General features: G+C 51.1%; 1 protein-coding gene across 7 annotated transcripts; it reads right to left on the bottom strand.

The window, feature by feature from the left end:
• Positions 1 to 23,735: 23,735 nt before the first annotated feature.
• Pde2a (phosphodiesterase 2A) lies at positions 23,736 to 114,221 on the bottom strand. Of its 7 annotated transcripts, none has more exons than XM_021166409.2 (32): positions 113,967 to 114,054; positions 84,588 to 84,654; positions 74,501 to 74,562; positions 54,766 to 54,855; positions 51,591 to 51,679; positions 41,624 to 41,733; positions 40,657 to 40,712; positions 35,784 to 35,843; positions 35,114 to 35,255; positions 34,705 to 34,757; positions 34,443 to 34,517; positions 34,316 to 34,357; positions 33,772 to 33,840; positions 33,433 to 33,563; positions 32,965 to 33,088; positions 32,517 to 32,556; positions 32,345 to 32,408; positions 31,930 to 32,002; positions 31,632 to 31,809; positions 31,312 to 31,424; positions 30,405 to 30,482; positions 29,208 to 29,330; positions 28,678 to 28,748; positions 28,281 to 28,403; positions 27,882 to 27,969; positions 27,672 to 27,719; positions 26,616 to 26,690; positions 26,372 to 26,471; positions 25,986 to 26,098; positions 25,563 to 25,601; positions 25,305 to 25,411; positions 23,736 to 25,069 (listed from the first exon to the last, which is right to left on the bottom strand). In XM_021166409.2, the coding sequence occupies exons 2-32, from the start codon at positions 84,604 to 84,606 to the stop codon at positions 24,862 to 24,864; spliced, it is 2,763 nt and encodes a 920-aa protein (XP_021022068.1). In that variant the 5' UTR covers positions 84,607 to 84,654; positions 113,967 to 114,054; the 3' UTR covers positions 23,736 to 24,861. The 7 variants fall into 7 exon arrangements, with proteins under 7 accessions (XP_021022068.1, XP_029335379.1, XP_029335378.1 ...); XM_029479519.2 differs by lacking the exon at positions 113,967 to 114,054 and adding an exon at positions 84,842 to 84,895; XM_029479518.2 differs by lacking the exon at positions 74,501 to 74,562 and having other exon boundaries at positions 32,965 to 33,076; positions 113,967 to 114,221.
• Positions 114,222 to 123,549: the final 9,328 nt, after the last annotated feature.

Here is a 123,549-nt window from a genome sequence, read left to right on the forward strand (position 1 = left end):
CTAAGTCACACTTTTCACTCCTTTAAAGGCTCCCAACCAGACCTCGGGAGACAGCTCAGTCAGTAATGTGCTTGTAAGCATGAGCACCTGAGTGTGAGCCACGCAAACAGGCAGAACACACGTCGTTTGTAATATCATGAAGGTCTCTGGGGCTCACTGGCTAGTCGGTCTAGCTTACTTGGTGAGCTCCAGGCCAATAAGAGACCCTGTTTCAAAGGAGCTGGATGGCATCTCTGAGGATGACACCGAAGAGTGTCCTCTGGCCTTGCCACATGTGCTCAAGCACACACGTGCATGAATACACACACACACACACACACACAGAGGCCCAGCATGCATTAGAAAAAGGCTCACAACCATGCTTGCTGCTGTTTTCTCCCTCGGAGGCTTCCCCCCCCCCCCCAACTCATCCTGCCTGGGGCTACAGTGGAGCCACAGTCTGTTTTCATCTCACATCAACCTACAGGTGCACCTGTATACGAAACTCAGGCCTGAGTGATCTCTGCCTCTATCTTCTGGTTAGAGGAAACTCCGGGGGCCTGTGTGGGCTGCAAGGGAGGGATTCTGACCCCCCCTGCTGTGTGATTCATTTATGCCCTGTCCTAGATGTGCCATTTCTGTAATGTGATGGGTTGCTACTGTACACTCCAGACCTTATCATGACTTGACAGCTTTAGCAATACCCTGCTCATGAGAGACAGCTGCAATTTCATAATTACTTGATGTCTGCCCTACAGTCTCTGTGAGGGCTCAGCAGTATATCAGAACTGCTCCTGCTGTTGCTGAAACAGGGTTCCACTATATAGCCCTTGGTTATCCTGGAGCTCACTATGTAGACCAGGTTGACCTAGAACTTGCAGACATCTGCCTACCCCTGCCTTAAGAATGCTGGGACTAGAGTGGTAGTATGTGCTGCCACTCCTGGTAGAAGGTTCATTTGGAATTCGTAGTTCTTGGATGCAGAAGGCAAGGCCTAGCTAGAGGTGTATGCTATATATCTCCTATCAGTGCTGTTCAGAGACTATTTGTATCCCTATCTCCATGGATACCTCTAACACCGAAGCAGTGAGCAGAGCTTTTTACCTGCAATCTGGTCCTGATGCAGAACCTCTCTTCCCCTCCTTGAAGTTATCAGGCTTCTGACCACGTGATAGAAGAATAGTCTTCTCCTTGTGCCTTGTGTTGCCTCTGAAATCCAAACACCTGACATGTATTACTCACTTAACAATAACTTGTACCTCAGAAGGGCTGTCATAACATCTCCCCAGACTCCCTAAAACCTTCCAGTCAGAAATAAGACTCTGTAGGGTTTATCTCCATCCTTTCACAAGTATGAGTTTTATTAGGAAATTCAACGTGACACAACATATTCCTGTTTTCCCAAATGCATGATGTCACTGTGGTGGACTAGAGTGCCCTCCAGAGAAAATCAAAGCCACCAAGCTGTTGGCAAGCTGCATCCTAATGAATGACAGAGGATGCCATGGCCTTGGGACACACGACAGGCGATGAATGCGACTGTTCTTCCCATCTACGTGCCAACACTTTCCCATTCTCCTCACTGATGGCACTGAAAAAATATGTTGGCATAGTTGAAGGCAAATGGAAGAGACTGGACTGATGTAGTCAACAAAGACAAGAGGACACTCTTCATCCAGGTAAACATGACACTTAAGCTAACATGTCCTAAGGGACCTTTGTAGAAATGACTACAGGAGACTACATGGTCTTAGTCTTCTGTCTTAGTTTGGATTTTACTGCTGTGAACAGACAGGGTGAGGATCTTATACCCACACCCACAGTGACACACCCATTCCAACCAGGTCACACCTATTCCAACAAGGCCACACCTTCAGATGGTGCCACTCCCTGGTCCAAGGATATACAAACCATCACATTCCACTCCCTGGTCCCCATAGACTTGTTCAAAAACATGAGTCTATGGGGGCCATACTTAAACATAGCATAATGCAGAATGCATTTAGTCCAACTTTCAAAGTCCTCATAGTCTATAGCAGTTGCAACAATGTTAAAAGTCCAAAGTTCAAGGTCTCTTCTGAGATTCATTCAACTTAATTAACTGTAATCCCCAAAGCAAGGCAGGAAACCAGCTGGGCAAACTCCAAACTCTGCATCTCCATGGCTGATGTCAAAGCGGTCTTCAGATCTCCACTCCTTTTTCATCTTTTTTGACTGCAACAAACTGCTTCCTCCTGGGCTGGTTCCACTCGCTGTTAGCAGCTTTCCTCAGCATGTATCCCATGGCTCTGGCATCTTTAACATCTTTGAGTCTCCAAGGCAATTTCAATGTTACAGCTTCTTCTTTCAGTGTCTGGGATTCCACTTGATCTTTGGACTCCTCCTAAGGACTGGCATCACTTCTCCATCTCTGTCCTCTGTAGCACTCTATGCTCAGGTTGATCCACTCCATTACGGCCTCTGTTCTTGGTGATCATCCCATGGTACTGACATCTCCAATACACTGGGGTGTTCCACTCCAACTAGGCTTCACCAATAGCCTCTCATAGGCTCTCTTCAGGGTGCCAAGCCTCAAATCCTTTGCATGACCCCTTCAATCCTGAGCCATCAACTACAGCTGAGGCTTCACCTTCTCCAATGGGCTTCCCTGGCCTCTCACAGTGCTAAGCCTCAGCTTCTCTCCATGATCCCTTCATTCCTTCACAAGCAGTACCACCTGAGTGACTCTTACTCATTACCAAGTCCAGCCGCAGCATGAGGTACAACCTTGGGTATCTCTGGAACACAGCTTCTTTGTGCTCCCAGAAAACAATTTCCAGAAGATTTCACCTCAACGATGCTGGTCTCTTCTTAATCACCGCTAATTCCTTAGCTCCAGCTAACCAGCATCAATTTTCCCAGTAGTTCCTTCCATTCTTAACTCTAGAGCCAGAGGCACAATGGCGGAAGCTGCCGAGTTCTGCTGCTTACAGGAATTAGAACATGATCCCCTTGTATTATTACATTATCACTAGCTTTATGTTTTCTAAATCCTTCACTGCCTAAGCTTGGCTATCCTGGTTCTTGCTCTGTAGATTGACCTTGAATGTAGAGATCAGCATGCTTGTCTCATGGGATTAAAGGTGTGTACCACCATGCCTGGATCTAATTTAGCTGGGTAGGATCTTGCCCCAAGGTCCCACTCCCTTAATCTTTATCTCCTAGAACACAAGATTTTGCTCCATTTCACTTCCTGGTACTCCTTTAATACTCAAACCATATATTTTATATTTTTCCTTTCTAAGCTTGCTATGCTTGTTCAAACTTTTCCTCATAAGACTTAACCAGAGAACAAAGTCTCTGCTGGGCTTTTTTGAAACTTCTTTTGTCAATGCAATTAATCCAAGTCTCTTCACCTTAGCCTCAGGCAAACTTTTCAGACAAGGGCAAAAAGTAGCCACATTCTTCACCAAAATACCACAAAACCAGTCTTTATGCCACATTCTGAAATTCTTCTCCTTTGAAATCTCTTGGACCAGGTCAACACAGTTCAAATTACTCCCAGCAACAAAGTCTTCCATATTCCTATTAGGATGACCCATTAAGCCCCATTCAAAGCATTCCACTACTTTCCAAATCCAAAGTCCCAAAATCCACATTCTTTCAAATAAAAGCATGGTCAGGCCTATCACAGCAATACCCCACTCCTGGTACCAACTTCTGTCTTAGTTTGGGTTTTACTGCTGTGAACAGACACCATGACCAAGGCAAGTCTTATAAAAAAAAAAAAAACAACATTTAATTGGGGCTGGCTTACAGGTTCAGAGGTTCAGTCCATTATCATCAAGGTGGGAGCATGGCAGTATCCAGGCAGGCATGGTGCAGGAGGAGCTGAGAGTTCTATGTCTTCATCCAAAGGCTGCTAGTGGAAGACTGACTTCCAGGCAACTAGGGTGAGGATCTTATACCCACACCCACAGTGACACACCCATTCCAACCAGGTCACACCTATTCCAACAAGGCCACACCTTCAGATGGTGCCACTCCCTGGTCCAAGGATATACAAACCATCACATTGGGTGGAATGGGGACTACCACCCCATGTCTTTTCTGTCTTCAAGAATGACATTAATTTCTGAGCCCAAATTGCCAACCTAAACATGAACTAAATAAGTGGTTTCGACTTTAAAGCTACTATTTGGGGCATGGCTGTCATGAAGCAAAAGCCACATTTGGCACACAAGCTGAAAATAAAGAAGAGAGGAATATAGAAGGACAGAATTTAGGAGTGTTCTAGTTTGCTTTCTGTTGCTGATAGAACACTCTGACAAAAGCAACTTTGGGAAGAAGGGGTTTGTTTGGCTTACAGGTTACAGCCCATCATCAAGGGAAGCCAAGGCCAGAGGAACTCAAGGCAGCAGCTTGAAGCAGAAACCACAGAGAAACACTGCCCACCCTCTCCACTACCTCCTTACTGGCTGGCTTCCTGGCTCCCCTTCCTATAATACCAAAACCCATCTGACCAGGGATGGCATCAGTATACCTAGGGAATGATGCCACCCACAGTGGACATTCTTCCCACCTCAATTAACATAATAATCAAGATAATCCCCACCTCCGGACACAGTTGGAGGGCCACTTCCCAGATGATTCTAGATTCAGTCAAGATGAAATTGACACCAACTGTCACAGCTGTTAGCCACCAAGGACTTTACTAAGTAATTTTCTTTTTTTTTTTTTTTTTTTTTTTGGTTTTTTTCGAGACAGGGTTTCTCTGTATAGCTCTGGCTGTCCTGGAACTCACTTTGTAGACCAGGCTGGCCTCGAACTCAGAAATCCGCCTGCCTCTGCCTCCCGAGTGCTGGGATTAAAGGCGTGCGCCACCACGCCCAGCTCGTAAGTAATTTTCTTACCTCCGTTTCACCACTCGGCTTCCCACACCCAACCTGGTCCCTGTGTTTCAGGCCACTCATTAGGTAGGCCTGCTTCCTGGACCTTAGAAAACAGTGGCCTGGGAAGAATGTCTGCCCTGTGCCAGGCCAGCCCCCCGCAGCACAGGCCATGTGTTGTGGCCTGTAGCCACTGCTGTCCCAAGCTGAGTGTCCCCTGCTGCAGCCCTATCTCCTTTCCCCACTGCCCCACAGTGGGGCAAAGCTTCCTTCTAAGTTGCCCTCAATACTTTCTGATGCAGTCTCCCCCACAGAGGGACTGACCACAGTGTTCTACCATCAGTCCCATTTTCCCAGGGCTGAAGGGTTCTGGGGCAGTAGCTACTACTACTAGGACCAGGACTTTCCTCGGCAAAGCTGGGCAGAGTGGTAAGAATGGCCCATGTGACTGTCCAAACCAGTAATGACCACAGAGGATTTGGCCATGACTTGGTCAGATTAATAAGGATTGACACCCAAGGGGCTAGAGAGGGGGTTAGCTTTCCTGGACATGGCACTGTGAGCAACCAAACAATAAGGCTTTCTTATGGTGCAGTAGAAGGCAGAAAACCCTTGAGTGTGCAATCAACATAAGTGATTATTATGGGGTATCACTATAATTGTGTTATGATTATTAAATGAGACATAATCACTCTCTCATGCTGTTGCTGTAAAGATTAGACAAAATGACTTATGACATGCTTTGCATAGAGAACCAATAATAGTCTCTTTTTATTAAGCACTTACTGTGTCCATAGCTCTGCTCTAAAAGCAATTGTGCATTTAAAAGGCATAACATGTGTTCTGTCACACGGCATACAATGTCCCAGGGAACAGAAATGCAAGCTCCATTTTACAGGTGTTCTGGGAACATTAAGGGGCAAAACAACTGGGAAGCAGAGCCAGGACTCAGCCAAGGTCTGACAATGTGATGTCCCCTTTTCACACACACACACACACACACACACACACACACACACACACACTCGCATGCTTACACTCAAACACACAGACACCCACACAGTATCACACTTGCACTGGCATGCTCACATACACTCAAACATATGGTATCACACTCACATTTTCACATGCTCACACATAATCACATATGCTTATTCACATCCACCCACACACGTACACACTTACTCTAAGACTCATATTTGCACACACACAAAGATGCACAGCCACACTTACTCACATAAAAACACACACATATGCTCACACAGACACATTCATTCACATACATGGTCACATATGCACTCATACATTCTCATGCACACTCCCACACATACTCAGTGTGTCCACACTCTCATGCTCACCCACACACACTACACTATTACAGTTGCATACCATATACAAACACAGGTCACAGCCACACATACAACCACATATAGGCACATGATCACACACAGTTATGTGCACACAGATACACTCACAGACATATTTCCATACACACAGTCACACATGAATACTCTTATGCTTAATCTTTACACAGCCATGCAGTCACACATGTACACACTTATAAATATTCTTATATGTGCACACACATTCACACTCATAGTCATATACTCACACTTACACATCAACACTCACAATTATGTACACATTCATAACACTCACATTTTCAAGTATATAAAGCACTTATACATATCCTAATGCAATTCTCACACTCATATTAACACACGTGCTCGCCTATGAATGCAACTCTCACACAAAAGCTAACACACACTCACAAGCACTAATAGTAACACCCACTCACAAATGTGCTTTCACACACACATATTCCTGTCACAATCAAACATGCATGCTTATACAGTTGTGCGCAATCACACTGACATAATCACACACTCATCCGTGGTAAGTCCACATATTCATGCACACTCATGCTCACACTAAAAGTCTCACACCCATGCATACCCATGCCAACACAGTAACAAACACTCATGTGCACACCCACGTGGTTGCACAATCATTCACATTTCCACACTCTTGCCGTACACCTTCTCCCACTCACACTTGTGCACACACATCCACAGATTCACACACTCATGTTCACACAAATTTGAACATGCACACACTCACACTCAGTCACATACACAGTGTCACACACACACTCAGATTCACCTTCACAACGTCACATGACCCCCACACCTTTCTACTCACGCGCCTACAGATTCACACATATACACTTTCAGAGTGTCCCATGGGGCTGTCGTTGACGGACAGAACATGTAAGAGTAACTGATGTTAAAAGCGTGGTCACGTGACTCATATCTGCCCTCACAGCAGTATCCAGTATCCCCAGCCCCATAGCGTGACTCCAGGACTATAGACTTAGACCGAAACACTATGATAGGCTTTCTTCAGAGTCGGCAAAATGAGCACCTGTCACAATATGCTTGAAGGACATTGATGGCATTTTCCAGTCATAGTCAACCAGGCAGACACTTCAAGTCTTCTTTTAAATGTTTTTGTTGTTGATGATGCACAGGTAGCTGAGCCATTTAATAATCCTCCATCCCATCTGTGCTTATATTTAAAATTTCACACACTGCTTGCTTTCACCACTTCTGGCTTGAAATTCTGCTCAGGCTGCATTCTTACTGGAAATCAGGGAACCAGCATTACTGAGAATAGTAGCGCAAGTTCGTGCTCCATAAGTAAATGAACCACAGCAAAGACATTGTCCTAGTTAGGGTTACAGCTGCTGCGATGAAACCACGACCCAAAGCCACTCGAATTATTTGGCTGACACTTCCATGTCCCTGTTCATCACCAAAGGAAGTGAGGACAGGAACTCAAGCAGGACAGGAACCTGGAGGGAAGAGCTGATGCAGAGGCCATGGAGGGGTGCTGCTTACTGGCTTGTTCCCCGTGGCTTGCTCACACTGCTTTTGTGTGGAATCCAGGACCCACAATGGGCTGGGCTCTCCCACATCAGCTGCTACTTAAGAAAATGCCCAAAGGCTTGCCTACAGCCCCACCTACAGAGGCATTTTTCTCAGTTGAGGCTCCCTCCTCTCCAGTAACTCTAGCATGTGTCAAGTTGACATAAAACTAGACAGCACAGGCATGTTCAGAGTATCTCATAAAGTGATATTCTACTACTGTAGTCAAGTCAGACTAGGCCAGCAAAAGTACTGCCTTAGTTTCTCTGCCTGTCGCTAAGACAAAAGCATCCTAAGGGAGAAGGGCTGTCGGCTGTAGCTCACGATTCTCGGTTAGAGCCCATCACTGTGGGAAAGTCAAGGGAGCGGAGACTTGAAGCAGCTGCTTTTATGACTTCCCCCACCTAGAGTGGAGAGCAATTCATACACCATGACAGCACTCAGCTCTCTCCTGCCTTTTCATTTGGTCCAGGACCCAGCCCACCCACATCCAGGGTTGGTTGTCCATCTCAGTTAACCTGGTTAAGAAACCCCCTCACAGGCATGCCCACAGGCCAACACAATCTAGAGGATTCCTCTTTGAGACTCACTTCCCAGGTGATCTGCCTACCACACCCCACAGCTGGAAAGGATGGCTCTCAGCTGTCTCTCTCTCTCCCTCCCTCTGGTCCAGCTGTACCCTATGACCTCAGTCTTCTCACTGGCTTCCCCAACGGATTAATTCCTCAGGGCCACTGAAACCAAGTGTCACAAACTGGGAAGCTTCAAGCTTATGGAATCAGTGGTGGGAATCAAAAGCTAAAGTCATGTAAGAGGCGTCCTGCTCTCCTTGGAGGCCCTAAAGGAAGAGCTTCCCTCGCTTCCTCCAGCCCCCTCCAGCCCATCGCTTTCCTCCACTTATGTGTCTGCTTCCTTCTGCCATAACAGAATGCCTGAGGTTTCTGTGACAAACCACTCACAGAAGCAATTCAAGGCAGGAAGATTTGGTTTTGGTTCACAGTTCAAGGGTGCTGTCCATCATATGAAGGCAGGGGTGAGGCAGGAGCTGGAGACAGAAGTCACATGGCATCTCCGGGCAGGGACACAGGGATGCCGGGGTTAAACTCACTTTTGTCCTGCGTAGGCAGTCCACGATCCCAGTCCCTCTCCCCCAGGTGGTGCTGTCTAAGGTATAAAAGTCCCTCAGACAGGCCTAGAGGCTTGTTTCCAGGTGATTCAAGATCTTGTCAAGTTGACAATCCATCACATTGGTAATTCACAATGAACAGAACTGCATTTGGTTCCTACTTCTGGAGGCTGACAAGTCCCAGGTCAAGGGACTGGCATTTGACAAAGGACTCACCCTACATCATCTCATGGCCAACACCAGAGGGCAAGGAAGTGTGAAGGCAAGGGGGCACCCTGCCTTTTTATTTTTGTAGACAGTCTCCCCATGTAGCCTAGCTTGTCTATGTGAGGGCTTCCTGACTCAGCCTCTGATTGCTGGATTATAAAAGCATGCAGTAATACGCCTGGCTCATATTCACTTTCATAGTGAACATTCTTGCAAAAATGAGCCCATCCCTGGAACAGTGGCACCAATCCCCACTCACCCGACCTATCCACCTCTGGGGGATTAAGTTTCAGCACAGGAACTCTGGGCAGATTCAGTCGTGCCTGTCTTCACGTGGCCTTCCTCCTGTGCCTCTCTGCCCCTCTTCCTATGAGGACACTGGTCATTGGATTTAGGACCCACTCTCACCCACTGTGAGCACATCACTTATATTGTGAGCATACCACTCTATTGCCACACAAGGGTCACGTTCATAAGAACAGGAGGCAGGGACCTGAGTGTAACTCAACCTACAATACTGCTTTGGTCACTCTTCATGTCTCTGTTTTTGTGATAGAAACAATCATACTTGTAGACCGTCTGGTTCACTGTCACTTGGCTCCGTCATGGTAGCAGGAACAAATGGCAGAAGAAATTCTTTGCACCATCTCAGCACAGCAGGAGGGTTAATGTGCTTCCAAGAATCTGCTAATGGCCTACTTCCTCCAGCTAACCTCCTCATCTAAGGGTCTTGAAGTCCCTCGAAATAGCATCAGTTTTGGGAAGTCTCCCAAACTATCTTTCAGTGTAGGGAGCCTCTTGGAGGGACACTTCAACTCTAGACTTCAGCAGATATCCTCCAACTTGATGCTATAAGAATTCAAAACTCTTCTGCCCTTGGTGAGTCTAAAGCCAAAGCTATCCCAGAAGCATCCTTCAGACCCTCTAGCCTTGCCTGAAGCTGCAGTTATACTGGGGTCCCAGAAATGTCTCTCCAGGAATCCCTGAAGTTCAGACAGCTGCAGCTCTGACAGTGAAGTCTCTCATGCCCCCTCTCAGCTAATCAGTACAAGCCTGTACAAGGTTTATTCTCTTTTGTGTGTATGTGTGCAGTTGCACATGTTGTATGTATGCGTGCATGCACATATGTGAACATGCATGTGGAGGTCAAAAGACAAACTTAGGAGTTGTTCCACGGAATCCACCTGCCTCCACTTTCCCAGTGTTAGAATTAAAAGCATGAATGACCATGGTTGACTTTAAAAAAAAAAGTTACGGAAATCAAACTCCGTTTCTTGTTCTTACAAAGCAAGCCCTTTACTAATGGAGCCATCCTCCCAGCCCCCAGGTGCTTGTGAATACTTCCATTTGTAAAGGAGGAAACCACGACCCAAACCGAGCAAGGTGATGGCAGAGCAGAGATCTGAACCGGGTCTGCCCGACGCTGGGATCCACACAGCATTCTGCCCAAGTGCCTCCCAGCTGCCAGGAGGACCAATGGGAACCTCACCTAGCAGCTAAGAAGAGTATCCTGGGAAAAGATTAAGGAAGGACACTAAATCACGAGACTGGTTTGTTTTACACTTATTTGTTTATTTAGTGGGGGCAGGGCCACACGCTATAGCACACATGCAGAGGTCAGAGGACAGCTTGCAGGAGTCAGTTCTCTCGTTCCACCATGTGGGTTCTGGGGATCAAACTCAAATCATTAGGCTTGGCAGCAGGCACCTTTAACCACTTAGCCATCTTGCTACCCTGGGCACCTAGTATGTGTGTGTGTGTGTGTGTGGTTTGTTTGTTTGTTTGTTTGTAACTAGTAGAAGTAAAGGAGAGAAAAAATATCACAGATCACCCGAGTAGATAGAAATGGGGGCTTGGGGGTAGCTTTCATTCAGGGGGAGTTTTCCATTGGTGATGTTTCCAAATAGATTTGATGGCAATATAATATAAATCTGGTTAGCTTCCTGTGCCATGTCTATATGCCCTACTTTTGCTAAAAAATCATTTGGTCTCCCAGAGCCTGAGCTGTACTAGAAGCTAGTTTGTTTTTGATTGACGTTAGAGCCAGTCACGCAGGCCTGACTCTGCCATGAACATGATTTCTTCTGCTGGACGTCTGGCTGCTCATCACGCAGATACAAGCTTGTGGAGCAGGCTATTATCTCGTGCTGAATGAAGTGACTCTTGCATGGCCACGATCACCACCGAGATTTTTCCCAAAGATATGTGGGGCCAGCCCAGCTTCCTCAGGAGATACAGTCACTCAGATTGGATTTTTAATAATAGTGACTGTATTTCATTTCAACATTCAGTGACTCTGCTGAACACACGCCGTCTCACGTTCTGTGTAAGCGCCAAGGATAGAGAGAGAACCTGACTCCCCCACTCAAGCAGCTCAGGCCGGATTGGAGGAATAGTTGATTACAATTAGTGGTCTCTCCATGCTTCCAGAGGACAGCAGCAGCCGCCAGCATTCTTAGCTTGTACACCATATAACATGAAGCAGACAGAGGGAGCTAGGCTCAGTGTTTCTGCACATTCAAACCCAGCAGGGACAGGGACAGTATGGCCCAACTCACCTCTGGAACTCTGGTGGAAATGACATCACTATTCTGCCACCTATAACTTGACACTTATGTGAGGTGCCAGATATGACAGACTCCTCCATGATTGCCCTCGGACTTCATCACAGCTGCTCCCTCAAGGATCCTGTCTCCCCACTCCAGCCCTCCGTGCCCACCATGCTTCTTGCGGGAACCTAGGCCACACAGGCAACCCAAGACGTAGGGAACTTTGGGAAATGTCATCTCCGTCTTGAAATCCCAAGTTCGAGTCTGAGACTGATGACTTGGGAGACAAAGCTTGGCTAGGCGTGGTGACAGCGGTAGCGGCGGTGCATACGAGGCAGAGGTAGGAGGATCTCTTAGTTTGAGGCCAGCCTGGTCTACAGAGTGAGTTCCAGGACAATTGGGGCTACATAGAAAAACCCTGTCCCAGGGGTAGCATTGGAGTGGGAATCCAAACCCTATCAGTTCCTGGAGGGGAGGCCTTAGGTAGTCCCACCGCCAACCTGCATGTCAGCTGCCTGATCCATATAAGGGAATCACAGACACTAAGTGAGACAAACACAGAGTGTTCATCACAGCTTTAAATGCAGGTTGCTTGGTGAGGCACCCCTCCCTCCTTCCTACCCCAAACCTGAGTCTTCTGTTCCACCCTGGCTCCAAACACCTTTGATGGTACCTCTGGAGGCCACAGGGGTCCTGGGAGATAGCTCAGAAGACCTTGGAGCACTCACATTAGAAACTCACCCTGCCTTTCCTGTCCTTTCTTCCTCTTTCTACAACTCCCAGCCCAGCCCAGATTCCAGTCCCCAGACTGGAATCCCAGTGCAGGCTCCCAGCAATTCATGCAACACCAGAACTTGAGCTGAACCGAGACTTGTGAGCAGGTGGTAGCCCTCAGGCGCTGTCTATACAGGATCTCTCCCTCTCAAGGCCCTGAATTTCTATCTGACCCTGACGCAGGGATAAGGAGCTGTTGCAGGCTGCTAGGCAGCCAGTATTCCCAGGGGTAGACATCCCTCATGTTGAGCTTTGAAGGATGTGAACATCTACCCAATAGGACCAGGACATCCCTAGTCATCTAGACCAGAACCCAGGTGGGATGCTGTTATTCTTTCTGTAGACCTGCTTTGGGCTTCTGTCCAAGCTCCGTCAAGATATACTAATTTCTCCCGTGGGGTTCTGTCCTTGTAAACCTCTGTAAGGAGGCATATCTTACACGGGAGCAAGCCAGCATCCTTGAGGCTCTTTAGAGTACTGAGCAGACATGCAACCATTTCAGCTGAGCCTGCCTGTCAGGTGATCACTCTCTAAGGACTGAACAAGTGGGTCAACCTCCCTCATTCATTATCTACAAATGTATTCATCTATTCATTCATGTGGACTCACCCAAGCCATCCACTCATTAGCCTCTTTATCCATTCACTCGGTCTTTCTGGTGCTCATTCATTCAGAGTGCAGATTCACTCACCCGTGAGCTTACTACTTCAATCACTTTGCTGATTTCTCCTTCAAGTGTTATTCATCTGCCTGCCCACCCACTTCCTTCTTCCCTCACTTGGTAAGCACGTATAGGCCTTCTGCAGGCCAGGAATCAGGGACTCTCACTCTCTGAAACAGCGAAGGCCTCAAACAAGAGCAATTAAGGAACTTGGAGAGGTACCTATTTTTTTGTTGTTGTTGCTTTGGACCTCAGGTGCAGAGGATGGAGCTAATCATATGCTTAGTACACAACATTAGCACGCCGATGATCATCACATGGTCCTATTCTTTTTTTTTTTTTAACATTCATTTATCCATGTTGATCTGTTTGCAGTAGGTGGCCGGCATGTGCTGTGCCACATCTATGGAGGTCAGAGGACAGCTTTCAAAGTAGTTCTCTCCTTCCACCAAGCGGGACCTGGGAATCAAACTCAGGTTATAAGCCAGGACAGCAAGTATATTTACCTGCTAAGCTGCCTGTCATTCTCAAAGCCCTGCTTTTGTTTCTTCCTTCCTCCTCCTCCTCCTCTTCCTCCTCTTCCTCCTCCTTCTCCTCTTCCTCCTCCTTCTCCTCTTTCTCCTCCTCCTCCTCCTCTTCCTCCTTCTCCTCCTTTACTTTCTGTCTTACTTATATGAGTACATTGTAGCTGTCTTCAGACAAACCAGAAGAGGGCATCAGATCCCATTACAGATTGTGAGTCACCATGTGGTTGCTGGGAATTGAACTCAGGACCTCTAGGAGAACAGTCAGTGTTCTTAACCATTGAGCTATCTCTCCAGCTCTAGGTATTTTCTTTTAATCCCATTCTTCCATACTGTTCTTCCCTCTCCTTCAAGAGCAATCATAGGTCTGATGTATAGCTTTTGGTTCATAAGAATTTTTATTAAATGCATTCTGCAATTGTGAATGCTTGGGTTTAAATTTCTGTAATTGAACCATGGAATAAATCTTAATCTCTCTTCTCCTCTCCTCTCCTCTCCTCTCCTCTCCTCTCCTCTCCTCTCCTCTCCTCTCCTCTCCTCTCCTCTCCTCTCCTCTCCTCTCCTCTCCTCTCCTCTCCTCCTCCTCCTCTCCTCCTCTCTTCTTCTCTTCTTCTTCTTCTTCTTCTTCTTCTTCTTCTTCTTCTTCTTCTTCTTCTTCTTCTTCTTCTTCTTCTTCTTCCTCTCTCTCTCTCTCTGGACTCATGGTGCTAGGTACATGTATATATTATCCTTACCTACTAAATATCACCCGATGGTGCTTTCCCATCAATGCACTCACTATACACCCAGTCGGCATCAGCATCCTTGGTCCAACAGTTAAGAATTAAGTGAACACCCAGAAGTGGCCCTGAAAGTTATAGGGCACACATATACCACTATGCACATGCATGTGTCTCATTTGAATAACAGCTGCCAGGTTGGTGTCTACACAAACATTAGCCCACACTCCTGTGGGCAGTCTCAAATTCCACCTTCCTACTTCCCACCTGCAGGTGACATCATCATTTGACTGTCTGGTTCCTGCCAGTCTACCAGGTATAAAATGGTTTGTTGTTGCCCTTTCTGTTTCTCTGGTAACCAAGGAGCTGGAGCAGATTTTCTAAATGCTTTTGAGCTGCTTTTTCCATAAATATCTTGTTCCAGGGATTTCTTCTTTTTATTTTATTTTTTCTATTGAGGTTGCTGCTTTCTTGCAAGAATTTCTTATGTATCCCAGATATTAGCACCTTGTCAATCTTAAACATTGCAAATAACTTTCCCCAATCCACCAGCTCTTTGTCTGGGACACATGTCACCGATAAGACATCTGAAAGCTACAGTTCCTGTGTAATTGGATTTCCGATGGTTTTGCTTATGGCTTGTCCTCTATGCACACAGAATCGCTCTGCATTTTTTTCTGTTTACTTTTTACTAGCTTTTTTTTTTCCGGATTGATCCTCACACACCCCGGGCTAGACAGGAGCTCACTCTATAGCCAAGGCTGGCCTTGAATGCCTAGTGTTCCTGTTTCCATTTCCCGAGTGCTGGGATCACAGATGGGCACCGCCTAGCCTGGCTGCCTCCTCTCCAGGTCCATTTTCACCTTTTACCTTTAGCCTAATCCACGCATCCTCCTCCTGTGCATGTGACGTACGTTGGGATCCAGCGTTCTTCCTCTGCATCACAGGGGAGTTTCCCGAACCCACACTTTCTCCTAGATACAGCTTCCACCTTTGTTGGGTAACAGCGTGGTGTTCCTAATTGTCACACGTTCTCCTCTGAGCGCCCTATTCCTCTTCTGTTGGCCCAGAAGCTTTTCTTACATCAATACCATTTTAAATTTTTTTATATATTTTAATTTGTTTTGGTTTTTTGAGACAGGGTTTCTCTGTGTAGCCCTGGCTGTCCTGGAACTCACTTTGTAGACCAGGCTGGCCTCGAACTCAGAAATCCACCTGCCTCTGCCTCCAGAGTGCTGGGATTAAAGGCATGTGCCACCACGCCCAGCTTACATCAATACCATTTAAGATGACTGCCTTCTTTTGTCTTTCAATCCAGGACTTCACTTTTTTTGTTTTTCATCATTTTATGAATATTCATGAATTATACATAGTGGATTGCATTGTGACATTTGCATACACGTATGTGATGTATATCAGTCATATTCAGCACCCATTGCGCTCTCTCTCTCTCTCTCTCTCTCTCTCTCTCTCTCTCTCTCTCTCTCTCTCCCTCTTAAATAACCAGTGAATTTCATTAGGATTTCCCAGAGGAGCCTGAGGAGGAGCTGTTCACAGGCACATGGGCACCTTACCAGTGGCTACCCCATGCAGAAAATGTCTCTTCTTTGAGCAACCAGGAACTTCTTATAAATCCTCAGGGCAGGGTAGGGCCTGGAGAGCCCCTGCCTTTGTAATGTTACTGGATTCAATCTAGTGCAGGTAACAACAGCTGCTACAGATTCAACAGTGCCATGGCCGAGTTATGCAGAAGTCCGCATTCCCCGTCCCCTCACTGCTTCCTCTGACTGGAATACACTTTCTGCTCCCTCTCCTGCCACGTTCTCTGGGCATCAGAGATGATATAGATGTCCCATTTACTGCTGAGCATCCAACCATCATTTATTCTCTCTGCTTCCACCAGTTATGAGCTTCTGCATTTATGGCTGCCCACTGCAAAACAAAGCTTCTCTGACCAAAGCCGACAGCAGCACTCACCCATGGGCATAAACACTTATCCAGAAGACAATTTGATGGGCACATCGTGTCCATTTAACAAAACAACAGTGGCTGCTTCCCCACTAGGGCCTATGACCCTCTAAATGTATTGGCTATTTCTTTTACAGTGCAGAGCATAAAACCCAGGTTCTATGTGTGGTAGACAAGTACTCTATGGCTAAGTTTCTTCTCCTGTGTGTGTGTGTGTGTGTGTGTGTGTATCCTAGTCATCTTCTTTAGCATCTCCAGGCACCCCCACACACTCACACAGTGAGAGAGAGAGAGAGAGAGAGAGAGAGAGAGAGAGAGAGAGAGAGAGAGAACACTTTGAATTGGATCTCACTGTGTTGTCCCTGTCCCAGCTAGCCTTGAACTCATGATCCTTGTGCCTCGGTCCCCCAAGTGCTGAAATTACAAGTGTAATTGCACTCTGCCTTGCTGGGCTCTCAAAACACCAATATTGTTGCTATGGAAGTGCTATCGATGCTTGCATTTCAGAAACACCAGTGAGCTCTTTTAGATCTACCTCTCATCTATCGACCTGTTTGCTTTCTACTTAAAGGGTAGCATCACCTTTGAAGAACAAGTTTCCCTTTATAGTCCGGATTTATGTCTTCTCATTACAGCATTAGCCAGGCTTTCTGAGTTACGCAGTATTGCTCACTGTTCTAGTTTGCATTTCTGTGACTGTGATTAACACCATGACCAAAATCAGCTTGGAGGAAGAAAGTGTTTATTTGGCTTATGGGTTACAGTCCGTTATTAAAGAAAAGCTGAGGTGGTTTGAATGAGAATGGCCCCTACACGGTCAGAGGTCTGAATGCTTGGCTACCAGTTGGTGGACCTACCTATTTGGGAAGGATTAGGAGGTGTGCCCTTCTCGGAGGGGGTTTATGACTGAGCGTGGGCTTTGAGGTTTCAATAGTCCACACCATTGTCAGTTAGTATTCTGCCCCCCCACCTGCTTGTGGACCAGATGTAAGCTCCCAGCTATTGCTCCAGGAACATGGCTGCCTGCTGCCATGCTCCTTACCATGAAGGGCTCACTCTCCCTAACTGTGAGCTCCCATTAAACACTTCCTTCTCTAAGTTATCTCAATCATGGTCTCTTAGCGCAGCAATAGAAAAGGAACTAAGATAGGAGCCAGGGCAGGCCCTCAAGACAGGAGCTTGAAGCTGAAGCCATGGAAGAATCCTGTTTCCTGGCTTGCTTCCTCCAGTAACCAGTCAGCTTTCTTATATACCCAGGACCACCAACTCGAGGGTGGCACCACCCACAGCGGATTGGCCTTTCCACATCAATCATTAACGAAGGCAGACCTGACTACAGGAGAGAACGATGGGAGCAGACCCTCAATCTGGGTTCTCTCCCCCAGATGTTTGTCAAGTCGACAATCAAGACCATCAACCAAGTGATGGCAGGCATCTCTGTCTTATATTTTTTCATAAACAGAATGTGCTGGCCCTAAAAATGACTCAAATGTTTGCTGAAGATTTTTTGAAATATTTTTCCAAGTTGGTTTCCCATCTCATCCCATGATGTTGAAGCCATTTCAATCACAAATAGGCACCATCTAGATCAAACGCTTCTTTCTGTTCTGATTGAAGTAATCACGGTTTGTCTCAATAAGTCCCATTGATATGGTGAATTAGTTTTCTGGGTTTTCTGGGGTGAAAACATTCTTTCATCCCATAGGGAAATTTTTTCCATCTGGTTATGATACATTTTAAAAGACTCCATTGCATTTCCATTTCGACATAGAAGTTTGGCGGTTCATAGACAAAACTGAGGTGACCACCACGTGTCACTGTGCTCTCTGAGCTGTCTCTCCCTGGTTCGCATCTGTTATCATCGCTTGCATTGGGGAGCACGTTTCTCCCTGGTTCGCATCTGTTATCATCTCTTGCATTGGGGAGCACATCTCATTTAGAAACAAAAAACCAGGCCAGTTTCATAAGTTACCTGTACCTTTCTCAAGATTTGTGTTTATTTGTCTTGTTTTTGTTTTTTGAGACAAGGCTTCTCTGTATAATGGCCCTGTCTGTCCTAGAATTTACTCTGTAGACCAGGCTGGCCTGGAACTCACAGAATTCTGCCTACCGCTGCCTTCCAAGCGCTGGGATTAAAGGCATGTGCCGATGCCACCTGTCTCAGGAGTGGTTTTTATGAATTGGAAACTAACAATTCTTTTAAACACTAGTGAATCTATCTATACTGGGGTGGGAGTGTTTTGGTTTTGCTGTTGTTATTGTTATGCCGGTTTCACCATGTACAATGAATGTATTCTGGTCATATTCACCCCTCCCCTCCCCTCCCCTCCCACTCCTGCTGACTTCTCTGTCTTCACAGTCTGTCCTCTCCCTTCCTTCTTCCTCTGTGTGTGTGTGTTTCTGTGTGTGTGGTGTGTATTTGTACTTATGTGTGTATTATGAGAGGCAGAGACACAGACAGACAGACAGACACACACACACACACACACAGAAAGAGAGAGAGAGAGAGAGAGAGAGAGAGAGAGAGAGAGAGAGAGAGAGAGATATTCACTGAGTCTAATTAAGGTTATGTGTATAAGTGTGTTCAGGAGGCTAGTTATCAGAGCATGGATGACCTACCAATGACTACAGCAATAGAGAAAGTGACATCCCTTCCCCTGGCGACATAAATTGCCAAGAGCTCCTCAGGCAAAGGTGAAGCCCTCAGAGGAGGTTTTCAGAGGATGCTGTAAGTTATAATTTCATCCCTTTAATACATATTTATATATTTGAATCATATATTCGGTGAGTTATATATTCTTCTAGAGATGTATTCACTCTGTCTAGGTTTTGTTTTAAACCACAATCAAGTACCTTTATCCCAGAAGTAAAAGGATAGTTCTACACATGCAAGTCTGAGTCCTCATCTCTTGCCTTCATAAAGCCAGTGTCAGATGGACCAAAGAACTTAACTGGAACATGGAGCTTTGTGGCAGCACATGCCTTTAGTCCCAGAACTCAGGAGGAAGAGGCAGGCAGATCTCTAGGAGTTTAAGACCATTGGTCTACATAGTGTGTTCAAGGCTAGCCGTGGCTATATAGTGCAAGCCTGCCCCCCCCTCCCAAAAAAGAAAGAAAGAACAAAATAAAAATAAATAAATAAAGCAGTAACTACTTAGAAGGAAAAGAGTTCATGATATTGGCATAAGTGCAGACTTCATGAATAATATTTCGGTCCACCGGGAAATAAGGCCAACAATAAACAAATGTACCTGTGAAATCAGGGCAAGAGGAAGTTCTGTCTCATCCAGGCTCTATAGTTATGGCTATCTGTTACCATCTGTTATTATGATTTTTATACTTTTGCGGATGTAACTATTTTCTGGGTTTCCACCCCCCCATACTTAGTATATTCTCATCTTTCTTTCTTCTCAGATTTAATTATTTCTATTTTATATGTATGGGTGTTTTGCCTGCTTGTATGTCTATGCACCACATGCATGCAGTACCCACAGAGGCCAGAAGGGGGCATTATGTTCCCCACCCTGGAACTGGAGTTGTGGGTGGCTGGGATACTGGGAACCAAACGTGGGTCCTGTGCAGGAGCAACTACTGGCCTTCCCCGTGGAGCCATCTCCAGCCCCCTTCTTCTTGAGTGTTCTTACGAAACATCAGTCCTACTAATTTTTTCTAAGGACCAAGCTGATGGCTTTGCCAGTCTTCACTGTCACTGACATCTCTGCCCCATCTGTCCTCGTCTCCTTTAGCCTTTGGAGTCGAATACCTAGCTCAGTTATTTCACTCATATTTAAAAATTATTTCTCTTTCCTAATAAATGACCTTAAAGATGTAAATTTCACTAACTACTGCTTCTGCCATATTGTGATTTGGTAAAGGGTTTTCACCATCTAATTCTAACACCCTTACAGTAAAAAGAATAAAATTAAAGAATACTTTTTCTTAACTGACAAGAGACTTAATAACATGGCATTTAGCTCCCAACCCTACAGAAATGTAGTATTCATTTTCATTATCATACCTATTAACATTTACATTTATTACTTTGTGATCAGCAAACACTGTGGCCTATGGATCCTCTTTGGTGCTGTGCGGCTAGCTAGTCTCTCCATCAGAAACTCTGTGCGCGTACCGCAGACTGTGCAGGATGCGCGCAGCTGCTCTTTGGCTCCGCCATTTTGCATTCCAACCAGCATTGGACGGTGTTGAGAATTCTGACAACCTGATTCAGTCTTGCTTCTGGACATTTTCTTGGTTTTCTCTGTATTAGTGATCAGAAAATCCTCAACTGATGTATCTGGTTGTTCAGTTTTTCTCTTCATGTCCCCTGATCCCATTAATCTTAGGTCTTCACTTCCCTTAGGTCTTTTTTTTTTTAAAGTATATTTGCATTCACTCTTTTTTATTCATATTTTTTAGACAAGCTCTTGTATGTCATCCAAACTGGCCTGGAACTTGTTTTGTATCTTGGGTTTGCTTTGAACTCACTGTCCTCCTTTCCCCCATAGAGCCTGGTTCTGGTCTTCATCCCTGGCATCCTCAGGCCACCCTGATCACCCTGACAGTCATGCCAGAGCTCCTTCCCCCACACTAGGGGTAGGGTAGGAATGAGCAAACATTCATGGGATACAGGGACCCCTCTGGAATCTCAGGCATGAGCCCCAAAGCCCAGTTCTACCACCAGCTTTCTACATTCCCTCTCCCCTCATCTGAAATCTTTGTCGTTGGGATGCAGGGACTTCCAACTTCTACAGCTCCTAGCGTTCCTGCCACACTGGCTCCTGGTCCCTCCCCCACACACTGCCTTTGACAGGAGCTGGCCTAGCTGATGGCAAACTTCACCATTCTCACCACCACAGCCTTCTCACCGATAGCTTTCCCTACTCCAAACGTTTTCTTTTTTCATGCCTGACATTTCTACTTGGCTCATTTATAATGATTTCTTGCTCTAACTTCATGTTGCTATTATCTTCCCTTATCTCCTTAAGTAAATTTAAAGCATTTATTTTAGAGCAGGGCCCATCTGTTCCAGCCAGTCTGCCTCTCATTTCTCTGTGTCGTCTGGTTTTCTATCTTTCTTTGAACCGGTGTACTCTTTTGACCCGTGAGCAGGTGTTTGCCTTGGGGGCACCCATAAAGGAGAAGAGCCCTGGGGGTAAGCTGTATTCTGTGCATGTTGGGGGTCTTGATTTTAAGGCAGGGGGTAGAGCTGAGCTCTAAGCTCCCCCAAAGCCACAGTTAGTATGCTGTGGATTTCCAGACTGGAGCTCTCTGGGCAGCACCATAAGGAGTCCTCTCCCGGGATGTGTGCAGGGCAGGCCAGGAGCATTCGAGTGCTCTCCTCCATCCTTGCTTCTCCCTTTGTTCTCTCCTCACACCCGGTGCATCCTGGCTATTGTCCTTGGCTCCTACAGTCCCACACTTCTCACACGGTTCTGTAGTTTCTCCCTAGATGACTTAGGGATTGAGAAGGGCAGCCATGTTGGCAGGAGCCACCATTACATTGGTTGTCACACCTGACCCACCAGTCTCCAAACATGATGATGCCACAGGGACTCACTCACCCTGATGCTTCCCTCCAGAGCACCCTGGCTGTGCTGTGTGCGCTGAGATTACACTCACATGTGGCTCTCCTTGTGATGTGGTACACTCTCCTTTCCAGTTCCTTCCCATTCCAGCAAGGGACCTCCTTTCTAATTCTGGAGAGAACTGACACCAGGGAGAAATCCTGATGCCTATCCTGCCCTGAGAGAAGGGAAAGCCCTGGGGGGCTGTGAGGATTACAAGGAGCCAGGTGCCTCTATGTGATGACAGCTCTTGGTGCTTCAGGAGAGGACCCACCAGTGTGAACTTCTATTTGGCAAAACCTGCCCCATTAATATTCCTCCCTGCTCCCCATACCCAAGCTGCCTTTCCATCTTTCTGACCCTGCCAGAGCCTGGGCTCTGGAGCAATGGCAGCCAGGATCTCCCTGGGGAATCCAGTTCCTCTCAGTGCTTTGTCTCCTTGGATCTGGCGCCACCTCTACACCTGTCTCCTTGCCATCACCAGAAGGTTGCAACATGGCTATAAACCAGCCTCTTTGTGCCCCCTCTCACCCTATTAGCTTCACTCCATTTGACTGCCATGGACCACCCTTGGGTCACCCAACCAGGAAGCCACACTCATCACAATCCCCTTTTAAAAAGGTTGAGCCCTGAGGGGCTCAGCTCTAAAAGTGGCTTTTATTACCGGATGTCATTGTTGCCTCCGAGACTCACTCACCCACTCTCAGGATGCATGCACACAAAGTCCTCTTATCCCAGCTCCTTCTCTGGGGTCCAACCCCTTGCTTGTCACCCTTAAGCATCCACGACAGCACTGTCCCACCTACAGATGGAGCTTCTGTCCTCTGGGACAGCCTTCTGTTCTATAGAAGGAGAGGCCTTGGAGAGGAGCCAGACATGCTGGGCTGGCTCAAAGCCTAGCCCTGGCAAAGCACTTTCCAAACCTTGGACCACTCGGCTACATAATGGGCCAGTGGCATCTATGCCACGGAATCTTGTGATGTTTGGATAAAATGCCATTGGAACCGTTAAGTCTGGAAGACAGGACAGTTACAAGAGGCCAATGGGGCTAGCTTTGTGTTGCATGACCTTATGAGGGATGCCTGCAGGCTCCTTGCAGAGAGAGCCTTTCCCCCATAGAGCCTGGTTCTGGTCTTCATCCCTGACATCCTCAGGCCACCCTGATCACCCTGACAGTCATGCCAGAGCTCCTTCCCCCACACTAGGGGTAGGGTAGGAATGAGCAAACATTCATGGGATACAGGGACCCCAGCTCCCAGTGTGTTTTCCAGACCTCTGTGCAACCACAGACCACTATTCTGCAAGCCAGCATCTCTCAGGTCCACTCTTCATCCAGCAAGGTCCACAGACACAAACCGTCATCAAATCTAGCATGGAGATTCACACACATGGGGAGCCCTTCCACACACTCGGGAGCAACAAGGATGTGGGATTGATAGTTACCCAGACAACCCCACAGCTAAAGAGGCTCTGAAGTCAAAGTGCTGGCCATCGGGGCATCACGGCTGCAGCAGATTAGCATGCAGAGGTATAGAAGGAGCCACAGGTCACCTCCCCCAAGTGGCTTTCCTGGTTGCTTCTGACTCTCAGGTCTTTCTCTCAAGCCATCTGTCAACTGATGTTTTCTCACTGTTCCATACCTGAGCCTCTTGTGTGCCGACAACCCCTAGCCCCCATATATGGCCCAGGTATGATCTCAACGGGCCTATGACACACCCTGCCCTCCAGAACAGGGGTGTCGCAGAAGAGGGAGTAGGGACTAGGGGAAAAGGATTTGGCAGTCAGAGAGATTCTAGGGACACTTGCCTGTGCAAACTGTTTCCCGTCTACCTAATGTACAGAGTCCACAGACAACCTCCTGTGGGAGGGTTGGTAGAAAGAAATAGATTTATTCTCATGTACAAAGTACTCAGCCCACGGGACCACACACAACAGGTGCACAGAGTCCTAGAAAAACTCATCTCTCTAAAGGCAACTCAGAGTAGGTAAGGCAGGTGGCCCCCTCCCCCGCCCACAACACGTATGGAACAAAACAGAAGAGAAGCTAGTGGCCACTCACCCAAGAGGCCCAGCCCTGGGAGAGTCTCCTGAGGCCCTGGGGGGCACTGTGGATATGGCCTTGAAGAGGAGAGAAGCCCTGTCGGGAGAGGCCAGGCCCCTCTCTGGTGGCAGGAATGGGAGAGGTGATCAGACCAAGGGGATACACTCAGATGAAAGAAAAGTTAGGCTCTCTGTGCCTTAGGGCAGCAGAGCCTGCCACCGCCACTCACGGACTCCACACAACTATGGAGACTTTGATCTAAAGAGAGACTAGGCTGTCTAATGATTCTGTCTTGCCTAGCTAGAGAAAGGGACTTGCTTCAGGTCCCACTGCCTGAAGGATGTGGGTGTGTACAGGATTCCTGCCCATTATTCCCAGCCTCTCTGCTGGAACACTTCCTCCTGCAGAGCACTGAGCAACCTGGCTGTTAGCTTCCTCTAAGGGTCCCAACCTACCAAAAGCACAGAGGCACCCTCAGGGTACTTCCAGCTGGTGACTTGTTTTATATCCTCTGCTCGCTCAGCAGTCTCTCCTCCTTCCTTGAGGTTCGTGGAGTCTCCAGAGACCTGGGATTTTCCTCCAGGAAAACAAGGGTACTGACCTAGTAGGGCTTTAACGGGGTCACAGGATGTTCTGTGACGCTGCTTAAGAGATGGAGCGGCTTGGGCAGGACTGGGCATGGATAGTCAGAGGTGCAGAAGAGACCCACACCACTGCCCCTGGTCACTACTGTGCTCTTGTGTACAAATGGCAAAGTCTGTGTGGGACTGGGAATCTTGCTTGCCTTCTGCAGATGAGAAAGATGAAGCCCAGGAAGGGTGGCATGTGCTGGGTCACAGGGGACATCCTGGCCTAGAACCCAGGACCCATGGCTCTGGTTCCCAATGCATCAGACAGACTGGTAGAGAGTTGTGAAAGGAGGGCCAGGCAGGGAGGGTCCCTAGAGGGAATCCCTCAGCCCTCGAGGCTGCAGCAGCCATTGACAGGAGCTCTGGTGCCATCCAAATCGGCGACCTCATATTCCTCGTCCAGGAAATCCAGCGAGTTGTTACTGGGGAGGCCTCGGATGGTGAACTTGTGGGACACCTTGGTCCAGTGCTCACGGTTGGAGGCCACACGTTCATACAGCTCTGCTGCCTTGGGGAACAGGTCTTGTAACAGCCTGTGGGTAGGAGGGATGAGGTCACAGGCCAGAAAACAGCACAGACAGCAAAAAAGATGATGCCTCCCCAAAATAGCACTTCCGTAAGGATACGAAGCCTGGGGTTGGCACAGTGTGAAGACCCCTTCCCACCGGGGTCTGAGGGTAAAGAGACAGCCCTCTTTCTAATGCTGAGGCAGATACAGGCTGCCCCACCCTCTCTATACTCGGTCCCAGCAGTGCCCCACAAGCTCACTTGTAGATAGGCATGGCAATGTGCTCCATAAAGCTGATCTGAAGCTCAGGGATGTAGGCCTTCTCACGGTCCATCATCTCCATCGGTCGGTTGCCCATGGCCTTCTCCTATAGACACCAGATCATCAGGCCTGCCCTGCCCCTCCTGCTCCTCCATCAGGTACCAGGTAGAGCCAGCTAACCCAAACCTTCCCAGCCTCACGTCAGGAACACCCCTCCCTCTGCACACACCATTACCCTGAAGCCACGTGACACATACCAAGTCTCCCTGGGAGAAGAACTCTTTGTAGATCAGCTCCTAGAAGGCAAAGGTGACGTCACCTCCCGAGAGTGGCATCTGTCCACCAGAACCCATTCCCACAGTGGCAAACTGAGGCCCAATGTCTCAGTCCCACCCAGGGCCTACCCTCGCTGGCTTAACAGGAAAGATGGTACAGTACAGAGTCTGCATTCTGCCCACTTCCCAGAAGCCTCTAATTTGTTATGTGACCCTGGGTGAGTTCAGTGCACATCTGGGTCATTTCATCTGTTGCTCTGAGGCACCTCTGTGTTTCTGACTCCCCAAAATACAACCAGGCTAAATCCAGCACAGAGAGCTAGCTGTTCAGGCTACTGTGGGGGCACACAGAGCTGGGTAGAGAGCATAGCTTGTGCTTTCTCAGGTTGGAGGGCTGGTTCTTACTGCAATCTTTCTGGTGGTCTTCCAGCCCTTTGTCTGGTCAGAGAGGTCACAGGAGGTCATGAGGAGACACAGAAGAAGCCTGTGGTGTTGCCTGTTGTTTCGGTCATAACCCACTGTTGGGGGACAATGGAGTCAAGCAGGAGGGCCCAGGTCCTTTGTCCCTTCTGAGAACGAGGACCCCACAGCCTATCCCAAAGTGGGTCTACAGCATCCCATGGGAACAAAGCACACCCAATGGAAGGTGACCAGTAGTAGGTCTGCTTGCAGGGACACCATAGCCAGGAATGGGCCAAGGACAGGACAAAGCCACTTCAGATGTTCAGGTGAGCAGATCTCCATGTTAAACCAAAACCACCCCATCCCTCCCCAGCAGTGAGGTGCAGCACCTTCAGCCATCTTCTGCAGGTCCTTGAAGATGCGGAGGTGGTGTGCCAGGTCCGTGGCCAAGATGATGTCCCTCATCAGGTCCAGCATACGCTGATAGTCCTGGAGAGTATCAGGGGAGGGCCATCATGGTCCCTGTTGCACACATCCGATCCACTCCGAGGGAGTTCTCACCCCTGCCCCCCCGGCTTTGTTTAGCCTGTTCCCGGCTCCCACCAAGCACACACCCCCGCACGGCCCCATCACCTTCCGAGAGAAGTGGTCAAAGATATTGCAGCCGTGGGTGTTGAGGATGGCAATGGCTTGAGCAAAGTGGTGCCTCTGTAGGAAGATGAGAGACAGGTTCCACTGGGTCAAAGTGCCCCCCCCACCACCACCAGAGGCTCTCAGAGAGGCAGGAAAGACAGGCGGGGACTGGCCCCCAAGCTCAGTCAAGCAGACAGAAAGGAGAGTTAGGAGCCCTATTCCCTTTGAGAGTGCTCTATTTGAGCCCTCTATGGCCCTGGGCAAGTCCTCAGCCAGCTGCATGACTCAGAGCCCTTAGCTGTCACAGGAAGAGACCCGATAAGGTACACTCAGAGGGCTGGCTTCACAGGCTGGAAGAATTCTGAAACCATCCCCTGATGTCCTGGACACTAATTCATGCAGAAAATATTTGTTTGCTGACAAGGGGAAACAGTGAGGAGGCAAGGGCAAGGCCCCGTCTCCCAACAGTGAAGGGCTGTCACTCGGGGGAGGAGCAAGCTCATCCCAAGGGACAAAGGGCAGGACTACAGCTGCCACCAGGCCTCCTGAGAGACAGCGAGCAGAAGCATATCTCTATGGATTGGATGTGCTATTAGGGGCAACCTCAGGAGGGGGAGCTGTGGGAGGCAGCCTGGGACAAGGTGACCTTGAAGATGTGGCTCCCACACTGAACCCAGACCTGCACAAGGCACAGGAAATTCAGATGTCTCTGATCTCATCCCTGACCCAAGAGGCTGACGGTGAGCAGACCAGCGGCCCTCAACCCCCAGCCCCATCCCACAATCTAAGGCTAAACTGAGGGGATTAGAATTTACTCTGGCCTGAAGGAGCAGGTTTGAGGGGGCAGGCCTGCCCTGTCCCCACCGGTTTTGCAAATGTGGTTCAGGCTGACCCAGCAGGTGTAGTGTCACCCTAAATCTGTGCCTGTTTCAGGAAAATGAAGCCCATGAGGCACAACTCCCGCAGCCTGGTTAGAGAGCATGGTTTGAGAACAGTCTAGCTTGCAAGACTAGCTTTGGGGATTCAGAACAGAGACTGGGCAGGATTGCAATTTACCTCCATGACAGAGCCCTCTGAGCTGTAGAGTGCGGCCAGCACAGATTTCTGGAAAAGTCCATAAAAGCTCTAGTTACCCCTCCTATGGGGATCAGAGGGAGCCCCTCCCACTGAGGGTACTGCTCTCTTCTCTCGCCCAAGCTGCCATCTCTTCTCAGGCTGAGAAGGGCAAAGCCAAGGGCCCCCACTGGGAGGAGGGCAGGCTCTCACCGAGGCCACCTGGAAGGAGTTGTTTGTGCCTCTGTGGTCCAGGTCATGACACATGCAGGAAATAAACAATGCAAAGATCTCGATGTCCCTAGGTAGGGAGCAGAAAAGAGAAATGTCACCAAGGCTTCCTCTCTGGGTGCGTCAGAGGGCAGACAGCTGGGTGAGATGCCCAGGAGCCACCCAGTCAAAAGGTTCCGGAAAGCCGCTCTCCTTTGGAGTGTGGCAGCCCTGGGAGAAGCAGGTCTGTCATTCTCTATGGCTGAGCAGACCCCTTATGGAAGGTGGGGGCTGTACAGCACCCCCTCCCCAGTGAAAAGGACAGGATGAGTGGCCAGGTAGAGGACCTGCCACACGAGTGGGGCCTCATCATTGGAAGATGTGGGAGGGGCGGCCACTTACTCGAGGTAGTTGGAGAGCTCCAGATTCTTGTAGAGCAGGTAGCAAAAGTGAGAGACAGAGAAGGCGTGCATCCAGTTGTGGTAGGGTGGATCCCGGTAGCCTTTCTTCACCATCAGGCAGAATCTGGGGGAGGAGCCAAAATGGTGGAGGAGCCAAAACAGGGGAGGGGCCTCAGCCTCTCCTCCTTCAGGAAGCCCTCTAGATTGCCCGTCACATTTTCTTGCCTTTCTTTATCCACGATCCAGTGTCTGAGAATGGATCCTGATTCACAGAGCCCTCCCCACCACTATAAATCCAGTCCCCCCCCCAAGAATGCTTGGAGCAATGGACTTGAGGTTGGAGGACAACAGGAAGAGAAAACTGGGGCTCTGCTCCAAGGGCAGTGCGGGGCACATACCGGGCCAGAGTTGGGCAGTCAATTTTGTAGTTATTGATGAAGTTCATGTCTTGCAGCATGCTCAGGATGGCCTTAAAAGCAGAGAGAGAGAAAGTCAGAGAGACTGTCACTATCAAGATGTGGGACCTATCTATCTCCACCTCTCTTGATGCCTCATACCCCAAAATTTAGAGTCTTAAAATTCTAAACCTAAACTAAAGGAAAATTAAATAGATGAATGGGCATGCGGCAAACTGTGAACTACCCAATGTTTAAGGGGCCCAAGAGCTAAGACTTCTTGGAATCAAGCCCACATATGATCTTAGAGGAACAGGCAGCTTTGGGGCACCATCCAGCCCACTGCTGTCCCCTAGGCTACCCTGTGACCCCATAATGGAGAAAGGCATACCTGGCCTAACTCTGAAGGAGACTCCATAACCATCCTTGGAGTTCCTGCCTCATCCGGGAGTTCTTATGCACATCTAACTGATATCTATACTTCCCACCCTCCACCCCCATGACCCATCTAGACTGGGGAAGGGCCAGCTTACCATAGAAGTGTCATCCTCGGGCAGAGACCGAGGCGTGTAGGTAAAGTTGGCAAAGTTGGAGTCAATGGCGGCCACAGGTTGGATGCCATCGTGGAGAAGCTTGGTGTATTCATCGTCAGAGACCTAGAGCAGGCAAGCCAGGCATGAGAAGATGGCCTCCTCCCTCTCCCGTGCTCTCCCATCAAATTTCTATGCAGATGCGGTATCCCTTGTCCAGCATACATCAAGCTGGATACCAACTCTCTCTATATGTCACTGGAAAGATCACTACAGCATTGCAGCCCATTTGCCTGTGCCCCCTGCCTATGCCCGGATGACCACATCCATATCTGTCAATTCTAGGCAAAGATAAAGAATGCCTGTGTGTGGGCTGGAGAGATGGCTCAGCGGTTAAGAGCACTGACTGCTCTTCCAAAGGTCCTGAGTTCAAATCCCAACAACCACATGGTGGCTCACAATCATTTGTAACAAGATTTGATGCTCTTTTCTGGAGTGTCTGAAGACAGCTACATATGATAAATAGATAAATTAAAAAAAAAAAAAGAATGCCTGCTTGTGGTGCTCCAATGCCTGGTAGTCTTTCACAGACACCAAGTCTATCAGTTTGTCTCTCTGGGAGAACCTTCTAGTATCTAATCGGAATCCCACATACCACTGCTTTGTGCCTGTTCCCAAAGTTTGGGACACAGATGAGAGGAGATGATCCAGTGAACAGTGATTGTCATATGCTCTAAGCTAAGACTTGAGGTAGTTCTTCTGATCCAGGCCTGGTAATGGGACTGGGGTACCAGTAATTAAGATCATGCAGGGGTGCATGGCCACTGCAGCCAGACAGTGGCGGGGAAAGCCCTGAGCAAGGCTTTCAGTTTTCAGGGATTCCCCAAGTCGGGCATACTCTCTGGATGTGGGGTGGGGGTAGCTGTCTGAACCAAAATTTCTCCCCAGTGAAAGCCTGTTGGCTGCCTTCACATCAGGCTAAGAAAAAGGCTTGAGTGAGGATTATGGGTAAGTTGGGGAAGCCCCCTAGGTAGAGCAGAGGCCAGGTATTGGTGTGCGTCTGTTTTCCCAGTCTCAAGAGCCAGCAATAGCCAAGCTTAGCCTGGACCTGGGTTGCAGAGGATTCTGGGTGTCAGAAAAGACATGTGGAGCAGGTGCTCCCAGACCCTAAGATGTACAGAAGCTCCAAGCAAGCCTCACCTTCATATGATACATCATCATCTCATTGGCCAGGTGGCTGCGGTATTGGGCTTCATTCACCTTTTTGTATAGGAGAGACTGAGGGGAGAAAATGGAAAAGATGGGGCTGGAGCTGAAGGCTGTGACATCCTCAGAATGCCTGGAACTGGTACAAACAGGTCAGGCTGCAGAAGTTCTCCTTCCTCTCCCGTTGAGGGCCCAGTATAAGCCATTAGCAATAGCCCAGTGTTCAGGTCCCACCCCGATGCTAATCCCAGCTCTCTTACTGGCCTTCCCCAGTTTCTTAACACCTGAGGCACTGTGTCCCCTGATCCTGGTAGCCCTTGGAGGAGAAGATCAGAAAGCAGGGATTAACTCGGGTACTTAGGTTGGATTTGCAGGCTAGAGATGCCAAAAGCATGGAGAGAAAGATCCAACGTTTGCTACAAAGATACGGACTAGGAGATTGGTTTGGAGTTGCTGGGGTGGGTGGGGAATCTTACCAAGAGGGTTTTGTATGTGTGTGTTAGGGGTTTTGTTTGTTAAGACAGTGTCTCATGTAGCTCAGGATGACTTCCAACTTGCTAGGTAGCCAAGGTTTTGAACTCCACCCTCCTGCTACTCCCTCTCAAATCCTGAGGTTATAGGCCCATACTATCACATACTACCATATATATATACCCATCTAGCCCAGCAGAACTAGGTTTTGTCTTGTTTCGTTTCCTTTCTCTTTCATGACCCTCAGAAGCTGGTTGGACAGGACCAGCTTTGCATGCTGAACGACTAGAGGCAGCCAGCATGTATGGCGGGCTGCATAGCATCCCGCTCGCTGGAATCTGAGCCCTGAGCATAGACAGGCCAGAGCGAAGAAAGCAGATGTGGGGGATAGAAGAAGGACACCCTCCCCGCCCCAGTAGCGCTCCCTCACGTGGGCGATGCTGATGCCACAGTAGATGGAGAAGGCTGTGGCCAGGTCCTCATCAAACTTGCTAAACCATGGCCCATTGATCTTGTTCACTAGCTCAGCCACACCAATGACCTCTGGGAAGAGAGAGAAAATGGGAATCGCTGGTGAAGGGGTCCAGAGACCTGCCTTCCCCTAACTCCTCTGGAAGAAATGGCTCAAGATTAGACAATCCCTGGCTCTTTAGATTCCGACCCTAGGACCACTTCCCCCCTAGTCCCCGCCCCGGCTCCACCCCTGTCCAGCCCCTTCAGGCCCCGCCCCTGGCCGCCACGAATAGGCACCCTGGTTCTCGTTCTTGATAGGGAAGCAGAGAATGTTGCGCGTGCGGAAGCCAGTGCTGTCGTCTACGCCGCGATAGAAAAGCGGATGGGCGTATGCATCTGGGATGTTCAGGATCTGGCCCGTAGTTGCCACGTGGCCCGCGATGCCTTGGTCCGCCGGGATGCGGATCTCATAACTCTGCCCAGACAGGGATGGAATAGAAAGCAAGAAGTTAGCCTGCCGTATAGACAATTTTCAAATGTGGCTTTTCCCCCAGGTCCCCTTGCTTACTCCCGGACACCCTCCATACTCCCTCACCTCATCGTCCACCACGCCACCATCGAACACCTTGGCCACCAGCTCGTTCTGATCCAGCAGGAACACCGAGCAGCTGTGGAGAGAAGAGGTTGGTTCGTGGGGTTCTGACGCCTTTTGAATCACCACATATGGCTAGTGTAGCGATTTCTGAGACCCTGGAAACTGTCCTGAAGTGAGACACTCTCCTCGGGGCTGGACAATTCCAAACATCCCTCCATCTGCCTTTTATTTGTTTTGTATTGTATTGTTTTAAATTTCTACTATGTGTCATAGAAACCCATGGCAAACAAAGTTAGCCCTGTCCTGGCTGAAACAAGGGCCCAGGCAGAAGGAAATGTCAGATAAGAAGGCAGGGAGGGGGCAGAGGCGGTGAGGGCTGAGGCTTCCCCTCCCGCACCACCCCACTTCTGCTCACATCTCTGCGTTGCTGAGGTTTCTGGCTTCCGTGATGATCTCCTGTAGCAGGACAGAGACATCATCTGGAGGAGGGGGAAGGAGAAGCACGTGAGACCTGAGGAATGCCAGGCAAGGATCTCCTCCCCATCTCCTCCTCCCCAAACGGCGTGGGTGGGAGACCCATCACTCACCCAGGTGGGTGAAGAGGTTCTTTGCCACTTGGAGAAGAGCCTGGGAAGGAGGAAGTGAAGATTGTAAAGATGGCCCGGGATGTTCTCATCCCTTCTCAAGTGCTCCCAGAGCAGGCTGGCAACTGGTGTGCCTAACGAAACCCTTTGGCTACTAAGTGAAGGAGCTGGGGAAGAGTAGTCAAGTTCCTGGGTCTCAAATGGCTGCAACCTTTGCCTCTGGCTGCCCAGATGTTTGTGGTAGTGCCCATGTTAGACACTAGAGGGCAATCACAGACAATGCCTAGAGCCCAGGGAACTACTGACCTCTCTCTTTAAGGGACTTCCAGGTCACTAGGTTACCCAGCCACAGTGCTGCTGCTGGCCTAGATAACCCAGGCAGCATCACCCTCGTGGATAGCCTTCTGGGGCTGACGCAAGTTCTTGGGAAAAGCTCAAGGCAGGCACTCACCTGGCACTCACACTTGAGCTTCTGCTCCTTCTGGAAGGCCAAGGTGCTGGTGAGCACCGTGCCTGTGTAGTGGAAGCAGTGTTGGATCACGTGTTCATCCTCCTCAGTGAAGCTGGAAGTTGGGCTGGGGGTCAGTGGAGAGGACAGGGAAGATGGCCTTCTCGGCCCCTTTCTCCTTTCCTGCATGCTACCAGGAAGCTCCTATCTGCCAGCTAATGAAACTCTTCACACTAGGACTACACACCATGCCTCCTCCCCCTTCAGGCTCAGAGCTCTAGGGAAAGCTCTGACTGTCCTCAGACCAAAATGCGGGTTCCTCCTTAGGCCACTGTTTATTTGAGGCAGGCTTATGTGCATGTTGCTCAAGCTGGCCTGGAACTTCTAGGCTCCCGTGATCCTCCCACTTCAGAACCCCTAGAACCTGGGGCAACTACCATGGTGCCATGACACCCCCACTCTCAAACTCACAAATCTCCTCCAAGCTTGTTGAAGGCACAAGCCAGGGCCACCACCTGGTCAGTGGCTCGGCTGATGACAGGGACACACAACATAGCCTGCAGCTCACAACCCAACATGTTTTGCAGCTGTTGCACATCGTCCTGCAGAGATGAAGGAACAGTGAGGAGGGGCAGTGTGCCTCTTCCCTAGCTCTCACCACACTCCGAAGCCCGCTATGGCACGAGGATAGGGTGCCACCAAGTCTGGGTCTTGTCTCCCTATCTCTAGGCTACCCCATTCCAAAGACACTGGGGCTTGAGCAAAGGGTTTCCCCTCCCTCTCTCTTGGCTCAGCATGGCCATGGCTTACAGAGGTTAGGTCCTTCAACTGGATACACTGCTTGTCTTCCACCACCTGGCCCAGGCGTCCCATGGTCAACTGGAAAGTGAAGAGAGACCCGGTTGGCCCAGCTCTCCCTGGGCCAACCCATCCTTGCCTTCCAAGTCTGGAAGTTTCAACAAACCCTTTGAACAGTTCAGGAATGGATGGAGCTGATGCTGAGAAGCAGAGGAGAGAATTGGGAGTTGGGGATGGGGGGAAGACTTGGTAACCAATAGTGGACTTGAAGGTTTTCCCTAACTAGAGAGTGATAAGCAGACCCCAAGGAGTCTCACTGATCTCAAGAGATTCTAACAGGTTCGTGTCTAGAAACACTCAAGCCTGTCTCATCTAAGGCTTTCTCTACGAGCTTGCTTCTACTAGGGCCTGATCATGAGAGACAGCGCTCCTTCGTAATTCTTCTAAGTAGCTCTCACGACCTGGGCTGCTCCCACCAAGACACCTAGGCGGCCCCAGTTGCTAGGCCTTCCTGGTCCCTGCAGGCTCCAATGCTGAGGATGGAGATGGAACTCACTGGAAAGCTGACCTCTTCTCCCAGCACTTTGTCTCCAATGACCTGTGGGACCCAGGAATGGAGACAGGTTTATGGGAGGAAAGGCAGACACGGGTTGCCCTGCCTCACCGTGGACTTGAACCCTCACCTTGCAGGAAAACTGTAGATTATCCTCCGACACCAGCAGGAGGCAGCAGTGAGTGGCCTGTGTCTCCTGCTGCAGCTGCAGGGGGACAGACAGAGCCAGGTTGAGGGCGGGGCTGGACAACCCGCTAGCCTCTCTGGGTTTTTCAGGATTGTAGAAGAGAAGAGAGGGCGGGGTGTCCCAATCTGAACTGAGGTGACGGGGTCAAGGGTCTGTTGGTTTTTGGAGAGAGAGAGGGTGGAAGAGGAGATGCTCAGGAACTCACATATTGAAGGACTTTGAGCTGCAGAGAAGTGGCATCCAAGTCAAAGAGTTCACCTGCAAGAGCAAGGCTGAAATCAGAGAGAGTTCTGCCTTGCCTGGGGGCTGCTTCCAGGCTCCACCCCTGACTCTCCTCAGGCTCCGCCCCTGCCACTCAGGCCCCGCCCCTGCCTCTCCTCAGGCTCCACCCCTGCCTTGCCTAAGGCTCCACCCCTGACTCTCAGGCTCCGCCCCTGCTTCACCTCAGGCTCCACAAGACCACCCAGAAGACCCACATGCTTTCCAAGTGTTATCTGGGTTCTGCCTTGTGTTATAACTCACCTCTCAGGTCCCGCCCACTCCAGAGACCTGGCCTTGCCCCTCCAGGATCGACCCTATTAGGTCCTATAGACCTGCCCGAGTTTGGCCCTCACCACACAGTTGCAGGATCTTTCGGTCTTGGTCGGTGTACCCCTTCTTATCCTTTTGATCTTCAGAGGCATCCGCTGATGTGTTCTGAACAGCTTCAGGCCTGCGCTGCTGCAGGGCCTGCACCCTCCGCAGGGCTACCAGAGCCTAGGGGCCGGCCGAGTGGTCAGCATGACCTTGCCGTTCAGTGTCACTACCTGACTCCCCTCCTTAGCTCAAACAGATTCCTCTTGGGGGCCCCATAGTGTCCATTGCCCATCCCTGTTCTGGTCCCAAATAATTCAACCCGCTGGTCCTTCCACTTCCTAGGAGCTCTCACTGTCCTTAGAGCCTCGCTTCTTCCACGGCCAAGTATAGCTGTCCCCGGACCCTGCTCACAGACTCTTCAAAAGAGGGTCAAATTTCCTGTCTAGCACCACCCTGATTAAGATCACAGACTCCTGAAACCTTAGGCAGACAAGAGCCTCAGTTATACACAGGGTCTTTGACTCATCACTAACCCAGCTAAGTCAGCGCTATGTTACCCCATCTTCAGATGTGAAACTGCTTGCTCAAGGTGGTCAAGCTGGAACCAGAAGCCAGGCCTGTCCAGCTCTCTGGCCAGGTCGTCTTTCCTACAAGCTCTGGTAACGGTCCTCAGCAGCCCCTGTGTTACCACGATCCTACCCGACTCACATGCTTCTCCACCACCTGCAGGCTCTGTTCCTCACTGTCACTCAGCAGGCCACAGTGCACCTGGAGAGAAGGGAGAAGCGACCAGATGTGACCTTCCCCAGTCTGTCTTCACTTGCATGTCCTCCCATGGCCGGCTCAACACCAGTTGCCACCAACACAGCCTGTGACCTCCATGTAAGCCAGGCAGCTAGATCTGGAGGTGACTTTCCCGAGGAAGAGGTCCAGGGCAGGTGATAAGAGTGGAACTTTCCTGTCTGTCCCATCACTTTCCACGCTTACTGTCCCGTTCCTGGAGCAAACTGTGCCACAGACAGCATAGTCCAGGCGTACAGAGTCAGGAAGGCGGACCTTAGACCATTCTCCATTGTCCACACACGGAGCGCTTCAGGCCCTGATTAGAGGATTTGTGGAATTGGCTTTAGCCTCCAGCTCCATCCGTTCTGAGTGGGGTTTGAGTTGCCCTTACATCTGGGGTAAAGAAGGGAGCCCAGCATGACTGACACCTGCCAGGAAGCTGTGTAGAGATGAATGGACTGAGGGAGGGAGTGCTTTTTGCCTTACACATGGTTCTCACCATGGGGAGATGCAATCTTCCCCTTACAGATGAGCCAGGGAGGCCAGAGGTGGGGGACCTTCCAAAAGTTACCAAGCAGAAAGTAGCAGCGTTAGGACATCTCTATCCACCCCTCCCCTTCCTGCTTCCATGTTGACTCTCTAGATTCATTCTTACCACCTGGTTATCCTCCCCTGTCCTGTGTCCCTGTGCTAGTTAGTCACCAGGGCTCACTTCAGCCATCTTTTATGCTCTTCCTCCAGCACTCTTGGGTGTTGAAGAGAGAAATGTGGAGAGATGGGGATGGAAAGAAGCAGAGATGACAGTCTAGGGACCCATGGTGGCCCGCCAACAAGGCTTTCTCCCCACCTGCTGTCTCAACTTCCTTAGCTTACTCAAAGCTGTTCGCCACCTGTGGGGCTCCCACAGTGCTCGCAGGGGGTGTGGGCTTCATCCTGCTTCCCTCACCCAGCAGCCCCTGCCTGCCTCCCTGCGCTGGGTCCCCTGCCAGGAACAGATGAGGAGGAGGAGACCAGCAGGAAGCTCACAGGCTGGCCAGGAGCGGGATGAGTCGGGGTACGTGTGGAAGGGGGTGTGGGACCTTATACCTGAGGGGGTTGAGGTACATAGACTGTGACTCTTAGAAGGAATGTGATCTGGGGGGTTTCCTGCACTGGAAGTACAAGCAGAAGGGGGCGCTGTAGATAGAATGCTGTCCTGATTAGGAGCCAACTGGGAGGTTTACAGGAAGATGAGGTCCCTGGGATAGAGAGTAAAGTCCCTGGAGTCACTGAGAGAAGGGCCTAGAACTTGGGATTTAGGATGCTGTGGTAAACTTTAGATCTGATAGCTGTCATCTATGGGATGGAGGGTAAATGACAGGAAGCAAGACTAGAGCCAGGAAGACCTAGAGGAGACTGGGGGTGGGGGTGGGGTTAGGACTGAGTTGAAGCTTAAGCTGGGAATGAGGTAGGTGTCCGAGGACATCTGAGGCAGGCTGCATGCTGTTTACATAACTGTGCTGGCCTTTTCTGGTTAGGATGTAGAGGAGAGCCCCATCTCTCAGGGAGAGGGGCAGGTGGGACCCCTCTAGAGCTGGGTGCAGTGGGGGAACCAGCTCCTTGCTTTCCCAAAGGCCTGGACCCAGAAGCAGAATTGTGAGGCTGAAAATGCTGAGGGAAAAGAAGAAACTGTGATGTTCCCTCATCCCAGCATGCACTGCTGGGCTGCCTCAGTCCACCCGTCAGCACATGCTCAGACACACACAGGTACTCACTGCAAGAACCTTAGGCCCCTTCACATGTACACACTTGCATTCACTCCCCCATGGAAACACACACACACACCACCACTGCCCGCACCATCCACATGTACACACTCAAGAAACTAGTTCATACTCCCAAGAGCCACACCCATACTTCCGACATTCCATAACACAAACCAGTTCATCCCCCCAACACATTTCCATGTGGTAACATTTACCCTTGTAAATGTTAATGTTAAGGTGGGTGTCTGGGGTTCAGTGGGAAATGCTAATCGGTGGGCACCAGTGTTTAGAAAGAATGAAAAACTTGGCCAGGCTACCAGGCCCACCCTCATCAAGTTCAGCATGACTAATGTCATGAACACCCTACTCCATGCAAGGAGCTAACAGGCAGAGCTAGGGGACAGGGAGCAGCCACAAAGCATGCATCATATGCCAGAGACCGAGAGCCGCCCACTCTTCAAAGAGACTTATTATCCCAGAACTGGGAAACAGAGTGAGGCTTTCCACACAAAGACTTTGCAATCAAGGCGCCTTGAACTGAGCCGGGAAAGCCGAGAACTCAGGCACTCAGCTGTGCACCTGGATGGCACATTGCTCAGCAGGTCCTTTGCTGACTGCAGCTCCATCTAACCCAGTGCTCCTCACAGGACTACCCAGTCTGCTGGCTACAGCTTGTGAGTGGCTGCAATCCTCCCTTACATTTACCACCTGTTTCATGCCCTCCAGACAAATGGTCTGAAGGCGGGAGCTGATGACCTATCTTGGTCATTTCTGTGTTCCCAGAACATAGCGCAGTGCTCCATAGTAGGAAGTAGGTCTTGGATGAATGTGTGTGTGGGTGCGTGCATGCCTGCCTGCTTGCATGCATGCATGTGTAGACAATAGACACCGACAGCAGAGACCCAGATAAAAGTTTGGAGTTATCAAGGAAGGAGCTGATGACTTATGGCCCTCCCTCTTCCTTTGTCCCCTCTACCTTCAGGACTGGGTAGCAGCTGGGTACCCCATGGCTGCCTGTGCTGCCTCTGGAGAGATGAAAGATCGTGTGACCGAGGGAGCAGCTGTCAGATGTGTGTGCCTTGGGGAGCAGGCATCCTAAGAAGTGTTTCTACCTGACTGGGGAAATTCAGGCTTAGAGAATTGGACAGTGAGATGCTCTAAAGTCCTTTCAAGAGCTTTTCGCTCTTGTCGGGATCTTTGAGCAGATGAGAGAATGTCTGTCAGAAACTTCTGAGCCCCAGGTAACATCTTCCTTGGTAGTACACATCTCACACTTCAGCCTCGCTGGTTCACACTCCTCTCCCAACTCTCACCCTCTCTGCTCTCACCTCCTCTCCTGCTGCCTTTGCTCATGCTCTTCCCACTGCCCTTTCCTTCCTCAGCCTTCCCACCTCCTACCTACACCCCAAAGCCTCACTCAAAGGCTCTCTCCACTGGGAGGCCACCCCTTGCTGCTCCAACTGCCACCAGGGCACTTGCTGGCTGCAGTTACTTCATTTGGCTCCTGGTGGCCTGAAGGTGTCCCTGCCTGTCCCCAGACAACAAGCTCCAAGAAGTAGAAATGGCTGGCCCCAGCACCCAGAAGGCAGCACTGGCTGAGTTAAGACTACACTGGGGTTTCCTCTCTCCAGAAAGCTGAAGCTCAGACCACTGTTTGACACTAGCCAAGGCAAGTGTGGCAACCATCCTTCTGTTGCCAAGATGAACAACTTCCGCAATGTCTTCACCTTGGGGGAAATACTTTCCTTCCCATCTCAATCTTCATGGTCTCAAAGTGCGGACAGGGCTTGCAAGGAGCCTGGCACCTCTAGATATGTTTTGTCTACAGAGAAGGTGGACTGAAGCCACTGTCTCCCTACCCCAGCTTGTACACTTGCCCTGGCCTGTCCTCAGTCTGCCAGCTCCAGGACAGGTTACCCAAGAAACAGGGCAAGACGTCGGGTATGAGAGTTCTGTCCACAGCAGATCTCACCAGGGGAATAACTGGGACTGGGGATCAGTAAGGATGATTCTGGGCTTCCTCCCTCAGGCAGATGGGGCCTGGTGTCAGGGAGCCAAGCCAGGCAGGCACCTCACCCCAGTGGGTGGCTGCCCCCCTCCAATCCCACTGCCTGCCCTGCAGCTCAGGAAAGGTCAGGCGCGCTTCTGAGACCTCTAATTCCCTGTTAATGAGATCAGGAGGAGTCCCTTGGAGCCTAATTTATTTGTCTGGGGAACTACCACTCTGATGCTGGCAGATCACCAGTTGCTGTGGCTTGGGGTGCAAGCCCTTTCCTGGGACAGGACAAGGATTTTGACATCCATCTCCATATGGGAAAGAGATTAGAAGAGGAATAGAACCTTAGCGGGCAAGGCTCAGCCACCTTTCCATGCTTCTGTGAAGCAGAAGCCCGGGGCCCCCGGGAGGGGCAGTAGAGAGCATCCAGGAACCCGAGGAAAGAAACCTCTTGAGTTCCCATGTGTCTCCACTTCTGATGAAGGCCCCTTCTCTTCCCTCTGGCTTGCGGCTTCGAGAAGCGAGAAGCGTCTTGGTTGTTGCTTGTCACCCAGGCAGCTCCTCTGGGGACACTCACCTTTCTTTAAGCCCCTAGCTGCAGCATCTCAGATACCTAAACTGCCTAAATGTCTCTAGTGTGGACAGCCTCATGTCCCTTTCTGTGCTCTTTCAGTGTCTGTTAATCACAATCACCTCAATGTGTCCCTGTCCTATAACACATCCAGAGTTTTCCAAGAGGAAACTGATGAGGGCTGAGTTCAGATGAAACTTGGATCACCCAATGGACCAGTGGCTTCTTCCTACCAGGATGAGGTCCAGCATTGGACTACGAAGATGGCCCAGGCTCTGGTCAAGCCCTCATTTGCCTCCAGTCTACTCCAGTGGTAGTGCACCTTCACACTACACACACACACACACACACAGAGAGAGAGAGAGAGAGAGAGAGAGAGAGAGAGAGAGAGAGAGAGAGAGGCTCCAACCACAGTCCCCCCTGCCCCCGCCCTGTTTTCCTCTTCCCCATCCTACCCACAACCCAGCCACTTTGGCAGCCTCTTACCAAGATGACAGCTGCCACAGTTCCAGTCTCCTTGTCCAGCAGGGGTATGACAAGCACTGAGGGGAGGAGAAGGCAATGAGGTGGTCCTGCAGGCCCAGTGAGGCCCAGAGATACTGAGTAAGGACCCAGGGAAGGAGACAAAGATGCAGACAGAGAGGCCAGGACAAAGACGCAGAGACCCAGAGGCCCAGTGAGACAGAGAGCAGACCCAAGTCAGTGACAGAGACAATCACAGCGACAACCCCTAGACAGAAGGACGTCCCCTCACTTCACAACATTCTTGTGATTCTCCCAGAAACCCTGGGAGGGAGGGAGGGAGGGAGGGAGGGAGGGAGGGAGGGAGGGAGGGAGGGAGAGAGAGAGAGGGAAGGAAGGAGGAGGAGGAAGGGAGGGAAGGAGAGAGAGAGGGAAGGAGGGAGGGAAGGAGGGCTGAGGATCCTGGTTCTATAGGTAGGAAGCTGAGGTCCAGAAAGATGAAGTGACTTGCCCAAGATCACTCAGCAAGTCAGGTCTCCTGACTCCCAGTCTTGTGCACTTTCCACATCGAGACAGAGGACAGAGACCTAGAGAGACTGAGACACGAGGCAGAAAGACACATGGCGGACAGGGGACATGGAGAGGACGAGAAAGACACGCAGACAGTGACAGAGAACATGACAACAACTCCAGCCCCATCTGGCAACAGGCACAAGCACACAGCTACAGCAGCCAACAGTCACTGAGACCCTTTACACAGCCATCTCATCTGTGCCTTCAAAACACCCCCTCAAGAAAGGCACTGTTGTCCCATTTTACAGCCAGGAAATTAGGCTTGGGGAGATTAGTAGCATGTTAGAGAGAAAATTAGAGGAGAAACAGCTGGAGACAGAGAGCACAAGGAAGAGGCAGATGAGGATGGGTAGAAAGCAGACATGACCTGGAAACAGAGCCACAGCCTCCCCGTTCCCATATAATCTCTAGTTTTTACCTTGCATGTCAGGAGCCAGCGGAGCCACCAGCCTGGCCAAGGGCTTTCCCAGTAGGTCCGAAGGTCCCAGCCCATTGCAACTCAGCCGCTTCTGAGAGATCACAGCTTCTCTGAAAATAAGACACGGGCTCATCTCTCAGGCCCTGGATCAAAGAGGGGCTGGGCCCACTTCCATCAGCCTGGTGATACAAACAGGCTGAACCCTGCACACATGTCAGAGTCTAGATTAGAAGTTCTCAACCTGTGGGTCAAGACTCCTTTCAGAGCTCAAATGACCCTTTCACAGGAGTCCCTTATGATCATCAGAAAACACAGGCATTTACATTACACTTCATAACAGCAGCAAAATTATAGTTATAAAGTAGTGATGAAAATAATTTTATGGTTGGGGGGGTCACTACAACATGAGGAACTCTGTTAAAGGGCTACAACATTAGCAAGGTTGAGAACCACTGTTCTAGATGATTTGCCTGGAGACAGACACGAGGAAGGTCAAAATGAGAGCGGGACCCTTCCCAGAGCCTGCCTGGCCCGTGCCCTGTGTAAAAAGGCAGGGAGCCACAGACTACCCTTCCATGCCTCTTGCTGGTAGACATGGGGAAGACATATGCACACAGCCCAGGGTGGATCCTCTGGAAATAGAAAGCAGAGGAACACCAGGCTCGCTCACAGTGAGAGATGTCAAGTCAAACCCTAGCCTTTCTATTTGGCCTTAGGTGAGGAATCTACCTTCTCTGAGCATCCCAGGAGGAGCTGAGGCTAAGGAGAGGACACGTCTCACATCTGTTCAACAAGTTTTAGTGCTAATCATGAGAGGGAGACATGGCAGGAGGCAGCCTAGTTATAGTCGCTGGGCATTCCCTGCACCAACACAGCTATATGTACCATGCAACTGGCATAGATGATGTGTGAGTTACTTTTCTTGATGCTGTAAGGAAACCCCTGACAAAGGCAACTCAAGGAAGGAAGGAAGGGATTCCTTTGGTTCATGGTTTGAGGGTTCAGTCCATTGTGAGAGGGAAGGCAAGACAGTGAGAGCAGCTCTGGGTGTGGCCGTGGAAGTGCGTGGCAGTTGGTCACAGCGCATCCATAGTCAGGAAGCAGAGGGATGAAACAGGTGGTCATCTTGGCTTCTCATTTGCTCCTTCCTTAAACTGACTTTAGACCCTAGACCAGGGGGTGGCATGGTCCATGCTCCAGGTCGGTCTTCCCTCTAATTAAACATCTCACAGACACATCAGAGGTGTGTCTCCTGGGTGATGCCAAATCTCCCAGGTGATACTGACAATGAAGATTAACCATCCCAAGCCCCCCAGCTACCCAACACATCATTGTAAATTCTAACATTCTTCTTCTGGTCCTCAAAGGCCACCTCACAATGGGAAACATATGCGCTTTATATGTAAGAGTCTTCAAAACTCTTAACATTATTCAAAAGCTCAAACTCTGAACTCTCAGCCGAGGATCAAGGTAACCTCTGAACTGCACACCAATGTAAAATCAAATAGCAACTCACATACTTCCAATATGCAGTGACACAGAATAATCCTTCCCATTTTATAGGAAGGACTAAGGACACGCAACAAGGAAAGGTCAAATCAAAATGAGACTGGATACTCAGCAAAGCAAGCTGCGGGCCTCAAAGATCCAGTGTCTGTGGCTCTTGGTGGTACTATATGGGTGCCCACGTCTCCAGCCCGGCCACCTGTAGCAAGAATATCCTCTTTCTTGCACTGGCTCAACTTCATGCCTGGTGCTTTTCTTGGTAGATAATCCTCACATCTTCAACATCCTGGGGTCTCCTTAAAATGTGGGCTTCACTTTGGAATCTCATGCAGTGGCCTCCCGGGACCTCCTTGCAGGGAATCTGACCCTGAAAAGCATTTCCTGAACCTATGGACTTTCTAGAACCTTGGCTCAAGCCTACATGGTCCCATGACTCATATTTTACATGTGCCAAACAGATTCAATAGGGATGCCACTTTGAAATTCTGATATCGCCTGATGACGTAGACGGGCCCGTTGCTACCACAGCTGTGGTAACTAACCTCTGTGCACTGTGGTGACTCCACTAGAAAAAGATGTCTCCCTAGTCAGTTGTTTTGAACCAAGAACCCCCAGTAGCAGTCTCAGTTCAATCACTTATCCTTCAGGTGAATCCGCATTTTTAATAGCTAGAGCTTTCAATAGCTACAGCTCAGCCCTCAGACCACATTTCCTATTGGCTCAGTGCGAAGCACAACATTTCTGTTTAGTGGTGCAAATCTCTTAAATGTGTAGACATCTGTCAACATCCACTATGTCTACAACCTTCAACTGTATTCACATTCACATTCACAACTGTATTCTCTTGATAAACTGCACATTTCTGCTTTGAATTTTAATTATAAATCTCTATAACTGCGATGAGCAATAACTATGACACAACCTGGATGTTTTCAGATTATTTGCAGTATATTAAACAAATACCTTCTTGTCCCATTCCCAATAGGTTCCTCACTCCTAGTTGAAATCTTGTGAGACAGAATCATCCTGATAACATTTATACTGGAATTCTGGTCTTCCGCAGGAACATAAGAATGGCCCGGCCTGTTAAGCTCCCTTTGTGGCACTCTAGAGCTTTCCTAACCCCCAGCCCCCAAAATATCCCAATCCTCCCCACAGGGCACTTAGTTCTAAAGACCTACAAGCCACATAGTCAGGTTTATTACAGCAATGACCCCACTTCTGGTACCAATTTCTGTATTAACCTTTTTCCTTTCTATGACAAAATATACATACAAAACAACTTAAAGAAGGAAGGGTTTGTCTGGGCACACAGTGTGGTGGCGTAGCTGTCATGGCTGGGGCAGGTGAGAGAAAGCCGCTCTCTATTTATTACAGAAGGAATGTGAGGTAACCGGTCACATTGCATTCGTAGTTAGGGAGCAGAGAAAGTTGGATGCTGGGCCCCAGAACACACATTCAGAATAGACTTTCTCTCCCTGCTAAAGCTCTCTGGAAACACCTGCACAGAGACATCGACCAGCGTTTCCTAGGTGATCCCAACTCCAAACATTTTGGCAATGAAGATTAACATCCCATATTGACTCAGAATCCTTAACATCGCTAGAGATTAAAAATTATTGCCATCTTCATTTTGAAGCAGAAGCTAAAGTACAGACAGGTTAAGCAACCTATCTGTGGTCACACAGCTAATAAGAGGTAGAGTGAAGCTTCGAACCCGGGCAGCTGGTACCAGATTTCGGTTTAATAACTGCTTGGACAATGCCAGAGGCATGTGATGGCTCATGTGGAGGCTAGAAACTGAGGCTAGAGAGTTTGGCTATGTAAAGAAGATTTCTCTCTGCCCTCCACAAACACCACCTTCCCCCAGGCCTCTGGCTTTTCCTGCCTAATTAAGCACCTGATTTTTCACCAAATGTCACTCCCTGCTGATTAATCTCCCTGGGTTCCTCATCTCTCACGCAACTTCCACGTATTGTGTTTATAAGAACTGCCTGGCCTGGATAGAAGACAAGCCGGGACTCTGGAGCGTGCAATCGGGGGTCACTGGAGGAATACAGCACAGATTAGATGAGGAAGAGGGAGGGGTGGCCTGCAAGTCACCAAGTCAGGAGGTCACAGCTGCTGGAGAAAAAAAAAAAGGACCGAAGAGGTTGAGCATCTCTTTCAAGGTCACACAGCACTGTGAACCACACAGTAGGCATTCCTTCCCTGCCTTTCCAGCCAATTCAGAATCTACAAGAACCAGGACTGTCTCTCATCTGTCACCCTTCACATTTAGAGCCTGGACTGTTCAAACTGCTTGAAGTCAGGATGGCAGAAGGGCAATGGGAGCCATCTTTCCTCTTGACCAAGTTGATGAAGGCTGGGGGGGGGGGTTGGGTCTCAAACCCCACCATGCTAGTTGACCTCGACATGCTGGAAGTGGGATGGTGCTCCCTATGCTGGTGGTTGGTAAACTCTGAAATCCATACTATCTCACTTCCTACCCCCAGACCCAGCTGCACCTTCCCCCAAGATCCTGTGCACATGGCCTCATAAGTCTCTGGTTCACAGCTCCAGACACCAGAAACTCCAAGGTCACCTGGAGGTACCAGGGACACCCTGGATGTCCCTAAAGTGCAGTAAAGATATTTCAGCCTGGATGTATTGCCTCTAGTTCCTTCCCTGTCAAAACTCCTGTGACTCATCTGTAGACTGTCTTAGCTGCCTCTCTCTCCTTAGCTCCTTTCAGTAATTGATGGGTTGTTTCCGATGTGTCGCTCACAGCTGCACCCTGCTCTCTACTCTCAAGCCACTGCAAAGCCACAGTGGTGATTCTCTACCCCAGCCACTGGTCTCCCACCTGGGTTTCTAACTGTCCTCCCTAACAGAACAAGAATCCTACTTCCTAGACAAGAGGCCTTGGCGATATACACTGCAGTCTCCTATATGGCCCTTCTGACTCAGACTCAGCTTCAGCAGAGAGAGCTGACATGAGGGGTGAGACTCATACCTGACTCAGGGATCCTAGCATCATGTAGAGACAGACACACAGATCCACAATAGAGCTAGGTACCAGAGCCAAGACAAAAGGATGAAAAGCATGCCCGATCCATCCTCATTGGGGTGGAAGTGGGGTCAGAAAGGAGATGCCTGGGTCCTGAAGGACACACAGAGGTCAGACAGATGGATGGACTAGATGAGCAGGCAGAGGGAACTGAGCATATAAAGGCTCAAAGGGGAGAGTAATATGTGCCTGCTGGAAAGTGCAGCCACAAGAAGGCAGGTATGGCTGGACGGTGCAACGCAAAGCCATGGAGAGCCCAGGGCTGTGGGGAGATGGGTGAGGAAACCCTGACAGAAATTTGAGCAGAAAAAGACATGGTTGAATTCTGTTTCAGATCCTTCGAGCTGTCTACCTGGGTAGATTTCTCACTAGAGAAAGAGTATCTGACACTGGAAATCTAGTCCCAGTGGCCTTGGGACCAGAGGAGAGACAGGCTGAGATAGTACAGTGCAGCCTTGACTTGAACCAGGTCCTCAGCAAGCACAGGGCCTCCCCAAATCCCCAACTCTAAGGAAGTTTTGGCACCTTGCTCTGAGTTCTGTCCTCTCTGGTCCCGTCACAGAACACAGTCTCAGACAAGGGCATGCTACACACACTCCTGTGGCGCCTACTTTCTTGGTCACATCCTTCCCAGAATGTGCACTGCTTGAATGATCCACAAATGCCCACAGACTATAAATAAGGCAGCTGAGATGGGGGCTCCCCACTACTTTGGGAGAGGCTTGACTATGGCTAGAGCCCAGAGCTCTTCCCACCTCCTTCCTGCTGTTTTCCAGGCTGATTCTGGGGACAGAGGGCAAGGGACTCAATCCCATCCCCAGCCCTGCTGCCCAGACTTGTATGCCCAGTCTTGGTGCCAAGGTGGTCATGGCCTGCCCCAGTGAAGGAAAAGACAGATGGGCCCAGAGCGCAGAGAGGAACGGGCGTGGAGTTTATGACAGTTCCGTTCCTTTAACAACTATTTGTTTAATGGAGAGAGAATAGAGGGGGAAGCTGTGTGTGGCCAAGGTCAATAGCTTAGAAAGGGCCACGTGTCCAGGCCCTTTCCACCTCCCGGAGCTCCTGCATCCTTCTCTGGTCTCGTCCTTTACTGAGACTTACCCATACCTGTTCCTCACTGAACACCATCCTTTTCCATGTCCTGCTAAGCCCCAGCCCTAACCAAATCCCTCCCCGTAGCCTCGTACTGAGTTCACTCTCAGCCCATCCCTACAAATCCCAACTTCTCCCTGACCCATTCAACTCCCTGATCCCTTCTCCTTACTGACAGTTCATCCCCACTGGGCCCTGCTCCTTGCTGTGGTCCTCACTAAGTCTCTGTCACCCCACGGAGCCCCACTTGTTCTCCATGCCATCACGTCACTCAGCTTCCACCCCTCACGGATCCCCACCCCCTCACTCAGCCTCTGTGGTGGTATATATTGATTGTCAGCTTGACAGGGTCTGGAATCACCTTGGAGACAAATCTCTGAGCATGCATGTGAGGCATGTTCTGGATTAGGTTAATTAATATAGGAAGACTCATTCTAAATGTGGGTAGCACATTCCGTGGGCTGGGATCTCATGCTGAATAAAAAGAAGAAAGCTAGCTGGGTACAAGCATTCGCTCTTCTCTGCTTACAGACAGTGGATATGGTGTGACCCGCTGCCATGCCTTCTATGCCATGATTGACTATCCCCTTGACCATCTCACCGAAATTCATCCCCTCACTGAAGGCCCTCAATGAATGCCACCCCTCACTGAACCCCAACCCCCCACTAAATCCCACTCACTGAACCCAATTCCATCACTGAACTCCATCTCCTAATAAACCCCATCATTTCACCGACCCCCCCCCAACTAAACCCCATCACCTCACTGATCCTCCATCTCTTCACTATCCCTCCATCCCTCCCTGAGTCGTGCACTAATTTCTATGACCTTTCATCTCTCTCTTGAAGACAAATAATGATCTAGGCCAGCACCTGGCTCTCCTCTGCCAGAATGAGACTCCAGAAATGGGAACGGACAGTCACTGTGTTCTCCAAGACAAACCAGATGGACAATTGGATTCTGTCATGAGAAAAAACCAGGTTTGCCTTGAGGAAGTGCCCTGTGACGGTAGCCAAGGCTATGCCCAAGTGACAGCTGGAAGGCCTAAGGCTCCCATACTTGGCAGTGGGGAATCTGAGGTTTGGGGATGCCTGGTTGGGGTCTCAGACAGGCTAGGAGATTGGGAAGGGGAGCCTCAAGGGGTTCTTTCCTTTCCGGGCCAGAATCCCTGTCAAAGCCAGTAAATTTCAGGGCTGGACTAACCTGATCATTATACAGAGGGGAAAATAGAGGCCCAGGAGAAAACAATAGGATTGCCATCACGGCAACAACGCCCTGAAGCCCAAGTGTCCTGCTTGCCAGTCCCAAACTCTTCTGTAGACAGAATCTCCCTGGGGATGCCATGGCGACCAGCCCCCTTTTGTGAAGCTTGGCTCTTTCTCATCGGCAGGGAATCCCTTGTGCATGTCTCATGAAATGGGTGCTGCTGACCCACAGAAGATGAGCAGGGAAGGATTAATCCGGGGAGAAAAGAGAACAAGCAAGCCTAGGGACACACAAAGACGAACTACACTTTTGCTCCTTAACTGAGCATGCCCTCGGAGTGGGCAGAGTCGGAAAGGCTCCACCCTGCCTCTCCCTAACACCACCTTCGGTCATTTTCTGTCCGCCACCTCAGCCTTATCTATCTTTACGATCCAGCCTCCAGCCACACCTGCTGCTCTCTGCCAGCCAGCAGCCGCCAGCAACCACCAAAAAGCTCAGCTTCCTGCCGGATCACCCCTCCCCCACCGCTGCCCAGGTAGCTGCACACAGGCAGGTGCCTCCACTATGTCTCGATGGTCACACTTGAGAGAAGCCTGTCCCCAGTCCCACCCATTTCACAGAAAAAGAGACTGAGGTCAAAAGGAAATTCATTCCCTCAAGGTCAACCAAGGTTAGTCTTCCTTTGGGCTGAGGAGTAGGCAGGCATGCCACTAGGCTAAAATCCAGGCCTATCTGCCTACCACATGTCTGGGTCTCACACTTCATTCTGCAGGGAAAACTTGAGAACAGGGCCCATAACACCCTTGGGCCCATCAGTGCTAGTGATAGACCTGAGCTCACTCAGATACAGGTATGAGCAGGCAGAACAGATTAAAGAAAAGGGTGCCAGCCTGAGACCCTAGCCCAAGTCCTTACTGGCCTGACTGCTCTCTAAATTCTTTGCCATGAGATGCCAATTCCCTGCCGTCTTGCTCTTTCTGCCTTCTGGAATCCCTGGGTTTTTTTCTGTCCCAGTAGGCGCTAGCCTCCCATCTCCATGTAGTTCTGGGCTAATTGCATTTGAGCGTTTACTTTTAATTGTCTTTTCCAAAGGCTTTACTGGATATGGGGAGGATGCTGAACGGACCGCTAATGTAGAGTGTCGGAGCCCTTCCAAGCTGTGCCCTGCAGATACCACCAGCTCCCCAAGGGAGGAGGGCCTGCCTGGAGCACCAGAGAGAGCACGCTCCACGGGAGGCTCCAACTTGTCCTGTCCCATGAGCCTGCCATTCGGTACATCCTTCCCAACTCCCAGGGATGCTCCCCTGACTGCTGGAGGACTTCCTGGAGGAGGCAAGCCAATAACAAACGAAGAACTCTGGGTGAGAGGGAAGCAACACACATTACAGCTCTTTTGGTTTGGTTTGGTTGGTTTTTGAGACATGGTTTCTCTGGGTAGTCTTAGCTGTTCTAGAGCCAGGCCTCAAACTCACAGAAATTTGCCTGCTTCTGCCTCCTGGGTGCTGGGATTAAAGAGCACGTGCCACCACCGCCCAGCCCAGCTTTTTTTAATCTTTAAGATTCAGAAGATCTCGCCTAGTGGTGGTATAGCTACTCAAGAGGCTGAGGCAGGAGAAAAAAAGTGTAAGGCTAGCTTGGGCCACAGAGTGAATTCCAGGCTAGCCTGGACAATGTAGTGAGACCCTGTCACTAAATAAACGTATAAGCATGGGTATTGGAGGATGTAGCTCAGTAGAGCCCTGCATGCATGAGGGCCTGGGTTTGATTGCCAGTACTGTTAAAAGCAGGAGGTGGTGGCACCTCCAAATGATGATGGAAATACCACTATTGTCACCATGTCCAAAGCAAAATCCCCTAGATAGGGCCCAGGCTACAGGGGACTGTGGCTCTGCTCACTTCCTCTAAGGAGAAGTCATGAGCAGAATCTCAAAGGGAAGGTGTCAGCCCTCACCCACCTCCCAGAACTGTGGCAGAACAAGGGGAAGGAATCTGTCTGTGCTGGTGGTGGGACCACCATCCTAGAACCCAGGTATCAAGGACCATGAGGCTGGCATCTCCAGACAGACTTCTCCCAGGACTCCTATGGCTAAGAGTTGCCATGATAGTAGCTCTGGCACTACCAAAAGAGCTGCAGGCTGGACCGAAACAGCCCAGCTTTCTGAAACTGACTTCAGTGCACTGCACCCACGATGCCTTCTGCTCCTTACCCAGTGCTCCCATTGTCTTTAGATAACAAGGATGGGTCACCCAGACAGAGGCTGTCACTGCCCCAGCCCCACTGAGAACTGTCTTGAGCCTCACAGCTGCCTTGTGGTCTTGAACATGTCTCTCAATGTATCCTTTCCAGCTGAACTCACTGGGCTCAGAGGTACCAGGGACCATCGGGTGCTGAGCTCTGGGTTCTGATAGTCCCAGCAGACCACACACAATCATCGAATCTTCCCAACATCCCCATAAACACTACTGTCATCACCATGACACCAAAAAGCAAAGCGAAACGGAATCACACGACAGAGGATGCCTGATTTCCCTACAGCTACACAGCTGGTACACAGGGAGGAGGTGGGATTTGAACTTAGGTAGTAGAGATCCAGTAATTTCTAGTCTTATGTACAGGAAGTTGTCACTGTATGTTCCTGAAGCCCAGGTACACTGAGATCCTAAGCCCAAGCCTTACGGGTAATGCTCATGGCCCCCTGGGGTAGGAACTGAGAGATGCTGAAGCCCCCTTCTACCCACCCCCTCCACTCCACTCTGAGAAACTGCAACAACCCAGAAGAACTCTATGGGAGCTGGACATGGTGGATCTCATCTATAATTCCAGCGCTTGGGAGGCTGAAGCAGGAGGATCACTGTAAGTTCAAACTTAGCCTGGGCTACACCGTGAGACTTTGTATTAAAAGAAAAAAAAAATCTATATAAAAGACTCTATGAAGAGAGAACCCACCCCACTCTATACATCCCTAACAGAGGAGGAGATATCACTTCACAGTGGACCCACTTTGGCAGGGAGACTGAAGTTGGGGGTGGACCAGATGATATCGGAAGGTGCCTCAACCCTGAGGCCTCTTGGCAGATGCCAGGGGGCAAAGGACAGGCCAAGAAAGACTTACCGAATTTTTCCTTCCTGTGGCAGCTCATGAGGGGGGTCCTCACACACCAGCCTGGACTCCCCATCTAGCAGGTAGGTGTAGACAGTCTCCTAGAACCAAAGGTACATATGAGACCCTGTAAAGAGACTGTCCAGCCCTAGTCTATTCATGGCAAGGCCATGGGGGCCCGGGATACAGAGCTTGGTGGTTTGGGAAGGGGTTCTGGGCAGGCAGAGATCCAGGAATCTGTTACTCTCCTTACCGATCACCTCAATCCAAGGTGTGGGCCAATCGCACCCAAACCTTGAACTCCAGCTCAGGCATTTGGGAAACCATACTTGGTATGGCATGCAGGCAACCCTGGCTTAGGATGCACGCTCCTTCCAATACCCCGGTGATCCAAGCCAAGAAACTATAGCCAGGGCACTCTGCCTGTATTCTGTGGGGCTCTGGAGGGCTTCCCAGAAGAAGCAGTCTTTTAGCTATGACTGGCGGCACTTGGTGTGTGGGTGAGACTCAGAACTGACCAGTGGAGGTAGGCCAAGTGGCACAGAGAGCAAGGAGCATTTCTGAACTGACAGTGGGGTGAGGGGGCACAGGACTGTGGGTGAGGCTGGAGGGCCTTAGAAACAGCTGGGAGCAGACGCAGGGTAAGTTCACATTTTACATCAACCATTGCCCACGGTGAGTCGGAAGCACTGGCTGGAAGCTTGTCAGATTTTTGCTTCAGCAATCTTCCCTCCCTAGATCAGTCTCAATTGCAAGCCTTGTCCTGGCAGACACTGCTGTCTCACAAAGATCTACTTCCCCACACGGGGACTCTTAGAGGTCCTGGCCAATCCCCATGACTGTTGGATGGCCACACTCTCCCAGGAGGCTGGGGAACCCTCTCTGCTGAGGGTGGCAGGGAGGGCTTCAGGGGGAGCTGCTGAAGGCTCTTTCTTAGGAAGTGTGGGATCCTCAGCAGACCGAGAAGCCACAACCCTGCCAGCTGCTTTAGTGGCCTTTGGATATTCCACAGGGGATTCCCTGCCATGACCTCCCGTGACACTGAACTGGGTTCAGTTGTCCTGACATGAGATAGGGACTACAGGACCAAGGAAGATAGAAGCAGCCTCTGGGAAGGCCCAGAGCCCCTTTGGCCCCTGTGAAAGGGGTCTAAGCTTGAATTGGGTTTTGTTTCAGGTTTTTTTTATTTTCGTTTTTTGAGACAAGCTTTCTCATGTTGCTCAGGTTGGCCTCGGACTCACTGTGTGGCTAAAGGTGGCTGAGGATTTGTGACAGTCCTGCTTTGGGATCATAATCTAGAGCCACTATGCCCAGCCTCTGAGCCAAAATCTAGGAACAAAGCCACTTTAAGAGAGCTACCCCCTCCTCGTTTACCGATCAGGAGCTCTGGAGGGTTTGGGTTTTGGGGTTTGGGGTGTTTGTTTGTTTGTTTGTTTTGTTTTCTTTGTTTTGGTTCGAGTTGGGTTTTTTGGTTCAGACAGGTTCAGAGCCTAGCAGGGCACTCAGTGTCCAAGAGTCCATCCTCCCCACACAGAAAGGTGGGCAGTCTTAGGGTGGCGGGGGCAGGAGCCACCCTTTACTTCCGCATGTCCGCGCCTTCCACCCTCACACTCAGCCATCCTGGTTAAATTTAGCCGAGTTTACTGGGTAGGAGGGTTGCTTTTCGTTTCGTACACATCAGCACCATCTGCACTGGGGCTGCCTGCCTGCCACAATGGGTGCTGATGAGGAAGCCAGGTGCTGCAGCCCTCCTCCTCCTCCAAGCCCCACCTCCCAGGGCCCAGTCCTCCCTACAGTCAAGAGGAGGCTCCCCCAGGCCTGGGCTCCCCAGCCCATCAATGGACTCTTGAGTAGCGTCTCACTGCCTCTTGGACCTCAGCTGTCATCTCAGCCCTGGGCTTCAGGCTGTAGTTAGCTGGGCACCAAGCCAGTCACTCACTCCCTCCCTTCAACACACACACACACACACACACACACACACACACACGCCTCAAGACTTGCAGTTGCAGGGCAGGTCCACAGTCTATGACCTGCCAGCTTCCCCCACCCTCACCATCCAGATGTTCCTCCACCCCAGGGCAGATGTTGTCTCAGTCATAACCCTCTCCCAAAGGATTTATTTTTGGGCGCCAACACACCACCCACTTCCTACCAATTTCACGCTCAATAAAGCTCAGTCATTAGCCCTCCTCCTGGGCGCTGAACTTCTAGGAGGTTTGGGGAAGTCAGGGCTGAGGACAGGGAATAGGGGTGCATATATGCCAAGCCCCATTTGTCCCTGTCATGCTGTGTGTCCTTGGTGAAATACCCTCCTTCTCTGAGCCTCTGTAGGGTCATCCATCACTCAGAGCCAGGGACAATAGGCTCTATTGGGGTGGGAAGACTGCATCCTGAGTTGGTCATACTTCCTGAAGCCAAAGCTGCCTCGGTTGGTGTGTGGAGCAGGGAAAGGATGTTCAAGGGGACTTAGTTTAGACATTTCCTCCTCCAGGAAGTCTTCCACGCTTCTTATATTGATACAAAACCTGTTTTTCAAAGTTCCCTGCATCCCTCCGTCTGGCACAGCTGTGGCTCTGCTGCTCTGACTCCTACGAGCTGGTTCATCAGCCTCCTGCTTAAAGAATGAGCAACGGCGACTGGAGCCAGAAGTGCCAAGGGCCAGGGAGGTATATAACACCCCAAACAAGGCACTCAGGGTTCAGGTGACCCTGCTTGCCCCTTGACCTATCATCACATTCATAGTGTTGTGATGGGACAAGAGAGAGACTTAAAGACTGCTAACTCTCCAGCCTTGTACTTGGTTTGTGTTTTTTTTTAAGATTTATTTATTATATGTAGGAGTGCTCTGTCTGCATGGACACCTGCATGCCGGACAGAAGAGGGCATTGAATTACATAGATGGCTGTAAGCCACCATGTGGTTGCTGGGAATTGAACTCACAACTTAAGGGAGAACAGTCAGTGCTCTTAACTGTTGAGCCATCTTTCCAGCCCCCAGCCTCCTCCTTTAATCCAATACTAGATTCACACATGTAGAGTGAGTCCTCTAGGGACTCCAAGGTCTGATATCCGGGAGTTCTTGATGTCTATCCTCATTCTCTCCTGCTACACATATGTCTGTCATAGTGAGCTCAGAGCTGGACAAAGTCTGAGAGCATGGGGGGGAGCAGGAAGGGAAGACAGCTTACCACTTTGGGGAGCACGGCTGAGAGGGCATCCCTGGCAGCCTGTCGCAGGCCAGCAATGTCGATAACAGCGCCTAGGCTCAGCAAAGCATCCTGGAAGAAAAGAAAGAGTATAAGTGGTTCTTTCTGCCTGGTGGCCCAGGCAGAGTCCTGGGCCTGGAGACTGTGGGGTGAGACTTAGATACTTGAGTTTAGAGCAGCAGACTCCAGCAGTATTAAGGCCAAAGACTGCCCAAGTCCCCTCACTTTGCATATGGGGAGACTGAGGCTGGGAAATGGGCCAGAGGCATAGTGAAGGCCTCACAGAGAGTTATGAAGTCAGTCAAGAGTCAACACAGGTTTCCTGTCCTTAGGACAGCAACAACTCTGGCATCGATACGTTGGGGGAACTGTGGCCATACCCCAATTTCAGCCGAGTTAGGGTGGAAAGCAGCAAGCATGGGGGTTGGGATCAGCTGAGCACAAAAGGTAGGCACCACAGACTCAGGCCACTGCAGGCTACGAAGGCAAAGTCAGCCTTGACTGCCTCCTAGCCTTCCCCTCCCGGGAATAGAGCTCGTCCTTGGAGAGCCGGAACTGAGACAACAAAGGTCTCTTCTTCTTGCTCTATTAACTTGGCCAGAGCCACAGGGGATCAAAGAGAAAGGTAACGGAACAGGGGAGCAAGGCCAAAGCAGAATGGTGACTCACCACCCACTCAGCTGTGCCCTCTCCCCAACCCTTGGAAGTCCTTCCTGACGTCTTCCCTGTGGGTCTGTGTGGGCCCCATTCCTATGAAGACGATGTTGAGCTGAGGCTGCCGGAGGACCCCACAGAATGCATAGAATGTTGGTAAAGACTAAACTGCTGCAAGACCAGAGTTATATTCATAGGCAGTTGTTAGCCCAAATAGGGGGTGTACAAAGTCCTCACTTTTGTAATCTGGTTAAGCCATCCTCAATTCCTTTGTGTCCCAAATACGAACAAGATGAGATTTATCCCAATGATATGCTCCTTTCAAGGTAAGAGTTAGAAAGCCAAATCCAGCATGTGGCTAAGACTGGGTAGCTCAGGGAGGCCCAGCCTAAAGCTTCTCTGTCACTAACTTCACACCCTCAGACACCCCAGAATGGAGAATTAAACTCTGTGGTCCCTGAATGGCCAGTGGACCCAAACGATTTTACAGGAAGCTGGCATCATTCAATGGGATATTAGGGACCTCTTCCCAGCACAGCCTCACTGCAAAGGCTGAGGCCACTAGGTGAAGGGTGGGGGTACTGGTGTCAGCTCCAAATGCCACTGCCAAGTCTCCTTGGCTACAGACACACACACACACACACACACACACACACACACACACACACACGTGCTGTTTTCCCAGTGGGAGGGGCAATCACAGGCATTGCCTTCCCTGCCCTGCCCAGACCTTGCTTTGGTCTCTCCCACCTGTCAGGGTGTACCGCATCTTGGTCATGGTTGATGTCTATCCACTGTGGACCCTGGAAGCAGTTGATTCCAGACAACACAATCCCTAAGTCTGCCTACTTGCAACCCTCAGGCATCAGTGCTGCCTTTACATAGAGCCCCATATCCTTGAAGACACCCAATATGATGTCAGACCCTTCTAGGTTCTCATGGCAACAGCTACTTCCTCATGTAGCAGACCAGAGACCCCCACATCAGCACTGTCACAGGATTCTATGTGCTTCCAAGCCTAAGGCTAAAGACCACAGAGGGAAGATTTCATACCCAGAAAATCTCAAAAAAAATTTTTTTCTTGACCCACACTCTCTAGAATGGAGCTTCAAGGACAAGGCCCCAGGTCTTGGTGTCCATGGATTTCTATTCCTGTCTGGAGGCAGGAGGATTGCCAAGAGGGACCCAGAGAGGGTCTGACTTTGGTGACATCTGCCATGGGTGTGCTTAGGGAAATGGGAGTGGCAGCCACTGCAATGCAGGAAGCCTTCCACGCAAGAGAAATTTCTGAAGCCACAGGCTGCAGTAACTGTCTCCCCATTTGAGGGATCAAGAAACTGAGGCTCAAAGAAAAACAATGGCCCATCTGTGGTAGGCCAGAAATTACCCAAATTTCCAGATCTCCCACCTTATCTGAGCATACACAGCACCCAACTCCCATCTCCCATCTCACACCCCAAGGGCTTAGAGAAGTCAGTGTGTCCTTTGTTCTGATTGGCCAGCTCCCCAACCTGCCCTTTGCTTTGATTGGTGGATGCCTTGAGCTGCCCTTTACTCCATTTGGTTGCTACTTGTCTGGCCTTAGTTCTGATTGATCAGTTTTCTTTGGCTTTTTAGGCCAAGGGCAAGAAAATGGTGGTGGTGGTGGTGGAGGAGGAGGGAATGAGGTAAGATAACTTGGGGAGAGTTGGGGCACCAGCAAGGAGGGGTTCTCCATCCTTGGCCGGGTAAATAGGATGCAGACTAGTAGAGTTGAGGCTCCGGGCTTGGCAGCCATCTCTCCATCTGCTTTGGAGTCTGACCTGCTCAAGAATGAGCTGTTAGCTGTGGGACTGATTGAGGGAAACAGGCCACTCAGAGGGGCCTGTACAGCTCGCTGAAATGCCACTTGCACAAATGCACACCCACCTCCCACCCCACCACAAGGGTCTGAGAGTAACTTAACCTCCACTACACCAGCTGGGGGAGGGGAGTTACATTCCGAGTCCTGCCTGGGCACAGGACAGAGCTGCAGCCTTGGGGGAGGGAGCAGCTGTGAAGAGGAAATGGGGCAATTTCTGAAATGGAGGCACAGTAGGGAGTCAGCCTCACACAGGCCTAGCACCCCAGGACTCTCAAGGGAGGGAAAAACAGCCATTTTTACCCACTTGTTTGTCTGGCCTCCCTCGCCCCCTCCCAACCATGTGCCACATAGGCAGGCTGTCAAGTGTACACCTTAGCTCACACCTCCATGTAGATGGCTCATATAGGCACAGACAGAGAAATACAGTCATACGTCCAATGAGTACAGTCAGGACTAGTACTTAGGAGTATACACACACACACACACACACACACACACACACACACACACACACGGGGTGGGGGAACATAGCACGTGTGCACATACACAAGAGTCCTTGCTCTTGGTGGGTGGAGGCTGTCCCATTTCCTGTCCTGGCAGCTTTTGTGAACAAATACCAGAGTAAATATCAGCATAACAACCAGGCAATTTCCCAGACCCCAGGGGAGACCTGTGGCTACAGACAAGAGCAAAGGTTTCCAGCCCTGTCCCAGATTGACAACAGAGGCTCCATGTGGCCTTGGACACACCCCTTTCTCTTCCGAACCTTGTTTTCCTCCTGAATGTAAAAGAGTCTTTCCACTCTGTGACACCTCTAGTTCTGTGGTTTTATGGTCTAATTTGATGAGGGTGAGTGGGTAGGTGGATGGAGGGATGCATGGGATGGGTGGATGGGTAGATGAGTGAGTGATTAGGAAAATAGGTGGGTGGGTAGATGGGTGCATGACTGGATGGATGAATGGTTGAGTTGATGGATGAGTGGATGGATGGGTAGATAGGCAAGTGGGTAGAAAATGAGTAGATAGATGACTCTGAAAAAATGGGAAGATGGTTGGTATGTGAACAGATGAGCAGATGAGAAAAATCAATGGATAAATGAATGATTAGAGAAGTTAGATGGGGGATAGGTGGGTAGATAGGTAGGGAAAAGGGAAATGGGTGGGTGGGTGGACAAATGGGTAAAGAGATAGGAAAATGGACGGGAGGCAGGTAGGTGGGTGGGTAGGAGGATAGGTGAAGGGTCAGTGGTAGTCTGTGGACAGTAGGTGGAAGAATGGACAGAGTTCTTTTGCTCTCTGCAGCTCCCTTACCCGCGGCTCTCTACCTGCTGCTGTGGGCTGAGACTGCCATCAGCACCGCAGACAGCGCCATTTCTGTGTGCTGGTCTTTCTCCCTAGGTACTGTGAAAGGGGACAATGCTGTTGGAACCAGGGTTTCTCTGAAACCTGGGAGGTTGCCAGTTTTCTGAAACCTGGGCCTGAATCAGCATTTGTGTGTTCGATTGGGGAGAGCAGAGGGCCCAGACTGAATTGCTTCTAACTCCTTCCTAAGATCATATGAAACCAGAAATGTTGGTCTTCTCTCCTTTGGGGCCATCCTTAGGGACAGATGGCCTTGAGTCAGGGGTCACTGACAGAAGATGCTGTCTTATTCCACGTCTATAACCCTCCATGTCTTTCCTAACTCACAGACCTGCCATCTGCTCTCCCTGCTGCTGGCACCTGGACTCCCTACAAGAAAGTAATAACGTGGGACTCCAGAGTAAGAACCAAACTGTACCCTGGAACCATTTCTGCCGATCCATCTTGCTCTGAGTCTCCTCCTGGCCTGAGGTTAGGGGCTGACCTCACAGACTGGAATCTGATATCTTCCTCCAAAGGGAGATTCCCTGGGAGCTCCTCTGCCTGTCTGCTTCTTTCCATCCATCCCTCTGGGTCAGGCTCTTCTGGTCCCTCCGAGTGCTTCTCTGCCTCTCCCCATCATACCCTAGGCGATGTCCATCTGTCACACACTGCTCTCCTGTCTTGCCATGTCATTTCCACCTCCACATCCTGGCTCTCTCTCTCCGGGAAGGCTTCTCTGCCCACCCTCCTTCTCTTTCCTGCATATCCCCACCCCCATCACTCCTGTCTCTCCTGCCCACTCCTCCCCCAGATCTCCAAGAAATCACCCTGAGAACATGGGGGGAGAACACCAACAAACAGTGCAGCCATGAATAGAGGCGCCAGAAAGTGGTCATGGTGGGGAAAACCAGGAGCCTGGAGCAGATGCCACCTGCCCCCCTCTTTATCTCCATCCTCTTGTTCTGGAGAGCAATGCACACATTTCCTAATCTTTCCTGGAGAATGGGGAGTGCATCTATCTCCGTGCCCAGAGCACACCTCCATTAGCCAGAGCTAGGGTACTTAGTATAAGTATTTAAGAGGACTCCTTGAAACTCAGAATAGGAAAGTCCCTAGCCCAAGCCCAAGTCCAGAAGCCCAGTTTTCCACTCTGGCTCTTCACAGCTGCCCAGACACAAGGCAGAAAACAGAGGAAGCAGGAGAAGGTGGATCCTTTCCCTCCCCACCGCCCACGCCTGCCACCTGCCCAAAGAGCTGTTTCTAGCAGACCTGTCACCTGAAAATATTACAAGAGCTGCTTGTGTGTGCTAACACTTGCATCGACGACCTCCCAATAGCAAGGCTGAGCTGGGCCGGAAGCAAAAAGAAAGGAAAGAGACTAGGTGATGTTGGGCAACCCAGATGCCAAGTGAGCCACCTCATAAGTCAATGCCCTGAGTGACTCTGGCTATGGGGAAGGGAAGGTACCTTTCTCAGGGACTGATTGTGGTTGCAGATGTCCCTCAGTGGTTTCCAAAGTACAGCAAGGCCCAGAGTCACCTGGAGGATTGTTGAAATACACAGTGCTGTCCCCACCCCAGAATTTCTGTATCAGGTGGTCTGGGAAGAGGTTGATGAATTTTCATTACCAACTCCCCAATTTCTAGCTGCTGCTGCTGCTGCTGGCCTGAGAGGTGCCTTTCACTCACCCCACTTTAGAGGCACAGGGGTGTAAAGACCGGGATGTAGGGAAGGTAGATCCTTTCTCCAGTGAGAGTAGCCATGGGGTCAGCTGGATGCTACTCGCCCCCCCACATGAAGAGACTCCACAGAAATATCCCCAAGGAGAGGAGGCATAAGGGTGAGAAAGGAGAGAAGGAGCTGTGGCCATCGTTGAGTTGGTGACACAGGGGCGCGTGGAAAGAGCCACCTGCAGCTCAAGAGCTCAAGGTACTATAGGAAGGGGCCCCCTTGTCCTCCTTTTCTCTCTCCCCCCACCCCCTTTCTTTTGCCCACCATGCCCTCTTCCCTCTTAGCCCACCACCCTTCGAAGACTCTGGCTTCAGTTGTTACTCCAACAGGGCCGCGTCTCCAGCCTCCGAGCCACACTGGAGACACGTGCACTGTAGAATACACCTGCGCCTGTTCTGGCGCCTCCCAGGGGAACTTCCACTCCCTGAGGGGGCCCTTGGGCCAACTGTTGGCTTCTCTCATCCCTTACCATAGCTGGTCCCCCCTGGACTTCCCACTCCTCCCCAACCAGGCTGAACTTCTACCCCAAGTACTCCCAATGTACTGACCCCTTTAGAGCCATCCAGGGCCAAGTGTGGCGATGGAGAGTAGGAAGGAGAAGCAGCCAGACTATCTAACTCCGGTCTAGAAGGGAAGGATTAGGAAAATGGAAAGAGGAGGGAGACAAGAGGCCAGTATCAGGAGGGGGTGATGGCCCTGGCCTGGAAGATTTAAGATTATGTTGAGTTGGGTCAGGCTTTGACTTCTCCTCACCCTCCCCATCTTCAGTTGCCTCCTCCACACAGTAGGACCACTCTGTCCCCATAGCCCTCAGGTTTCTAACCAGCAAAGCCCAGCCCCCATGCATGTCGCCATAGTCTCCTCACAATTTCCCCAGTCATCTTGGTTTCCTGTGATCTCTAACCTTCCTGCCTCTGTGACCATGAGAGTTGAATTGAATATAGTGGGACAGTCACTGGGGACTGTGGTAAGTATCAGTGACTCAGAGCTGCGTCTGGGGAGATGTTCAGGCATCAAGGAAGCTTGAGTACACTGTTCCCCGGGGTGTACAAGAAAGAAGAGACTCTGGGAATCAATACCCCGAGAAAGGGTCTCGGTGAACTGGCTGGCCTCCTGCTCCGGTTTCTATGAGCCTGAATGTCTACGACCCCACCTCTCATGTGGCCTTGGAGATAGGACCAGAGCTTGACCCAGCAAGCCCAGAAGCCTCTGCAAGTCAGACATAATGGTCCACTCACGAGAAAGGAATGTCGAGTGACTAGCTGGACCAGTGTCAGGAAAGGGAGTATGTCAAAGGAAAAGATGGGCAAAGATATGGTCAGACAAGAGTGGGTGGGTGAGAGAGCCAGTGATGGTCTGCTCACCCAGACCCTCACAACTTGATGGATGCTCCTTCCCGGTGCTGTGTCATCACCTTGCCACTCTGCCCTCTCTGCCCCCCCCATCAGGCCAGGAGTTTTGGGGGAAAGGACAGCATCCTGACTGTCCCATAGCTCTTCTGCTCTCAGCATCATCTAGTCTCCAACAAGAGCCTAGAAATGGTGGAGGCCAGTGACCTCCTGAGCAGAGAGGTGGAGTTCCTGGAGGCCCCTGGCGGGGAGACAATGGCGGTCTCTGTATCCCAAGTCTGGCATGATGAGAGACGCAGACAAACAGCCCATGGAATGAGAGGATGCTTTACCCTGAGAACTTTTGACAGCATTTTCAAGGTATCTGGCAAGCCAGGAGACCTTCTGCTCTTCAGGATCATCTCCAAGTGGGAAAAGCCTACGGTCCCAGGAAGAGCAGGTGAGCAGCACCTCTTATTCAAGGAAGTCATCTACATGGGGACACCTGTCTCCACCCCAGTCCTCCTGGGAATTCCTATGAGACCAGTGTCTTTAGACCTCAGGTGTCATGACATTGGATGCCCAGTTTGGTATGGGGTGTATGGAAGGTCAGAGGAGACAAAAAAAATATCCAGGTTCTCCCCTAAAGGCCTGGGGCAAGGCCCTCTCTCCTGTGACTCTGGACTTCTCAAGTCCTGCTTTGGCCAAGGGATAGACTTGTCATCTCTCCAGTGTTGGAATGGGATTGGGTGTCTCTCTCTAGGCCTGGGTGGAGTCTCTTGTCTCCCGCTCTTCCATTGTCCCCTTCCCTCCTGTGCCCACAATAGATAATAAATGCTAAATGGCACTGACTTGACACAGGGTGATGTATGGCTTACAGAAGGGCAGGAAGGAAGGGCTGACCAGGGGTGCTGGGCAGAGAACTGAGTGTCCCCTGGTACCTGCCTGGTGGTTGGTCCTGAGTGTCTCCAGCCCTCCCAGTACCTCCCCAGGGACCCCTGTGTCTGCTTGTCTTGGTGTGTCTCCTTGGTGTATGTCGATTCCACAGCCTCATGTTGCTTCCTCCTCTGACTGTATTTGGCTCCATCCTCACAACTTGGCTCGTCCCAACTGTTCCCCAAATCCCAGGAGAATGGGATTATGAGACATACAGGGACAGAGACCAATTCAGAAACAAAGAAACACATGAGAGTCAGAAGGGGATAGGAGACAGGATTGGTGAGGCCAGGACCAGCCGGGGAAGACCCCCAACATACAAGGAAACCCTTTAAGGAAACCTAGGGAGGAGAGATTCCTCCTCTACGCTGACTCCTGCCCTTCTTTTCACTCTCTCTGCCCCTGCTGGAATGTGTGAGCACTTTTATTGTTCCTAAAAATAGCCTTTCTTTGGGGGGGGGGGGCTGGTGTTAGGAATCTTCTGGAGAGGATTCATCTCAGGCATGCTCCTGTCTTTGTTTCTCTCTGGGCTCCCTCACCCTGCACAGCACTTTGCTAAAACATAAGTGTGACCCACGAGTTCCCACTCCCCTGTGGAGTGGCCCTGTTCCCTGTTCCTCTGAGGTCTGGGTTCCTAGATTGGGAGGAGCTGTTGGCAACATTCCCATGGCAGCTCCAGAGCAGCATCCAGAGCAGAGGACGCTGACGTTTGAGTTCCTTCTCTGCCCAGTCTCTTCAAACTCAGGCCTTTGCTCAATGGGTGACTTTCACCCCTGACCCTCTTTATCTCCCTTTCAGATTGGCACCCTTGTCCCCCCATTTCCTACACCCCAGCATCCTCTCTTCTCCTGTGACCTTTCAGGCCCAGCCCTGGCCTGGTTCAGGAGCCTGTCTGGTTCCCTGGCTCTCATCTCTATCTCTTCTCTCCCTGCTCCTTACATATAGCAGGGCAGGGGCTAGGCCTCAGGGACCCAGCACATCCTCCAGGGAACCATGGAGTTGCTGGGGAAACCTTGTAGGCTCTGGGGGCCCCATGTCTTGCATCTGTGCTCTCATTGTCCCCTCCAGGTCTCCACCCCCCCACCCCCCGCCATCCTATTTTCATTTGTTCTAGATCCCAAGTGTCATTGTCTCTCTCAATCTCCAAGGGACTCACCTCCTCCCTACCTCCATTTTTCAGCTGAGAGAACCAATCCCCAGAGAAAGGCACAGCAGAAACTGGCCAGGACCTTCGTCACTGTGCATTGATGTACAGGATCCCAGCTGGTGGGGCTCCAGGGACAAAAGCAGGCTCTTCATGCACTCATCCAGCCCCACCCAGTAGCAGGCTGGCATCCAAAGCTATTTATTTGCCTTTGGAGGGCCCAGAAGCTAGAGAACAAACATCCGGATTCTGCAGAAATTCTCCCACTCTCCCTCCTCATATCCTCAGGGCCTGGAAGCTGGGGCCAGACATACATGTACACACACACACACACACACACACACACACTCAGACACACAAACACACAGACACACATGCTTACACAGTTCCATACACACCAGGGTTGGGTGATTGTGAGCCAGGGGTCTCTGAAAGACAATGCCCTCCTCCCAGAGCCTCAGACCCTCTGGGTGATGCAAAACAAGTTTTATTTTGCAAAGGAGACTCTTACAGCATTTGAGACTATTTTCTTGTTGTGAAACTCTGGGTACATTCATCAGAACTGGCTTTTTTTTTAACCCCTCAGTCTTTGGAGAGCTGGGAGCTCTTACTTTACTGGTGACCTAAACACATGCCATCCATAATAGTGTGTCCCTAAGGACCATCACATGACCATAGCGGAATATGTCCCTTGGGTCATGAGAGAAACATCTGTGGTGTGAAAGTATGTGGTCTATGCTTCTGTGGAAAGCTGTAGAAGAGCAAAGTGCATGTATCCATGTATCCGCTGTATCCATGTGGCCCTATGTGTCTAGGCAGGCATGAATACAGTCTTTAAGGCTGACTGAGTCTGCTATGTTCATGAGTGTGTGGCTCTATGGGAGATCATGAATGCCCTGGTGGCTGGTCCTGTGTCTAAATGAGCATATGAGTCTGTTGCTGAGTGTTGGCATCTCCAGAGTCAGAGTCTCTGCCATATGCACAGCTCCTCTCCTCCGTCGCCTTCCTGAGAGCAGGACCCACCTCTCTTCTCCAGCACATGCCACATGTGCTCAACAGATCTTAAAAAGCAACAACAAAACAGCCACACAGCCAACCAACCAAACAACCTCCCTGGCTTCAATGGTCTGATCAGCAAACAATACTTTCCCCAGAGCTAGAATCTACCAAGGTTTGTCTCAGAGGACTGTAGGTGGCTGGTCCACCTTTGGGTAAGTCGAGAAAGGCAAGTCTGCATGAGGAGAGAGAGCCCCAGTTCCAGTCTCAGCTCCTCTGGAGGCCAAGAGATAATATGTATGGCTAAGATGCACTGACCTTGAAGAAAACAAGCAAATTGCAGGTCCCTTTCTCCCTGCCCCACCTCCAGGACAGCCTGGGGACTAGAGGGACTCTGACTCGAATTAGAATGCCACATTTTAGATGAGGCTTGCAGGACAACCCTCCCTCCATTCCCTAACTCCTAGGACTCTCCTGCCTTGACCCAACATTGAACCCTCCATCTCCACGGCCAAGGAAGAATGTCCTACAGGAGCCATGAGGGGCACAAATTGCAGCCGAGATACTGGGCCCATTTAGCCCAGCCTGGGGGCTCTGAGACAGCTCAACCCAACTCTCATGTACTAGGAAGCAGGCCCAGAGTCAGGTAGAAACTCAACCAGGGACACCAGTGTGTATGTGAGAGGGTTGGGGACAGACTCCTGTATCATAGCCTCCAGCTAGGTTTTGGATGACCCAAGTTTGGACTCTGTTGATTCCTAAAAGAAACTGAAGGAGTAGTCAGGGTCCTGGGACAAGCGGTGGACACCTATGTCCTCAGCTGTTTGTGTGAGTCTCCTACCCTTCCCCGCTTTCCCCAGCAGGTCCAGATCCCCCACTGGTGTGATTAACCAAATTATGTTTTTTCTTTCCTTCCATGAGCAAATTGCATCGGTCTTAATTGAATGAGGCCTCAGGAACCTGTGCTGGAGGCTCATGGGCTGGTGAGTACAGCAGGAGTCTGGAAGAAAGGAATGCAGGAACAAATAGAAGCCACAACACTGAACTAGGGACAGGAAAAAGTGAACAGGGAAAGACAAAAGGACTGAGGGCATGAGAGCACACCTCTCACAGGTGCTCCAGTGGGAGCACACCTCTCACAGGTGCTCCAGTGGGAGCACACCTCTCACAGGTGCTCATGGGTGCTCCCATCAGCTCCCATGAAGGTCCAGGTTTGAGGGAGAAGTACCCCCAAGAGGCAGAACCTGGTATGGGAGATTACTTCCTATAATCCCATCAATAGCCTTATGTGGTACTTGGGGGAAACTGAGGCTCAACAAATAAAATGATGAGCTTCAGTGAGAACCTACAGCACTGCCTTTGGTGGGCATGGTCAGCTTCTGAAACCTTCTACCAGGATGAGGTAGCCTCTCCTGTGATTCCTTCCCGGGTATCTGGAGCAGGGAGGGCTCCTCACACCTGGTCACAGACACTATTTCTAGCCCAGCTGAAAATGTCTTTTGTCCATACTACAATGTCATCTATCCCCCATCTCTGACGTCAGCAAGTATGACTGCGACTGACCCCAGACACAGTCGCTCACGAAGCATCTCCAGTCCCTCTCACTCCCACAGAGTTATGCCCTGTGCCACACACATCACCCCAAGATATCACACATGGACACAATCACTGTGACCTTCTCACAGCAGGTCCCACACAGTCGTTGACACAGGGTGGCTCCAGTGTCCACAGTGTCCCACCTTGACTGTCACACAGTGATTCATTCCTGTCACCTCCGCTGGGGATGTCTCACATTCTCTGTGTCACACATCACATCGGGCCAGTGTTGCACCCTGTCACAGCTCTAGGATAGGTTTCCATGCTGGCTCTGTGCCACACTGTTTCATTTCATTGCCACCTCAGGGCCTCTCTGCCCCCCCCATAAATAAAAGAATAAAGGAATAAGTGTGGTTTGAAAATAGCAGGGGGAACACTGGGTAGAAGGGTTGAGAAGGGCAAGACAGAATCTAAGTTAAATGAAATAAAATAAAAATGTTTCAGCAAAATGACCCGCAGAATGAGAGGAAAATACTTGCAAATTTTGTATCTAATAAAGATTTACCACATAAGGAAATCCTGTGACCCAACAGCCACAGAAAGCAAACAATCCAACCTAAAGCATGAACAAAGGACTTGAGTAGACGTTTCCCTAGAAAAGACACTCACGAGATACACAGAGGCTGGCTGTGCAGAAGGATGCGCAACATCTCCAATTGTGTAGAAAAGAAAATGAAAGCCACAGCAAGAGGCCATGTCACACCCATTCTGAAGGCTATTACCTGAGAAATCCGAAAAGAGTGGGGGTATGGCTAAGGTGTGGAGAGACAGACACCCTTATATACCATGGGGAGGACCAGAAACTGATGCAGGGAGACATGATGTGGCCATTCCTAAAACCAATAACACAGCCAAGTGTGCTAGTGCACACCTGTAACTCCAGGACCCAGTGGGCCCAGGCAAGAAGATCACGCATTCAACGCAAACAGGCCTGCAAACAGGTTGGTGCTTGCCACCAACCCTGAGTTGATTCCTGGCATCCACATGGCAGAGGAGAGAATTGACTCCTGCAAGCTGTCTTCTGACCTCCATGTGTGTGCTATGGTATATATATGCACACACACAAGCACAGGTACACATGCACACACACAAATAAAAGGTAATTCTTTTTTTTAAAGAAACTAAAAAAAAAAAAAAGAAAAGAAAAAGAAACCATATAAATCAATTGTGGATCTTTACCACATGGTCCAGCAAAAGTGATTACTGCTATATAGCCAAGGTCATCGAGGCACAGTATTGAAGGGATCTTTGCACGCCCGTGTTCAGAGGTGCCATATCACAGCACCTAGACAGTGGAAAATGACACGAGTGGCCATAAGTGGGCAAACAGATGAGCAAGAAGGTGTGCACTGGAATCAGTTGGCCATAAGAGGAAGAAAGCCTTGTCAAGTGTTCCAACACGGATGGACCTCTAGGACAATATATTCAGTGAGAGAAAGCCAGTTGCCCAAAAGACACACACTGCATGATTCCAATCAGATGAGGCCCCTAGAGACTAGAAAGTAGCAGGAGCTTACCAGGGTCTGGGGCGGGCAGAAGGCTTTTCCACAGGTAGAGTTTGTTTGGGAGATGGAAAGAGTTTGGAGCTTGTTTCAGAAACAATGTAAACAATTTTGTTGGGTTTTTTTTTTGTTTGTTTGTTTGTTGAGACAGGGTTTCTCTGGGTAGCCCTGACTGCCCTGGAACTTGCTCTGCAGACCAAGCTGGCCTGGAATTCAGAGACGTACCTTCCTTTGCCTCCCCAGTGTGAATATATTTAAGGACAGAAAACTCCTCTGCACATATTTTACTGCAATGAAATGGTTTTTCAACTTAAGAAAATTGAAAACAAAAATGAAGAGGGGCTACAAAGTTGATGAGAGTAAACGTGAGCTGCACATGACTAAGTGGTGACCAGTGTCGCCACTGGGTGACTGGACAGTGAGCTGTATTCTTCTTTATGGTATTGTGCTTAAAGCATTTTTATTTGGAGGCAGGTATAATCCCAGCACTCGGGAAGAAGAGACAGAAGCTGGAGAATCCGTGTAAGATTGAGGCCAGCCTGGTCTACATCATTGTGAGTTCCAGGCCAGCCTGGTCTACATTGTGAGTTCCAGGCCAGCCATGGCTACATAATGAGATCCTGTCTCAAAAAAAAAAAAAAAAAAAAAAAATTAAAAGTTCCACAAGAAAAATGTCTTCTCTTCCTTGACCGTGCCTTCCGTTTAGCAACTCCATCCCTCCTCTGCATAGCTGAGTCTCAGTGTTCGCGCCAGCATGCAGAGATGCATGGAAGTCAGAGTTAGCCTCAGGTGTCTTCATCAACCACTCTCCACATTAGCTCTTCTACCAGGGTCTCTCACTGACTGTGGCCCTGGGCCCTCGTTCAGCCTGGCTGTTTGGTGAGCAAGCCCCAGCGTTTCTCCTGTCTCTGCCTTCCCAGGAACAATATCACAGATGCAGGCTGCCATACCTTTTTTTTTTCCAGTGTGGAAGGATCAAATGTAGATCCTCATACTGGTCAAGCACTTTGCCAGCTATGCTGTCTTGCCAGCCCACTTCTGGGGTTCTTATTATCCTCTCACGCCCATATGATGACAGTCTCTGCCTTCTCTCTCACCTCCAAAGTTATCAATGTGTTCAATCATTTCAGCCTGCACCCCTCTCAAAGGCTTGTTTCAGCTCTCAGGAGGCTCCCAGGGCCTGCCCAGCTCCCTGCTGGGCCACTCCACTCACCACACAACATACAGCACTTGGGCATCTTTCCAACTGCCTATTGTACTGTTCCACTTCCCTGCCTCTTCCCACAGCATGGTCACACTCGGCATTGCGGGTTCACATTTCATTTTGTCATGACCATTACACATCACACATGCAATGCCAGGCCGAAGGCTGCATGCATCATAACCATTTTCACACACTTGATGTTACCTCCTGTCATATCCTTGTTCACACATTTGGCTTTATCATATCATATCCTTGGGGCACACACTGGGCCTCATGGCCACAAGCTCAAGACCACACCTATTACCACACAGTGTCATTTCCTCAGGTTTATGTATTTGATTCTCATGACGTCACACCTGTTATGTACCCATCATTATCCTCGGAGTCACACACAAGGTCTCACGCACTTAGTACCTCAGAGTGCCACACAACCAGTACTCAGCGACTCATTTGCTCTCTACACAGAATCCCATGATCGATCACGGTCAAATACTTAGTAGTATCACATGTCACAGATCCAATGTCCACACCCCTTAGAATACCCATTGTCCCACCACCTATGTCTCAGTGTCACCGAAGCAGCACCCACACCCACCCCTTTGCTGGGTATAGTCACAGAGCTGCTGCCTCGTGTCAACACTGTTTCCTGTTGTTGTGCTCAGAGACCTCAGCTAAGGCATGTTCCTTCAGAGGTTTCCTGTTGTCAGGGTCCAGTCGGGCTAGGCCCTGTCTGGGACCTACAGCTCGTAGCCAGTCAGCAAACACTTTGGGCTCCTGCTTATTCTATGTGGTCTCATGGGGCTTTTCCTGGTCTCCCCTTAACATACTCAAATTGTCCTAGTGCCTGGGCTTGGGCTGGTCCCATGATATGGGCACAGGAGATACTCACTAGGTACCACATAGGCACCATTGATAGAGTGCCTAGCCCTGTGCTTCCTAGTGAGAGTCCTGACAGGCTACAACAAACATTGTCTGATTGACTTTAGACAAGACCAGCAGGTCTCAGTCTGGAAGCCTGACAGAGGAAGGAGAAGGAGGGCAGATGACAAAAGGTCAGAAGGTCAGAGAGTTAGAAAGAGGAAGCCAGAGGAAGCCACCCCTAAGGAAGGCTCCAAGATCTGGGAAATGAGGTAGAAGAGAAAGAAAAGGCTTAGAGTTGAGGAACCACACAGGAGCAAAGTGTCTTAGAGACAGACGGGAACCTGGCAGCGTCAGGGCTGACAAGGATGAAGACAGGATGAGAGAGCAGAGGTCAGTCTGTGGAATTTAGAGAAAACAGGTTCCTCCCTCCCAGGCCAGCACAGTTCTGATTCAGGCTCCAGTCAGGGAACTCAGGGTACGGCCCCCTCCTTCCTGGCTTTTCCTATGGCCCTACAGATTGTCCCTCTTGGTTGCCAAGGCCCCTCACCTCTTGCCCGGGCCAACCTGCAGGAAGGACACAAGGAGGCCAACGCACACGCTCCCCACACGGCTCGAGATAAATATTTCCCGGGAAACGGAACTTGTTCTCTGAGTGTTTACAGCCAAGGGCCAAGCAGGACAGAGCGGGGGGAGGGGATGGTGTTCCGCTCGCTCTCATGCTCATGCCTGGCCCCCAGCATCTGTCCCAACACCCCTGTGGACCTGCTGTATATCTCTCAGCCATTCCCGTTGTTTCTCTGAGCCTGAGCTTGCCCCCCAGCCTGGCCTTATCTTGGCTTTCATCTTCTTCCTTCTGACTGTGCTTTTCTGATGGAAGGACCTGCCTGTGGGGCCATTCCCACTGTTTTCTCACCAGTCGGGTGTGGACAGATGGATGGGCAGACAGAGAGACAGGCTAGGGTGACAGCTGAGACCTCTTCTCTGGTCCCAAGCCTCTTTATGCCCCAGGCCTGTGCAGCCTGACAGGTGGGCACACACAGATGGCAGGGCCTTGGGGCCCCCATGGATGCCAGATGCTACAGCCGACTTGTTGGCAGTAGCTCCCTCAGGGGCCACAGGGCAGCACTGAGGCCACTTGCTACTGATGTGAGAATTCAGGATGCAGCAGGAACAGCTGGCAGGAGGAGTGCGTGATCAGGAATGCTCAACTAGGCCCGGCAAATGGCTTCACTGTGGCCCTTCAGGCTCACCCCCAGTGCCCAGGACCTATGCTCCACTGACCTGCAGTCCTGCCCCATTGCTCATCTGAGCTCGCTCAAGCCTTGCTCCTCCACAGCACCAACCTTGCTTTGCATGGCTCCCAGATCTGCCCATGGTGAACCAGTGAGCCAGTGCCTGAGCCCCCTCCTCCACCATGGAGCCTTTACTTCACTCCCTAGCTCTGGTCCTTGGTACCCTTCATTGATTCTGTTGGGAGCTGACCCCGTGGATTCTGACAACCAGCTGGTCTCTAGTCTTGACTCTCTCCATCCTTTATGTCTCTGTGAAGTCTCTCAGAAGCCTCCATGACTGCCCTAATCCACCAACTGAGCCTCCTTCTTACCTACTCTAACCCTATACACGGGTATGCTCATCCATGAGAGAAGTCTTTGTTAAGCATCTACTGTATACCAGGCCCCAATGAACCCAATAACTCTGTGTGACGTAACAAGTTGCCCAATGCCCGTGCAGGGAGACATAGAGCTGTGAGTGCCCAGGGAGGGGAGAAGATGGAGTCCACCTGAGGTGGGAAACGTCTCACGTTTAACCCGGAGGTGTCAGTATGAGCAAGTGTGGCATGCGGCTGGGGGGACTGAAGATGGAGCAAAGCCACCGGACCGAAGCACTGACTGTTCAAGGACAAGAAGTGGATGTGAAAGACCCCAGTGGGCCTGGGGAGCAGTGCCATGCCAAGGGATATAGTCTTGATTTTCTCCAAAGGCAGCCACGGAGGTGCAGCGGCTGGACCGTGTGTGCATTGGGGAGCTTGGTATCGGCAGCCGTGCATTTGTTCTATGCCTGCCTTGTCTCCGCACCTGCTGCTATCTTCACCCTGGCTGGAGCTCCCAGGACCCCACATAGTCCCTGGTCCCAGCTCGGAGATATTAGCTTGGTGCACTTAGTTCACCAACCTGAACTGTCTCTACTGAGTATGATGTCGTCCCAGGGTCTGGATCTCAGGATTAGCCAGAAAGGCTCCTCCCTCCCGCTGGCCAGAGGCCAGGGAGCCATCCCTAAAGAGTATGCTGAACCAGTACCTGCTGGGTAGGGAGGTGCTGACAGCATGGTGACTATTGCTGCTACCAAGCCAGTGCCAGAAGAATGTCCTGAGCCCACAGAACTTTACAAGCCTCACTTCAGTCCTACTGCGTGCACTGCCTTGTGTGTGTGTGCTGGGGCCGGGGGATAATTTAGTCCCAACTATACAGATCACTGAGCAAGAAAGCTCTTCCCATAACCTGCTGTGGCACAGGCCTGGGTCTGGGCCTCACATGAACCCTGCAGCTTCTCTCAGGCTAATGCTGATAACGTTGCATTTCTGTCCCAGTGACAGTGGGAGATCTTTTTTTGTTTGTTTGGGCTTTTTTGTCGTTGCTTGCTTGTTTAGTGTTATTTTGGGTTCTGAAGACAAAGTACTTTGTATCCCAAGCTGACCACTGAGCCTGATGTGTGCAGTGCTCAGGATGGAACCCAGGGCCTTTGTTCTACTAAGCACGCTGCCGACCTGAACTATATCCATTGGGAGATCTCATCTCTGCTTACAAAGGAGGAACATGGGTTCAGGATGGCTGCATGGCAGACCCAGACCAGAGCAGGTTCTCCCAGATGGCAGAGCTGATGATAACCATCCTTTGAGATGAGTGAAGGGTTGTGGGTAGAACAGAGCTGAGATAGCCCCAGTCTGAAATCCTTAATGAGAGTGAGAGGGAAACAGGACCCAACAGGAAAGGGAGAGAGATGACAGCAGAGAACAAAGGCTTGCTCAGGGGAGGCCTCATGGAGAGGATGCTACTGCTGGAATGGGGAAGGGACTGGATGTGAATTGCAGGCAGGAGGGCTAATGGGCGAGGGACAGAGTCTGCACACAGAGACACAGAACCTGGAGCCAGGCTCCTTCAGCCTCCACAACCCTAGAGGGTCTCAGCTTCTCCAAATCCCTCCCCTTGTGGCTTCCTGGGCTGGTGACAAATGCAGTCTTCCCTGGCGGGTGGCCGAGGCTGCTGAGACACTGCTGGCTCCCAGGAACACCATCTGTCCCAGCTCTGGTGGGAGCTCCCACCCATGGGGAATGCCACGGCAATAAATAAATTAATAATGACGCTCTAGTCCCTCTCCCTTCCTTTGGCCAGCACCTAGCATCAGGACCCAGTCCCATTGCAAGGGACATACTCAGTCCTGGCCTCATGCTACAGTAGGAAAGCCATGTTGAGCCCCTGCCCCAAACCCTGGTGGACATCTCTTTCTCAACTTAATGAATGGACAGGGAGGCATCTAGCCTCAGCTCTACCCTGCTCTGAGTCTTGCCTTCCCCCAACCCTAGCTTATGCTAAGAGCTGTACAGGGCACATGCTCACAGGGCTTGGCACCATGGGGCTGACACTGGCAACAACGTCTTCCCCTCAGTTTTCTTGGGCACACTGGCAGACACAGGAACCAGTGCACATGCACGCACGCACGCGCACACACACACACCACTCTGTTTCAATCTTCCAGACCCACAGTTTACCCCCATTTTTGTTACCCGTTGAACATGGAAGGTTAAATCAAGGCACCCCCCCAAAGACAGTCGGAGCTGGGCTGGTGTCCCTCCATCAGTGGAGGTAGGGAATAAGAAACACAGATTCCAGGCTTAGGGAGCTCGTAGTGCAGGGGCAAGCCAGGCATACACTCAGAGTCACAGTATGAAGAAAGCAGGGTTCTTACGGCACACAGTGGGCAAAGACAACAGGTTGCCCTAGCACCCAACCGCCAGGTGGGAGAGCTCAGAGGAGGAGGCGTGAGCCGGCTGGGGCTGGAGTTGATGGAGAGTGGGAGGAGGTTATCCTGGAGGAGGGGGGCTAGTGCAGAGCCCAGGACTGTTCAGGATGTCAGCAGCAGGTGTTTGGTGAAGCAAGAACGGACGAGGGAGATTATGGTAGGCCGGGGCTTTGGAAGGTCAGGAGGATGGGGACCATGGAGAGTGTGTGAGTAGACAGGTTCAAATTTGGGTGTTAGAAAGATCCTTTCGGCAATCGCGGGGAAGGTGGGGACAATTGGGAGCAAGCAGCCAATGCGTGTCGGGGGCATGGCCAGTGCAGGGGTGGAGATGGGAGAGGAGCTCTGCAGTGGGCAAGGACTCGGAAGGACATAGAGAACCAGAGAGGAGTCAGAAGTGGCTTCCAGCTGAGGTGAGGACAGAGAGCCTGCCCTCCAGGCTGGGCACGGAGTAAGAAGATGGGTCTTGGCATGTGTGTGCCCTTAGGCTGGAGAGGGTGGGCGGGGGATGCAGCTCCAGCCTCCAAATCCTGCACCCCACCCCCAGTGCCCACTGAGCTCTCACCTCCAGTTGGTCGTCTCTACTCCCTGGGGGTTCTGGCTTCTGTGCAAGGGGGTCCTGGCTGGCTGCAGAGACAAGAAGGCCAAGGGCTGAGGCCTACCAGGCCTTCTCCCATTCTCCCCAGTCTGCCCTCCCTGCTTGTGCCCGGCTCTCCCTACAACACCCTTCTTGATCCCTGGGCATCTTTGTCTGCTTTTTCTCAACTCTGAGAACAGAGACACATTTTGCCTTTTTGCCTAGAGTTCCCAAGTTATAGACATGAACACCGTTCTACTCATCCTGAGGTCCCTCCACTTCTACTTTTCTCTCCAGGAAACCTCAGGCCTTCCTAAACCTCAGTTTCCTTATCTGTAAAATGGAATCAGAACACCCACCTGAAGTAGTCAGTGACTCTCCAGAGTGGGCTGGGCCCTGGCTCTCAAAGTCCAGAGATGCTGAAAATCCCAAGAGCTTGTGACGTGTGTGCAAACAGCTATCAACAATCTGGCACTGAGACCTCTGGGCCTCAACTGGACCTCTACCCAGTTCTCCCAGCGCCACCTCCACCACCCCCAGAGTGCTGCTAACAGTGCTGCTTCAGGCCTGACAGACCAGCGACCTGCTCACTGATTCTCAGAGGTCGACCACTCAGGCAACTTGGAGAAGCCCCAGCTTCTCTGCCAAGCACTGTCCTGGGCCAGCTGCAGTCTCCTGCCCCTCCCCCCGCCACCTCCCCACCTCCCAAGCATGTCCCAGCATCGGACAGGCGGTGGGATATTCTGAGCCTGGCTTCGTTCCCGTCAGCTGCTGGCCTCCATGCCAGCCTGGCGAGGGTGCAGGGACTGATTTGATTTGGCAGCTTCGGAAGCCTGTGGTGGGGACAGGGTGGGGAGAGGGGGAGGGGGACAAAACACCCATCCCCGAAAGGAAATAAACAGCCGGAGGCGCTCGCTCTGTAGGATGGGGGAGACACAGTCTGGCATGGGGAAGAGCTAAGTTCCCTGCCTGGCATCCCTCTCTTCCCCACCCAGGCACTGGACACCTGCCTGTGGCTATAGGAGTCTCTGGCCCTCATGGGGGTAATGGGGGAGGTGATAGTGGCTGCACCTGGTATGTGGATGCTTGTGGAATGACCCTGTCAGGTGTCTGTTTGTCTCACGTGTCCCCTATGTCTGGTGGGGTTTCCTGGTTTGCTACATATTCGGCTAGTCCTGAGTGTCACTCAGGTGTCTGTATGTAGAGTGACAGTCTAGGAGTGGCCATCTCCCCAGACAAGTGTGGCTGAGTGGCTAGACCTCTACAGGGGACCGATCATAACCCAGGACACGACAAGATCACCTCTGCTAGCTGCTATAGGGTCTGGCATTTGTTGGCTCCAGTCTGTCCCTTCCCTGTGTGCAATGACCCCGCTAACTCTGCCTTGTCCTGCAGAGGAAATGACGAGCGAGGGCTGAGATAAGTATCTGACCCTAGAGGACATCCCCCTTGTGCACAGAACATCTGCCTCCTCGTCCCCACAGTCCTGAATGCCCTCCTCTCCCAGGAGAACACAGAGTGGAAGAGAGCCTTTACCACCCTCAGAGACTCCTAAGGAGGGCTGCTCCAGTTCAGACACCGAATCTCTCTCTCTCTTCCAATCCCCTCTACTTGACCCCAAGTATAGGGAACTGGAGGAGGGGAGAATCTCAGTTGGGCATTCACAGGCCTTCCCCAGTTCTAATGCCGATCCCTGCCGCATCACACACTTCCCTGCCCCCATGCCTGAGAATACGGATTTACCTGTCCATATATCGCCAGTAACCTAAGAACCTGACCTCTCTGGATTCAGTCAAAAAAACTACCACGGGGTATCGGTGCTCTCGATTCTTTGACCTCTGTGCCAGAGGGCACACAAAACCCTTAGTTCTAAAGGGGAACAGGACAGGGCTATGCCCAAGTTGCCAGGTGGGGCCGTCAGGGTGGGGCGGGGCCTGCTTTGAGAAGATGCAAAGTCTTATCTGTCAGTTCCTCCTCATTGTCCCACTGTCCTCTGGGGAGCCTCTTGGCTTTCCCACCCAGCCACAGGAAGCTGAGTTGCTCCTGAAGACTGAAGGGAGGGATCTCACTGTGGAGGAAGGCATGTCCCCAGCTGTCACTGAGAAACTAGTGAGGTGGGGCCCATCTGCAGGACCCTGAAGGGCTTCACACGAGATGCTGGGGGGCGGGGGTGTTACAGCAAAGAGAAGACGGTAGCAGCCACAGTGACCTCCTTTATATCTGGTCCAGTTTTAACCTGGATGGGATTTGTTTGTGCTTGTGATATCTTTGCACATGTCTGTGTGTCTGTATGCACGGGTACCCATACCAGACATGGAGGGTCAAGTTGAGTCCCAAGGTCAGGGTTTGCCAAATGGAATGGCTATCTAGACATCAGAGACAGTGGAGAAGACAGGGCTGAGCAAAGAAGACAGACAGCAGCTTGGGGCTGTGGGGTAAGGCTAAGAGAGGGTAGCTGGGCTTCAGGAAGTTCCTGTGTATTCTGTGTCTATCATGGTCAATTCCCAAACCCTGGACACCCGAGGCGAAGGGCAAGGTGTGCCCATGACCTAGAGGAGAGGGGCACAGCACAGAGATCTGCCACCGCCTACTGTGTCACTTTAGTCAGGACCTTTCCCTCTCTGAAGCAACGCCTTCATCAGAGGAAAAGGGTTCGACTTGATCTTCTAGGACATTTCCTAGGCTGGCTTTTGAGAGAGTCACACCTGTACAACCAGAAATAGAGACCTATAGGGATGGGAGAGTGCCTGGGGCTCCTGGCCAAGAGAGAGTATGAGAGAACAGGAGTGGAAGAGCAGAGGGGAAAGCCTGGCTGGGGAACCACAGGAAGGCTCTCTGAGAGCCAGTCAGCTGCAGAGGGTTCCCTGCAGGAGACCCTACTCTTGAGACCGAGACAAGAGGGAGTATACAATGGAGCCTTGTGGATGAGGAGAACAGCTGTCTCCCACCTGCTTTCTAGCCTGTGGGAGGAGAAGGCTGGAGGGTGGCAGACAGGGACTCTGCCCTTGAACTTGAGTCCTTCCTCCAATCCTGTCTCACAGAGATCCCAGGGGAAGGGAAAGGCTGGGTGGCAATGAGGTGCACCTGGGGAATCGGGGAGCCCTAGGTCAGACCTGTTAGGTAATGGACTAGTTTTGATTTGGCAGCCTACTAGGCTGGGGAATTCTGGACATGCAGCCTTGACAGGCTTCTGCGGGGTTCACCAAGGTTAGGCTTTAAAAGGCAAGATCTTCTCTTTGAGCCAGGGTTCCTTTCCTGGCCTGGGTAATGAGGCACAAGCAGGATTCAAAAGGCAGTGAGGTACTAGACTACAGGGCTGGTTTTGTGACAAACTGCACGGTGTCTGAGACTCAGGCCAGTCTCCATCAGCTCTTCTAGGCCCCCTAAGCCTCAGGATAAGAGCTGAGTCTGTAGGGAACACAGAGACTATCCTCCAGTTACTCTCTGGGTCCCCAGTCCTCACTGGCAAAGGTTCCTGCATCTGCACACCCGCATCCAGGAAGTACTCACGTCCTGTTTTCCCCTCAGGCAGCTGTTGAGAAAAGGGGTAAGCAGGCCCCTCCTTCTGTCTACATCCATCTACAGCTCTATGAAGACACCTCGAGGGCTGGGAAGAATGGTGCTCTTTGGGGGATGCAGGCAGTGGGTGATGGGACTGACTGCTATGGCATACAAGCTTAGAAAGTGGCAGGTCCCTCACGTGAACATGCACTAAGTCTGCCGTGGCAGGGGCGAGCCCATGTGACCAGGCTAAAAGGGTCACCATCTCCTGTGATGTCAAGGCACCCCCTCCTCCCCTCCTTCCCTTGGGGGGTGGAGCTGCCATCCCTCCCCAAGCTATCTGTCTCCATTGTGTCTTGTTATGTTTTTAATAACTGAACATTGACATTAACAAGGCAGGTGGCTGCAGCTCTTCCCAGCAGCCCCATTTAGCATCATTGAATCATCAAATCATCAGATTCTAGAATCCTTGCATGCACAGAATGTCCGCATCTTGGGCTCCCAGAGTCCCAGCATCTTAAAATCACAGAATGTAGGATTCACACAGCCACACACCCACCCAGCCCTGGGCTGAGAGCTGAGAGTCATAGAAGGCGATCATCCTCCCAGTGAGATGACAGTCCCTCAGGAGCTGGCACTCATACAGCCCTCAGAGCCATGGGCCTCCAAACTTCCTCGCTTAACAAGTGAGAAAATGCAGAAGGAGTGCACCCCAAAGCAAGGAACCCAGCAATGCCCAGCCTTGACACTGCACAGCTGCACCTATACAGGTTGGTGTTTCTGACGACTGGACAACCTTCAAGTTCTGAAGACCCCATGCTTGCATGGGGTCAGCTGCTGCCCGCCTCCCCGCCCCTCTCAAGTGTCCTTTCCGCCTCTTCTCATTCTTTTCTCTTCAATACCTTCAGCCTGTCTCCACCACCGTCCACCCTGGTGTGCTAACCAACCGTGCATGGGGGTTGCAAAGGGCTAATTCCCTCCGGGCAAGAGACAGGAAAAGCAAAATGTCTTCCTTCACCCCAGGCACCAGCTGGAAAGGAAGGGCAGGCTCCTCAAAACAGGAAGGCCGGGGCCCTGGGGGGTGACCACATCAGAGACAGTTCACAGAAGTCTGAGCTATAAAGTCCAGGGAAGCAGCAGTCTACAATTTACATGAGAAGGGTCAGGTACATTGCTCATTTTCATAAATTTACATTTCTTCTCATATATTTTTTTGGATTTGAAGTCTACTAATTTTTGCAGCTTGTTTTAGTTTTAGTTTTAGTTTTAGTTTTAGTTTTTGTTTTTGTTTTTGTTTTTCCAGTTCTGAACATGCTTGCTGCCCAGGGCAGAACACCAGTTGCCCACATATGGATTGATGAGAATACAGCAGCCCTGAGTGGGATCCAAGTCCCCTGTTAGTCTGGTAGCTGGTGACCTCCTGGCTGGTAACCTCCTGGGAGGTACTCCTTGGATTCAGGCCCAGGCTTGCACCCCCACACCATCTCCTCTCTTGGGCTCTCAGAGGCTACATAGAGCCCACCCAGTCACCTCACTTCTCCCCTTCTCCTCCCACCTCTGTTGCTGGGCTCCCTATCCCAGCACAGAGTCCTTGCCCTGCCGTCCTTTCCCTGACCAGGTCCCATCATCCCCAGCATGGACTGCAGCAGCCTAAGCCTCAGTTTCCACTCCAGGAAGCGGCACACAATCCTGCACAAGCCAGACATCCAGTTCCTCCTCTCATGCCGACTCCCTGGAAAACATCCAGAATCTTCAACATGGTTTGTAAGCCCTGAACATCTTGGATCCTGCCAGCCTCACCAGCCACATCTCCTGTCTCCTGATGTCCTTCCCCTGCCTTGGCCACCTTGGCAGTCCAGGGTTCAGGTCCATAAGCACAAACATGGGGCTTGAGAGTGCCAGTCTTCTTCCCTGTGTCTGCCACCAAGCCACCACAGTTACCATCCTCCTTTCTCCAGGGTGTTCTCTAGGCTTATCCCTAGGCCCTCGGAGTTGTTTCTTTCTGAAAGCTACCTAGCTTGCTCTTCCTCTAACCCTGGGCTCAGGGCCCCAGTCGGCTCTGCCTTAGTCACACACATCAGCCTCTGTCTGGGTTCTCTCCCGCCTCACCCCTGGCACCCGCGTCTGAGCTACCTGCCACGGGCTAGTATTGCGCAGACTTGAGGACGCTCATCTCTCACCTCGCTATTAACAGAGCGTCCACCTAGGAAGGCCTGGCAGTATATAGAGTTAGGACGGGCAGAGCAAGGGGTGCAAGAACCCCGGGAGACTGGGTTAAAGACTACAGAAAGCATTCAGCCCAGTCCTAGAGTCACCAGAGCAGCCATCAGAGTAAGGACAGAATATCCATGGCAAAGACATTGTGTTCTCAAGCCCACGAGAGCAGGTACCAGAGGAATTGGCTGAACATTCAAGGAAGGCTTCTTGGAAGAAGGGTTTCTTCTTTCTTGATTGAGACAAGGAAGGTGATTGAAATGAGAGGTTGGGAGCAAGGACATTCCTGGGAGGTCAAAGTCAGAGGGGCTGGAGGCCTTAGGATGCAGGGAAGAACGGACATAGATAGCATGATGCTCACCCCATGGCCAGGGCGGGCACAGCTGGTAGGCTGGCAGGCAAGAGTGCCCCAGCTGTGGCTGGGAAGCATTTCCTGTCTCTTTGCCAGGGGGGTCATTAATAATCATTTACCCGCCACAGGCAGTACAGAGGCCAGCCAAGGAACAGCATGGCGCTGGGGCCAGAGCCCAGCCTGGTGGCCAGGAAAGCTGGACAGTGGTATCAGCTCTGCCACACACTGTGAGCCCTGGCCCAGCCATCTCTCTTCCTCTCTGGGAATGTTAGAGGGATGAGGTTCTGGGAGGAACTCCCCTGCTCAGGACTTCAGTTCCTCTAGCTGACAGCGTGGGCTGCCAACCCTCCAGGGCAATCCAATAGCAAGTAGGAGACAGACCTAGTTTGGAACACAGGAAGCCAGACCCCAATGGGTTGGATATGGAAGACTCCATAGAACCAAGTGCAATTTAGGCTGGGGAGGTGCTGAGAGAGGCATGAGGAGGGGCTGGTGCACATGGAAGCTAAGAATCCCACCAAATGATCCTAATGCGTTAAACGGTACCTGTGTGGCTGAGCAGGACCTCCGCCAACACTTGTAGGCATTTGCATGAGTTCAGCCGATAGGCAAGATGTCATCAAAGGACCCCACAAATTAGAAAGAACTAGCTAAACGATGATGGCGACCACAATTATGACAGTGACTCAGCCAAAGACGATGGGTAAAAAAGGGAGCAAAAAGCTGGAGACCAGGGATGGCGACCAGAAGCCAGGCAGCGAGCGCTGCTGGCGTAGTTGGGCAGACACAGCATGATTTCCTACCACAGTTCCACACCCACCGCGCACTGCTTCAAGGCCCAGCTTATGCACAACCCACTTGAAGAATCTTCTAGAAGGTAATGCTGAATAAGCCCCAGCCCCTTTCTAATTAACTGGGATGGCTCTGTGCCTCCAACTTAGGAGTCCTGAATGTTCTTTAACAACACCTGTTGGGAGTGCCGGGAAGGGCTGTCCCAGAGCATTCTCTGGAAAGTATGATGTGAATCTCTATTGCCTGGGACCTCTGCCATCAGACTAAAGGGTCCCCAAAAATTTACCAGGTCAACCCTTTCCGGTAATGGGTTCTGTGAGAACAGTGTCTGTCTCTGATGTGGGGTCAACAAAGGCAGATACAAACTGAAGTCTTTCTGACTGTCTCCTAGTCTGACGACATAGTGAAGGGAGGAGGAGAGGGGAGCACGGAGCGGGAGGGGGAGAGCTTTGGTAAAGTATCACCGAGGTGATATTGACCCAAAAAGACAACCTAACCATTCCGGTTTGAACAGTATACTGTTTTCAGGTTTGGTCAACTCCAGGCACAGTCTGCTCTGGTATAGAGGGGCACCTCCAGAGACACCACCCAACCTTTTGGTCAGTGCTAGACCCTCCCTTCTGCTGAGGTTGTAGTAAACACAGTAGACTTGCTGACACGTGTATCCTCTCCCCACCCTCTAAAACCTGGCCCCAAACACGGGACAAGCTAAGAGGAAAAGAACAAAGGTTCTCTGACCACAACATCACCCGCCGCCCGCCTGTCCAGCGCCTGCTCAGCAGGAAACTCAAGACAAAGGCTTTGGTCAAAGTGAGAAGGATGAAGGGCAAAGGCTAGGGGCAGCCTGGGTTGGGAGGGCAGGCGAGGGCATCTCTAGGGACTTGATTAGAAGGAAAGCAAGGACAGGAAGGCAGCCAAGCCTGCCTTGCACATATACGTCATTCCACAAACATTTATGGGGCACCTGCTGAATTCACACATGGCCAAACATAATATACCTCTTTTCTCACACCACACACCTTATGCACACACTCCACTGCCCAGACCTCAGTCCTGCCCCAAGGCATCCCTAACTCATCCTAACTCACTGTCCATGCCCCACACTCTCCTCATCACATGCAAACAGCTCCCAGGGAGAAAAGATCACAGAACCCACACCTCACACTGAAAAAGTCACACGGCTCACACCCACACCCACACTTCACACCACACTCAGACTCCATCTCCCACCGTGCACCTCACACACCTCACACTCACCTTCCTAGCCACAGATGCATGTACCCAACTAAACACACACATGCACACACACACATACCACTCAGACACAGAAGCACGTGTGCAGACATCTTCTGCATAATTTGCATGCTTAATGTCAGACTAAAATATCACCCATTTGTAGACACACAAAGTCCTTCAGTCTGGAAACTGCTTTCTCTTGCCCACCCTCCAACCTGGTCAACCAGCTGCTGAGTAAACCGGACCCTGGGTCTTGGCTGCACCTGGTCTCGTCCATAGTTGCACAAACAGTCACCAAAGGCACATAGCACACAAACACTAACACACAGGCGTCCAGATATTTTCTCTAAGCAAACCCAGGATGTACCATAGTGACCCTAAGCTACCCAGGAGGCTAGAAGCACACCCAGACATGAACCTCCACTCCTCTCTCACAGGACATCCATTCGAAACCAACAGGACCATACTAGGACTCATTCTGACCACATACTGCAGACAAATAGCATGTATAGCCACTTATTCAGTCTTCAACATGCAAGCTGTCCCTATAGCATCACAATGCCATGACAGATACAACCACATGCACACACCACAGTCACTCGCTGTGCTACAACTCCCACCCACAATCCTGCCACTGTAGTCACACAGAGCATGTAACACCACAGACTCACAATCTCCATACTGTCATCTCCCCATGCTGAATCTCATTCAAATGATGTGATTATACATAGCACAACATATATGATTACACACTCAACACATGCTATGCACACAGGAACCCTCACATAAGCACATATACCCCAGACTCACCCATCCCTCACCACAGGTGAAGGACATTTACCCCCTCTCTCTATCCCCAAACCCAACTGCCCCAGTCACTACCAGGACAGCTGGGATAAGGAGATATAATGTATAAGTTATAAATACCAGTGTCCCACCTCACGATCCCTACCCACCATATATTTTGGGCACCCTGAGGCTACATTCTCCACATTTAAGCCCTTGGACTTGAGTCCATCCTATGCCATACCTGAGAACACAGGCACAGGTGGAGGTCCTAGAGGCTCCAGCCCTGTCTTCTGAGCCAGTTCCCCCACGACCCAAAGTAGAGGCAGACATGTAGGGAAGGCATGGTCACAGAAAGACCCTAGCACAAAGATAGAGACCTACAGAAACGGAAGGGCTGAACAGACCAGGAGAGGTAGGCAGCCTGGAGCAACACACTAAACAAGAGAACAGCAGAGGGGCCAAAGGACGATGCACTCAGAAATTTGGGAACTGGAAGAATGATGTGGGACTATCACATCTAGAGGCTGGGAGGCAACAGGAGGAGACTGGAGGTCTGTGTAAAAGGTGAGGACTGGGAGGGGGGAGTCTGGCAGAGGAGAAGAGAGAATCTGGGTTTTAAAAGGGGGTTGGACCCTTGGGTTGGGTGGAAGATGGTGACTAGAATCTAGATGATTAGTAAGGATGGGGAGTAAGACTTTATAAAATAGAAGATAGAGGTTTGGGGGTGAGGTCTCACTTATGAGGTAAAGCTCTCTGCAGCCAGGGGCTTAGAGGATATGGGTGTGCCTGGAATCTGATATGTACAGTAGAGAGCCAGAGGTTTGGGAAGGGAGTGGGGCTAACCTGGGAGGAGGGAACTCCGGGCTTATACAGAGCTGTTAATGTGGCTGAGGGGGGCAACGAGGATTAGGACTTCGGGGTTTGGGATGGAGGAGTTCTAGATGCGAAGCGGAGTCAGAATCTGGAGTGGCGTTTGAGCTATGAGCCGAAGAATCAAGGACCCCCTCTGGGTATGGCTGCAGTCCCATTCAGTACAAGACGGGTTCCAAACTAAGGGAAGGGTCTCTCAGGAGAGAGTAGACCGTGGGGCAGACGACTGCAAGCTCTTCAGAGGTCGGGCCCTCACCGTGCTCTCCCCGGACACCCGCTTCTCCCTGTTACCCAGAATGGGGGGGGGGGGGGGGCTCCTACCTGCAGGCTGTCGGCGCATGGCTGCGGCGGCGGCTCGTCCGGCTTGAGGAAGACCTGCTGGCCCCGCCTGAGGAATTGGACAACAGCGATGAGGATGTGGTGCAACACCAGGACCATGCTCGCAGCCGCCCGCCCGCCCCTCCAGCCCGGCCCGCTGCACTCGGTCAGCCTGTCCGCAACAGCTTCGCCGGTCCGCGCGAGGGTCCGCCCTGGTCCCGCCCCCGTCCCGCCCCAGGCCTCCAGGCCCCGCCTACGTTTCTGCTACGGGGGACAGCACTTCAACGCCTTCCAAAGATCGGACCCCACCCGATCCCGGCCGGCTTGCTCTCTGCCAGGCCTTCACCCTCTTAAGTCTCCTGCAGCGGGTCGGCTACGAGGGCTCCCCCTCCTCGGTCGCCTCTCAGCCTTCGCTGCCTTCTGCTTATCCTATCGTCACTCCTCCTATGTGGTAGGGCCCCTCCCAGAGTCCCGCGCACTGTCGCACCACATTCTCTCCCCATCACTTGGACTTCAGTAGCCCGGCCAGAACCCCGAGGCCGAGTCCAGCGCAGTGCGGGGAGAGGAGCCGCGGCCACAGTCCGGGAGCCCCGAGGTCCCTTCACTCCTTCCAGTACAGAGGGTAGAGGAAAGTGAGGGAGAAATTTAGAGGTCGCTCCAAAATGGGACGAGCCCTGAAGCGGTAGCAGATTTGTGAAGGAGACACGTGCGCCCTGACACACACAGGCGCACCGTTCCCAAATGTGGGGTGAGAGCACTGGGTTCCTAAGGCTACCAGGTAGGCCTGCATCGGCGTCCCAGGAGGCTGAAGAGGGTGCGAGCCCCAGGGCCATCTCGTCCGTAGTTCCGCGGTGGGACCCCGAGAGCTGGGAGCGCATTTCTCTGCAGAGCGGCCTCTGTGCTCAGGCGCTTGCAGCAGCCGTGACGCTCCTGCGCCCCCTGGTGTTCTATCGCAAAGGTACACCCTGACCCCAGTAGGGGTTGGCTGGAGGGATGAGGGGACATTTGTGCAACTTGGGTCAAACCCCTTGCCTGGACCACCCTGTTTTCTAGCCTCTGCTTGCTATAAGATGGGCTAAGGCACAGGACGAGTCTATATCGAATGGTGAATTTGGGTCTTCCTGGATTTTGCCAGTGTAACTTTAGCTAGATCCCCTTCCCATTGGGTGTCAGTTGTCCCACAGGGCTGCCAGAAGACAAAAACTTGGAATGATGGTGAGACAGACTCCTGACAGCCCTCACTATGACCTTCCCTGGTTCTCCTTTCTGCGCTACTGCCCCTCTTCCTGTAACTCCCTCTCCCCCCAGCCCTTGGGAGGTGACTCAGTGAGCCCCCTGCTCCCTGCCTCATAGATGTGATTCATTTGGGCCCTTTCCCCCTGGGGAGCAATTTCCCCAGTGTTGAGTCACTGAGCCCAGTGCTGGACACGGTCCCAGCACCTGGCACAGGCTTGGAAGTGTCCTAGCTGTCCCAGTAGCTCAAGGGGTGATCTTCCACACAAGGATTTTTTCCCCCTCCTAGCTGAGCTTCCAGCTTCCAGTGCTCAACCATCCTTAGTGGGGGACTCTACCACGAGCACCATAAAACCTAAATCTCTCACTTGGCATTACAGACCTTCCACAGCTCAAACAACCCTGATTGTTGACCAGCTCTGACAACCCCCATCCCTTGTTTTTATACAGCCCTTTTCTTTTAGACAGCAGCTGCCTCATTCTTGACTCCTGGTCTGTCATGGTGCCACCCTGTCCCCTGCTAACCATTCAAGAGCAACTCAGAGGCCATCTACTCCAAGACCCCTTTTCTGGATTCCACATCAGTGATCGGGGGGGCAGGGGGGGCTTTTGTATCCTTCCTGGGAGTCATGTCTGGAGATGAGATCTAAGCCAATTGCTGCTGCTTCTTCTTCTTCTTCTTCTTCTTCTTCTTCTTCTTCTTCTTCTTCTTCTTCTTCTTCTTCTTCTTCTTCTTCTTCTCCTCCTTCTTCTTCTTCTTCCTTTTTTTGAAACAGGGTTTCTCTGTGTAGCTCTGGCTGTCCTGGAACTCACTCTGTAGACCAGGCTGGCCTTGAACTCAGAAATCCACCTGCCTCTGCCTCCCACGTGCATCTTCTTAATAAAGCAGTTTGTCCTACATATTAACATTATAGAACATGACATGCATGGGCTAAGATGTGTAAAGGTTACACCTACTCCTTCAGTGGGACTCTCCCTTTTCTGGCCTCAGTTTCCTTCTGTGTAAAAGAGGGGGGATGGCCAATATGATGATGACTGTTCCCAGGTCCAGTACACAAACCCCTTAGTAATCCTAGTCACATGTCACTGGCTTGGTCTCAGGCTTTCAGATACTCTAAGTAAGACACAGGTGCTCAGGAGGTGCTGGCATGGTTACTGGCCCTAGGTACTGGATCTTCAGGGGACCTCATCTTAGCTCTGCAGGCGAGAGCCAGCCCCACCCTGGCAAAGACCCATCTTTAGGGACCTTCACAGCACTTGCCTCCTGAGAAGTTATTTTTTTAAATCCTACTTGAGTCTCTCCTGCTTTGGTGACTATAGTCTCAGATGCACATTTTGTCTCCCTTGAGTCTTTGTGTGTTATTTGTTCTGAGTCAAGCATTCATCAAGAGGACTGAGTGTGTCCTCACTCAGTCAGAGGGCTGCTGCATGTGGCCAATGGGTCCTCCACTGCCCCATCTGTGAAATGTTAACACATCTAGACTCAATAAATGAGCAACCTAATCCCTTACAGCACTTGGTAGGCTTCATCTTCACCTGAAGTCCCTGAATTTCCTAGGCCAGTCCTCTCACAGTTGGGGCAACCAAAGCTCTGCCAAATTGCAAAGGGAAGGACCTTGCCAAACTCTCATGGCTAGGAAGTGTTGCCACCCCAAGGTTAAGTCTGGTTCCCCAAAGCTCCCTATAAATCCCAGGGCTCCTTATCTCTACAGTGTGTGATCCACTATGCCTGGTTCTCCCTCATGATTTGAAAGTACTTCCTAGTCTGAAAGCCTAGAATTAGATTCTAGCTGATCCCTGTCCTGTGGAGGCAAGAGTAGAGCCTGACCACTAAGATTTGAGTTGCACGTCTAGGCCTGGAACACTTCAACACCTAGCAAGCCACACACCCCCTCCATCATAAAGTAGAACTGATGTGTGTACATGTATGTGAGTATGCATGTGTGCATGTTTGTATGGGCATACATGTACACAGGTGAGTGCTTGCCTGTAGAATCTGGAGGACAGCCTCAAGAGTCATCCTCGAGGATGCTGTCTACTCTGAGATTAGCCTCTCAAATGAGCATGGAGCTCATCACGGAGTTAGGCTAGATTCCTGGTTGACCAGCAAAGCTACCAGAATCCTCCAGTCGCTTGCCTCGCCAGTGCTGGGATCACAGGAACACCACACAACCAGAATGTTCACATATTTTCTGGGACTAGACTAGGCCCTGGTCTGGCAAGGCTAACATTTCACTGACTGGACTATCTCCCCAGTCCTATCAAGCACAGTTTATAGATAAGGAAGGCCCAGAACACTAAGTAAACTGTCCATGCTCACACAGCTAGTAAACCACAGACCCACAATTCCAGCCCTGGCCACCTATCATCTGTATCTTAAGCTCATGCCCGATGCTTAGGAAAAGGCAGGAAAGGAAAATGGAGTTAGGATACTCTTATCCCCAACAATACAGGGACTGGGGATGCTATGCCCGGTCCACCCAGCCTCTGCTCACCCCTGACACCAGGAAGTCATCCCCAGATGTCCTCCAAAGCTGCTTTAGACCTCTTCTTGTCTCCCTACCTTAGCGTCCGCTTGGCCCATACCAGGTGTTCCTCCAAACCCCTGTCCTAGGCAAGATATTTAAGGAAAGGTGACTCCACTGAGACCTTGCCACTCTGGGTACTGTGCCCTCCTGACCTCCAGTCTCTCATAGGACCTGCACCTGTGTCTGCAGGGCCTGGGACCTGTGTGTACCCAGGAACTATGCGTGAGGCCTTGATTAAGCCCCGTGTTATACAGCAAAACAAACAAACAAACAAACAAACCCAAACAAACAAAACTGGAGCTCCCAGATGCATAGTTCAAACAGTTGGTCAAGCATTTATCTGGGCTTCAGATTTTGTGTTCTTATCATTTTGAATGAACATCTTGTGCCTACAGAACAAGGCTCCAAGAGTAGCTGCTCTAACCATGCCTACACAAACCCCTTCCCTAGACTTCCAGAATCCCAAGTGGCATGGCAGCCAAGGCTCTTCCTCTGCCATGCACACCTCCTCCCCCCATCCAGAGCTTGTGGCTTCTCCTCAAACTTTTGGTCTTTGCCCAACCTCTTCTGTTTGACGCTTGGGGTGGGTCACCCATTTCCATCTCATTTGCATCCACATTTGTTTTGTATGCAGCAGGTGGTCAATGCCATGAACCTCCAGGAGGAAGGGAACCCATGAGGTCAATCTTCTGGCTTTTACCATCCCTGCTGAGGAGACCCCTGAAACCTTAACATCTTCTCTTTATCATCCACAGACCACATAACCCTTCCAGTAGTAAACAAAGTGGTCCCGAGTCCCACAAACTCACACCTTATACCCCCAAACACTAACAGCTTTTCCACAGACACAGGTATACATCCATTCTTGGAGCTCCTGCACACACGCACACACACACAGACACACACATGCACACATACACACACACATGCACATAAACATGCACATACACACATGCACACATACAGATGAACACACACATGCACTCACACAGACACGCACGTGCACACTTGTACACATGTACACACACACACACACACGCTCTGTAAGCACTTTACCATTGCCCCCATGCTCACTCCTACTGTGATCATCTCTCCTACCCAACTCAACCTTGGTCTCATTCCTGCCTACACGAATCCCTGCTGCCCATAGGACACAGAGGATGCCCTGCTTTTGAGTGGAATCCCTGTCAAGCCCTTAAGCCCAGGTGAAGCTCTGCCCGGTGGTACCCCCTCCCTTCTAACACTTCTTTAACTGTATGGAGGCACTGTCCCCCAACCCCCACTATGCTGTCATCCCCTATGACGGGACATTTTTGCTTTGCTCATTATAATAACCTCAGCTTCCAGAACAAGGCTTGGCCTACCATTGCTTAAAATCACATCCAGGAATTGGGTAGGATTTCCCCCAGCCTGTTCATCCTCCCTCGGTAGGACTTGCTTAATGATGCATTTCCCCCATGTACCTCCCCCACCTGATACAGCTCCTTAAGGCAGAGATTGAGTCTGCAGCGAGCTAGAGACTCAGGCCCAAGCAAGCACAGGCTGGGCACAGAGAGTAAAGCCTAGGGCACAGCGGATCCCAGGGTATGACAACCACTCTATGATGTTCATGCATATCTGGAAGATAGGACTGCTTGAATAAACCACTCAAAGTCCAACAGCCTCAGCAAAGAGCCCTCTAGGCTGCTTTCTCCTCCCATCAGAACCCTGACGTCACTCGTCCTAGCCACTCCGTCCCTGCTTGCACACTCCCAGGGACAGGGAGCTTACCTCTTCCCAGCTGGTGCTGTCTCATGTGGTTTCTCCCTTATAGCATCATCCTGTCAGCCCGGCTTTCCTGAGGTCCAGCTTCCCATAGGAAGCAGGAAGTAGCCAGGCAGGAGAAGAGGCAGGTCCCTTTAGAGCAGTCCTGGATATCTTCTGTACAGCTTTGGGCAGCCATGGGAAGAAGGGCTCTCACCTCTGGCCTGTCTCAGGTCAGCAAGTGAGTTCAAGGTGCTTAGATACCCAATGCCATCCATTATCTCAGGAACCTGATCAAAGTACGGAGGCATTCCGGAGAAGTCTCTCCTGGACTTCATTGCCTTCTCACTTAACCCAGTCACCACTGAGTCCCCCTTTATTGCATCTCCTGCCCATCACTGAGCCCTACCAAGCTCATCCCCACATCCCTGTCCATTCAGATAAAGGCCCACTTCCCTCCTGATGCCCTGTTTCTCCCTTCTTGACATCTATAAGAACAGGGGAGGAAACTGTTCTGACTCCTTCACTAGGAAAGGGCCATGTAAGACGCAGCCCTCCTGAGCCTAAGCTGCAAGAGTAGTGAATGGACGGGCTGGCCTTCAGCTGGGGTGGCCACCCACAGCCCTGCACAACCCTACCTAAGCAGCTGCCGTTCCTGAGCTCGACAGACTCCGCAGAGTCTCATACTACAACCAATCATTAACTTGTCCTTCCTGGACACACACCCTTCCCTGGGGTTTTCAGAGCAGGGCCTGTTTGGGAAACTGAGGTAAGACACTATAAGCCACGGGGATCCAAAGCCCCATACTCAGCCAACTCACAGACCTTTCAGGGAGTCCTCAGTCGGTGCGTTCAAGGCTCCGAGAAACTTGCACAGCTTCATGTTCTGAGAAATTCAAAGCCCTAGAGTCCTCAGAGTGCAAGAGCCCGTAAATTTTAATATTATTTTACACTAACATCATGACATAGGCAAGACTCTCACATCTGGGTTTCTATGGCCTTTAGAACTTGCAAGTTTACGGGTTGAGTCTCTGAATACCAAGGAAGGGGCAACTGGAAAAGCCTTTAGAAATAACACCACTCTCCCAGGCAGTGCCAACAGCCATGGGGAGCCCCAGATTGCAAAGACAGGGAAGGAACAGGGACAGTGTAAGTGACTCAGTCCAGTGTCACCATCCTAATAAGCACCAACACAGTCCATTCTCGCTTCTCAACTGTGCGATCAGCTGGCTTTCCTCGGGCCATGACGGATAAATCAGAGAACCCATGAGCAACAGCGCAACAGCGCAGAGCCAGGCATGCTTAGGAGCTGAGCAAAAGACAGCACTGGCTGTTCCCCACCCCCAGCAAGCCTTGCAGTCCCTGGCAGGATGAGTGTGCATGGTTTAGGCACAGGATGTTTAACCCAAAGCCCAAGTGACATGTTACTGCTGGCCTTCGCTCTCCCGAGGCCCACCTTGCTCCTCCCTCCCCATCCCGTGGTCCCTTAGAAAGTGAGACCATGAGCCATGCAGTCTCCCTTGGCCTCATGCTCAAATTTTACAGGTCAGGATTTAGGCTATTGCTGTTATGGTGACCTCTACAAGAAGACCTTAGCAGGAAGAAGAACCAGCTGACAAGGAGGGGCTGAGAATAGACTAAGGGACCCCACTTGGTTCTCTACTCTGGGAGTCTTGAAGGCTGAAGAGGGTTTGTTCAAGCTACCCTTTGAAGTCTGTTCAAGTTACCCCACCACCACCACCACCACCACCACCACCACCACCAGGAGACCAAGACCCTCCTTTGTGGTACTCCTGTGGCAGAACCATCTCCAGATATGGCTCTTGGTCCTTTCTGATCACCCTGCATATGTGAGGCTTTCCAGCTCTGCTCTTTGCACCATCTCCCATGTCTGAGAACCTTTGCTCTTCTCTGCCAGTTAAACAGGGAAGAAAAGGAACAGTGGGGACCATCCTCACGCTCAATTCGTCTTGTGATATTGGTGCCATTTTTCAATTGGTGAGATTGAGTTCACTGTCTAAATTCACACAGCTAGGAATAGTGGAACAACCAGCTGCCTCCAGTTCCCCAAGCTCTTGTTCCTTACACAGACAGACTGGCTTCAGGCAGGAGAGATAGGGGCCTCCCTCCTGGTAGCCTCCTTTTCCTACCCCAGTGGTCCCAGGCTCTAGGAGGCAAAGATCATGGTCCTTTCTTCTCTTGCTTTCTGCACTGGAAGCAGCTACATTTCCTGATTGATCCAAAGTCACTCGATCAGCAGACTCCCGTACTGGGACCAGGAGATGTGGTGTTCGGTTTCTAAGCACCCGTCGCTATGGAAGCCAGGTGCTGCAAGCCCAAGGCCTAGCAACAAGGCATGATGTGGGGCGGAGGGCATTGTCGGGGGCTTTGGAGGCAGCCAGCAAGAGAGCAGACTACATCCACTCTCAGGCTGGGCTTGCATCCGCTACTATGCAGGGCTTGTACAGAGAGGAAAGAGGCAGAGAGGTTAAGTCCATATAGGACCCAAGAGACAAGACTCAAAAAATTAGAGCTGAGAAACATTGGAGCTGGACAAAGGGAATCCAGGGACTAAAAGGAAGAGGCACAATCAGGAAGACAGGTGTGGGGCGGTAGGAGCAGATGAGCCAGCCAGACACAGAGGCAGAGCTGGAGGCTAGTGCTGGACAGACACCAGCTCTCAGCTCTCACAGAGACCCTATGCCTAGCTCTGGGCCTGGGTGCCAGAGAGTGAGCGAGAGTCTCCGAGGAGTGACAGAGATGGATGGAGTCATGACAGAAGATAAGCCAGAGGCAGGAGGCAATATAGTGACAGTAAAAAGGAAGAGAGAATAGGGGACAGAACGGGTGAGCCCGCCAGTGAGGACCAGACTGGGAAGCAGAGCAGACGGCAGTGGGGACAAGATGGCAGAAATATGAGGACAAGGGCACGGAGGCCACCAGCATCCTGAGCTGGCCTCAGTCCTGGGTGTTTCCTTCTCCATCTGCCCATAGGCCACACAGACATCAACAGCCTCTCTCTGCCCTAAACAGAGTCATCTAGACACAAACCCTCAGCAAAGAGATTGATCAGCGGCCTTTGTCCTACCACCACAGGGACAAAGCCAAGCAGTGTCAGAAACAGCGGATAGTCAGGTTTTCAGAATAGGAAGCAAAACTCCCTACCCGGCCTCTGTCAGCCCACTCCGACTGCCCATGAAGGCTCTGGAGGCTTTTCATACAAACCATGTTTGTCTCCCTACAGACAGAACAAGATGACATAGCCTAAGATGGAGGCAGACATCCTGCCCTGGAGATTCCTGCCATCTTCCTCCACAACAGACTTTTTCAGGGTACTGGGGACTGAGGACAAGGTAGGCAGCTAGTAGAGAAACAAACCCAGTTGCCCATCTCAGACTGTGGCGGGGAAGGCAGAGCAGCACAGCCTCCAGGGACCTGGGAAGTGGCAGGTGCCAGGCAGGCAACATCTCATTTAATCCTCCTTGTGCCTGGGTATAGGTACAGGTGACTGATCCCCTAGAGGGAAGCCATTTGCTTAACCTTCTCAGTAGCCAGCAGGCACTGAGCCAGGTCTTAAACCCTGGTCTTCTAAAGCCAGTGTGAGTAGAAGGAAGGGCCTGGGCAAAGTCATGGGGTGTAGGGACATCTAAGAAGGGGGTGACCCAAGTCTCCTCAAGGATGTGGAATATCCTAGGAAGATCAAGCCCTGCTGGAGGCCATTACTCCTCCATGGGGAGAGTCCCATCTCCCCATGTCAGGATGTGACAGTAATTAGCTAGACCCTATCAGATGCTAGCCTTTGCCGGGACCTATGGTAATTGTTTCTCTAATTAGCACTGTGGAGGCACTGATAGCCTGTTCTGGGAGCATAGTACACTCAGAGGTACCCATATGCCTCATCTGCCTCTCTCTTTTCAGGATCTTGGAGAAGGACCAAGATAAAGACTAATTAAGTGCCTACTATGTGCCCTGTGGTGTGGAACACTTGACATTTATCATTTCATTAAGTTACCCACAGAGGTCTCTGGAGGCCACTGTCTGTGCTGGCCCATCTCCCTACAGTTCCCACTCCCATAGTTAGCACATTCAGGCAGCCTTCACGGCCTCCCACCTAACTCCACCCACCCCACCCCCACACACACACACCAAACTGCCTTTGAGGTACAGTAAGGTGTGGAGCAGCTGGTGCCAAGGGTGCCTTGGAACTGAGAGGTTATTTCTCCCTTCTGTAGTGAGGGAGCATGGGGGAGTAGGGGAGGTGTGGGCTGGTAGCGGACGGTGGACTGTTACACACCGGCTTTACCCGACACACTATACACTGGGTCTGGGCCACAATCCAGAAAATCGACCCATGGCGCCATCGTCCCCTGAGCCCCAGTTCCTGGAAGGCAATGCTGAGGAATGATTGATCTGTCTCCCAGCCTCCTCCTCTGCTGCCTTGATGGTAGCCTTGTCCATGAAGACCCCACCCTCCTGGCCAGCCAGTGTCACAGCCAGGGTGAGGGCCTACAATCAGCCCGGGAATAATGAACATTGACCCTCATTCTCCTCTACAGCCTGACGTTGCCATTGGATGCCCCAGCATCTGGACTAGGTGGACGGATGCTGCGAGAGCCAGTGTGGTATATCATGTTCACATATGCACACGCACATGTGTACACAGGCAAGCCGATAGAGCGGGAATTGTGGACACAAGATGTGTGCAGTGCAGGTCTAGGTTCAAATCCTACCTCCTCCATTTGCCACATGTGTGTGCTGTCCACATCACCTAGCCTTGTCTGAGCCTCAGTTTCCCTATCTGTGCAGAAAGATTAACAATAACATCCAAACAGTTGGATGAATGAGAAGACACATGTGAAGTTCACCCACAGTGTTTCCCATCACAGAATAGTTTTGATACACAAGAGCTTTTATTGGTGTAACTATATCTGTGGGCTGCTATGCTGTGTAGGTGGCCTTGAGAGGCCCAGGAAAGACTTCAAGCACACTAGCAACGGTGTAGGAAATGCTCCTTAACTCCCAGCCTCCCACCCCAAAACCTGGGGTTCACTTACAAAGGAGAACTTGCTGTGCATCCCCTGAAAAAGAAAATTCCTGTGCTAAGCAAGGCTCTAGGAGATGAATGGCTAGGCAGCCAGGAAGGACTGGTGATTAGGAGGCTCACAGCCCAGCATCCGGAGAGGCATGGGAGGGAGGCTGAGTTGTGGGGCCATCCATCAAGGCTGGCAGGCCCAGTAATGCTGTGCAGTGGGATGGGGGAGAGGAAAGAGAGCTTTAAGATGGGGGAAGCCTAGACGAGCTAGGGCAAGGCAACCAAGCCCATCCCCATCCCTGTCGTGCTGCAACCCTGAAAGAGTCACTGTTGCCTTTAGACCTTAGTTTCTTCATCAGGAAAATGGGGCTAAAGGACTCTTTCTTTACTTTCTCAGGCTCAATACCAGGATAGGGTCCAGAAAGAGCCCTAAGGAGATTGTAAGGGGTACAGGGACACCTTTATCTCCTACAAGTGACTAGTTTAGTCAAAGGTCCCTGGGAGTAGGGGAGGAAGAAGAGGGAGAATAGGTCCTGAGCAGGGAGCCCAAAGACCCAAAGTGCAGTTTGGGGTGTTTTTGTTGTTTGTTTGTTTGTTTGTTTTGAGACAAGGTTTCCTGTGTAGCCCTGCCTATTTTGGAACTCCCTGTGTAGATCAGGCTAGCCTCAAATTCACAGAGATCCTCCTGCTTCTGCCTCCCAAGTGCTGGGACAAAAACATGCACACTAGGCTCCAAACACCCAATTTGAATCCATGTCTGGTCGTCATCCCCTCCTGACCACTGTCAAATGCTCTGATCTCCAGACCTTGTCCTGGATGCCCTGCAGCTACTGGCTTCAGACTCAGCCAGTGGGCTGACCCAGGCTTCAGACTCAGCCAGTGGGCTGACTCAGGCAGGAAAAGTCCTCAGCACAGAGCTAATACACGCAAATTTCATTCAAACCGAGAGCAAAGTGACCTGTGGCCCCTGCCATGCCCTGCCATGATGGCCAGCAGGACTGGGGCAAGAGCTCCTAGCTGGAACCTAGCAGAGTCTAAAGGTTTTCTGTGTATCCCTAGTAACCTAAGCAAGCTTGGGCAAGTCACTTCCTGCCTCTAGGAATTATTTTTCCGTCTCTAAAACAAGCTCTCCCATTTAAAAGTCAAGCAAGCAACAATGGAAATCTCCATGGTCCCTTAACGTGCTATAAACTGGATATCCCTCACTACCTCCCTCCTGCAGATGTCGAATCTCTCATGCTCTCATACATCCTGCCTTCAGGCTGCTCCCATCCCTCCATGTTTTCCCTCTGGACCCTGGTTGTCCTCTCAGAAGCCCTTCTCACTCAAGAGGGGTCAGAAATACCCCTTTCCCAGCAAGGCTGCTGGCACAGTTAAACCAGACCCTCCTCTGGCCTACTGCATACCAGCGCACTCAGACAGGATATGCCTGTCCTTCTATCTCCCTCAGCTCCTCAGGATGCAGAAAAAGTCAAGTCATGTACTGCAGGGGCTCAAAGAAAGTAGAAGGAAGAGAAAGAAGGTAGGTGAGGAAGACATGAAAAAGGAGATGAGAGACGTAACTGGCAAGCGTCCCACTGGCTCTCATGACCTCCATCTACTCTCATAAAGCCCCAGGCCCTGGCCCAGACTCCATCTCCCTCCTCTGCTATCCCTTAGGCTCTAACCCCTGTCAAGCACAGACATACAAAGGCCTGGGGGGCGGGGCAAAGGGGTCTTTGGCATCTGCCCCTGCACCGGTGGAGGCTAAGATCATCAGTATACAGTCGTCATAGAAACACTGGTTGCTGTCATCACAAATTCATCACATGAACTCTGCAAGACTAGCAAGGTGTGAGAAGTGCTGGTCAGATCTGATCAGAACCACTGGGCTTTGGGGAGGGTGTGAACTAAACTCCACCCAGTCCATCTGTGCCCTCCTCTCACCCTCTGCATTCCAAGTGAGACGCTCCAGCCTACTGTAGTAGCATCTACTGCGTATCCAGCTCAGTCTAACTTAATTCAGTAGAACTAGTGGTGGAAAGTATTGCTGCCCCAGCTTCTGTGGTTGGGTAACTAGACAATAATAAGGCAGAGGAGATGTTCTCAGTACGCCACTGAGGCTGAGGAAGGGAAGAGAGAGGAGAAGATCATGTCATGCCCAGGTACCAATGGATGACCTTTAAAAGTTACTAATTTAGTTCAGAGAACATGCAGGGTCAGAATTATTACCCATTACAGAAGCCTGGATGTCCCCTCTGCCTGAATCCTCCTGGCCAATCCTTATTCACACCCCACCCAACCCTGAAGACCTCACCCCACCCCAGACCTCTCATGACCTACCTACTCCACTCTCTCATCTCCTCTAAGTTGAGAAAGTCTAATACCCTATTGCTGGGTACTGGCTGGAGTTCCTCTTTAGTCTACCCTGAATGGTGGCAATCACAATAGGAAGATGGGCCCATCACAGATATTCTGGGGACCACCAGAAGAAAATGTCCTTCCCGGGATGGGAGCTGTCCATAGTGCTGAACCCTCCTAGCTTGTCCTCATAGGAAGCCCACCTTTTCTTATCAGCTCCTCAGCACAGAGAGGCAAGGCCAGACTCCCACACATCAGGTACCTCAAATGCCCTCCATTTCTTGCTTTTATTGAGCACCTAGAATGTACAATCCTGTAATGAAGCTCAGAATGCAGTAGTAACAAAACATATCTGATTCTGCCCTTTGGGAGCTTGGATCTGATGGAGACAACACTGGAGTCTGCTCTCTCTCTCTCTCTCTCTCTCTCTCTCTCTCTCTCTCTCTCTCTCTCTCCTCTCTCCCCCTCTCCCTCCCCTCTCTCCCCCTTCTCCCCTCTCTCCCTCCCCTCTCTCCCTCCCCCCTCTCCCTCCCCTCTCTCCCTCCCCTCTCTCCCCCCTCTCCCTCTCCTCTCCCTCCTCTCTCCCCTCTTTCCCCCCTCTCTCTCCCATCTCTCCCCTCTCTCCCTCTCTCCCTCTCTCTCTCCCTCTCTCTCTCCCCCTCTCTCCCCTCTCTTCCCTCTCTCCCCTCTCCCTCCCCTCTCTCCCCCCTCTCCCTCTCCTCTCTCCCCTCTCTCCCCTCTTTCCCCTCTCTCTCTCCCTTCTCTCCTCTCTCTCTCTCTCTCTCTCTCATAACACACACACACACCCTCACTAACACATACCAGCCTTACGATGTGCACTCAAGTGAAGTAGAAAATGCATGTCCATTTTACAGTGGGAAATGGAAAACATTTGGGTGACAAGGGAGTGGGGTGACAAGGGAGTGGGGTGACAAGGGAGATAGCCCAAGATCACAGAGCTACTGACCATCAAAGGTATGCCTTGAACTCAAAATATGTCTGCCTCTTAAGTGGAGAGGGGGTCACAGACATAGTCCCTGTCCATCATAGTTTATAATCTACTGTCCCTGCCCTGCAGTCAACAAGCCCACAGCAAAGGCTGCTCCAGTTTGACCGGAATGTCTCCTGCTGCAGCTCTGACTTTGTTAAGAACTCAGCAGGATGGGAGATCAGCTTTCATCAGCTGAGGTACTTCTATGCCTCCTAGCCCTTAATCTACCCCCACCTTGCATGGAGGCCTCCCCCTACCCAGCATGAGGGAGTGAGGTGTGTGCTCTAAAAATACCTTAATCCCTCCCTGCTCTCGCTCTAATTAAGCTGAGTGAGTCACTACTTTAAGTAATTTATTGCTAGTTACATAATTGCTTTAATATTTGGTTCTAGAACTGGGGAACAAGGTGGCCCCCTTCTTTTCAGGGAATTGATAATCCAAAGAATGGGGTTGGTGGCCCCTGGTTGGGGAGGAGTGGGGTCATCTTGGTCAGGCCTCTGCTCTAATCTGGGCCCATATATGGCCCTCAGGGCCCCCAGAGAACACCTGGAGATGCAGGTTTGTGGAAGTGCAAACCCTGTACTCTGTCCCCCAACCTGTGCCTTTCTGAGGACATGACTTCAGTTTCCTATCCAGGGTTTGTCATCATAAGCCACATATTAAGTATCTCTTAAACTGGCTACCCTTGTCACCTTGGCAGCAGCAGAAATTAAGGCCCAGAAAGGGTGACCAGTTTCCTAACACCACCCAGCACATACAAGGCAGTCTTACTATATGTGACCAAGTGGTCAGGGCAAGGAAAACCCAGTGCCTTTCACAGTCCTACCCCAGTCAAGAGAGAGAGAGAGAGAGAGAGAGAGAGAGAGAGAGAGAGAGAGAGAGAGGAGCACACACACATATAGACATACACAAAGACACACATATACATATGCACATGCACATGCACACACACAGACAGAGAGATATGCATACATGTATACAGACAGACATACACTTATGCACACACAGAGAGATAAAGGTATACACAGACACACACAGAGTCATGCACACACAGACACACACACAGAGATGCATACATGTATACAGACATACACTTATGCACACACAGAGAGATAAAGGTATACACAGACACACACAGAGTCATGCACACACAGACACACACACAGAGATATGCATACATGTATACAGACAGACATACACTTATGCACACACACACAGATAAAGGTATACACAGACACACACAGATGAGACATGCACACACAGACACACACAGAGACACAGACACACACAGAGAGATATGCATACATGTATACAGACAGACATACACTAATGCACACACACAGAGATAAAGATATACACAGATACACACAGAGACACAGACACACACAGAGAGACACATATACAGACACCACACTCACATGTGCACATACACACTCACATTCACACACTCTCACACACATGATTCACTACAAAGGGCACAAGAGAGCATTCTGAGGCAGAGGATAAGATGATGAGATGGCTCTATAAGTGAAAGTGTTCGCTGCTCTTGCAAAGGACCTGAGTTTGGTTCCCAGTACTCACATAGTGGCTCACAACCACCCAAAACTCCAGCTCCAGGGACTCACAACTGTCTTTTGACCTCTGCAGGCACCAGACACATACGTGGTACACTTATAATGTGTAGGCAAACACTTATTACATAACATAAAAATAAATCTTTTTAAAACTGCCTTCCTTAATTTCAATAGTGATTACATGACTACAGATTTACTAAAATTAATTATACTCTTTCATTAGAGATTTTATTATATGTAAGTTATTTCTCAATAAAACACATACTTTTAAACATTTAGAAAGAGAAGTCCCACCCCACCCTCCAGGCCCTCACGGCAGGAACAGCCCTGTTGAGACTCAGGAGGAGCTGAGTAGCAACAGTGTGTGCTTAGTAGGTGCTCATGGTGCAGATGTTTAGTTTGCTCAGTGCCAATTAGCAAGGTGTCAATAGTCACCTCCTGTGTGCACCTGCACATCCTCAGTCTCATTAGCTCGTTTCCCACTCTCCACAGCCCATGAGAGAGCCCCAGTGCCTGCCAGGCGCGTTACCCACGTGGTCTCAGTTCATCCTCACAGCAGCCTTAATGAGGTGGGTGCCAAGATCATGCCCACCCACAGAGGCAGGAACAAAGGTGGCAGGACCTGCGAGTCCTGCCACTGGGGTGTGGCAGGCTTTCATTCATAAGCACCTCCCACTGCTTCCCCTGATGGCTCTAAATTACATGGCTTAGGTAGCTGGATGTGGATGTGGAGCCCATGCCGTCTGAGCCCATGGCTTGACTGAAGAGTGCTTAGAAGTAGAGGCAGAAGCTGAATGTGGTGGCGCCTACCTGTAATCCCAGAACTGAAGGAGATGGAGAAAAAAATTGAGAGTTCAAGGCCAGCCTGGGCTACATAGAAAGACTCTGACCCAAACCCCAAATAAAAGAAAATAAGGAAAAGCATGAGAAAATGGGGAGAGGGAGGGAGAAGAGGAGGAGACAGAAGAGGAGGTGGACATGGAGGAGGACATAGAGGGAGGAGAGGAGAGCAGGGGAGAGGAGAGGAGAGGAGAAAAGAGAGGAGGGGAAGGGAGGGGAGAGCAAAGGGGAGAGAGGAGGGCAGGGGATAGGAAAGCTCAGGCACACTCCACATAAATGAGCGAGTATAAAAAGAGTTGGTGAGCGGCAAGGCCAGCTTGGGGAAGGAGGGAACTGGGTTAACCAGCAAGCCTGGAAAAGGCATAAAAGAAACTACAGTGTCTGAGAGAAGGAGGCAGCAGTGGCTTCAGCGCAGGGGTCCCTCCATGCTGTCAATGACTCATCCCCTTCACCTTAGCCTCTGTCCAGTTTCTCGGTTTAATGGCCCGTTTACACCCACTGCCACAATCTCATTGGATATGGGAGAACAAAAACCAAATCACCCCAGATTTGACAAAAGCAGTGTGAGAAATAGTTAATGGTACCTTCAAGGTTGATGGGGGGGGGTACGAAAAGGGTTCTATCAGGCCAGGGACCAGAGTGGGGAATAAGCCTTCATGGAGGGAGGAGTTAAAAAAAACATATTACAGACTGAAGAGGGGAATGCTGGGGACTAAAGGTTTAGGTGGGTATGAGAGAAGGGTAATGACGGTGAGGAGGAGGTGGGGTTAGGCTAACTAACCCTAAAGACATATGAAAAGCATTGCAGAAATCCATTAATCAATCCGTTAATTCAAATATGTACTTTTGGAACATTTTTTATTTTATGTGTATGTGCACATGCCTGTTTTGCTAGTATGTATGAATGTGTACTATGTGCCTGTCTGATGCCCACAGAGGCCAAAAGAGTAACAGATCCCCTGGAACTGGAATATGGTTTTAGGTCATCATGTGGGTGCTCTGCAAGAGCAGCGAGTGTTCTTAACTCTGAGCCATCTCTCCTGCCCTCTGTGTTTTTGAAACGAAGTTTTGAAATCAGTCATGATGGTGCACGCCTTTAATCCCAGTACTCAGGAGGCAGGGGCAGGCAGATCTCTGTGTATCCAAGGCCAGCCTAGTCTACATAGCTAGTTCCAGACTGTTCAAGGCTATATAGTAGGAGCCTATCTCAAAAAGAGGAGCCTTTGAGAGGAGGTACTCTGAATTGGTGAACAATGCTGTTCCCAATAAATAAGCTAACATCTCAGCATGGGGTACCCAGCCTTCATTTATTGGTCAGGGAGTCCCCAGAAGCCCCCAGAATACCACAAGCTATTGCCATTGCCCTTGATCACCTATCATAACTGGATGTTAAGATTCTGTTGTCAAAGACACCACACATTTTGGTTGCAGGACATAGAGAAATTAACCAAGAACAGGCTGGGAAACTTTCTCCCAGCTGGTTAGCTCTCATAGCACCAGAATGTATCCATTAGACAGGCTACTGTATCATTAGACAGGCTACTGTGTCATTATACTGAAGGAGAGAAGGCATCTATAGTTAACTCAGCCATGAGCCCTACATGCTACAACACTAACCTACCAGGTAAGATGTGGCCACTGGTACATAAGGGCATGAGTGTAATGGGGAACCAACTGCTTTCTGGTTGGATTTGAGGCCTGCTCTACGGTAAAACATTCATGCCTGGCACTGTACGAACCTATCCAGAACCCCGTAGCTGCAGAGGTCACAGGCCACAGGGGGCAACCTCTATGGTTGTTTTGTTAAATGGGTATACTATTAAAGTGCTTTCTAAATTTATGTTTATATCTATAGATTTATGCTGCTCTCAGCCTTGGTCAGAAATGCTTCTTTTTGCAGTGGGCAGCTGTTAATGCAGACACGTAACTGGTCAGAGTACCAAAAATAAGTGCTAGCCCTGCTCATCCCTAAACCTATATCAATGCATATATATTGATATCAATATATATGTATATATCATCTATATCAATACATCAATAGTGTTTTGGGATCTAGGAAGTCCTCTGAAAGAGGAGACCCTGAGACCAGAGTAAAAGGCAGGGATCATAAGGAAGGATTTTCCCCTAATAGAAACAGACTCAAACAGTGCTTGGGTCTGACTTTGGCAGTGCTGTGCCCGTGCCAATCATGAGTGATTTCCTGGGATGCAGCATGCATGAGTTGAATCCCACCCATGCTGTCTGCTTAGGTCAACGAGTCTGCTCTGTGTGCTTGGATGTGTCTAGTTGTTCTCTCTCCTGTTTCTAGGTCAGTCTTAGATGAGCCTGTTTCTGTTGTTCAATACACACTAATGACTGCTGTGTACCTGGTGCCTCGTTGTGTGCTGTGAGCTTCTTCATGTAGGGAGATACGAATCGAGTTTGTTTCTCTCTGAGAACCTGTGTTGGTGTTTGTATCCTTAAGTCTAGATTCTCGGTGCCTTGTATGTTTGTGGCCATGACACCTAATTCATCAGGTCAGGCAGCTGGAGCCAGAGGAAGCTAAAGGACTCAGCTGCCCACAGTAGCACCTAATGATCACCACACACTGAGTGGGGCTGAAGGTAGCTAATTATCCCTGATAATGAGTCAAGGCTCAAGGCCCATTGGAAGCTGAAAAGGTTCCTTCTGGTGTGTGCCAGAGTCCCTAACCCTTCAGCATCACGAGGGAGCCTCCCTCACTGACTCATCTCCCAAGAGGGCCCAGAGCCAGGGCTCAGGACAGCAGTAAGGATGGACGCCTCAGCCAGGACTAAGCTCTTCAAGAGAGAACTTGGTGTGGACTTGGTATTTCTGAGGTCACAAATATAACAAGGAGATGAAGAGCAGTGGCCCAGCTTTGCTCTTCAGGGGAGAGAGTTGGGGAGTATGACCTATGGGAAACACTGGTGGGCATTCCAAGAGTATACAGCAGAGGCAGCATGAAGCAAGGAGGGCTGTCCCTGCAGACAGCCTGGGTAAGGAAGGGCTGTCCCTGAAGGAGGATCAGGAGCATCAAAGAAAACTGACCACAACTCAGGTCAGTGAGCCAGGGTAGAGCTAACATGACACCTCTGACCCATCAAGGCAACTTAGTCTTCAGCCATCCCTCAGGGGGACTTCTGACCTCTCATCTGGGTCCGCACAGCATCCCTTTTCTGACTACTTAATCCACTTAAGCCCAGAGTAACTGTAACCTGACCCCACAGAAGCCCTCCTCTTCGTCCTGATGGGAACTGAGAGTCCTTGTCTGCCTCTTTATCCTCAAGTTCTTCCTCCTGCCCCAAAGCCCTGTCGCTCAGGTAGGTCAACTCCAGCAGCACTGGGAGTCATCTTAGTAAGCCACTCCAGTACTCAGGCACTCCAGACAGGGCACTCCTGTCTTTAACACAGCAGGGCGAGGACTATCTGTCTCCATGGGCTGGGTGATGAGCATGGGCAGGGCACACTGGACATCATCAAGGACGGCTGAAATGCCCAAGTAGGTGGCATTGTAGAATGCGGAGCCTATGGTGAGTGGATCCTAAGGACATTCCATACAGCACCCCCTACCCGATGATGCAGCTAGGGGGAGCAACAGGCAGGGCAGGAAGGCATTCCCAGACAGCCACCACGTATATGCATATGGGGGCCCTGAGGAAGCACCTACAGAGAGCAAAGTCAATGTGAGAGTAGGAGTTTGAGGGCTAGACCTGGCAGTGGAATGAACTCTGAGGATCATCCAGGTGTGTGACTGTGGGCCAGCCTCTACCCTCTCTGGACTTTGTCCTCCCGTCATCCATTTGTCCTTTCAGATTCAGGGTCAATCCTTTCTGCTGGGAGGCTGGCCTCTAGCCTATGCTTCATTTTGACTTATCACACACACACACACACACACACACACACACACACACACACACGCCCTCTCCCCACGTGCACATGTGCTGGAGGGCACACACACCATACACTATGCCACACATACCACATGCACACCACACACACACATGCACATCACACAACACAACACTGGCACACACATTACCACACATACCACATATACCACACACACACACCACAGCCACACACCACACACCAAGCCACACACACCACATGTACACCACATACACATGCATACCACACATGCACACATGTCACACAACACAACACAGGTGCTTGCACACACACACACATACACACACACATACCACACACACATGCACACCACAGACACACACACATATCACACCACATACACAAATATACACCATACAAACACATACACACACCACTACACACACACACACACACAAACACTTCCAGATGAATTCTGCTGAGATGTAGGTGGGGCACTGCTGCAGGAAAGCAGAGAGTGGAAAGGCAGAGAGCTCGGGTATTTGCCCCTCAGCACCCCACTCCTATTGTCAGGCAGTGGTGACCACACTGTCACTGGCACTGGCATTGGCAGCTCCTTCTCCACGTTTAGACTCTAGCTCTCCGGTCCAGTGTTCCTCTTGCCCCAGGCCTTCCCACTGCCAATCTACACCCTCAACAGGAAGCCCGCCTCAGCACAGCCTACAGGGAAACGGCTCGACAGGCATTTCGGTTGTTCTCTACACAACGGTCCTGGCTCCTTGAAGACTTGTTAGGTGATTAAACAAGCAATGCCGAAGCTTTTATAGAGGACACTCTGGAGACATCCCTTCCCTCTCCAGGCTGTGGTGTTGCATGCCGGAAATCCCAGCACTCCAGGGGGAGCGGCAAGGAGCCCAAGACCCCAAGGCTATCCTGACTACATAGTAAGTTCCAGGCTACGCTGAGCGACAATGAGACCTTGCCTCAAAGGGGCAAAAATAAAATAAAACACATATAAGCTAAATGTTTAAAGTAATTAAAGAAAAAACACTTCAAAAAACATTTCTTCTCTCCACTTGGGCTACCACTCAAAGCTTTAAAGCAATTCTGAATTTTCTGACATGGTATTGGTACTCCTGCCTGCTCCTCACCTCTCCCACACAAGTTCTGTGCAGCCAGAACCTGTCGCGTCCCCCCCCCAACACTGCCCCCTCTCTGTCCCAAGACTCTTCCTGGATGATGGGGGTCAAATGAGCTCAGATGGAAGACACTGGGGCTTCAAATTCCAAAGTTCAAGAGGGCAGATTTCACTCTCGTGCCAGGGAAGGCTTTCTCCGTTTCAGCCTTCAGTCAGGCCACGTAGCCTCCCATCCTTGTGCTAACTAGCACAGCTGCTAAGGAGCCCAGCAGAGCCCAGCTTCCCCACACGGCTTCCTGTGGCCCCTCCATGCAGGTGGAACCCATGTGTAGCCTCCTGACGCATGAGTGGAACACATCCTATTCCAGGGGGCAGGGAGCTGAGCCTTCTTCCTAAAGAAGCCCCCACGCTGTCCTGCATCCTGCTCTGGGTGAAGCTGGCTTTCTGGGCCTCCCCATCCATAACCCAGTATTGTCTCAGCCCCCAGAGCTCATGGAGAGACCGTAGGGAACCCTTCAATGTCAGAACAGGAGAAGCCTAAAATAAAGGCTCTGCTCAAAATGACACAGTTGAGGCTCTAAAAGGAACACCACACACACACACACACACACACACACATACCCCTATCACTAAACTCCTCTCAAGGAGTCCCTGTGTTCTGTTGGAATGACAGACTTCACAAGCCCCCGGAAGGCATCTTGCGGCCTGCAGAAGCGCTGGCAGAAACTTCAAAGGCAAAGGCCAAGAGGAGTGGAGACACCCAGGTGGAAGGAGGCACAAGCACAGACTTGGATCTCCTCAGGGTGCCCCAACTGCCTAAGGGGCTGAAGGAGAGGCCTTCCAGACCAGACAGACACACACCCTTCTCGCCACTCTAAGCCCTCTCTCTCCCTCTCCCTCTCCCTCTCCCTCTCCCTCTCCCTCTCCCTCTCCCTCTCCCTCTCCCTCTCCCTCTCCCTCTCCCCCTCCCCCTCCCCCTCCCCCTCCCCCTCCCCCTCCCCCTCCCCTCCCCCTCCCCCTCCCCCTCCCCCTCCCCCTCCCTCTCTCTCTGATCTCATTGGGTGATTTCACTGTTCCTCTCTGCGCTTTGATAGTTGCTTCTGTATAAGGGAACTGGGCTGGGAGCCTTAAAGCCCTCTGGGCGCCATGAAGGTATTGTCCTCCTGGAAGGAATGCAATCTCTCCTCTCCAGCCACATCTAGCCTCTCAATCAATGGCCAAAGACTCCAGCCACCCAACCTGAACATGAAGGCAATAGACCCTTCCTTAAGGTCTTCATGCAGAGGATTCCAGAGTCCCCTGAGGGCCCTCAGAGTCCGTGTGCTTGAGCAGCATGTCCACTGCTGAAGCTTGACCTCTTGTAGCCCTCTCTACCCTCACGCAGGCAGGACCCAAGAGGGATGATGATGAGGGGCCAGACCTCAGTGAGGCCATACTGCGTCAGCAGTACAGGCCTGAAGCCCTTTACACACATGCACTTGCAAACAGATACCCACAGTGTCATTAGAACACATGTGCATAACACTGTATACATGCACACTCATGCATACAAGGCACGCTTGCATACGCAAACCGTCTACCAAGATTCAGATATAAGAATGAACACACAAGCACACACATACAAATATATACACACTTTTCCACAAACAGAAGTCCACACATTCTCCCCCTCTCTGACCAGTATACACATACCTAAGACTGGAAAATCACACTAAGGTACAAACACATACACACACACACACACACCACCACCAACAACAACAACAACAACAACTAATATTATTCTGCATTTCAGATCAGACACATTTCAAACAATAAAAAAAAAACAAAAAAAAAACCTAAACCTAAACACAAGGTGTTCCTAAGTCTATTTCCCAATTAATCAGCCCCTGAACTGAGGTGGGAAATTCCTATCTATGAGCTTCATTCCTCCAGCATGTCTGGCCCTGCTTTGAGGTCCCAACTGTTCTCTGTCCTCACTCCCTACCATGTGTGCCTTTGCAATGGAGCTCAAAGGAGGTGGGGAGCAATGTGTTACCCTCTCTCCCCCATCTAAGCTCCTTGCTCACTCTTCCCTCCTGGTCCACCTAACATCCAAGATTGGGGCTGGAATGGAGTGTGTAGCGACCCCTGCTGGGCTTATGTGACATTACAGCACAGCTCTGTTGTACAGTACCAATTCCAAGCCTGGGCAGCAAAAAGGAAGAAGAGGAAGAGAACCCAAGTGTTGGGTGCTCCAAGAATGGAGTTGAGCTTTAGACAGCCTTTGGTCTGTCCATGTCAATCAGTGCTCCCGAGGCTTCAATGCCAAAACCCCATGGTGACATCACTTCAAGCCCTCGGGATGGGAGTTCTGGCAGATCACAGCCGCACATCCAAACTCTCAGCTTGACATCGGGTCTTTAGGCCTAGCTCCCCCCTCCCCTTGGCCTTACATCCCACAGAATGCAGCTCTTGCTTTCATCGTCCCAGGAAGCTCTTGTTCCTCAACTGAGAAGCCTCATCCCCAACTTGAATTGTCTATATCTTTCCTGTTTTTCAAGGCTAGTGCTTCACCATCTGGACCAATAATTCATGAGAATATCAGGAGCTTTGGGTGCCTGAGTGCCCTGTGCTCCAAGCCTGCCCCGCCCCCCACTCATTCCAGTGGGCAAGTCAGTCCCTTCTTGAGTCCTCTGCTCCTTCATCCAGAAAACAGCAGCCTCTTGGGTTTGTGGAGGGGATTAAAGAAGATCATAGCTGTGGAAATCAGGCTCAGGCAGCTGTAAACTTCCCTGTGCATGTGCAAGAGTTCTCATTATGACTTAATCCTTTGATCCCTGCTCCTACCTCCACACTGAAGCACACAGCAAGCAGACAGGGAGCAGAGAAAGGGTCAAGGCTGCTTCATTTATGAGCTCCCCAGCTCCCAACCCCTACCCTACTAGGGCCTGCCAACTACCAGCCTCAGCGGCAGGGTGTAGATTTGGCTGGAAAGAGGTTAGACCAAGTGTAATTAGTGCAAACTCACACCAAACTACAATTCCCAGAATGACTCAAGCTGCTGTGGGTGTGGCCACGAGTTTAACCCCTTCCTCAGTGAGTTCTTTCTTCCAATGTACCCTCTGGGGGTTGGCCTCAGACCAGGCAGGTGCAGCCTAGAAAGGTGATCTTATGTCCATCAGACACCTCCTTCTGCCCACAGAGCATCTGTGCCTCTCACCACACCTACCGCCTCCTGTCTTTCCCACACACTGACGCTCTCTGGGCTCCTAGCCGTGGTCTAAAAGTGTAGGTGAGTGTGGGTGTTCTACAGTGACAGCAGCTAGCCTCTATATGAGCACTCACCGAACTCCTAGCGCTACGATCTGTGCTTCCAGACTCTTCACAACTCTCCTGTGAGGACAGAAGGCTTATTGCCACTGCACACTTTTTGATCAGAGGGAAGTGGAGCAACTTTCCAGGACCATGTGGCTCTGGGAAGAACCTATGTCTATCTGCCACCTTACCCCCCACCCACCCACACACACACACACCACCCCCACCACCCTGTCTTCAAAGCTTCTTCTGAACCAGGAAGAACACCCCAGAAATCCCAAGCTCCATTCACCTCAGCAACACTAGTGGGAAGTCCTCCCAGATGTCGGACACCTACTCTTTCTGTTGTACCAAGCTCCAGCTGCCTCAAAAAGGGCAGTGAGACTATCACTTCAGAGACATCAAGAAGTGGGTCACATCGCTAGGGAACTGGCCTTTCCCAGGGAGCGGGCAGCTAAACAATGAGAGATAAACGTGTGAAAAGATCCCCGTTACTAAATATATGGACATCCCAAGAGGATGGAGGTACTGACAGGGAGCTGGTGGAACCCACCCTGGAAGCCATAGTCTGTGGGTCAGACAAGCCAGGGCACTTGAGCAGGAGATGAGGCCATCTTGGCTGCCTGGGCCTGAGGCGGATGGGGTGGAGGGAGCGGGAGGCCAGCACTGAAGCAGGAGATCTTGTCTCAGCGCCTAACCTGCCAAGCTCAACGGGCTGATTTGAATATTGTTTTGCATTCATTTGCATGATACTTTCTGGAAGGGCTCCCACTCTACAAATACTGCCTTGCCCTCATTTCCAGGGTCTCTGCTTATTTCACTGAGCCATTCTCAACCAGTATGGCGTCCTTTGGCAGGCCCTGAGCAGGGGCACTAGAAGCAACCAAAATTGTTGCACATTTAAAAGACTTTACATTTCCGAGCTATCAGAGGCACCTTCTTGGCTAGAAGTGCTACCTGTTGTCTAGCCTTGATTCCTCGCTCCCTTTTCAGTGCTTCCCTCCCAGCATACACTTCAAACCTAGGCCACTCTGAGCTCTGCTAGTCCTGGCATAAGCAAAGCTATGCTATCCCTGCCTGGCCTTTGCACATTGTGTGCTCTCAATTTGGCTAGCAGTGACTCTTCCTTCGAAGGCTGCACCAGTGGCCCAGGCACAAGAGAGGAAGGTGGTTCCTTCCTCCATCGCAGTCACTGGCTCCATCCATGTCCTTTTAGGAACCCAGTACTCAGCTGGGCAGCAGCACCAGGAAAGGCTGCTGAATGAATGAATGACCCTCCATCACTGAATCCCATCTCCCTATTCCTGGCTGCTGTTGGTCACCTGCAGGAGGATCAAGGATGAATAAAGACTTGCCTCCAACTCTTTCCCATCCTGAGACACTTTCTCCTCCACCAGCCCAGTCCCCAGCCAGCAGATTCCACAGCTCTTCTGTGGCGGTGGAAAGTTCTCCTTATACTCTATCCTCGTTTCCCCTTCAGGCCATGCTTGCTTCTGTACCATGGTTTCTAAAGAAGAGTCAGCCCCTTGCACTGCCCCTACTCAGCTCACTGTGTACCTTCACTAGAAGCTGTTCATTTCCCTCACTCGGCCTGGGATGCTGTCCTGCCTGAGATGCTGCCCCGCCTAGACCATTTATACCCCTGAGTGCAACAGCTTAGGATAAGGACAATGACCTGGCATAGAGAAAGGACATAAAGCCAAACCAATTACTTGGGGTTGCTTTAAAGGAACGAGCTACCCAAGCAGAAAGGAGTGAGTGCCTTTGTAGTGTGCAAGTCGGGAGCTGGACAGGGCAGCCAGCACACCATAGAGGAAAGGAGCAACTGCCACGGGATGGCTCTGACATCCAAGATTTGGAGAAGAAACCTTGTAGAGTAGGGTGAGAAGATGAGGCAGCCATGGAGGAACTCCTTGGCTGTGAGAGTAAATACAGGAGATGTCACAGGGATGCATTTGAGCTACATTTATCAACCCTGACCAATGAGGGATCAAAACTGCAAGGTGGGTTATGAGGTTAGAGAGAAGAGACAGTCTACGAGGGCTTCCTAGCAGAGGCAATCTATCCAAAAATCTTTACCCATCTCCACTTCCTGAGAAAGGGCCACACTCCTGGGGGTGACATTGGAGACACTATAAACGCTGGGCCCTTTGCCTCTGTCTCTTTCCATGCCCTTTCTGGCTCCTGGCCTGGGTCCGTTCTGTACCTTGGCTACACTGAAATGTCCATACCTTCCCATCTTTACATGTTGTTCTGCTGCTCCTTGCCTGTGAGCATCTTTGGGGCCCAGCCAATCATTGCTTCTTCAGAGTTTTTTTCCATACAGCCCTGGGACACTCTATGGTATCAGTTTCCATCCCTGTCTCTTTCATACTGAGCATGCTTTGAGTGTGAAGACTGTGTTAGTGCCTCTAATGACCGAGTCATGGGTACCAAGCAGGCTCTAGGGAGGCCCTGTTGATGAACAAATGAGTGAAGTAATGAATGAGTAAGTGAAGGAGCCAGGCGGAGGGGTTATATTTTAAAGGACCTGGCAGCAGAAGGCAGAAAAAATGCAGTGCTGGCATCAGTGTAGCTGAGAGTGAGACTCCAGTCCATTAAGATGGAGAGGGGTACTGATGGGAGTACATTCCCCCCGCCCGCCATCACCATTTGGCTAGATCCCAGACAAGCCATCAGCAGTCTCTGGGGACAAGAGCTGGAGTGGGAAGCAGGAAAAGTGGCAGGAGCTGCGTGGTGGGTAGGGGGAGCTGGGATTGGAGCCGCAGGGAACATGGGCAATCAATGTCCAGTAAGCTGACTGGACCCAGAGCAGCCCAGGAGCCCAAAGGAGAAGATAACCAGGATTCTGAGGACCAGGCTGAGGATAAGGCCCAGCTCTAGTCTAGCAGTCAGGGGAGGGAAGCAAAAGGTAATTCTACCACTATGCACCTCAGCTAGGAGATCTCTCTCTCTCTCTCTCTCTCTCTCTCTCTCTCTCTCTCTCTCTCTCTCTCTCTCTCTCTCTCTCTCTCTCCCACCCCCCACCTGAAGATACACTGCAGAAAGTTCTATTCTATCTACCCCCTTGGCTGACTTGTCCGGCTTGGCCCCAGACCTCCTTGTTCCTTGAACTGGCCTGGCCCCTGCTCTCCTTTTCTGAGCCCAGTTCTCTGAACAACCTAGCCAGTGTCACTGAAGCAGGTCTCTAACACAAACATAATCTCATCCTTCCTCTGCCCAAATATTCATATCCCTCCCTTGCAGAAAACTCTTCAAGGTTCCCTTGGGACCTCTGTTCAAAGCCCAGGGGATCTGGAGTTGGAAGTCCTGCAAGCTGTGGCTCATGCCCTGTCTGCAGCTACTTTGTCTCCACAGCTTCCTCCCTGTTCTTCCGCCCAATCCCACCTCTCGGCTTTGGCTTAAACCATTCCCAAGATGCACCACCTGTTAGCTTGTGCTGTTCTTTATTGCTTCGTTATTCTCGAGCTATTTTGTGTCTGTGCAGTTTAGGGGGCCCCAGAGGACAGGGCCATTATTGCCTATTTCTTTTCTGCATCTCTCCACAGGGTATAGAATGAATTGTCCTGGGCTCAAAGAGGTGGTCACACATTCAGCCACCTCCTCCCTCCCTGGTCAGGCCAAAGTGTCCCAACTGTGTATTCAACCATGAAAGAAAAGAAACCCCCACACACAAATGGGCACCAATAGGCATATATGTACACCGATTACACAAAGACCAAGATGTACACATATTCTCACACCAGCCCCGTGATCACACACCCACACCAGAACACTTTAAGTGAACACACAGATCCACCTACACACACATAAAGAGCAGTTACTCAAGCACTAATAACACACAACAGTGAATGCACACCCAAGCAAGCAAGCAACATGCATACTGAGTCGCTGTGACAGAGCACACACGTTAGCATGCAGGGCAATATGCAAATGACCTGACATGCATACCTCCTCCTGCTGAGGCAGCCTGCTCTCACTCAGACACAGGCAGTACCCTACCACAGCCACACAACCCCACACAGGCTGCTTCACATCCAACCCAGGGACCCCAGAACCCTCAAGACCTCCACACCCAGGATGCCCCTTATATTCCACAGGTGTGTGTGTATGTGTGTGCGTGTGCACGCGCTCACACACAGACACACACACACACACACACCAGCACCACTCCACCACCATCACCTGCTTGCCACCTTGGAACTTCTCACAGTGGCTCCTTCATCCACTCATGCAGCTCCTGAACAAAGCGGGAGCTTCGAGGCTCTCACTACACTATCCTGGGACGGAGGCTTTGAGGCGAAAGTTGCATAAAGTAATGTCCCAAACCCTTAATTCCTGATTCTATGGAATGTATTACCCTGATACTCTCTTGTTCTAGGATCACTCTTACTTATATGTATCCTTATTCTCTCCTATACACACACCCTAGACTCCTCTACACACAGTCCTGGCGAAGAGTGTCCTTCTCCATGGTGCTGAAGCACCACTCAGCCACCAGAGCTCCTAGAAACTCCTTGGCCAAACTCCTCACCGCACCCTAAGGATAGTTCAGGCTTCTCACCATCCATCCCCCAGCCAGGAGCCCTTCTTCAGGACCCCAGCTTCATCACCTCCTGGAAGGATGCCAGGCATCACTCCTCTACACAGAGACCCCTAACTAGGTTGCCGTCCTTCAGCCGTCCCCAGCAGGATTGAACCTCCCATGTGGCTGATTTCCATTTCAACCCCAATTCTGAGAGGGACTCCCCAGACCCTGTCCGTGGTATCGTTCGCTGCTGCTTATCCAGCCCCCAAACCCCCTTGCTAGTACTCACGGCTCAGCCGGTCGCGCTGCCGGGTACTGCTGGCTCCTGCAGAGGATGGAGTGGCCGCATGCCTGCCCCATCACTCCTCATCATCTGCCTCCCCAGCCAGACTAAGGTGGCACCTCACCCCGTCCCCCCTGCCCCCACTGCCCGGAGTTCTGACTGGGGCACTCCCAGCAGGCATAGGAACCAAGAGCAATGGCTGGTTCTTGACTCTGCCTGTACTCAACACACGATCCAGCTCTGCTGCCTGGGCTGCTCCGCCTGCCTCTCCGGCTGCTACTGCCTCTGCTGCTAGGCTGGCTCTGGGAGGAGGCTAGAGCAAGTCTGATAATGCAGAAGGGGGAGGGAGCGTGGAGGAGGAACAGAGAGAGGCCCAGAGAGAGAGAGAGAGAGAGAGAGAGAGAGAGAGAGAGAGAGAGAGAGAGAGAGAGAGAGGAGGGAGGAGGGAAAAGACACACAGAGGGAGAGACTGAGAGATACACAGACACAGAGAGAAACATCTGAAGGGAGAGATAGCTGCATCTCAGAGAGATAAAGATGGAAATACAGAGACCAGAAAGGATGCAGAAACACAGCGTTCTCATAAGAACCAAGATGGGGCTGGGGACCCCAGGGACAGGAGGACACAACCCAGACTTTCAGAGGCCCCACCACAAAGTCCCTCAGGGTGCAAACACACACCATTGTCCTCAGAATCTGGGACGACGGCAAAGCCTCTTGCAGAACTGTCATCCCTTCTAGGCACTCTGGCTGTCTTTGTGTCTTGTCCTAGGGCGCATACCAGTGTGAGCTGTCTGTCACATAGCAGACTCAGCCTTGTCACAGAGCCTACCTTTGGTGACTGCTTCCCAGGGCCACTGTGGGAGCTGATGCCTGAACTACTAGGAGTTGTGAGTACCCAGGTGCCCCTCCCCCACCTTCAGTGGCCACAGGTTCTAGGCATGGGGGGAGATCTGCACCCATATCCTGTCCTCATGGAGGACTCTTCAGGACAAAGCTTTAACCTAACAGAACGGGAGCACTGCGCAAAGGAACAGGTAGGCAGTTGTCTCAGTAGACAATTATTGTGCGTGGGAGAGAAAGTGCCACACCATGAAACAGGCGTGGTGGTGGGTGGGAGACTGTTAGGGTAAGGAAATGGAGTTCTGACTCTACCACTGATTTATTCATACGTTTGCAAACACCTACCGCTGGTCAGCCCCATCAGCTATGACTCAAACTGTTTCTTGCCCCTCTGCCCACCCTGACCCTAGCAGGAAGTTGGCAATGTTTCCAGTGGAGGGTCTAAGTTGTGTCTTTAAAGGCAGAAGGGAGAGCTAATCCAAGGAGATGCTATGGTGAGTCTCATGGGTGACCTCATCTCTCCAAGTCATGGAGAGAGTGCCACCCCTCGCATGCGTGCGCGCGCGCACACACACACACACACACACACACAGCTCCAGGCAGAGAAGCCCCTGAGACTTAATGGAAACCTGACACAAGCTGAAGAACCAGTTTGTGCTGGCAGCCTATCCAAGCAGAGTATTCTAGACACAGTAGGCCCATAGCCTCAGATGTGCCAGCCTTTGCTTCCCCCCTGGAACCCCAAAGATGGACCTGAAAATCACGGAAAGCTCTGGGGAAAATGCATTGCATTCAGAGGAAACAAGGATCAGGATGGTTCTAAGACAACTGAGCCAGTTCAGGAACTGGTGTGTCTTACTTAGCCTGGCACCTCCCTGCTCCAGGATTGTGAGCTGAGGTGCTCCCCAAGGTCTGGACCATGGCTGTCTCTCACAGCTCTCCCTCGGACTCAGAATCTGCTCACAGACCTGAGCGGCTGGTCAGTGGACCTGGGCCAGAAGAGTTCAAATGAGGGTGCCTCCTGGGTGTGGGTGCTCGAAGCCTTGACTGGCCCCCTTTCTGCTCTCCCACCTGGAAACGGTAGTGGTGGCTTCCTGCTCAGAAATCTCCTGGGAACAAGGTATTGTGCTCTGCTCCTTATCCAAACGCCAGCCCACACCTTACAGTTCCCCCGTAGCAGGATCAGCAGGAACAAGGTCAAAGTCCAGAACAATGAAGATGAAGTGGGCTCCAGGGCTCAGATGGGATTTGAATTCCAGCTCTGCTACACGCCTAAGGGAGCCATTTCACCTCTTTGAACTCCAATTTCATTTCCTCACATGAAAGACAAGGTCACAGATTCAAAACATAAAGAACTGTAAAATTTGGGGGAACAACTCTAATTTCTCAGTAAACGGTTGACTTCCTCATGGACGAAGACGTTGAATGGATGGAACCCAAGATTTTCTAAGTCCCACGTGCCGGGACAGGGGCTTCCCCAGGACAGTATCTGGATGGGGAGGTGCGGAAAGGGGCGAGAGATTGAGTCCAAGACTCTCCTCATCACCCTCTACCCCTCAATCGCTTAGATCTTCCGCCTGGCTGCAGACTCCGCCCACCCAAGACCTCGCCCAAGGACGCTCTCCAGGGTACCGAGCCAAGTCAGCCGCGTTCTAAGGCCCCTGCTGAGAGAGAGTCAGCAGTCATTGGTTTGTTTTTGTGTTTTGTTTTGTTTTGTTTTGTTTTGTTTGTGTGTTTTCTAACTGGGTCGCAGTAGAAGCAAGTGGGAGTAGGAAGGATGCTTATGGAAATGAGGGTGGCTGCCGAAAGTGATGAGGGAGTGTCTTTCTGGGACCGGCCTCCACGCTGCCACTCCTTGCCTCCGGAGGACTGCAGGATGCCGGGTTCCAGCTATCTTCTCTGCCCAAGACCACGACTTTTCAGCGCCAGCCTGTGCCTCCTCCTGCGCTGCTGTTTCCCTCCTACCTTCCAGACGGCCCCTCCTCTGTCTCCCTCCCGAGGCGTATCCCATCTTTGCCTCCACAATGCGGATGCTTCTAACAAAATTCCCCCATTCTCTTTGTCCCACTGGGCAGCGATCCTTCTCCCAACACACACCAACTCATCCAGCCCTCTTCTTTTGGCACCTTTGGGGTGCCAAAGGCCAGTATAGTATGTCTCTGAGCATCTCCTCCAGGAATATCCCATTGACCCGAAAGCCAAATAGTGAAGAACCAACTTGACTGATGATTGTGTGTGATGCATCAGCAAAATTTCCAACCCCAAGATTGAACTTTACAGCTTGACCTTTCTCCTCCCCTCTGCTCCCCGCATCCCCCATCCCCAGAAGTCACTGGATTCTTACATCCATACTTATTCACAGGTCCCCGACTCCTCCCCTTTATTCTGGCCTCTCCCCAGCCCCCAGTTCCAGTTCAACCTCTGTATTCCACATCCATGCTGCACCTAGTGGTAGCTTCCTGACATATGCTGTCACACTGTGCTCCCTCAAAACCCTCCTTCACCCCCAACTCCTCCAGCCCTGGCTCAGGGTCCTCAATCTGTCCCCGAATGATCTCTCTTTATCCTCTTCTGCTACAGGTGTGTGTGTGTGTGTTGGGGGGGGGGTGGAATCTCTATCACTTTCCAGTCCCCTCTGTTTCTTGTTTTGTACAATGTTTATCCTCCAGAATACTGACTGGTTTCCCTTCTTTTCTTTTTCTTTTTCTTTTTCTCTTTCTTTCTTTCTTTCTTTTTCTTTTCTTCTTCTTCTTCTTCTTCTTCTTCTTCTTCTTCTTCTTCTTCTTCTTCTTCTTCTTCTTCTTCTTCTCCTTCTCCTTCTCCTTCTCCTCCTCCTCCTCCTCCTCCTCCTCCTTCTTCTTTTTAAATGACTATCCCAAATCCTGGCCTGCCCTTCCTGTGCCATCTCAGCACACACCCAACCCAGCACCCCTGGGATTCTGGGCCTGGAGCTAATATGCTTTTGGCTTTTCCTCCACACCTTGCATTTGCCCTACCCGCTCCTCCTGGTCTGGGTTCTTCTCATTTCATCTGCTGAACCCTCCTTTCATGGAGGATAGGCCTTGACTCCCAGCCCAGCCCAAGGGTGCAAGGGAAGAATGCTGATGGAGAAGTCCAGATAGAGACCAAAGATGGAAAGGAATAGGATCGTGTTGCAGTGAGTCTAGTAAGGAGTTGGGGCGGGCTGCTGTCCCCTACTCCCTGGGGCAGGCTGATGCTGCAATATACTGTGCCATCCACTGGGGATGGGGAGTAACTGCCAGGCCCTGGACTTCACATGGAACTGGGACACTCTGCTTGGGGCAGGGATATAGAGTGGGGGGTCCACCCTGGGTCTTGTTAACAAGCACCCATGGGACAGGGGAGAGATGAATTGGTAGCTCAGAGAGTCATCTCACAGTGCCCTTCCCCCTGTGGCCAGGAAGCTGCCTCCTGTAGGTCTGATGCCCAGAACGATGCCACTGTGAAAGGCCTGGCATGTATCCTTGGTGCCAGGGACAGGTCACTGAGCAGGGACCTCATCACACCACCAGGGACAAAGCCTTTGCTTTGACCAGGACATGGAAAGCCACCATGGTCTCTAGAACAGCTTTAGGGTGGAACAACTTCTTCACCATCTCAGAAAGGTGGCTCTGTCGGTCCAGATGAGGAGACGTGGCTCAGCTTCCTCTGAGGGGCAAGGCTGGTGACCTTAGGATGGGGTAGTAATCTCCAGTTACCACTGGGGATGAAGCACTGGGACAGATATCAAGTCAAAGGAGAGCCAAAGGCTACTACTGTGTCCTTCAACCCAGAATCCAGTGGCCCTGCTTCCTACCCAGTGCAATGGGTACAGCTAAGCAGATGTGGCTCAGAGGAAGACTGAGGCAGATGAGGGAGGCCAACCTGGAGTACAGCTGGATCCTTGGGTGCCTCTACTAGATGCTGATATCAGGGAGCATAGAGGTCAGGGCCAGAAGGTCCGACTCCTCATTACACTGGTGGGCAAACAGGCCAGGGACATATCCAGGTCCAAAGGATGTAAAGAGTACATAGAACTGGACCACAGATCAGAGACTCCTGGTCATTGTGTCCCAAGTTACTTTCTCCTCTTCATACTCTTGCCTCTCCTCTGGTAAGGATGGAGGCTCAGCAAAGGAGGCTGTGGATAGAGCTTTAGCACTTGGACCCCCTCCCCACAACAAGAATGCAGCATTTTACTAGGGTGGGTCAGAGCAGAGGCAATCCCTGAGTTCCTCTTCTAAGAAAGGTTTTGCTGTCCCCATCTCCCTCCAATCTGGCACACCAGGACCCCCCTTTCCCGGAGTCCCCCAGCCTCCCACTCAGTCCTGCTTTACCTCTTCTGTGCAACACCCCACACCTGAGGAGGGAGGGAGGGGGCGTGACTCAGTGGGATAAAGGCAGCTGTTATATTTGAGTGATTACATAAGCCAGGAGGAAGGCAGCTGCAACGTGACTGCACAGAGGCCAGGAGACAAGTCAAGTCTGGGTTGTAAGGCAGGGAGGGGTCTCCTCCTGGACTCTGCACACTCTAATCTATGGCAGAGACAAGTCTTTACAGAACCAGAAAGCAACCACTGTGCACAGGTTGCAAAGTCTTCCCTATGTCTAGGCACTTAAGGAAGGGTCTATCCCACCCCACCCCACCCCCCAAAACTAGCTCTCAGGTTTCTGGACACCCTAAGGCCAGATTCTGATGAAGCTGCAGAACCTGCCAGGGACTCCTCTTCAGCAAGGAAGACACAAATGAGAAAAGGGCACCTGCCAGGACGGGTTGTCCCAAGCCTGTCTGTCCTTGCTAGGCCACTCTCTGGCCACCCTGGGTCTCCCAAGGGTGAAGTGAGGGAACACACGAAGCCTTGCCACAGCAGGTATTCCGTATCCTCACTGGCAAGGCAAAGGGCTGGTTGGGGGTTTCACAGGGAGTCCAAACTCACACTGAGCTGACTTCTCTGCCCTGAGTAAACTGACATGGGTGGCCAACTACTAAGTCTATGGGGCCCTAGGCAAGCCCCTGAGCTCTGTTGGTGTTTGCAGTATCTTCCCTGCAGTGTCCAGGGAGCATCAGAGCCTGAGTCCTGCAGCCCGCAGTGCAGTGAGTCAAGAAGGGGTAGGACTAGAACGGGTTGCAGGCAGATGCAGTGACCAGCACTGTGCACCAGCACAAGGCCCACAGCCATCAGGCCTATGGGGTTCCTCCTACGCACCCTCCCCAAATCCCGGAGGAGGAAGGCTGTGCCCACCCAGACTGTGTTGCCATGACGCTCATTGGTCTCCATGGTTCCAGGCACACAGCCCTCCCCTCATCAAGAGGAGGGCTGAAGGTGACAGGAGCTGAGGAGATGCGGGTTCCTGGCGCCCCCTCCTAGTCTATCTCTCTGCCTGGATCCTTGGGGTTCCTCGACTTGAACCTCCAGGAGACAAAGCAGAGAATGACAGTTTCCACTTCAGAGTCAAAAGAGTGACAAAGAGGGGACTTATGCAGAGAAGACAGACAAGATTGCAGGGGAGTGGCAGAGGGGGGAGGGAGGGTGGAATGGCAAGAGGGAGGGCACACTCAAGTCACCAGGCAGAGTGCCTCCCAGCTGATAAGGAGTGGGAGCTACAGTCCTTAGGCCCAGCTCTTTGGTCTGTGGGTGGGGGTGGGCGGACAGAACAGAGGAGGAGGAGGTGGGGGAGGAGCAGCAGCAGGAGGGAGAACAATTTTCCTAGAGAGCTCTTTGTGTGTGGGTGTTCCTCCTCCACGTGCTCTGTGTGTGTGTGTGTGTGTGTGTGTGTGTGTGTGTGTGTGTGTGTGTGATGCACTTGAGTTATGGCAGTGCAAGCTGAGGTGTGCAGGCACGTGTGTGCAGAGCATGAGTGTGTGCCTGTGGCCTGTGTCACTGTGTCTCCAGGGTGATAAATACAGCAGTAGGAGCTGTAACCAGGGCAGAGAAAGTGTGGAAATTTCCACAGGCTGAAAGTAGCATAGAGGAGGGTACGTGCCAGGGCCAGTGAGCTCTTCAAGGGGCCATCCCCCTGGTTGGTTAGCTGGGTACAAATCCTCCCCATGTTTTCATAGAACATGGACACTGCGAACAAGAATCCAAAGGCATTCCCTGACAGGAGAGGCAGGGAGATTCTGACCAGCTCTGTGTGGGTGTGGGTGCACACGTGCGTGCATGTGTACCAGTGAGACAGAAACAGTCACACAGTCTGAGAGTAGGATCTGGGTCATTCAGGTCACTAAGTACTTAAGTGGTAAAAAAGATGCTGTTTTCTGGTAGGGATAAGATCCTAAAGGGCCCATTAGACAGGGATGTAGTCGTGTCTCCTGGGTAGCCGGTAGAGCTAAGACCTGACAGCTCGGGTGTGGAGGGGAGGCCTTAAGGTGTCTGGTGCTGAGTGTGTGAGGCCCTGGGGCTGCATGGGTGTTAAGATCCAGCTACAACAGGTCCTTACTTCAGGCCATCTGCATTTGTCTGTCTCTCCTCAGCATCCCCTACCCTCCTGGCTTCAGGACTTGAGCCCTTCATGAATCCCTCTGAGCAGCATCCTCTCTCCTCACGGGTTTCCTCCTCCCCCACACCACCTACTCATCTGCCCCACGTGTGCGTGCGGCAAAAGCTCTGCACACAGCAGGTATTCAACAAGTGCTTGGTGAGTGAGAGCTGAACACAGGAAGTAGTCAATAAGTGCTGGCTGAACCTCTCAAGCTCTTCTCCTGTATGTCACAAAGGTGTCATTGCAGATATATCTAGGAAGACTAGCAAGGGGCACGGCTAGCACTTCACACTTACCTGCGCCTGCTCATTCAGTGTTCCCAGGAGGCTATCAGGATGCAGCTTAGCTCCAAAGGACAGAGATCTAAGTAACTGTCAAAGCCACGTGGACTATAAAGGATATCTGCCTACCCATCCATGCTTTCCAAAACAGAACTATGTGCAGGCAGCAATAAGAGCAAGGGAAGAGGTTCCGTGCCCCCTCCAGCCCCAGAGTTAGTACGGAGGTGGCAGGGTCCAGCTTTCCCCCACCTGTCTCACTACAGCCTGTGTGCCCAGAGCTCCCTGGAGCCAAGGGTTCCTGGGTCCTCACTGCTGGATATCATGCAGAGTGGGAGGGTTGAAATGAAGGAGCCAGAAGAGAGAAAGGCAGATACCCCGGCCCTCTTCTGCCCCATATCCTCCCCTGCCCACTTTTTCCCAACACTCCACCAGCAATGCCTCGGTGCCCAGGCTGTGCACTACTGCAGCTTCTCTCTCAGAGTTCCCTCCCTGTTCTCCTCCCCAATATCCAATCCCACCCCCAACCACACTTCTCCAGGAAGTCCTTCCTCCTTCAGGCTCCCTACCCCTAACTCTGGGCTCCTCCCATCCCAAGCAACCTAAAGTACCAAGTGTATCCCTCCCTTCTGGCACTGGCTCCAGTTTTAGGAATCCTTGAGACAACAGAACCTTCTGCCCTGCCCCCCACCCCCAACACTGTAGTCACGAAGGTTGAGTCTCAATCCTGCAGGGATGTGACCTCACCCCAAGGGAAAGCACTCTACAGTGTCAGATAGTGCTGGCTACGGGAGCGAGCGCTCACAAGAGGGGAGAACAGGCTGAGAGCATGAGGAAAGCTGAGGAGACTCTAATGTCAGGCAGGGAAAGCAGAGAGCAGAGGCTCAGGCTGCATTCTGTAGGCATTGGGCGAAGGGCTCCTCTCATGTCCTAGAGCCCAGGAGATCAAAGCAAAGCACCTCTACTGTGCTGTCTTACAACACATCACTAGTTGCAGGCCAGAGGCAGGGCTGAGTGGTCCAGCTGGCAGAAGAACAAAGCCAGATCCAGGAATATCACTGGGAGGGGAAGGAGGGGAGGGAGGGAGGAAGTGTTGCAGGTGTAGGGAGGGTTAGGAGGTGTTTCACAGACCCTGCTCAAAATTTGCAACTATGAGTGGTCCATGACTGCACCCTAGTGGCCAAATGCAGCTCCCCTCTAGCTAATCCCTAAACCAGAGTAATGACAGTGCCAGACCAGCAGAGGGCACCTCTAGTTGTACCCTCGTCCTTGCTCTCTGGGCTTGGTGGACAGTAGATCAAATTCAGAGAAGCAGCTCTTGGGCACATAAGCCCTCTAGCCATGTCCTGCCTGGAGGACATGATAATTTGGCTTGGAGCAGCTCCCTGAAGATAGGACAAAGTGATGGGGACCTTAGCTTTGCAACAGGTTAGTAGAGCTCGAGGATCGTGTGCTGTCTCCTGGCAAACACCCGGGACACACATCCAGATGTACATCCAGGTCCCCACTGGGGGCGGGGGGGGATGTCACAGATGGCACAGGTACCCCAGCCTTGTCCAGCTCTGCTCTGCCCCTTTCGAGGCTAAGGACAGGACACCAGCAAGTCTGCTCACTAGGCCTTTGAGATAGGGTGGTAATGAGACTCCAGAGAAGGCAGAATGCTTGGCACTTTCCCAGAAGTCTCCAGTCTGTCTTTCAGTAGCTGGTGACCTCTGTAGGTCAGCACTTCCCTCTGAAGGCGATGCCCTGTGATGTGAGAGGCAGACTCCACTCTGGAAGCATACGCATGGTACCCAGGGTGAAGCCCCCTTCACAGTCCTCCAAAGCTTGCGGTATGCACTGTGGCCTCGTGTCTCCAGCAGGGGTTCTGAGTAGCTGTGCCGGGGCACTAACACAGATCTAGGCCCCAGCTCAGATGGTTGCAGGGACCGGGGCTCAGACTAGCTGGGGTCTGCCTTGTCCTGAATCAGAAATTCCATAGCCTG

Source organism: Mus caroli, unplaced genomic scaffold, assembly GCF_978045245.1.
Source record: "Mus caroli unplaced genomic scaffold, Mus_caroli_1 scaffold_8, whole genome shotgun sequence".
Lineage (NCBI taxonomy): Eukaryota > Metazoa > Chordata > Mammalia > Rodentia > Muridae > Mus > Mus caroli.

Coding starts and splice junctions, on each gene's coding strand:
- Pde2a (XM_029479517.2), bottom strand. CDS start 114,037: ATGGGGCAGGCATGCGGCCACTCCATCCTCTGCAGGAGCCAGCAGTAC. Junction 54,856..84,587: donor CATGCGCCGACAGCCTGCAG/GTAGGAGCCCCC, acceptor CTTTTCTTCCAG/GATGCTTTGCTGAGCCTAGG. Junction 35,844..40,656: donor CTGTGGCAGCTGTCATCTTG/GTAAGAGGCTGC, acceptor CCTTCTCTCCAG/GTGCACTGTGGCCTGCTGAG.